The 144179-nt window shown below is 36.7% G+C and overlaps 1 protein-coding gene across 1 annotated transcript; it reads right to left on the reverse strand.

Moving 5' to 3' along the window:
• Positions 1 to 9237: 9237 nt before the first annotated feature.
• LOC121316433 (synaptotagmin-like protein 2) lies at positions 9238 to 87301 on the reverse strand. The gene is made up of 16 exons (XM_041251504.1): positions 86824 to 87301; positions 65337 to 65482; positions 64838 to 64946; positions 58706 to 58751; positions 58531 to 58576; positions 53926 to 54042; positions 46798 to 48474; positions 25193 to 25287; positions 24485 to 24598; positions 23602 to 23777; positions 16094 to 16196; positions 14958 to 15119; positions 12963 to 13041; positions 12315 to 12414; positions 11243 to 11448; positions 9238 to 9584 (listed from the first exon to the last, which is right to left on the reverse strand). The coding sequence occupies exons 1-16, from the start codon at positions 86949 to 86951 to the stop codon at positions 9445 to 9447; spliced, it is 3444 nt and encodes a 1147-aa protein (XP_041107438.1). The 5' UTR covers positions 86952 to 87301; the 3' UTR covers positions 9238 to 9444.
• Positions 87302 to 144179: the final 56878 nt, after the last annotated feature.

Genomic DNA, 144179 nt, shown 5'->3' on the forward strand with positions numbered 1-144179 from the left:
TTTTTTTATTAGTAAGCTTTTCCTTGAGACAGCAGTAGAACATAAATCTTAAATAGAAACATTTATTGTCTGGCGGTAGTCAAAAAACGTTCTCCTGTTCTTTTTCTCTCCCCGTAAACTTACAGTGAATCTGCTTGATAACAACAAGCTGTCATATTATCAGTCATGCTGTGTCACGTTCTCCGTGAAGAGACTGCTAAAACTAGGTGTCTGTGTCTGTTTTATTTACCTGTAGTACAGTAACAGGGAACACATTTAAATATGTACATACATTGAATAGACCGTTGTGTGTTTCCAAGACACTGGCAGATCTAATGAAGCATTGCTCAGGCGTCTGTGTCCAATGGATCACCTGTGGGCTTCAGTGCACAAAACAATGCTAGCATGCTTCCCCATCTCTCTCCCTGCAATCAGACTTGAGGAGACTTTCTCTTTCTGGAATACTTAAGAGTGTAGTAAATAATGATTAAAGTAGAAAGAACAATAAATAACACTATGTAACACAATTTTTGTTCCTGGGTAGTAAGTGTTATTTCCTAATTGCTTATGCCTCAAAAGTACAGAAAATGGCTATTATTCCCCACAAACTTTTCTTTTGTGACCAGGACAGTGATATTTCAAAATATCACTATTTCCAATGGGAAAACGGGCAAATGTGTGTCTTTTCGGTCACATAAAGTCAGAAAAAAACAACATATGAATCCAAATTAACATGTATTTATAATAAAGTAATACAAAAATGACTACAAAAGATTTAGAAGTGAGTAGTTTTTCGAGATTTACAATTATACTGTAAATACAGTATAATCGTAAATCTCGAAAAACTACTCACTTCTAAATCTTTTGTAGTCATTTTTTGAAGCAAAGTTTGTGGGGAATAATAGCCATTTTCTATACTTTTGAGGCATAAGCAATTAGGAAATAACACTTACTACCCAGGAACAAAAAAAATAAATAAATTGTTACACAGTATAATCATACAGAGCACACAAAATAGGTTAATAAAAAGTTAAGAAATTAAATTAGGAAAATGTAGATGGCATAATGTACATTTTAACTTGGCCTGCTCTAGTCTGTATTACTCTCTTAAAGCTATTACAAGCCTGTGGGTCATTTTTCATCAATAAGTATCACACATTGCACTGTATGTGAAATGTCCTGCAGAGGTTGATTAAGTAAGCCTGTGATATTTTTAATTGTGCTGCTTCTTGCAGACCAGGCTCCTGATTTGAAAAGTCACACCAATGCCAACTGTTCCTTGTTCCTGGCCATACAAGCACAAGTGGAAATGAAAAGTCAGGTAAATGATGAATTCTAACAGCAGGAGAGTCATGTTATCCTCACTGTTTTGCATTATTGTCACTGTTAGATCCACCTTCATGTAGAAATTGCAGTCTGGAATCCATCCAGTTTATTCCTGCCCTGCTTATTACATTGAGATGCTGCTGAAGACGGAAGACCCTCTTGTCTTTTCAGCATTCTGCATTTCAGGTTTCACCCCCTCACAAGTAATGGTAAGCTCACTTAAGCCTCTAATTATTAATGCCCTTCCATAATGCATTTAGCTGTCATCCACCTGTTGGATGACATTTATAAAGAGCGAGATGGTGTTATATGAAAATGGAAACTACACTAGTCAAGTGGTGGACCACCGATATTTTATTTGTATTTTTATAAATGTTATGGGACATCTAAATATTACTAGGCAAATAAGAGCAAGGTAAAATATTTAATTGCTATGATTTTTTCTCTTATTTGTGTGTGGTTTTCATTGTCTATACTCTACAGTTACTTCTGGAATACTACAAGACACTTTGGGGCATATGTAAGGATATGTGCAAAGTGATCTGCGGCTGCAAAACACCCATATATTGTGGCCAAAATTGACATTTTGCATGTGCAAACAGTCTTTTGTGGCCATAAAGTAAGACTTTAGCGGCCACTAAAAAAGTGGCAAATGTAAAGAATGATTTTCACCTGGTGTTCTGCACCCGCTGTCAAATTAGCACTTTGCCATCATTAATCCAGTTAAATGATATTGGAATGTATTCAAATGAAGTGCATGGAATTGGTTGGGATCTGGAATACTGAGCAGGCATAAACATTAGAATGAGATGTAAAGATTTTTCCTTGCACTTGCTGACCATCCAAGGACTTTGCACCTCCTCTTACAAGGTGCAAACCATTGTAGAAGCGAGTAATTAACAGCTGTATAAAACCATACACCTTGAGACCTGTCATTGGCCTCAGGGTCCAAGGTACACTTCCCGATGCGGCGACATTTGGCTCTTGTTGAGGACAGGCAGGAAAACCTTCGGAGGAGAAGGGCAAGATGGAGTAAACATTCAAACCCAGGGTCACTTTGTTTGGGATGCCTGAGGATGCGGTGGAAACACATTATCGTCTCACTGAGTAGGTCATCCTAGACCGAATAGCTGAATTTCACATACATTACTGACTTTCTCCAGTATAGAGGACCATATGGCTTATTTGGTATCATAACTGATGTTGGCTGAGGCTTTTTCAAATAACTCATTTTCATGCAGACATAAGGATTCTCAGCTCCTCCTCAGAAAGCTTTTCTTTTCCGTGTGCCAAGAAGACTTTGCTGCAATTTTTGCAAATATATATATTTTTTTTTTGTTTAATTTTCATGCTCCACAAATCTCATACAGCACCTATTGCTCTCTGTACTCTTAACTCACCTCACCTCTGGGCTCAAGTGCAGCCGCTAATTAGCCAGACGCACTGGCGGCTCTCATTGCAACCCTCATTATCATGATTGCCACTCATTATTTGTGCATGTTGAGTAATTTGTATTGCTCTTAAGCTTACATAGACCACAGTACAAAATAATTGCCTGTTTGCTGGGCAATTTGGATTTTGCAACCGCAATTGTTTGCACTATGCCTGTCCTTACATCAATGGTCAAGTAGTAGACATTGTGTATACACAATACAAGAAATCAAATATTGTTGGGTTACATGAAGGCACAATACAAATATCTGATCAAACATTTAAGTTTAAATTAGTGTATTTCAGATAGTGGCACAGTATTTATTTATATAAAGCAACACTGAAATATTGAAACATGAATACAGTTTAGCACTGCAAGATATACAAAGTACAGATTTAGACTGCCAGAGGGATGGAATATTGAAATACAAGTTTAAGTTAGCAGCTGCATGTACAGTACTTTCAGCAAATGTGTTGTATTAAATTCCTGCAGTTATTGTTTTGTTTTCCACGATCAAGCAACAATTATTCAGTGAGAGTGCCTATATAAAATTAGTGGTGCTTCACTGTCATTTATATATATACATACATACACATACCAGTATGTACAGTAGAGATAGTCATAGTTTAAGTTGGATGAAGTGGTAAGTCAGTAGTTGGAGGTTGATAGCCACCGCTTGTGATGGGGGGTAGGGCATGGGGTGATAGTATAGCCTAGAGGAGGCCTGACTTCTTGTAGTCTGTGTCTGCAAACTGGTTAGATCCACAGCTGAAACATGTTATTTCTGAATTGTACTTTAAAAAAATAAAAATAAAAATAATACATTTATAATTTATATATATATATATATATATATATAGAGAGAGAGAGAGAGAGAGAGAGAGAGAGAGAGAGAGAGAGAGAGAGAGAGAGAGAGAGAGAGAGAGAGAGAGTTTGCAGATTGCAATCATATCTTCTAAGGAGAAAATGTGAGAAAAAACAACTTAAGGTCACCTTTTTATCATGATAAAACCATATTATAATTGCTGTCCCGTGCATCATAGCAGTCAAACTAGGAAAATGTGGTTTACTAAGATTTGCTAAATTAAAATACACCAACCAGCAACACATTTCACGATATATTTTAATTTGTACACAGTGCTAAATTAGCTGTAAATAAAATGCATAACCCAGTCACTTATGGTGTCCCTCAAGGGTCTGTCTTTGGGTCTCTTCTCTTCAACATCTACAGTGCCTATAGAAAGTCTACACCCCCTTGATTTTTTTTCACATTTTGTTGTGTCAGTGCCCCAGAGTTTCATGCATTTTAATGAGAATTTTTTCCACTTATCTACACATCATACTCCACACTGTTAAGGGGTAAAAAGGTTTTATTGAGAAAAAAAGTATATATTAAATACAAAACTAAAATATCATAATTGGATAAGTCTCCAACCCCCTGAGTTAATACTTGGTGGAAACACCTTTGGCAGCAATTAAGTTCCTTGGGGAGCGTTGATGGACAGCAATCTTCAAGTCATGCCACAACTTTTCGATTGGATTTAGGTCAGGGTTCTGACTGGGCCACTCAAGGACATTTACCTTTTTGTTCCTTAGCCACTCCAATGTAGCTTTGGCTGTGTGTTTTGGGCCATTGTCCTGCTGAAAGGTGAACTACCGTCCCAGTTTCAGCTTTCTTGTAGAGGGCAGCAGGTTTTCCCTCAAGGATTTCTCTGTACTTTGCTCCATTCATTCTCCCTTCTATCCTGACAAGTGCCCCAGCCCATGCTGATGAGAAACATCCCCATAACATGATGCTGCTACCACCATGCTTCACAGTAGGGATGATGTTCTTTGGGTGATGCGCTGTGTTGGGTTTGCACCAAACACAACACTTAAGCCAAAAAATTCAATTTTAGTTTCATCAGTCAACAAAACAAAACAAGACATTTATCCAACCAAGCTATTTCAGTTCTTATTTTTAATTAAATTTCTATAATATTTTTTCACTTGGAAGCTGTGGGGTAGGAGATGTAGATAAATGAATATATATATATATATATATATATATATATATATATATATATATATATATATATATATATATATATATATATATATATATATATTTTACTGCATTTTAATTCCAGGCTTTGGCTTTGTGTCTGGGGGTCATTGTCCTGGTAAAAGTTCAATCTCCGTTCCAGTCTTAGGTCTCTTACAGACTGAAGCAGGTTTTCTAAATAGTTTAATTTTTGTTTCATTGGACCACAGAATGTTTTTGCCACATCTTATTTTTGCAAATTCCAAGAAGGATTTTTTCTGGGCTTTTTTCAAAATGGCTTCTTTCTTGTCACTCTTCCATACAGGCCAGATTTGTGGAGTACCTCAGCTATTGTTGACACATTGACAGTTTCTCCCATCTCAGCCATGGAACACTAAGTCTTTCAGAGTTGTCACTGGCCTCTTGGTGGTTTCTCTGACCAAGGTCCTTCTTACCCAGCTGATCAGTTTGGGAGGATGGCCTGCTCACATCTTAATGATCGACTTGACTGTGCTCCAAGAGATATTCAATGCCTTTGAAATCTTTTTATACCTCTCCCCTGATCTGTGCCTTTCCACAACTTTATCCCAGAGTTGTTTTGAAAGCTCCTTGGTCTTCATGGTAGTATATTTGCTTTGAATGCACTACCAAACTGTGGGACCTTACAGAGACAGGTGTATTTAATCTGAAATCATGTGAATCACTTTTATTGCACACAGATGGACTCCATTTAACTTATCGTGTGAATTCTGAAGGCAATTGGTTGCACCTGAGCTTATTTAGGAGTGTCATAGCAAAGGGGGTGAATACTTGTCTAATGAAGACACATCAGGTTTTTATTTTTGCATCAAGATTTCAGGTTGTAACACAACAAACTGTGAAAACATCCAAGGGGAGTGAATACTTCCTACAGACACTGTATGTATCTATCTGTACGTAGGTATGTATGTATATACACACACACATACATACACACGCGCACACACTACACCTTTATGAGCTCGGGCGGATGACATGTTTATAAATTGTCATTTCTACTTAAAATGCGGATTTTAAATCACAGGTACGAACCACAATCAAGCCATCTGAAGGCTAGTTCAACTCTGTTCATTGGTGAGGTGGGAGATTTCTGCTACCTATGGGATGCTGGAATTGGATCTAAAAAATTAAGTGGAAGACTTCATCTGCATCACTCATCTGCAACTTATTCAGACCTTGTAATGTAATAAGAGAAACTGATTACATGAAAGCTGCCATTCGGTGCGTTTATATGAACACATGAATTCTGATATTTTTCTGAATATATAGGTTTCAAAAATCATGTAAGCAGTTTTCCGAAAACATATCGGAAAATTCCTGAAGTAGGTTTTCGGAAAACACCACCTAGAATATTCAAACAGTACTCTGAAAACTAACAATTTAAGTCATGTAAACACACTTTTCAGAAAATGTATTCTGATCTTGACATCATTCCCACACACGTGATTATTAAAGCAACTATATCCACATTTCTAGCAGAAAAAACCAGCAGCTATAATGATTAAACTTTTTAGACACACAGACATGAGAAGTTGGGAGAATGCGTTTAATCACATTCCTATTTCAATATCCATACAGTAGTATTTTTTGTAAATATTGCAGCCCATCAACTAATTTTTTGATCGTAAAAAGATCAACAAAGCAAGATCAAGATGAGGAAAAAGGAATGTATGACAATTATTTATTGGTTTTGCTTAGCAAGTTATAAAATGGTGTCCTGTGTAAGGGTGGTAATAAAATGCAGGCTAGTGGCACATAATGGGAACCGCTTAATGATTTTGGATTATATAATAATATGTAGACCAATGGATACTTTTCTATTTTGTGTTGTATTTATTTGTCTGAAACAAAAAATAAATAAATAAAATCAATAAAATAATTATAAATAGATGTCAGATTTCAGTCACCGATCCATTTGTTTAGTTACTGATAAAGTTATATAATTAATTTAATGATCAAAAGAAAACTTCATTATGACAACTATAGTTGTTCACACAGAAATTGCCTATACTGTTGGCACAGCAATTTAAAGGGTGCATAAGGACCTTTTTTATTTTATGGTGTTACATTTTCCCATTTGTTGCTACAACAGTTTAAATAAGGTGTGTTAATTGTTTTATTTAATTTTTTTCATTTTGACCACTTTTTAAAACTTTGAAATTGCATTCCCATCATCCTCCTGCTTACTGGTAAATCCACCTCAGTTATGTGAGCAGGAGGATGATGGGAAATGTAGTTCTGAGATATCCATGCAGGTACATGGGAAGCCGTCTTGAGGCAGGGAATGCAATTTAAAAGTTAAAAAAATGGTCAAAATGTAAACCCCCCCCCTTAGGTAAAAAGTTTAGCAACAAATGGGGACATGTAACACAATAAAATAAAAAGGTCCTTATGTACCCTTTAATTCTAGTTAGGTAAAATGCATTTACAGTGCCGTATGTAAGGTACAATAGCTTATATGAAGAAACGGATGAGCTGTTGCAAGGAGTGGAAAGTCTACACACGCTAGAGAATTAAAACAAGCAATGTACACGATAATCTTTTGAATACAGCAAAGTAATTTTCAACTTATCTAAAAAAATACCTGATAATTCATGCCTCAGTCTTACTGCAGACCGAACCAAGCCCCGTCTGTTCCCATCCTAGTCGCTACTTCGAATGAGCAAATACTCCATGTTTTTCCAAAATAAAATCCATGTACACAGTTGATTTTAGTGGAACTGTAATTGGATTATCCATTCCAAGTCATGTAAACACAGAAAAGTGTAGTTTCCAGAAAACCAATTTTCAGTTTTCTGAATACATTAGTTCATACTGAATGGTTAAATTGGCACATTAAGCTCAAAACCAGATCAGCATTTTTTCTGTTGGTTTTATATGGTACGCGCAGAACCAATTTTTCTTTGTAGTGTTCAATTTAAAATGGTACATCATTTTTTTACCACTCTTTTTTTCTTATTTAACCAGGAAGAAGCAATCCATGGTTTCCGTGTGAGTAATAACATGGAGAGCCTGAAGAGAACAGAATTGTGCTGACAGATATGAGAAATAGAAAGCTGAAAATGACATAGGCTGAATGGACCATGTTCAAAACAGTATTTTAAAATGATAATGCTTGCTGCCCAAAACAAACAAACAAACAAACCAACCCACCCTTTTGGGTGACCCCTTTTGTTTGGCTTTTTATTTCTTGTTTGAAATTTTATTTTGTTGCATTTTGATATTTTAATCCTTATACTGATTTATATACATAGTGCAAAATAAGAACTTTTGTCATACTATTAGGTTCTATACCAGGACAAATGTTCTCCAGCGTATTCAATAAATCAATTAAAACCAACTCGGTCAATTAAAACCCCTAATAAATGTTACAGAACTATTGGTTAGAATATGGAAACTTTGGCAAATGTTAAGGAAGTAATTTTTCTCTATCAAAATGAGTAAATACTGATATAAATATTAATATAGAACTAATATATTTGTTTTTTTTCCACAAATGTTTACAATATGAAAATAACTAGAATGTGGTGGTTTTGTTTCTTTAAAAGATGAGTTCACCAGGGGCTTATCCAGCGCACGTACAGTATTCAGGTTGCTGGATAATAAACCAGTGATTATAAAATAAATCTTTTGTCTGATTGGCCATACGAACCTTGAGCATTGCTATAAAACTGTCTACTAGGTTTTTTGAAACTTCACGGGTTTGGCTTGATCATCAGGGCCTGGCTCATTTGGATTTTTTATTTTTTTTATTTATTTTTTTTTAGTCCTATGGAAACAAGACCTAAAGTTATTTCAATGAAAAAATACCCTACTTTTTTTCTTGGATTTTCTCGTTCAAAATGGAAATAGATTACCTTTATCTATCATACCAGTGACCTCCCATACTCCACTTGGAGGGTGGACTTTTAAATTATTGTGCCAGACATACATATACCCATACACACTATATCATATATATGTGTGTGTATATATATATATAATATATATATATATATATATATATATATATATATATATATTAAATTTAAATTTTATACTATATGAAATGCACTTTGTGTCCGTCAACACAACTATTTAACAATTGGTGTATGGAAGTTGTGATAAAGATAACGTGAGGAAAGTAATACATCTTTAACCTTGAACATCACAAAATTATATTTCTGGCATTTCATGAGAGATTCTGTGTATAATCTCCTCTTTTCCGCTATGTTGTGTAAGTGTTGGTAGTATTTGAAGTATTTCACAATGTCATCCTCACTGTACCATGGTTGGTCTCCATGTGGTTTGCATACAAACTCAGTAGGCTGTATGTACAATATATACTGTAGTACATGGTTACTTACAAAAAAACTTCCTTAGAAAGTACACTAATTGTGATGTACAAGACAATTAAAAATAAAAAGGATTAAAAACAGTTGCAATGTGGTATGCAAAACTTTATTACAGCATGTGCATTTACAAATTATAGGATTAGTTTAAAATATATATCATTATCAAGTATACATTTATAACAATTCAATTTTTAATTTAATACATTTCAATATGTAACTTACCCTCAACCCAGTCCCTGTGAACCAGATATTTCAAAATGTGGAAAGAACACAGAGCAAACAAATTTACGGTTATAATTCAGCAGCAAGTACTACTTTTTCTTGGCCATAGAGGGTCGCAGGGGCAGCACTGCTTCAACCCAGCCATTGGGTTTTGAAATCATGCTCCTCCAAACTTCAATTTCTTCATCTACAGAATCCATCCAGTCCATATTTCTCCCATAGCTCTTACCTGCAGAACAAAAGTAATTGGATTGCTTATTTTTACATACTGGATATTCCTGCCTTGGCGCCGGTTTGTTAAAGCAAGTCACTGACAGGCTGATTCAATCCACACACCCTCCTTGTGTTCCTCCTGGAAGGGAGGATTTGTTTATTTAGTTTTCATCCATGCTTCTGATTGCCTGTGCCTCGTGTGTTCGTTGAAATGACATCATAAAGCAAGTGCAGTTTATTTAAAATGTTTTATTTTTGTACGGTTTTTACATGTTCTCTTTAGTCTAGATACATGTATGTCACTCTTGTCTTATGTATCTGTACCTTTCAGTACAAAATGATTTAATTCATGCTGATATTATACCTGTAGTTTTCAGTTACGCCAAGAACTATTGTGTAAAATATTTGAATTTGAAATTATGAAGCAAACTGTGAATGTTAAATATGAACACACTTTGTGACCCATCACTGACAGGCACCAGTTTTCCTTTGCGTTTTTCCCAGATTTTGTTAATTATACAACCTAGCTCTTTCAGACTCCCTAGCCAAGTTGTCTAATTATCTAATCTGTTTTAAATACCAGTATACAATAGGCTTTAAAAGACAATGTGCTATCAAGGTAATTAGTGCACTGTACATTTTGATGAATTACAATGATCACAAACACTAATTTGGTGTGACAAGACAGGAAGCTACAGTATTGAAAATGTGCTTGCTATTCAAAATCTAATTTACCCCTCAATTATCGATGCTATGTCACATGTCACAGCTATATTATATAATATAATAATATATATATATATATATATATATATATATATATATATATATATATATATATATATATATATATATATATATATATAAAGTTATGAAGATGAATGTGCTCCTGGGATGATCTGTTTAAATGAGAAGATATAATATAATCAGATATTGCTTTTCTTCCTGGATTCAAAACTTCACATTTTTTTTTTTTTTTTTTTTTTTTTTTTTTTTTTTTTTAAGAACAGTTTTGGAATTAAATGATGTGTCAAAACCCTTTAGTGACACATTGGTTTGCAATGTGTTCAAAGGTAACACCACCAATTAGGTGTGTAAGACAAATAAGTGATTAGTTCACATTTAAAATAGCAGTCATGGCAAATACAGAAACAGGAGAAAGAACTCCATTAAAAAGGTGATGGTTAGAAATGTCACATTTGTAACTAATTAGTACTCATTTTCACTGAAGCTTTTTTCAACTTAAGATTCACTTTTATAGTACCGGCAATGTAATTCAGTCTTATAAATAATTAATATATTGTTCATTAAAACATTAGGGGCAATCTACCAAATCAATTATACAATAACAAAAAATGCTCATGGGAATACAGAAATTACTCAAAAAAATCTTCCACTACAAAAAGCTAAAAACATAAATTAACATCTCTTTTCTTTTGTTAAAATATCAGCTACCATTTTAAAAGGTTTTAAAATAAACCCTGTTCTCAGCTTTGGATAGTTATTTGATTTTCTTACATTTAAAAGTGAAGAACACTTGTTTTAACTTGCCACAGAGTATCTGTTGTACAGTACCGATGTTATGTATTCAAGCCTATTTTAAACAACAGGTAATCCAGAATGCTGCCCAGCGGAACAATACACTGGGGATACAGCTGGACAAAGTACACCTACCTGTCCCCAGGCTGAGCCGAACCCCTCCAAGGTATTGATTTGAAAAGGTGTCATGGTCCCAGATTGTCAGCTCACAACAGGCCTCTTTAATTTCCTCGTGCCTAAACCCATCATACACCATAGTGTGGTTGTAAATAGGGTTCAGGCTTTTCTTGACCACCCTGGTCTTCTGCCTGCCCTTCTTACTTGTGTCTGGTAAAATGTAACTGTAAACAAAAATGTTTATGGAAGAAGACAAATAAACACAGGGCAGTCAGTGTAACAGCCGCACATATTGGGGAGATCAAAGTAAATCACTGATACCAAGTCATTTCTGCTGAACACACAAACAAATGCTCCCCAGTTACAAATGCTGACCTTTTCATATGAATGAAATTCTGTAACAAGACACTCTACACAGCCAGACTGAACTGTAGACCTGCGTAATTGGGGCTTGTTCAGCAGTTACGGGAGGTTTATTACCATGTCCCAAGGCCCTCAGCTACTTAAAAACATTCTAATACATGTGCTTACATTTCTGGCATTGTCTCTTGTTTACTTACTGGTATTTTTAGTCAACAAACATTAAGTGACGTTATAAGACACCAGCCATTAACCCTAAATTATGTAATTCCAAAGAACAGTGGTGTATATAAAACAAAAAAAAAGCCATAAAATAAGTTGGACTAGTATTATTTAACTATGACACTATGACAATGTAAAACCTCTTAATCTGTCCAATCTTTTCATTTAACATGAATTTAGCACAAGTCCTTTCCCTTCCTCCTCATTAAAAAGTGTTGCTCACATCAGCAAAAACATAAATGCAACTGTACACGTTTGTTATCTACATCAAGCAGCACCACATGGGCATTATGCTGTGGGCAGCATTTCATAAAACACAGGAGTCAGTGCAGTATAACCCAAAAGAGACTGCTACTAAAAAGGTTAATTGACCTGCATATTGCCTTTGGAGTAAAGCAAGCAACTGGGTTCTTACACGCGCTCACAGTCCTTGAATAGAAGGCTGCAAGATCAATATTTTATTAATCGTACTCCAGCTTAAATCTGCACAGAAATGTCTTGTTCTTACCACTTTACAAATGAGTTAACACCACTGGGCCTTAGGCCTTTCAGGTTCCTTGCTTCTTTCAGCCAAACATGGAGTTCCCCAGTGGCTGGCTTGGCGCCATCTGCACAAATTCCATTTTATAAATTAAAACTTCAAAACACTTTGAACAGTTCTACAATCATCATTAAGTAACTCGAGAGCTCAAGCTTGTTTGTCAACCTAAAAACAAACTTAAGGTCATAGCAGCAATCCTGCTTAAAAATAAAGATTAAAATATGAGTACATCTTTAATAATAGTACTCATAATACTAATAAAAATAGTAGGTGACACAAGGGAAGTGTTTTGTAGCAAATAATCCACATGAAAAGTGCTTCTTAAACAATTACGATTCTGTAAAGCTTCTGGTGTCACAATCATGTTTATTTTTTTTTATTAAGTTACATTGCTTCTCCTATACCAAGAGTAAGATGTTATCCAAGACAGGCACAGCAGAATTTGTATTTTCTCTGGTGTACAACTAAGGAATAGAAATGCACCTCAAGCATAAACTCCTGTCTGACAGGAGTTTAGAAGAATCTGGATGTGTATATACTGTACCAGCCATGCATTCTAATTACATTAATGAGAAACACACCACAGTTCTTACACTATCAGCATCCAGCAATTACCTATTGATCCAGTTGGCACATACTTCAGTGCTACAGTTAATTGTCCTTTGTTGCTGGAGGTTTCTGGAGCATCAGGATTCTGAGACAATAAAACCTACGCATTAGTCAAACTAATTGCAGCACTCTTCAATAGCAATCACGTGAGCTGCTTATGGTACAGCAAAAATAATCTTAGTTGCTAACTGTACTTCATAAAATGTAAAATAATCACACCAGGGTGACAAATGTAACTGGTTGCCAACTTTGAACAACAACAACTACTGGAGGGCTGTCAAACGATTAAAATTAAAAAAAAAAAAAAAAAAAAAAAAAGTTAATCTTGGTTTTAAAATTGCATATTTCATTTATACAATTACAGCATCCATGACATATAAGTTTGTTTTATTACTGATGCTACTGTATGTTGGAATGTATTTTTCTATTGTTTTGGCCAGGTTACAGTATTTGCACTATTCAGATTATTGTTATTAAATGTTATTATTGTAGAATGAGTAAAGGAAAAACTATTTGTTGGAAGTCTGTTTTGTATTGCACAGCTAATGCTATTGTAGCATTAACTGGAAGACCTAACATACTCTGATGTGGCTGCTGAACTGTGGGGAGTTTGGCGGTGTCTTGGGACAAGGGGGAGAGAGCATTAATATGGGGTACTTTGAGCAAGTTTCATTGTGATCTGTATTCTAATGCTGTAACTAAAATCAACAAACCTGTGCCAATAAAATAAAGAATATTGAATGGAGAAATCTCGTTTGGACATTGTTTATACACTTCACAAACCCAGCCAGCTCCTCTGAAGAGAAAAAAAAAACTTTACCGACCCATTATCATCATCATCAGGCAAAAAACAACCAAGCATAAAAACCCCTGTTTTTCTATGTCTGGATTCCCGTTAGTGTTTCATATTTATTTACAATCCAGCATAGTTGTTAAATTGTTTGAACCAACTGCTAATTTTGAGAAGATAAAGCATGTTTAGCACACAGGTGATAGACTAGTAATCCTCTTTCTATCCAACGAACCGTCAAAGTTAAAAAATAAATAAACATTCCATTCACAAGTCCTTCAGTTTGAGTGGTTTGCTACATAATGTGGCTCCGTAACACTAAAATGGTGCCGCAGGAAATGAATTACGGTATGCTAAGAGGGACAAAACAGGAGTGCAGTTAAAGTGCTTTAACCTGTTAAACCCCCAGCCCCCAAATAGGCAATTTCCACCTGGGGAGCTGTGGCCTTAGATAAAATCATACTATCTTCCAAAGTATACACAGCACAGGCATGGCTCAGGGCTTGAATTCAAGGTAACCCCTTGGGCATCAGGACTAAAACCTCAGATTTGATAGAAGTCTTACTCAGTACCACACTGGAGGGAGATATTCAGAAAAATACATAAAAAAAACACTTTTTATTTGTTTATATTCTATAGCCATTTTTTTCAACTTGTAGCACATGAAAAGAGCCACACAAAAATTTGAAACTGATTGAACAAAGAGATCAAATTCTGCATGAGTTTTTACAAAGCCAGGCCCAAGGGTCCCCGAACCTCTCCAAAAATGAATATTCTGTAAATCTTTATGGCCAGTCTTACACCAGTTTCTTGAGCAAGTTCTAAAAGAGATGTTACCTTCTGGCACCTCACATGCTATACATTGTCAGATGAATTAGATTCTGTAATCCTTTTTTTTATTTTTTGTCCAATATTTCATTCAAAAGGTGGCCTTTTTGGAGAGCTTTGGGGTGCCCGAAAGGTATCCATGATGAGTATGCATGACAAATACTCTCAATTCATATGCCACAACTGGTATATGAGGTTAAAGAAATGTATTTCCCCAAAAATTAACGTGTTAAATTGCAGAAAATAACTGTGATTAATTGACAGCCCTAATCTGTATTAAACAGCACATCTCCTTTCCCTATATTTATTGTCTTAATTGTAACTATACAGAGACTGAGTGGTTTGAGCTGTAAAGCAGCAGTCTTTTTCTGTGTCAGGCTTACCTTGGGCTGCAAGTTGTACCAGCTTAGATCACTAAATCTCCAGTCCCAGGTCCGCAGGTCTATTTGAACTTCTCCAAGGAAGGCATTTCGACCCAGAGAGTCATTGTGCCACACCGAAAGATGCAGAGTCCTGGTCTGAAGTTCCACTTTTGTCATTTTGTACTGAAGCAGAATCAAGAATGACTTGGTGTTAATGTTTAGTATTCTGGATTTACTATAGCTGGAAGTCTTATTATAGTATTCTCTCCCTAAAGAGTTACTATTTTATCAATGTCACTGTCAAGAATTCACATAATTTGTCTAAATCTTCAAGTCCACACGAAGACCAAAAGGTGACCAATTCCAGGAGGAACATTACTCTGAAACCTGGAAGACGGTTAATCAGTTCAGTTGAACAATTTAGAATATGGTTGGAGCAGAGCTGGAAGTCTATTTTAATGATCTAAAAACAGTGACAGGAGCAGGATTAATTTTGATTCATAGGAAGGTCAGTACTTCTAGAACTACACCCGAGCCACCGGACTGAAAGGACCAACTTTGTCCATCCCTGTAGAGCAATAAATGTTTTGAAACAATGAACAAAAGTCCATCTTGGAAATGGATGTAAAAACACATTTGGTTAGGCACTGCCTTAATTTCCTTTAAAAACACTCACTTTCTCAAACTAAAAATATTGCTAAACAAAATACTTCAGTTGAACATTTTTTTTTATTATTATTATTTCCTGCAAACTGTAGATAAAACCAGAAGTTTATCTGTTTTGTAGTCTTTTTCCGATCTTTGTGATACCCCGCTTCGTGGACATGGTGTCTTTGTGGGTGTTCTAACTGTTTATTATTTACAAACTGTGTCTTATTATTTCGGGACTGCAAGCTGTTGTTTTTGAGCAGTGCAGTACACATTACTGTGCATGTCCTGGGATTATTCTTATTATAAAAATAAAACCCGTTTGGATCATGAACTTTGTTGTCTGTCTTCTGCTTCACAATCACATCATGTTCTTGAATAAATGAAGGTAGTTGATGTAATACAAATCATATTTTTTACTTCTCTTACTGTAATGCTAACTTTCTTCTTAGTATTACTTATATTATTAAAATCACACAGGTACCACAGTAAACATGGTGCTAGCATACCGTTAGCGGTTCCTTATAGACAGGGTTCACAGTGTTTTTCTTTACTGAAGTCTTCCGCTTGCTAAGACGGGATTTTTCAGGGTATAAATAGGTCTTCACATACCTGCATTGAAAAATAAATGAAAACAGTTATTTCCATGATATATAGATAGAATTCTGGCTGCACTGGTAGCCATATGCAGGCAGCTTTGGCTTTTCCAGGAATGTGTGCCTCATGGGGACAAAGCACCGCTGTTGTATGCCACGATCACTCCAGGGCATATGTTCCACTAAGGAACCGGTTCACCAAGCAACCACCTCCTGTATGTATACCAGCATTAAGCTGGCGCCCTAGGCCCCAGCAGCCTCAAAGGCCATGTCATGTGTGACCCTAAAACCTTTCTTCCCTTGTACAAGGTGCAAGCATCTTTTTGAGTGAAAGGTGTATGCGGCAGAGATGCAAGGTTCTTTGATAGGCCCAGCTTAATTTCTTTGAAGGTTCCCCACTAATGATGGGAATAATAATGTAAAGATGGGAGCCTGGCAAATAGGTTTAAGTTTTTTGCAGGTATCAGGCTTTTAAAGATTGTCACCCACACCTGTGATGTGCAGAAATAGATAAAGGATCCTGAATTGGCTTCGACAGACCCACTAAAGCAGAGCCTGACCCAAGCAGGCCGATCTTTGGGATGCAAATTGAACATTTGTGAAACTGCAACAATGTTAAAATGTTATAATATACTTTACTACAAAAAAGGGAGAACAGGCAATGACCTTATGTTAGAAAATAGCTTCTCTGTGTGCCTTTGCTTATTAGTTTTTGAAAACTGGACAGACTTGAGACTTGATCTTTCCTCATCTGAGAGCTGTCGGTGCCAAGGCCTGTAAGTGCAGAAACAACGACCTCATGTAATTAACTTGGAAATGTGTTTGCAGTTGAAATTCCATATCACAAAAACTTTAGTTGGAAAACATCTTTTTAAACTAAGCATAGTGCTTTTATAAGCATTCAGAATAAAATGTTTGGGTGAATTGAAATCAAATATTTGAACGAAAGCAAGTGTTTTACTTGTTTTAAGGTTTTGCTGTAATAGAGAACAGAAGTATTATAACAGGGAAACTGTTAAGTCTAAAAATGAGACAATTAAGTGCAAAATGTGACCTAATTAGAAACCATTGGTAAATGTGTAAAGGTACAAGCTCTTATCAGTAAACTTACTCAAAAAAGGCCCCTATGCTTTTACCTGCATGAGTGAGGCAGCATTAGACCTTCAGAGATAGGTAAAATGAATGTTGACATTCAAAGTGGGATTTAGCTGGTTAAACGCTGTCTTCTGTTCCAAGGTTTTTGCTTCATATAAACGTTTACATTTCACTAACGAGAAGTATTGCATAGTACAAGAAAACAAGAAGATTATATTACACTCATTACATCATTATGTTATCTATAAAATTAATAAGAGCTTACTGGCAGAATTAGGATGTAAGCTTTTTCTTATCAGTGGGCCTACCGATTTGGGCAGGTTTTTTTTTTTTTTTTTAAAGTCTGGCCAAGGCATGACTTCATGCAATGGATCTGGGAAAGTAATTACAGTCAAAGATTCTTATTATTTAAAAGTCACTCCGGTTAGAAAGTGGGCCTCTGAGTATCTATAAATTGTCCGAGGTCTGCTGAGGAAGGTATTTTTAGCTAGACAGAAGCCAAGTTTGTTAAACACACTTGTAAATTAAAGAAACCAGTTTATTAAAACATACTGAGATGTGGGCTTTTATTGTTAAGAAAATATATTTTAGACCAAGGCTGGAATAATTAAATAGAGCTGGTGTTATATATTAAAAACATCTCTCTGTATATATACACTTGTATTTTAATAAGTAATAAGAACCTTGTGGTACTGGAAAATATGTTATCAGTCTGAGGATTACCTCATATTTTAGAGATTAGAAAGGTAGAAAACATGAGATCATATCCAATTAATTTTAAGGGAATTACAGGGACTTTTTGAAATATATTATTCACTAAAAGATAAGAGCTGCCAAAACAGACCAAATATTTAGATTTAATTAAGTCTGACGCACAAAGCGGAGGAAAAGTTCTATAAAAAGTCGAGGCAAGACTGCAGTCAAGTATCATTCAGCTTGGTAACATAAGCCGTTTGGTCCAATCTCTGAAGATCTCTGAAAAAGTTGGTTGCTGTTTGATCATATTCATAAGCCTCTGCCTTCGAAGACAGCTCTTGTCTATACTTATATTCTATACAACACTTCCATATATTATACAAAATGCAGTGTCCTGCCTGGGTACAAGTGAGGTGTCTTTCAGATGAGGTGTCTGCCTCATGGGTTAGATCCCATGACTTGTTCCATAGCAGTAATACTGCAATTTTTGCAGGACCTATTTGACAAAGGGAAAGCCCCCTTTACATTAAAGGTCTATCTGGCAGCTATTTCAGCTTACCATGTTAATACTGACTCCAACTCCCTAGGAGCTAACTTCTTGGTAGGCTGCCTATGAAGGACATTCCTTGTTGGAGGCTAAACGTGGTGCTTAATGCACTCATGAAACTTCCATTTGAGCCCCTGCATTCAGCTGAAGAGAAATTTTTATAATTCAAAAGCAGCCTTCTTGCTTGCTATCACCTTTGCAAAGTGGACGAGTGATGCAGACACTCTATAGCGAAAGCCTAAATACGTTTTTTTTTTTTTTTTTTATTTATTTTTTTTACAGAGGCTGAGACAAAGGTCATGCCCCGTAGCAGCCCTGCCTTTTTTCTGATGACTATCTGGGCATTCCATGTCAACCGGTCTGTTGAATTGGAGGATTTCCATCCTCCTCCTTTCCAGTCTGACAGAGCAACAGCTCCATATGCACTGCCAAGTTCTGGCCCTAGCGCACTATGTTGACAGGATGAATAGTTGGAAACAATCCGCACAATTTTTTGAGTGCTATGGGACGAAGTCCCATGGTCAAGCCCTGTCTAAGCAGCGGTTGTCCAAGTGGACAGCAGACACAGTCAGGACTGCCTATGAACTGGCCAACTTGCCCCCTCCAGAAAAGCTGACTGCCCATTCCACCAGGGACATGAAAACTTTGTGGGCTTTATTCCAGGGTGCATCTGTCAAAGACATTTGCAATGCAATGGTATGAGCTACTCCCCTTACCTTCAGTAGGTTTTACAGTCAATGTCGTGGATCCTCAAAACCCTGGTTTTGGAACTAGAGTTAAGGGCGGCTTCCCAGGTCAACCCTTACAACACAGGCATAGAGGTGAAATGTTCCCTACATTTTTTTCACTCTAGCTACTTATAAAACTGGGGTTCCGAATGGTAACACAAAGGGCAGACTTTGGCTCAGCCTTGTAGCATTACAGCAGTCGGAAATCTTGTCCTTGCGACGGCTTTGGTACACTCACCCATTCAGTAATGGTTACATTTTGTACTTGAAAGGATATGTTAAGTTATTATCATAACCCTGGTTCCCTGAAATAGAAATACAACCATTAATCCTTTGAGTAGTGAGTTCTAAAATGCACCGCTGGTCCTACAGGAATTTTTTTTTTTTTTAATTTCTGTAAATAAAATCATTTTGACTGTAAATAAATACAACCAATAAATATATTTTTCTATTTAGTCATGAGGAAAAGTTCTGACTAAAAAAATAACATGCAGGCAATAAACAACGCAGTGGAACAACCACAACAACACGTCCTAACAAAAAAAGAAGGCTGAACTAGATAGCGAGAGACACGAATAAATCATATCCAGGAAACAGGTTGAAGAGGAGGAGGAGGGAGTGAGTCTAATTCTTCAGATTATTCTTGAAGCATGGAGCAACACATGGCGCCGCCTCTTTGCTGTCACTTGATGTTGAGAGTAAATATTCTTTGTTTATGTCTTCACTGAAACATTCGCTGACATCCGATTCAGTGGAAGAACTGTATGTATGTCAATTTAAATCGGAATCTGAATTCATTATTACTACTAATATTTATTTCTCAACGGTTTACAAACACTGTTAACATTTTTGTGACTGGGATAATTATAGGTAATTCACTCAATATCTGGCAGAGGGTGCAAGGGACCAATAAAATGTGTTAGAGACCTTGTGTTACAATATCATGTGATCAGGGGTTTTGTAGACTCAGTAATTCAAGTTTAAATTTGCAGAATGTACTGGTACATTCGTACTCCCTGGGGACCTGAGAGCAGCAAACGTACCGGTACATTTGTACTACACAAAGGGTTGACTTTCAAGGTCGCCGAGTCCATCGCTGTAGCAGGCTTGAAGGAAAAATGATGCTGAGATCTGTGAACGCAGCACTTTTCACGACTGTGTCACAGGCTTCAAGAGTACAATACAATATTTAGTAAATACTCATTCAGTAATGGTTTCTATTTTAGGGAGCCAGGGTTATAACGCTGTGTCTACTGATTTGAACCTAAAGTTCACCTTTCCACCTGACTAACTTTAATTTGAAACAGTCTAACTATTTTAATTAACCTGGATCCTAGAAAGATCAAACCTCGTCTCCTTTTAATCTATCCTGCTGGCATGATTGGCAGGAGAATTAACAGAGCAAATGAAGCCAAATTAAGTGTTGGTGGTGCAGTCTCATTAAGATTTGAAGAACTGCAGGATTCTTCGACATAAGGGAACTTAGAACGGCCACAATTTATATCTATATGTATATGAATAAATAGTAAATCTGTTCAATAAACACACACATTTAAAAATCTGATTAAAGGCTGCTGATAAAGAATGCATTGTCAAAAATGTACAAAAAAAGGTAGGCATTGAGATTATCCGGATCCTGAGTAGCATACAGAACCTCCCAACTAATAAAAACCGTACAGAATTTAGCTTATTGACAATAAGATAAAAAAGTCTCCCGATTTGATCATTAAAAATTCATTTAAAAAAAGTTTAGAATACTGACTAGTGACTGGTTTCTTAGAATTAGAATTTAGTGTTTGAAGATATGGACAAGTGTAATTTATGAACAGTTGGGAAATATTTCACATACATATAATACAACGTGTGATGTCTATGGCTTTCCAGTAATAAGGGAAAAAAAAAAAAGCTTCAGATGATAATATCTTAATAGATAACAGAAAAAATTCTCACTACACAAATTCTACATAAAGCAACTCAGAAGCATCCCTTTAGTTCAAATCAATTTGCTTATTTTGCATTACAGGAAACTAGATTAAAATACATGCATATGGTTTACTTGTTTCTGCAGTGCATGCATACAAAGTTTGGCTTTTTACAGAAAAGGGATGTTAGTAAAGAATATCATTGTCAAATCGTGGTTACTTTTAGCCTCCTAATTATCAAGGTACAATTAAGCGAAGTTAGTGCCCAGTTCTGTCCAATCTTTGACAACCTCAAAATACACTAGATTTGCATTAAAAACAACTAGTCCTCAATCCTGGATCTCAGCACTGAGCCTCAAACAAATGCTCTATCCGTGATGAACTTGAAGTGTTACTTTCAATAACAGCATAACAATTAAACCTACAGCATAAAACAGAACAGCTCTGCCAATGCCATTGGTGTTAGAAAAAGCAAACATCCAGACTTTTAAAAAACTGGTCTGCTGGTAAAAACATCAAATGACTTGTGTACACCAAAAACTACTAGAAGGAATCATTCCCAAAAGTATTCAAGAGCAAGAGTTACTGCATTAACTGCTAATACAGTCACCGTTACTTTTATGAAAGGTTTCCAGTGTCAAGATCACATTAAAAACACACACATACAACTACTTCTTTACAGATGGCCCTGTTTTAGTTTTTGCCAAGACTACTGTTCAAAAAGGTATTTTATATACAAAAAAAAACACAAAAATGATCCATTATGATGCCATTAAAGCAGCTATAAATTTCAAATGATATAAAACATGCCGTTATCTTATTTGTATTGTATATAGCTGCTCAGAGGCTCAGAGTTATTTTAGACTAGGAGCACTGTTAAATTAATTTAGCTATCATGAAACGCTTCAAGACAAGCTCGAGGGTGCTTGTATTAAAATTAATCACAGCTCCCTAGTATGGATTAAATGATTTATATCTCAAATTAAATGTTCTGCCATATGCAGTACTAGTAGTATAATCACTGCAGTTGGTTTTTGTAAGGTGTCTTCCTGGTGCTGATGGTTTAATTAAAGTCTGTATCATTTACATTTTATTTTAATTGCTTATGTTTTAGAAAGGATGTCATGTGGAGGGAAAGGCAAAAGATGTTAGGGAATTATTTAGGGTTATTGGAGCGGATAGAGAACCAGTAAATCCATCCAACATGAAAATATACAATTGGGGGTGGACAAAAACGAAGCATCCCAAAATGGGCTTAATCAAATGGAATATAATATCAGAGTGGTTTGTAAAAAGGAAGTTAAATAGCTATGTGAAAAGGGTCATTGCTACACCCAGAGGTTAAAAACAGTGTGGCAGTGAAACAGTTAATGTTCACTGGACACCACCTATAAAGGAACATTACAGAGAGAATCATAGAATACTCCTGTGTACCAACTAGAAAGACCTTATGTCAACGTGCATGCTCTGTATCCTTGATATAGCCAGTAGTTACAGTAAAACAAAGTTGCAGTGAAAGGGGGTTTTATGTTTTTTGTTTTAAACACAACAGTAATGTAACAATTAAGAAATAATATAGCTCAAAATTATACCATCTCCATAGAGCATAAACAGAAACATGCACATGACTTCAATATGGCAGCCATATTACGTCAGAGGGCAGTGTTCACTGTCACGCTGCAAACATGATGTCACTACCTCAGATGGTTTCTGAGATAAGGCAGTAGCATTAACGTTTGTTGTACTAAACACAATAATACACAATAAAGTCAGTGACAGACTAGCTGACTGGGGGCCCTAACTGCAATATTTCACCTCTCACTCGTTCAGGTTTCTGTGCACTGCCAGCTTAGCTTGGGAGAGCAGTACTTATCAATCAGTACAGGTATACCGGACTGAAGTGCCTTGCAGGTGCAATTTCTAAACATGCGTCTCATTCTGTTACCAAATAAAATGCAAAATCCCCCTGAAAATCGGGGGCCCCTTGAACTGCTTGGGGCCCTTTGCTTAGTCTGCTTATGCCTAGCGCCACCATTGTTACAAGTCATTAACTTTGATGGAATAAAAGCCTTATTAAATGTACAATTGTGGCTTCAGAGCTTGTGGTAGCGCATATCTTTAACAAAATAAAATGCAGCTGGGTTAATGATTCAGCTGGGTTCCTCCACTAATTCTCAAGAGGTTCAGATGATCCAAGTGCAAATTGCATAATACCTTGCTCAGTATCTGTTGTTTTCACTCTCAACAGACAAACTGAAGTAATAAGTATTCCTGAGTACATTACACTGGACAAAAACTAATTTGAATCTCAATAGATTTCACCTTTTGCCAAAACACTTCACAATGTGTTAATTCTGGGAGTTTTTGTTCACTAGATATTTACAGTATGATCCCACGTTTTAACAAAGCCTCATCCCGTTCCCATTTGCTCACGGGTCTGTTCGCTGTTTCTTCACATTAGCAATCGCCAGGTCCTGACACTGCTCCACAAGGATAACCAGTTCTCTCTTCACATCGCTGTACACCAGGCTGAACTCCACTGCTCCCTGGACACAGAGGTTGCCAAAATCCCCAGCATCACTGTACAGACTCATCCAACTACCACTAAGCTGAAACACAGAAACAGTTCTGAATATGCAACAGGTCTGGAACGCTTAATGAATTACTTGTGTATATCAAAGCTTAAAAACAGGCTTTATATAAAGTTGAATAGGACCAAATATTTAATATCCTCCATATAATTCAGGACACACAGTGCTGAGATAATAATTGCATAATTATTTCCACCTTATGATTCAGAAAGGAATATTTGGTGATGACTGACAAGTCATTTTTGTAATTTCCCTTTATAATTACCCAAATTATACAGTGCCTATAGAAAGTCTACACCCCCTTGATTTTTTTTCACATTTTGTTGTGTCAGTGCCTCAGAGTTTCATGCATTTAAATGAGGATTTTTGTTCCACTTATCTACACATCATACTCCACACTTAAGGAGGAAAAAAGTTTTTATTGAGATAAATATAATTGGATAAGTCTCCACCCCCCTGAGTTAATAATTGGAAGCACCTTTGGCAACAATTACAGCTGTGAGTCTGTTGGGATAAGTCTACCAACTTTGCACCTAAATTTGGCAAGATTTGACCATTGTTCTTTACAAAACTGTTCAAGCTATGTCAAGTTCTGTATATGGAATCTCATAAGAGTTGCAGATTTGGTTTTTGCTGTGTTTTTTTGCTGTGTTTTTGCTCAAAAATCTTAAATATTTCAACACTCACACAGAGACACATGCTTTCCATCGATTACTCAGCCTTACCCCAGACGCAGACAGCAAGTTTAAGGAGCGGCTTCGATTCCGAGCTGAAATATCAGAACCAAAGCTGGATACAGAACTAAGATCATCATCACCTTCCAGGTAATTATCCTGAAGATAAAAAGAATTGAGAAATAGTCAAAAACTCTAATTCCATCAAGTTTCTACACTAAACACTGCAGGGTTTATAGAACATTTGTTAAAAGTGAGTGATTACTGTACCTTTATTTGATGCTCTAGCCCGCCAAGCGTTGCACTGTAAGCAGGGTTTACCACAAGTTTTATTGCCGGTGTGTTTCCAAGTGCAATAAAAACCAGAATGCAGAATCTATTTCAATTACTGTACAATATTACCATCAGTCCAAAACGAAAATGACCAACAGTATGGAAGAGTCTTTCGATGTGCATTTATTAAACCCTTTGAATTTGGATACTCATGCTTGCATCAGGGTGTGCCAGTCACAAAGTACAGTTTCGCCATTCTTCTAAAATAGATCAGAATTCATTTAAATTTGTATGCAAGAAAGACCACATTGATCCACACTCATCATTTATGTATTATTGACAGGGTTTTCATTTTGGCAAAACATTCGACTGAAGGACTTCTGGTTTATATTGTTCAGCCTAGTACCATAGGTGTCTGACATTGTAGTACAACGAAATCAAGCAAAAAAAAAAAAAAAAAAAAAAAAAAAAAACACAACAACTTGCCTCCAGAATTGCTGGAATTGAAGCAGAGCATGGGATTTGTAAAGCAACACAACCTTCAGAGGAAACATCTATCACAGCAGGGTGGCTCTGAGATTCTAGAATATAAATAACATTAGAATGAAATATCGAACAAGCGCCCATAAAATGCAAGTTGTATGGCTTTTTTGTTGTTGCATATTGTACTTTTTGAAAAACGCTAATATACAATATGATGACAATCAAAACAGAGAGGATACTGTACTTGGCGTATAAAAGGACTTCGGGCCAGAGAAGTTAGTTAAGAAGACTACAGAACATCCACCACCCCTCAAGTCAAAGTATAAGCTGACAAATGTTAAGATAACCGTTTTTAAAAATGTGTATTGGCTTAAGTGGCTTACTAACATAGACAATGGAAATATAAAATGAAGGAAATGTGCTTATGACTGCTACAATTGCAATTCACAAAATACCCACTTCAAATGCATTAATTTTGTCAAGAGGTATTTAATTCACCTAGCAACCAGCAAGGCCAAACACTACACCAGGAATCATTTTTTTCCCTTCCTTTTTTCATTCATTTAATATTCTTGTCTTCAAGGCCTTTGAAAAATAACTTGCTTGCCATTGTTACAATGCCATTTGTCTTTTTCCAAAACACAAACCATTTTCATTTATTTGACCATTCAAAGGTTTTTAATTGTAAAAACTTACAAGTGCATTGTATGCATTTGTATTATTGGTGGGGGACTGGGGGAAGGATCATCTTACATTTTTTTTTTCTTTTTGTGCTGTATGTATGTATGTATGTATGTATGAACGAACCACCTGGAGCCCTTTTCTATTGAGCAAAATCCACAGTACCTCATGCACATTGATTTATTTAAGCAAGTCTTAACTGAACACTTAGAAAGCAACAGTGAATTAACACCAAAGTAAAACCGATTCTCTAAAAACAATGTTTAATTTATTCAGCTTAGTGGCAATTCAATCAAACCACGTTCCCTGCAAATTAGTACTGAAACTTCCCATCACTAACTTTCCCAAAGTTGATCAATGTTAGCAATACTGGGGAGATGCAGGAATTCAGCAGAGTTCTTGGTACCAAATATATAAATTAGGTGAGGTTTGGGAGTGGAAGAGAACAGCATATTTTTTCTCCAAACCATTTCCTCCATTTGAATGAACTGAGAGATCTTAGACACACAATTGCTTTATCAGGGAGCTGTTGAAATAGTGATGCTACAAACCCAATGACTTCCTACTCTAAAATGGGTGGTAGCAACCCAGTAAACCACCTTCTTGAGTCCCAGCCTCTACAGGACTGAACATACAGGCTAGTTGCAGCCTTTCATAAACCTGCATCTGAAGCCAAATTCAATAAATTAATTGGCCCACCAATCAAGGTCCACTGTTTCTTCATTCCACCCATATTCTCACATCGAATTTAAGCATTTTAAACAATGCTAAAAATTAACCCTTTCCTAGGTCCAGTTGCTATATATACACACATCTAACTGAACATACTATGAAACATTTAAATCATAATAAACAATACTGTTGTTGATGTAGCTGGTGGAATTATGCACACATACTGCCGAAAGAGTGAAGGAAAGCAAGTACCGGTACAGAATAGGGTAACAAAAAAAAAAAAATACTATTTACAAGTGAGGGGTTTTTCACTCCAACGGACTGTCTTGATGACAAAGCTTCGGATCCAATTATGTCAACAGAATGAAAAACTATGGTCAGATCAGTCACGCAAACAAAGCAGACACCAACAAAAAAAAAATGGATTTCTATGTACTTTAACATAAACCCACTTATCAACGTTTCCAAATGCATGTCAGTGTCTGTGAGACAGCAGGATTTATTTTACAAACAGAAACAAAATGGGCATTCAGGTCTCCTTAATCCTGCTAGCAGAAGGCTTCCAGAACAGTGTGAAACTGATCTTGAAAAAGATTCAGGTTAAGCAACCGTGGTGGGCTGAATTTTGATCTTAGCCTCGTCAGTCAGGATGAGATATGAGCCAGCTCTATTTGACCGAAGAGCTCCCCGTCAATCCTCTGTGTCAACTGGACTCAGCAGGAGATGGTCACTTTAATTCATGTGCTAGGTCTACTACAAAGCTGGAAACCCAAGAAATGTATGTATGTATGTATGTATGTATATATATATATATATATATATATATATATATATATATATATATATATATATATATATATATATATATATATATATATATATAGCCTGTGAGGGAATCCGTATACATTGAATAAACACGTGTGCAGATATAGTTTCTTACCAAAGAGATAAAATAAGCAGCCTTTAAGAAAAAAACATGTGCAAATAACTAAAATAAAAATAATAAAATAATGAGGAGCCTTTCAAAATGTTCACCTTTTATTGCCTTATACCCTGGAATTAAAAAGCATTAAAATATATATTTTTTCCATTTATCTACACATCCTACCCCACAACTTTCCATTGAAAAAAATATTCTAGAAATTTGTAGAAAATTAAAAAAAAAAAAAAAAAAAAAAAAAAAAAAAAACGAAATAGCTTGGTTGGTCCACCCCCCTTGTAATAGCAATCCTAAATTAGCTCAGGTGTAACCAATCGCCTTCAAAATCACACACCAAGTTAAGTGGCCTCCACCTGTGTTAAATTGTAGTGAGTCACATGATTTCAGGATAAATTCAACAGTTCCTGTAGGTTCCCTCTGCTGGGTAGTGTAGTTCAAAAGCAAAGACGCAACCATGAGCACCAAAGCATTTTCAAAAGAACTCTGGGACAAAGTTGTACGGTGTATGGCACCATCAAGACCCTGCCAAGATCAGGAGACTGATCAGAGAGGCTACCAAGAGGCCAATCGCAACTTTGCAAGAGCTACAGGTTTTTATGGCCAAGACTGGTCAAAGTGTGCATGCACACCCCAAGCACTCCACAAATCTGGCCTATATGGTAGGGTGGCAAGAAGGAAGCCATTTCTCAAGAAAGCCCATCTGTTTGAAGTATACAAAAAAAACTCAGGGGGTTCTATAGCCAAAACGTTGTGGTCTGACTAAAATAGATCTTTTTGGCCTAAATGCAAAGCGCTATGTTTGACGCAAACCCAACACAGCACATCACCCAAAGAACACCATCCCTACTGTGAAGCATGGTGGTGGCAGCATCATGTTATGGGGATGTTTCTTATCAACATGGGCTGGGGCACTTGTCAGGATAGAAGGGAAAATGAATGGAGCAAAGTACAGAGAAGTCCTTGAGGAAAACCTGCTGCCCTCTGTAAGAAAGCTGAAACTGGGACGGAAGTTCACCTTTCAACATAACAACAACCCAAAGCACACAGCCAAAGCTACACTGGAGTGGCTAAGGAATAAAAAGGTAAATGTCCTTGAGTGGCCCAGTCAGAGCTCTGACCTGAAGCCCATCGAAAATTTGTGGCATGACTTGAAGATTGCTGTCCATCAACACTCCCCAAGGAAATTGACAGAGCTTGAACAGTTCTGTAAAGAATGGCAGCAGCCAAATATTGCCAAATATAGGTGTGCAAAGTTGGTAGAGACCTATCCTAACAGACTCACAGCTGTAATTGCTGCCAAAGGTGTTTCCACCAAGTATTAACTTAGGTGGGTGCAGACTTATGCAATTATGATCTTTCAGATCACCTTTCACCTCTATGTAAATGGGTATCCTTTACTGTCTTTCAATACTGTTGGATAAGAGATAGTGCCATACTCAAAACATTATTTTACTTTTGTTTGGTGCAACACCCACCCCTCTTGCAAACTAGAACACATACGTTATTTTGTTTGCTGAAGTTCCATTCATTTCACAAAAAAGCTGCAGGAATTATTTAAATAGTCTGGTAATCAGAGAATTAGCGAAGCAACAAAACAGCAATAAGGAGAATGTGTTGCATAAATAATTTGATAACTGCGATAGCTGTTATTAAATTATGGGTCCTGAACACATTTCTGGCGGGCTGTAGCGTGAGAAAATAAATAAAGCTTTAAACAAGTTTTCCAGCAAAAGCGTCACAGCAGTCTATTGACAGTTCTGCTCGCTTATACTGTGCTTGTACGTACTCTGCAATATGATTAACCAATTGAATATCTGCATTGTCTCTGCAGTAGCCCAATCATAAGTTAGCTGGGTGGGACATAAACTGTCTGTTTCAATTATAGGTACCGACAGTAAGTTTAACCAATAGGAGAGTCAAATATCTGCCAAGTTTTATGCAGCTGTCCAATCATAAGCAAGCAGAAGCTGTTCACGGTATTCTGCATGAAAATTGAAGGCGAGTGAGTAGTCAATGGGAAAGTGAAAGATCCGACAGCTGTCCAATCATTCGTGAGTAGAGGCGGAGTGTTAATATGTTAGTAAGCACTGAATTTCACAGACTTAGAGAAAAATAATATATTTCAGGATTTAGAATTTAATTCTCTCTATATATTTTTTAATTTCACCAGACAAGGGAAACACGTAGTCAATTTAGTTACAAATCCACTATCTGCAGATGAGCAATCTTTAAAACAGTAGTGTTGACAAATTTGCCAAATTGAAACAAAGTGAGACGCTATCTATCCTTTTATCCTGATTTTTCACACATATACATGCACACAGAGATAGATTATATATATATATATATATATATAATATTACACACACACACACATACTGTATATGTCGCGGGAAGGCAGTGTTTAAGTCAGCGTGCCTGCAGACAAAGCAAGATCAATTTATGCCTGTGCCCAAATTACTTTGAGGATCACTGCTCTAGGTCTATGTGACATACTGTAATTGAGTGTGACTAGTTTTATTAATGTATACAGCCTGGGACTTTATTTAGTAAAGTACTTAACTCTCGATTCCTATGGCAATATATTCCTTCTCAGATTGGCTAGCATCTATATTACATATATGATATTGATATGTGTGGGTGTGCGTGCGTTTATGTGCCACCGTTCTAAGAGAGAAATACAATTAATATTACAAAATTGGCAGGAAACTTAGGATGCATGTACTGTACAAGTCCAAACATAAAAATGTGTCCTGCTGTAAAAAATGGGAATTAACTGAGACGCAGGAAAACTGCAATTATAACATTCATTACTGTTGTGCACATTTACAAAATCCACTATAAAACAATAACTAAGCATGAGACAAGTCTGTATCCCTTTATCCCAAATGTATTTTGTATTGCATTGCCACCTGGTATACAAGCACATATAAAAAAAAACGACAGAGTCCAGAATGCACCTGACCAGACAACTTCCTGCCAAATGAAAACAGCTCTATGTGGAACTGGAGATGGTACAGGAAAAATGTCGCTGATTTTCAATTAAGAGATGTTTCAAATGATGATAAATTACCAACTTCTGATACTAAAAGTCGCATACAAGATGCATGCATTGCCTATTACATGTTACCTCCTGTTCAATGTACAAATAAAATGTGAATTCTTTGAGAAATATTTTGGTTGCCGTTCGTTTCAGATTTAGGACTACACCACTGCCAGCAGACTACATATAATCTGCTTCAATATTTGACATAGTTGTTTCATTGCGTTAATTTATCTTTAGAAATACTGCCTTCAAATTACTTTGATACAATCCATTTACAATAATGACTTTTTTTTGTGCCGAACGTAATCTAGGTGAATTGTACAATCTAAAGAATTATATTTTGTGAGATTTATATAAATATTTTGAGAATTATTATGATTGACATGTTTCATTGTCTTTTGTGATATGTAGTGACTTTAGAGCTCTTTAAAACACATAAATGCTCAAACATACTTAAATATTTTATGTGTAGTGGACAAAAAGTTGTATTAAATTCAACTGATGATTACTGGGATAATCTTGCATCGATTTCAAAACATTTGTGGCAGTCCATTTCCAAGGAACTGGCTATAGCTGGAGTGCATGATTCATTTACCTTTACTGAAATAAGTATTCTGTAAAGCTATTATGTATTAAACCTATTTATTAGCTGTATAACAGGATTACCACATGTGTGTTTTTTTTCCCCAGCTGATGACACTATCAGGAGAGTCTACTATTACATCCCTCACACCTGTTGCCAATGGTGTGAAAGGTAGTGTCCCAAGTAATGTGTTTTGATGTAAACCCTAGACTAGAGCCTTTTCACTTATATTCTGTATAACATAAGCTTCTCAAACTAAGTGACAGAGACAATTAGGAAACATTTGATAAGCCGCATTATGTTTTCATAAGGACACTACTCTGTATGTAGCTCGTAAAAAACAAAGAAAAAAAATCTACTTGACATTACAAAATCATGTCATAAAAGGTTCCATAATCCCTGATGAAATTTCACTGCATAAAACAGACTATTAAAAACGGTTCCTGTGGGATTACTCTCATTGCTTGGGAAAATGTACAACCCACCTATGAGTGGAATATGGAAATCATATCATTCTCCAAAAATAACTCAGTTGCATGTTTTATTTGACGGTTTTAAAAGACAACCTCATACAGCAGTGTAAAAAGAATTTAGATTATATTTATGATCCCCAATGTATATTGGTCCAAGCACATTCCAAAAAAAAAAAAAAAAAAGATATGTTCACAGTTAAAGATTTTAGATACATAACAAACATTAATCTAAAAATAAATAATTATATTAAAAATACGTGGGAGAAAAAACCCCACAATGCTCACATTTGATGATTTTACATATTGGCATAATTATGGGAAAATGATGGGACCTGAACCATCTTCACAATAATATCATGTATCAATGCTATAACTAAACATAACCACCAAAATGCCAAATGTGGGTAGGTGTGTGTGTGTGTGTGTGTGTGTGTGTGTGTGTATACATTGTATATATAATGTATACACACTGAACAAAAATATGAACACAACTTTCAACGATTTCAAAGATTTTACTGAGGTACAGTTAATATAAGGAAATCAGTCAATTGAAATAAATTCATTAGGTCCTAATCAATGGATTTCACATGACTGGGAATACAGATATGCGCCTGTTGGTCACAGATACCTTAAAATAAAAAAAATAAAGGTAGGGGTGTGGATAAGAAAAAGTCAGTATCTGGTGTGATCACCATTTGCCTCATGCAGCGTGACATCTCCTTCGCATAGAGTTGATCAGGCTGTTGACTGTGGCTTATGAAATGTTGTCCCACTCCTCTTCAATGGCTGTGCAAAGTTGCTGGATATTGGCGGGAACTGGAACACGCTGTCGTACACGTCGATCCAGAGCATCCCGAACATGCTCAATGGGTGACATGTCTGGTGAGTATGCAGGCCATGGAAGAACTGGGACATTTTCAGCTTCCAGGAATTGTGTACAGATCCTTGCGACATGGGGCCGTGCATTATCATGCTGAAACATGAGGTGATGACGGCGGATGAATGGCACGACAATGGGCCTCAGGATCTCGTCACGGTATCTCTGTGCATTCAAATTGCCATCGATAAAATGCAATTGTGTTCGTTGTCCGTAGCTTATGCCTGCCCATACCATAACCCCACCGCCACCATGGGGCACTCTGTTCACAAAGTTGACATCAGCAAACCGCTCGCCCACATGACGCCAAACATGTTGTCTGCTATCTGCCCGGTTTCAACTGTACCGGGATTCATCCGTGAACAGCACATTTCTCCAGCGTGCCAGTGGCCATCGAATGTGAGCATTTGCCCACTGAAGTCGGTTACGACGCCGAACTGCAGTCAGGTCAAGACCCTGGTGAGGACAACGAGCACGCAGATGAGCTTCCCAGAGACAGTTTCTCACAGCTTGTGCAGAAATTCTTCGGTTGTGCAAACCCACAGTTTCATCAGCTGTCCAAGTAGTTGGTCTCTGACAATCTCGCAGGTGAAAACGCCGGATGTGAAGGTCCTGGGCTGGCGTAGTCTGTGGTTGCGAGGCCGGTTGGACGTTGACATTCAATTCTCTGGCAACAGCTCAAGGTGCACCTGTGTAACGATCATGCTGTTTAATCAGCTTCTTGATATGCCACACGTCAGGTGGATGGATTATCTTGACAAAGGAGAAATGCTCACTAACAGGGATGTAAACAAATTTGTGTATAAAATTTGAGAGAAATATGCTTTTTGTGTGTATGGAAAATTTCTGGGATCTTACTTCAGCTCATGAAAGTTCTCTCACCTGTGAGCAGCAGCCAAGTGGAAATAAAACATAATGGGAATATCTATTTTGTGTATGTGTAAACTTCATTTGTCATCCAGAATGTGCATTTATTTGGAACACTTCACATATGAAATGCTGATTTATGATTATCTGGTGTGTGGGTAAAAATTGGCCGGCACAAATTACTTGACTTTTTTTGGTTTGTTGTTGTTTTAAATTAAACCCCACTAGTCATTTATCCTCATTCAAGAGGATATTTTGCCAGATCTTATTATATGCAACTCTTTTAATGTGAATCTTGCAATCATTTTTTGGTTAAAAACATTTTTTTGGATGGGGCAGGGGGTAAGCTGTCTATATAGGCTTGTGTGACAGGGATGGCTTAGTGGTGACGTCAGGCCAAATGCAGGAACAAAACACAAAGGCAAGGTACTGCGGTGCAAAAAGTGCTGCAGCACCGTTTATTTTCAAACAAAAACAAAATAAAAAGGTTTGAACAAAAATAAAACAGACAGAGCAAAATAAATATTTCAAAATATTTATTTATATTTATTTATTTTTTTTTAAATCACTAAACAATATAGGTCAGGCTGGGTGATCGCCTTGACTTTTCCTAAGTTTAGCTGAGTCTCACCGCTCGCTCTTTCTCACTCCAAAACACTCCACCCGGGACAGGGAGAGCTGCAGGCTTTTATACTGTGGCCGAGGGGTTAAATAGCTATTAATGATCCTTTTACTCCTCGGCCACAATCTGCACGAGTTTACTAATTACGCATGACTGCCGGCTAATCTAACAATCACTAGCCGACATTCACACGTTCCCACAAGGTATTTACAAAGAACAAAACATAAAATACCAAACAATAACATATGGCTTCGCCATCATATTTATAAATACAATAAATCATAATGCTAAAACAAATACAAAATCATACAAGTGATTCACAGGGGCAGAGGGGATGCCCCGTTCTAAAATACACAACACAAAATAAAAACATCATTTAAATGGCAGGGCTTTGCCCTGCCCCCTTTTCATGTACAGGGCTCCTGGGCCTGTTACAGCTTGGTTGGATTTTATTTTCTGTTGACATCTAATTTTGTATGTATTTTAGACCATAAATAAATATGTTTGTTTGAAGTGCCATTTGTGTTTTGTAGTTGTTAGTTATTATACATGTATTCCATTTATATATTTATTAAGCTTTTTAACAAGGACATTGGAAATCCGCAATCACCTATAAGGAAACCATTGTAATTATGCCGTTTTCTAGGCCAAGATTTCATTATTTACTCTTAGATTTGTATCTGTACAATTCAAATGCAATCTACAGTAGAGGTCAGCTGTCATACAATGTATGTATTCAGAGTTCAGACAGAGCTACCGTTGCATTCTTCATTTCTTGATAGTAACATTACACTAGTTGCAAATGACGGTTTATCATTTTAGCAATGCAACAAATGTTCTGTAAAGTTACAAATGGTTAAAACAAGTAAATAAATCTAATTCATACACCACAAGTATAGAAAAGGCAAAAATATTTTCATAACTACAGATATTAAATTACCTAGTCTTTTTTAAATTACCGTTGTAAGCTTTACGTCACATATTAGGCCTACACGGCAATCTAGAAAGCGGGTTTGTCTGTATTACCAAAATTTAAATAAAAAAAATACCTGCCTGGCACTTCACATTTTTTTTTATGTATATTCAGATAAAGATGCACATGCACCCTTGGATGTTTGTTTTTCACAACATAATCAATATTCGGGTCCTTTTGTGTATCTAATGAGTGGAGCTATTAATATCAATTGAATAGGCCCTGCCACCGTTAAGATCAGTGGAATCGACCCCATTACTTTAAATGTGAAAAATGTATAGACAAGTCAGCATTTCCTTTTTCTTCCTGCTGGTTCCCATGTTCATATTTATGCATTTAAAAGGGTTGCTCTAATATGATAAATTTGAAAAGGTCTGCTGCACTCCTCGCTTTTTATACACTATGAAATTATTGTTTTCGGTTACTTTCAAAAATGCTTGTGCGGTATTTAATGTCACTATGTACAGTAACTTGCAAACTTAAGTTGTACCTTCTTCCCTTTGTTTTCCAGAACTAAATTCTTATGTTCACAGGCACATTCTTCCAGTGTTTTTGTGTGTGTAGCTTTTTTTTTTTTTTTTTTTTTTTTTTTTTTTTACATTTTGCCGTAATTTGCAATTTTGTTTCAAATCCTCCATATCAAACTGTAATATAGCTTTAAATCCGCAAACATGTCTCCATTCCTAATAATTGTAATTTGGTTTGAAACCTCGCAAGCAGAGTCTCCAATAGAAATGTAGGAATTTGCTGCCACCCAGTAGTTGGAGTGGGTTTAAAGTATTCAGATTGAATCAATGATAGATACAAGTCAGGAAAGAGGGATATTACTCAACTGCACTGGGAAAGCTGTTTTTTTTTTTTTTTTTTTTTTTTTTTTTTTTTTTTTTTTTTTTTTTTTTTAAATGGGAAAGGGGTGAAGTCATCATGAATACAGTAGCCATTTCCAGTGTTTACTGGCTATACACAGATTTAATTTTTTCTGTATTGAGTGTTAACGGTTTTTATCAGTTAAAACAGCAAATCAGAAGCCCTACTTATAATAAATGTATTAATGTTTCATAAAAGGACACGTCTTTGCAATGGGTGACCAGGAGCACAAACACTGAACAATCAAAGTTGTCCACTGATAGGCACAGCATGATAAACAGGATTTTGATAATTATGTTTCACATGTCTGGAATAACATTGTAAACTGTTCCCCAAATAAAAACCGTTAGAATTTCCAAGTAAAATAAAACAATGTTAAATTAATGTTTGATAGCAAAGCTTCATGACATTAGTCATTTAAGTCATTAGTTTGCTTATAAAGTCTGTTGCTTAGTTTTATCTTCTCACAAAACATACAGGACCGAGTGCTTTCGTAGTTCCATAGTATCAACTGGCTGGTTTTGAGGCAGAGCACTGACAATGATTCAGTGGACAGTAAAATAAATTTGGTCATTTGTATTTGCTGCCCAATAGATGTGAACTGAGCTTTCATTACAGCAAGTCTAAATGGAAACGCTGATACTTGTGCGGATTCATTTTAAATTCGATTCACAGCTGTGACTGTAGCAGCTGGCATCTACCATCTGATAGAAGCCTGCTCGAGCTGGAAGCCAATTGGCTGATGGTACTGAATCGTTTTCCAAAACAATTTCAAATTTAGCTTCTTATATAAAAAGTATCTCACTGGCGCAAGTTCACAAAATGTTAAATTGCCTTCACTTGAACCAGTAAGATTGGTGCTGCTGTCTTATTAAACTGCATCTAAATTTGTTTAATTTAATATGACAACAAAAGTGCAAACAAGCTGCACAAACATCCAAAGCAAGAATAGTGCAGGGAGCAAAACAATATTTTTGCCATCCCAAGACACACACCACATCTTAACTGAATAAATAAGACATCACTGTTTACTGCTGATGATGTCCACAATCCAGGACCTTGATCAATAAGGATAAAGTAGAACCAAACATTCAAGACTACCGGTAATCAAGTCAATGACTGCTTTGAACATCTTTTTCTTAGAGTCACTGGCCTTCTTGTGTAGTACAACCTTTTTCGGTGCATTTTGTAGCATCTTTACCCAACTTCAGAAAGAGCCTCAACATTCACATCTGCTGTTGGGACATTTTATTTAGATATAAATTAATTTTTAGTCTTAGAATACAACTCACAGAATGGGTTAAAAGATTAAGTCAGATTCAGGTTAAATTCCTACTTGGACAGTAATTTGATAAAGATCTTTCTGGTCACTTTGTCCTTACTAAGACAAGGGTGACCTCCAAGACATTTTTAAAAAGGTGTTGACCTCTCCTTTGATGTACAGTTCTAACATGAAAGGCATTTGCCATTTATGGTGGATCGTTATTTTTATGTTAAACATCTTTATAAACAAGAAGTTTTTTTTAGGAAATTACAGTTGATTTTATGAGGGTTTTACAAACTGGCTACTTCAAAGATAAACTGGATTGAATCAGATGCTTTGAAGCTAGGGTTAGGACAAATGGGCAATTAACCAAGTGAGAAGAGATTTGTGTCTTTCTGATTGGTTTAAGGAAAAATCATGATGTCACTGAGTTACTGCATTTAAAACTGAGAATACTGAAATGTTCTTTGTATTGCTCTGATCCATGCTCGGAAAGAGGATATCTGCAAATTGTTGTCCCCATGTAACCTTTAAGGTGTCTGGTTGTAACTTTAAAACTCAGAACTTTTATCTTCAATAAACTATACTTATCTGAAAGCCAAAAGAAGCAGCTCGCGACTTCTCTTTCCCTTTTTTCTGTATCTCTTTAAATTCAACATGTGCTAAAAGCTTTATATAAGCCACTGGCTATTATCAAAATATGGGAAAAAGATCTAACCTCAGAGGATGGGCCAATTGATACAATCTGGCATAACACATATAATGCATAAAAAATCCTAATCATTAGCTAATGCATTTCAAATTGTGCCACAGGACATCCTGGACGCCTCGTAAGAGATACCTTGTGGGAATCACCTCAGACCCACTTCCAACCTCTGTTCTCATAAAACACCTGGCACTTTAATGCACGTCCTTTGGGAATGTCCAGAGGTTAGTTCTTTTGGGGCCAAGTGACATTTATACTGTCCAACATAATTAAGGGAGACTTGCCATTAAATCCAGTTGTACTATTACTTAATGATGATTCAAGACTTAAAATGCTTGAGTGCCAGCAGAAAACCTGACTTGATCGTGACAAAAAAAAAAAAAAAACTGATATTACAGTTCTGGTTCCCTCCATATAGACTATCTTTGCAGCAGTGGTTGACATATTTCAATGACCTAGTGATGTTGGAGCTATCTACCGCCAGGATAAATATGGCAAAAACTGCTAAGTGGAGACTTAGAGGGGGGACATCGACTGAGATAACCAAGCTATTGACTAATGCTTAATTGTCACTGGGAGTGTAGGGAAACGTGGGGATTGTCGGGGTGCATTGTCTACCTGTTACCTAGTTGCTGTGTCAAATTACTCTCATGGGGTCCGGGGAGGGAAAATGTGTTCACAATTGTATGTAGAGGTGTTGTTTGATATGTATAAAAAAAAAAAAAAATAAACTACAAAAAATTTCTAGCCTACTGTTCAAGCAACAAGGATATCAACGTTGGCACATGTGATTGATTACAGTACCTATTAGCAATGATTTATTTTTTGATAATAATGTTAGGAGGAATGCAACAGTGTTTTGTGTTGTATATGGATTGTAAGATTAATGGTTCAGAAGTGTAGTAGATGCATTATTTTGGGGATATTTAATTGACCACATGAGACTTACTCACATACCATAAGTTGTGAAGGTTCTATAATAGATGCACACAAGCAATACATGCAAAGTAATTTTAAATGCAACACTGCATTCCATGCAATACCTTTCTGGTTTCTAGATTTCAATTAAACCTTCCATCATACAATAAATATCACCTCATAGCAAGCTTGTGTTCAACCTGGTTCATTCTTAACAGCAGCTGGCATTTTGAGTTTTTGAAATGACCTAGAAAAATACAATAAGTAATCAAGAGTCCCAGCTGAGACTTGTTTATGGTTTCGCTCTCCTCAAAAGCTGAAGCGGAAAAAAATAAATAAACTAAAACTAAATGATGAGAAGTCTGAAACGGACAACAGCATTTCTATCGAGTGCTACAGTAGATCCAAGTTCATTCCATACAAGGAAACTTCAAATTTCCTTGATAAGACATTTTCTTCACAACAGGATTAAATTATAAAACACAATTAGCGATACACAAATTAAAGTTTCCCACTGCTCTACAGAAGCTCACATTTTTCCATTATATTACAAAGGTTACCATCTGGACTGTGCTCCCGTTCAGTGTACGTTAATAAATAATTATCCAGTCTAACAATCAATTACATTTTCATTTAAGAAATGTCTTTAGAAATCATTTTGGCTTGAATGGACAAGTGTTGGACAAGACCCTCCAAATATTGCACCACACACAAGAGCAGATTCCCTTCATTTACTGGTGAAGGTGTTAAGAGTTGCCTGCAGTTACAGAACTGTCCTGTGACATGAAGCAACAGTTCAAAGCAGGATACAAAACACAAATAAATAAATAAATACTTTCACACAGGTGTATACATAATATATAATTACACCAGAAGAAATTTCAGAACCTATAATCTGATTACAAGCCGATTTATTTCATTTTATTTTTTTGGTTTTTGTTTCCTCTAATCTACATGCATTATGTATTGTATATTTAAAAAAAATACTTCAACCAACACATGCTATGACCGTCGGGGTTTGATCAAAGCTTCAGCCTTCAGTGACGACAGTGAAAGCAGAGGAGATAAACAAGAACATCAACATCTGCTGCCTAGAAAAGAAAAACCTCATAGTGCATTTCCTTTTGTTTAGTTTACTTTTTCTTCTTTGCATTCGTAAAGCTAAATTGGCTGTCAAGTGGTTCAAAATTTGATAAAATGTCTATCAAGCTGCTTTGCATCTACATGTGAAATTTTATTTTAGCTCCGCTTTAAAAAACATCCACTTAAAAAGACCAAAAGTTATTTTGGAATTGCAAATGGGGCACTGGAAGCAGCCACCTTCTTTCGGCTCACTGCAGTTACAGCTGAAGTACAGCCACCTTCAGGGGTTCAAACCAAGGTGGATTTGGCATTTTCCACTACTGTGGCAAGTCCATGTGACTACAATACCCAATTAAATAGGGTTATTGAGTTGTAGTGAATACAGGATGCAAATAAAACATTCCATAGCAGTTTGACGCAATCCTTGCTTTACTATGAGTTTAGTAAGACCCCACCCCCCCCCGAGCCTATCTATACACTGTGGCTAATCAAGTTCCTAATGAAACCTGGAATGGGTGAAATTTATTCATTTGTTGTGTTATTTCCATCTCTGGAATATACTCATGCAGTGTTTACTCAGAAACAGTGTATGCAGATATCAATGCTTACATCACTGCTCTCTTCCTTGTAGGTTATAGATAATGAACCCCCTGTAGAGATTATAGCATGTCACCTGCCAAGCACATTTTAAATCAGTATTTTACAAATCAGATTTTTTTTTATTAAAAAAAAAAAAAAAAAAAAAGGATAAAAAAAAGAGCCCATTTTCCAATACTGTACTTTTCCACATTAGTCAGTGTGGAGAAATCATTGTGCATGTCTCCAAATCAAAGCTCCATTCTACAATGCAGACGCCAATATCCATTCAATAAGAGCATCATGCATAGGCATCTGGTAGATAAAAAACTTTATACCATCCTAAACAACCTGGCGACAGACAGACAACTTCAGCAGCTTTCTAAAAGCTTTCACAACCCTGGAAAGGTTACACAAATCACAAGAGGAAATGCAGAAAAGGAATTCTGTTCAATCTGTTTTGAGGTTTTTCCTTGAAAAGAAGAACATTTAGGTTAAACCCATTTGCTACAAATGCCCTTTTTCTGGTATTTGAAGAGTTTTTTTTTTTTTTTTTTTTTTCAAAATAGAGATACCATGACCTTTGAATCAGTATCAGCTCTGAACAGATAACTGTTTTATCCCACCACTGAATCCTTCTCTCGTGGTGAAATCTGTGTCAATAATTTCCAACCTTTTCAGCAAGAAAAAAAAAGACAAAACAAAAACATATACCCTTGGAAGACTATTTCAGGACATGTCTTTTAAATCATTTAGTTCTGACAGTAAACAACCTATCACCAGAGGTTTGAATAAGACTGACCCTGAACCATTTGTAATCTGCTTCGAGATCACTGACAAAATGTAAAGTATGACACAAACAATTGACCTCCATTAGAAGCCTTTTAATAGCATGCATTGTTTTAATTGTTGTATGTAGCCAATAGTATTCTATAAAACACAGAGAACAATGCATATCCAAAACAGGAGCAACATAATACTACAATAGCAATAATAATGGCATTAATAGGAATGATAGCAATAGCAATGGCTAAACAAACAAAAAACAAATTACGTGTATCCAATTCATTAACGCACACAAGAAAAACAAAAAACAATCAAATCACGTTTCACTACTGTTAATGTGCTATCGAAACAAACATATTATTAAAGCAGGAGAGAGAAAGAACCAAAGCAAAAATAAGAGAGTCAATGCTGGGGCCCTACAACTACAATGGTTGCTGAACAAATTTAAAATATATATATATATATATATATATATATATATATATATATATATATATATATATATATATATATATATATATAATATATTTGTGTTTGTGTCAGGACTGAACTCCAAACGAAAAACATGACCGTAGTTCACCGAAAGCTGACAGTCATCCAAGAAAACAAAATCCAGAGAAACTCCTTTCAATTCATTCAATGAACAAAAAGCTTCCAGTCTAAATTAGGGATGCTTTTGTAATGTGTAAGTGTATGAGAGAGAGATATATATTAAAAAAAAAAAAAAAAAAAAAAAAAAACTCATACTGCTTTGTTACACAACAGTGGGATGTCATTTAAAAGAAAGAAATAAATAATAAAGCCAACAGAAATTAATTTTCCGTTGCTCTTCTGTCACCCCAAGTGCACATGGGCACTAACACAGCATGCTATTCACTGGGTCAGAAGTAGCAAATGTCACACCCTAGATATTCCATGACTACCCATATTTATCTACAGCGCCACCAATCACCAGCACATGACTATGGATTCTGTATACTAGAAAGTATACTCCGATATAGTTTGGGCGTCTAAATCCTCCTTTTGCAGTTTTCACACATCGTCAGTTAAAGGAAAGGGCTGAAAACAGGAATCACACACAGAACTACATGTTAAAGATCAAGCAGGAGCTCTTGATAAGGCATTTGGAACAAGATTTAAAATTTGCCCTTCCAATATTCTACATTAAAATGAAATTCTTGCAGTTGAATGGCCCGCCATATAAGGCGTGCATTCTGGTTTCAAGTGTTAAAAACCCACATCTAAAAGACAAATGATCTGTTATGACAGTAAAAACACGACCTTCAAGATGGTAAATCACCACATCCCCAGAGACCAAACAGCTACAACATTCCAGCTCTGAGTCTGAATAGTTTTTTTCTGATATAGTTAAAAGCTCAACTAGCATAGGCTAGAACTTCTTCAAAACCCTCAAGAGTGCGTTGCACTAAGACTGCTCCAAATCCATGTGTGCTGGCGTCTGTATAAACAGCAAAAGCTAAAGCTCATATTTGGATGCCCAAGTATGGGTGCCATTATTAAACGCAGTTTCAACTGATTAAATGCCTGTTGGCATTGTGGTGTCCAGTTCCATTTCACTCCCTTCTTCTTGAAGGCATTTAGTGGCTCAGCAACACAGGAAAAGTTTGGCACGTATCAATGATACCAACTAGCCATACCTATTAAGTGTTGCAACTCTTTCAGATTTAACGGTTCTGGATAAAGCTGGATATCAGCTGTTTTATCTGGATCTACTTCAATACGAGCATCAGAAACAATATGACCCAAGAAACTAATGTTAGAGCTTGCAAACTGACATTTCTTTAAATTCAAGGTAAGTCCTGCTTCCTTCAACTTCCCTAACACAGATTGAATATCATGAAGATGTTGTTGATGACTTTAAAAATAAATCATGATACAATCAAGATAAACAAAACAAAATGGACCCTCTCAAATTCCCCAAAGCTCTTTCCATAAGCCTTTTGAACATCGCAGGTGCATTTTTAAGTCCAAATTGCATCACTTTAAAATGATAAAGACCCTCTAAAGTGACAAAAGCAGTCTTTTCTTTGCTGTCCTTTTCCATTTCAACCTGTCAATATCCACTATTTAGACTGATTAGATTCGATTGCACCAGACAAGCATTCTAGAATATCAGCTATGGTTGGCAAAGGATAAGCATCAGTGGTGGAATGGAAATTAAGTCTGTGATAGTCTACACAAAATCTTTCTTTGCCATTCTTTTTTTGGACAAGCACTACCGGAGAAGCCCAGGGAGAATAGGAAGGTTCAATAATTCATTTTGACAACATTTCCTGTATCTGCTCTTTCACTATTTGCTGTTTGTAAGGAGATATTCAATGTCTTTGTTTGATAGGAACAACATCACCACAAGGAATGCTATGTCGAGGAACTGCAGTTCGACCAGTTACAGAAGTATACATACCTGAGAATGTTTCCATCAGTGTCTGCAAATTCCTTTTAAAATCATTATCAGATTCTGCCTGAGCAACAGCTTCTTTGATCAAAGTGCATCTTTCCTCCTCCATGAGTTTCAAGCAAGACTCAGGAGACAACTGGTTTAGGAGCTACAGTAATATACACATACATAGAGAGTTCATAAGCATCTGAAAACACAATACTGTAGAAAAACCAAGAGTCAACACTAACAAGTCCAGGCTAAAAAGGGTACTTGACATTATTAATAACGTAAGACTGGCCTTTCACATTTATCTGTATGCCAGATGTCAATAAAATTTAAATCCAAGACCAAAGCAAAAGCTACTTTATCTCGAGGAAGCACAGCAGTACGAAGAGCAAAATTTAAAACAGGCACTTGGTAATTCAGTATTATGACATCTAATAGATAAGTTTGCTCCCCATTAGCTAAATACAACACTTCATGTTTCCAAGGCTGCAAAACATCTTTCTAGGTTTTTATTTTATGCCAGAGCTGTTCTTGTATTAAAGTACAAGATGCACTAGTGTCTAACATTGCTTTTCCACTCCAACACCGCATTGTTACGGACACAACTTATTGTTGTAAGAAAGGCAGTTGCACAGCTGTTTGGACATGTTTTTTTTTTTTCTTTAAAAAGACCTTACTTCATCTGCACTAGACACAAGAGTCAAAGTTTTCTTACTAACAACTAATTTGCCAGAAGAGAAAGGGCACTGTGAAGAATTAAAGTAGACCGATTTAAAAGGACACACTTGGGGTGGATGATCTTGATGACACTTCCAACACACAGTAGCAGCTTTTCCAAGATTAGCAACACTAGTTTGTACAGTCAGGCTTTTGCCTGGTGCATTTTTACCAGAAACACTTTTATCCTTTACTCATTTCTTGAGCCTTCTTTTTTAATTCAAATTCTACAATTGAAACCTTGTCTTTCATACTGCCTTCCCATGCACTGTTTTAATTTTTCCCTGTAACTGAATTGCCACAGTAGGATTGATGTTTTTTCAGCATTAGCTTAAGTATGTCTATCAAAGCCGTTTTCCATCTTCGACACAAAGCACGAAAAAAATATGCAAGGTCTTGTATACTTTCATCATCAGCTTGAACTCTATGTCTTACTCTTTCAGCCATTTTGTTCTCAAATGAATCAGATAGAACAGCAGCAAGAAACTGGTTCTTAAATTCTTCCCATGTCCTTATTTGGTAACAAGCAATCTCCCACCAATCTCAACAATCCAACATCGGCCAAAGGGCAAGAAAATCTTCACATTTTTATTTAAACAAAGGATCAGATGCATCATTTAGCCTCCCAAAGAAAAGAACAATTTTATAGGCAACTAGTTTTTTGAATATGGGGTTTAACAGAACTATGTGATACAGGTGTCTCAGAAGAAACTGACAATTGTTGACCCTGACTGGCTTGGCTTTTTAATACTTTCATTCTACACTTTAAAATCTCATACTCTTTACTTCGAGCTTGTATTTCATTTTGGAAGTGAATATACTCATCACAAACCTCCCTTGCAGAATTCTGGAAAGCCTTACAAACTCAGTATCAAGCTGAACAATTTGTGGCTGTGTGGTAAATAGAGTTCTGAAATGACAACTGAAGATCAGTTTTTATATCCTGCACAGAACTCACAAAATTCTGGTTTGTACAAATAATTCTTTATTTTGTGTTTCAAGCAAGAATGCATTAGCATGCCTCTCCTACTGCAACGTCAACTCCCATTCTTCATCCTCAACTGTACAATGCTGTTGGGAGCCCTTGCTGATTCTGATCACTCTTTATTTGTGTATCTTTAATCTGATCCACCACAATCTGAACTGCTTTCACTGCATCAGTCAAATGCAACCACATCAACCAAATCAGGCAAAACCGGGTTTACCTTGGGCAATGGTATAAGGGGAGGTAAAACCCTGACTCGTCCATTATATCAATGAGACAGATTTTCAATTTATTTTACTTGTTCCACAACTTGGAACAATCACTCCCCAATCACTATATTCATCCAAAAACCCTGACCTACATTCGTTAAGGCCATTATCAGTATTAAAAAAAAAACACAATAATAATGTCAAGTGATATCAAAAGATTAGGGTAGCAGTCCCAACATACACCATACAATGTGTACATACAATAAACAATAATGGGACATAGTAAAACGGATGTCTGGTAAGTATTATCAACAGGATGCAGACTGGCAAAGGCTTTACACTGAGATAGGCTGCAATGGAGAGATTCCAGTGGTGTCTACAATTTTAATATAATAGAAAATATTTCAACATGTTGCCCCCAGAAGATTCTTGAATAATAAATGAAAGTTCAAAGCACTGTTGCTTTTTCAGAGCCTGGGGCGAAACCTTGTGACAAGAACTGCTTGTTTTGCAGATAGTATCGGAGAGAGGATATAGTATTATTTAAATGAAAACACAGGTAAAATGGGTTATACAATTACTGCAGGACATTTATATACAAATCCTTTAGTCCCTACATTAAAACTAGGAAGAGCTGCTAGACTAAACTGCCAGCACTGGCCACCTACTGGTTTTGTATTACACCACATTCAAAAGGTTTTCCACTATTCATTTAGTCCCCTTTTATTTATTTTGCATATTATGTTTGCATATATCATAAGTCTGTCAAAAAAAATTAGCCTGCTCTGAAATTATTATTATTATTATTATTATTATTAGCAGCAAGGGATTTTAAGTTGCAAGTTATTCCAATAGTAAGGCAAACCTGTGTAACCTTGACTGTTTGAACTCTAGGTATATTGTGGCAAACATCAGTGTAGTTATTTGAAGTCTCTTCAAAGTAACAGGACCAGTGTATTTTATGCATGGTCTTCCAATTTCAATTAAAAAAAAGCTGCATAGTGTAAAATGTCCAGCTACTTTCAATAATTCAGTAAATTACAAGTCAATCTCTAAAAATCTTTTACATAAACCTTGGTTTATACCTTTTTATAAAATCCAGCTGAAGGACAATCTCATTTCAGTGTTCGCCTCAAGTAAAACAACAATTTAGGGGCATCATTGGCTTTGCCATCTAGTAAGCATCCAATAAAACAACAATATAGAGATATCTGCACACATACTGTATACAGTGCTGGCATCTACTCATACAATTATGATATATCTCTAACTGTAATAGATAATGGAGAGTCAGATTTAGTGTAGGTTGTATTAGTTACACAAGCTAAAAAAAAAAAAAAAAGAGCATTCTCTTACCTTGAACTTCTGAAGGTTGTTCAGAAAGTGTTCTTTCCTCTACTTGCATGTCTGAATTTGGATAAAAACTATTCATGTCTTCCAACAAAATGTGGGATGAATCTTCAATATTTTTGCCATCAGATAGAGATGAATTCCCAGGTATGTGGGGCTCCAAGGTTTTACACTGAAGGTCAGGTGTAAGTAAACAGAATGTGTCGGCTTCTGCATCCTCATCAGCCAGCTCAGACGGAAGCTGGTCTAGTTTAGGGGAAACCAGTGAGGAAGAAATGGCTCCTTTTCTTGGAGACTGCTCAGTAATGCTGTTTAGTAGGTTGTCTTCACTCCGAGAACTGGGAGTATAATTTGACACATGTTCCTTTGTTGGCAGCAAATTCTCTTCCTCCTCCTCTAGCCTGTCACCTGCATCCACGTAACATTGCTCTTCTGTAGAGAATCCTAAAGATTCTGTAGCTAAGGCATCTCTCAATCCAGGAGCTTGCCTTGGGCTTTGATTGGTCTCAATACCATGTTGTTCCATGGACTTTTCAAAAGATGCTGGAGCCATGGTATCAAATGAAAACACCAGTGACTGCGCTGCTTTTCTTGGAGACCCCTCATTGAGACAGTTTAGTAGGCTAGAATTGGGACTGTAACCAAACAAATGTTCCTTTCTTAACAGCAACTCCTGCTCCTCCTTCACTAGGCATTTATGTCCATGAATGTTATAAGGGTCTTCTGTAGAGATTCCAAAATATTCTGTGGATAATGCATCTCCCAGGCTATGTTCTCTTGGGTTTAGTGTCGCTGAATCTTCCATCATCTCCAGGAATGGGAAAAGAGTTTCCCCTGGGGACCTGGATGAGGGTGTCTTTGTTTGCATATCTTGTTTTTGAAACCTGGGACTAAGAGACAAAAGTGGAAGGAATTGTTGTATGCGGTCAGAATCCTGTAAAAGCTCCCGTGCTTCTGCATGATCATCAGTCCCTCTTGATGGGAAAACATCTTCCTTCGCCATATCTATCCTGATTAAAGACTCTAAATCATTAGTCTCAGGAAGAGATGGTGACTGAGAGGATAGTGTCTTAGCATCATTTGATGACCTGGAAGAGGGACTCCTTGCTACAATTTCCTGTTTTGGAAAACTAGCACCTAGGGTCTTTTGGGTATTATCATAATCCTGTAAAATCTGAAGTGCTTCTGCCTGATCACTTGGCCCACTTGTAGGAAAAATGAAGTCTTGCTTTGCTCTGTCTAATGGGGTCTGGGTCTCTGAATCCATCGTCATTGGCATTGAGGGAGACAACGTATCAATATCTCTTGAGGAACTGAAACTCGTGGGTCTACTTGCTAGGATCTGTTCCTGCAATGCAGGGCTTAAAAACAACACCGTAGGAGGTTCTAGGGTGCTGTCCGAGTCACGTGAGATCTCCAGTGTTTCCGTCTCATCACTTGGTCCTAAAGTCTTGTTAGGCGCCATCTCGGTTACTAAAGGAGTGTCAACCTCATCTAAAACTGCACTTGGCCCCAGAGACTGGATGTTTTTATCCACTGGACTAAATCTATATACGGCAGCCTGTTTTCTTGGAGACACCAGGGGGAGTTGGTCTGAAGACTCACTGGTCATCCAGTCTCTATCAGATGTACATAGCAAATGGTAGTAAACAGATGCAGCATTTCCTTTTTCAGATAGGTCATCTGGGGGGGGGGGGGGGGGGGGGGGGGGGGGGAGAGAGAAAAAACAATAAATAATAAATTTAGGGGAGAAGACCACCTCATTGAGATTGCATCAAATGTAAATGGCCCTATATAAAAACAGAAGGTGTTGGTGGTGTCTTATCAGTAGCATTTCAAATGCTAGAAAAAGTTACGCCAATAATCTGCTGGGCCAAAAATGAAGGCCGTATTTTCTAAATTATTAATATTCTGTTTAGTGCTTTGCCTTCTTATGCCTCCTCTTGAGAACTTGATTTATATTAGATTCAATAATTTGAACACTTTTTAAAATCAACCAACATAACCATGCTTTTACCTACTCAAAAAAAATGTATTATGTTAGTTTCTAATATAAAACACTGTTCTCTGTTGGAATTATTACAATCATGTTTAGAGACAAAAATACCACAGTAAAATTCTAGTATTACAAAGTTATAAACAAAAATACAAAGAGTGACATTTTGTCCAGCCTGATAGCACCAATATTTCCTACATTGTCTTTACACATAAGAAAGGTTACAAAACAAGAGGCCATTTGGCCCATCTTGCTTGTTTGGTTGTTAGTAGCTTATTGATCCTAGAATCTCATCAAGCAGCTTCTTGAAGGATCCCAGGGTGTCAGCTTCAACAACAGTACTGAGGAGTTGGTTCCAGACTCCCACAGTTCTGTGTAAAAAAGTGCCTTCTATTTTCTGTTTGGAATGCCCCTTTATCTAGTCTCCTGGTGCTTGTTTCTTTTTTCAACTCGAAAAAGTCCCGTGTCGACATTGTGAATACCTTTTAGAATTTTGAACCCTTGAGTCAGATCGTAGAGTAGTCTTCTTTGTTCAAGTCTGAATAGATTCAATTATTTTAGCCTGTCTACATATGACATGCCTTTTAAACCAGGGATAATTCTGGTCACTTTTATTTGCACTCTTTCTAGAGCAGCAATATCCTTTTTGTAGCGAGGTGACCAGAACTAAACACAATATTCTTATTCTTCTCATTACTTCCCTTGATTTGAATTCAACACTTTTTACTATATATCCGAGCATTTTGTTGGTTTTTTATAGCTTCCCCACATTTGTCTAGATGAAGACATTCCTGAGTCAAACTCCTAGATCTTTTTCATAGATTCAATTTCTTCACATTTCAGTGTCTCCTATATGGTATTTATAATGGACATTTTTATTACCTGCATGCAGTACCTTACACTTTTCTCTATTGAATGTCATTTGCCATGTGTCTGCCCAGTTCTGAATGCTGACTAGATCATTTTGAACGACCTTTGTTGCTGCAACGGTGTTTGCCACTCCTCCTATTTTTGTGTCATCTGCAAAGTCATTAATGTACATTAGGAAGAGCAGAGGCCCTAATACTGATCCCTGTGGCACTCCACTGTTTACCTTGTTCCATTTTGAGGTGTCTCCTCTAATCAGTACTTTGTTTTCTACATGTTAACTACTCCCTAATCCATGTGCATGCATTTTCTTGAATCCTTACTGCATTCGGATTGTGAATTCATCATTTATGCGGGACTTTGTCAAAAGCTTTCTGGAAATCTAAATAAACCATGTCATATGCTTTGCAATTATCCACTATCGATGTTGCATCCTCAGGCACACGATAACCCAGGCAGTCCCGATTCCCACAGCTCCGCTGGATAACCTGAGGCACCACTTGCAGGCCACCGCGGCAGCAGGCAACCGGACTCTTCTGCAAGGAAAAAGGAATGCAGGGCATGGTGCACCCACGCAGAAACACTCCAGACGGCAGTTCCAGGGCTGTCGCCCTAGGCAGCCACTTCTGCGTGCTCCGCCCCAACCTCAGCAGGGGCCCTGAAGGCTTGCAGCCTCAGGTCCACCCGTTCACACAACATTAGCTGTGGTACTCCTGGGTACTCGCCACCTTACACACTGGCGTTACACGCAGGACCTCCTCCCTGTCGAGGAATCATGGTTACATCTGTGAACAACCCTCTCCAAGTTTTGGTCCTCAGGCAAGTGGTGGAGAAACTACATCTCAAACAAGCCATCCGTCTCGTAGAATGCACTTCAAGAGGAGGAGTTCTACTCAAGATACTTCCTGTTGCCAAAAAAGGAAGACGGCCTTCGCCCCATCCTAGACCTGAGAGACCTCAACGGGTTCTTAAGAAAGAGGACGTTTCAGATGGTCATGCATTGCCACATCCTCCAATCTGTCTGGCTGGGCAATTAGTTTACAACAGTGGACTTGAAGGTGAATTTTCATGTTCCTATCCGTCCAGCACACAGGAAATATCTCTGCTTCGCCTTTCAGAGGAGCATACTCGAGTTTTTCATGCTGCCATTCAGCCTCTCCTTAGCCCCCTGCACCTTTTCGAAGTGTGTTGATGCAATCCCAGTTCCCTTGGGCCTGCAAGGGATCGGGGTGCTGAACTACCTGGACGACTGGTTGATCCATTCCCAGTTGCAGGAAAGAGCAGTGGTCCACACGGCGACAGTGACAAACCATCTAGCAAGACTAGGTCTCACTCTCAACGATGCCAAGTGTCAATACCAGTGCAGAATATGGTCTTCTTGGATATCCAGCTGGATTCTCTCACCATGCGAGCCTACCTGTCAGACGGCAGAGTAGCAGTTATTAAAAACTGTCTGGCCCTGTTTCAACTGGGGTCCACAGTGAAACTGGTGTTGTGTTAAAAACTATTGGGTCTGAAGGCTGCAGCCTCATCAGCTATCCAACTGGAGATACTGCACATATGCCCAATTCAAGTGTGGCTCAATGCCTTTCAGTTACAACCCAAGTAATAAAGACACAGTCATCTGACTTTCGCTCATGCTGGGAAGCCTTACGCTGGTGGAAACAAACCTCCCACCTGCGTGAAGGTGTAGTGATGGGAGTGATACACTCCACCCTCAGTGCATTCTGGATTGTTTCGGGGAAGCCCAGGTCGATCTCTTTGCCTTGGCAGAGATGACTCATCTGTGGTTCTCCTTCCACCATTGCGGAGGTCCACTAGGCATTGACGCCAACGAATAGCCCAAAGCGCTTTTGTACACTTTCCCACTGATACCCCTGCTCCCTGCCTTCCTCGAGAAGGTCAGGAGAGAAAAAGCAACAGTTTTCCTTGTGGCCCCCAGATGGCCCAAGAGAATCTGATTTTTGAACCTTTGCCAGCTGCTGCAGAGCCAGCCCTGGGAGATCCTGTGCATGGATCTCCTCAATCAGGTGCAAGGCACCCTCTGGCATGAAGAATCGGGCAGACTCCAGCTCTGGGTCCGGCCCCTGAACAGGACCATCTGTCCACCTTGGGGCTCTCGGATGCGGTTGTTATACCGCAGAATGCTAGGGCTTCCTCTATAAGAGCACTATATGCTTACAAATGGAGGTATTTTCAGAAGTGGTGCATGGCGAGAGGTCATGACCCTATCTACTGCCCCATAGCAATTATTTTAAAGCTTCTGCAAGCTCTGCTAGGAGGTGGGCAGGTTCATGTGCCCTTCACAAAGACAAATCTGCCCGATTCCAGCCTTGCTGAAGCACCCCCAGATGAGTCCAATTTTCAGCTTTGCCCAACACCTGGTCATCTAATGGTCAGACGGAGACGTGGAGAGGCCTACAAGCCACAGTGTCTCGCACCCACTGTGAGCTGTGGTGGAGGATCAGTGATGATCTGGGGGTTCTTCAGCAAGGCTGGAATCGGGCAGCTTTGGCATGAATCAAGCCAAGTACAAGGTTGTCCTGGAAGAAAACTTGCTTCCTTCTGCTCTGACAATGTTCCCCAACTCTGAGGATTGGTTTTTCCAGCAGGACAATGCTCCATGCCATACAGCCAAATCAATCAAAGTGTGGATGGAGGACCACAAGATCAAGACCCTATCATGGCCAGCCCAATCTCCAGACATGAACCCCATTGAAAACCTCTGGAATGTGATCAAGAGGAAGATGGATGGTCACAAGCCATCACACAAAGCCGAGCTGCTTGAATTTTTGCGCCAGGAGTGGCATAAAGTCACCCAACATCAATGTGAAAGACTGGTGGAGAACATGCCAAGATGCATGAAAGCTGTGATTGAAAATCAGGGTTATTCCACCAAATATTGATTTCTGAACTCTTCCTAAGTTAAAACATTATTATTGTGTTTAAAAATGAATATGAACATATTTTCTTAGCATTATTCAAGGTTTGACAACACTGCATCTTTTTTGTTATTTTGACCAGTTGTCATTTTCTGCAAATAAATGCTCTAAATGACAATATTTTTATTTGGAATTTGGGAGAAATGTTGTCAGTAGTTTATAGAATAAAACAAAAATGTTCATTTTACCCAAACACATACCTATAAATAGTAAAACCAGAGAAACTGATAATTTTGCAGTGGTCTCAATTTTTTCCAGAGCTGTATGTATGTATGTATGTATGTATGTATGTATATGTATGTATATATATATATATATATATATTATATATATAGCGACTTTTATTCTAGCATTTTTCATAATGTGCTTTTGCACTGCCCACTGTTTAAACTCTTTAAAGTTGAATGCTGGTTTTGTGAAAATATTTGAAATGACAAAACAGTGGACATACTGCAGCAACGTTGAATTGTATTACACCCGTCAATAAATATGTTAACTGCACTTCTTGATTCTTTAGCGTGACTGTGTGCTGCGTTCTAGGTTTGAATTTTAAGCATGCCCAATTGTAAACTTAAATCTAACTAATGTTAATAATGGCTGGAATTTCACCCCTTCCTGAGTCAACGCCCCCCAACCCCACCTTATTCTGTAGATACAGTAGATATTTTCATTTAATTTATACAGATGGCTCCAATTCTGAATTTACAGCCATGACACTGGGTGCAAGTTACTGACATGCTTGTTTTTCTGCATTTTACTGTACTTAGTTATGTTATGAAGTGAATCAGTAAATTAGCCAGGATTAAATAATGTTAAAATAAAAAAAAAGTTAAATAATGGTGGTACGAAGATATGTAACTGTTTAAATCATAAAAGTAGATGCAAATTAAAGGCTACATAAAATGTATTATATAGCAAAAAAAAAAAGATTTTGTCTAGGAAAGCAAATAATTGTTTGTGAGCAATGGTTAGCTGCAAACTAATTGTTTTCTATTTTTAAGTTGTTTAAAAAAATAAATAAAACACAAAACCTATACAAGGGTGCATCTTACCTACTTGTGTTTACAGTATGTTAGTACAGCCAGATATAAAAAAGGTCCAGAACATGTCAACTAAATTGCTGAAAAACAGACTAGTGGTCAATTCAAGCAACTTGATAGACAACTTTTTTTTTTGGTCAACTCCAGTTGTCAATTACTCACACATACAGTTTTTATTCAGTTACAAAGAACAATCTGGCCTCAAAGTGCAGGGTAAGCTCAGGTAAAACCTTTACTGAATCACATTACACCAGTACTTTGCTGATTGAATATTTGTCGTCAGCTATACCTGGGGTCAGTTTAAGTGGAACAGAAGCACCATGGGGTGGGGTCAATGGGTCAGTTGGCAATTCTTCAGTATGGGACTGCTGGCTGCCTCTGGTGATGGATTTTTTGGCACTTTCAGCTAACAAGGGAAATAAATAAATAAATAAAAATAGTCAACCACTTCAGCAGCAAAACAGTTACTTTATCTGCTCCCAGTTTAGTAAGTATCACGAAAGACTGTGTTACAAGTATTAGTGTTACAGTGTCACTAAAATAAAATACATTGCAAATGAATTACTGTTTGTAAGCAAGTATTTTCTATATACATGGTATGGACAATTTATTTCCTCCCTAAACAAAGGTTAGCATTTTGTTGTTCTTCACTACTTTCATCCATCCATATAGCAAAAACTATATCAGACCAGTTTTATGGATGGAATCTTTTTCCTTGAAAATTCCAGTTTCATGAACTACCTTTTTTCCTTGAGGTAAAATCTCAAAAGTAGTTTAATGTGTGGTCTACATTGGTTTGATAAGCAGTGGTGAACAGTGTGCAGGTGAAGTTATCAACAGACAGGCGATTATAATCCAGGTGCAAAGTTGTTTAATGGGTTTGTATGTCCAGTGTCTGACAGCCAAACAACTGGTAAACAACAACGATGTGACGTGTATTACGAAATAGTCCCATTTACTGCACACCCACACGAAACATAAACAAGTCTGTTAGTGCGTGAGTTAGTGCTCATGGTGCAAATAGTTCTTTTTTATATAAGTGCGGTGCTGTTCTGGGTTTGTCCTGGTCTCTGGCGACAGCTCCAGAACGTGTTAATTGTCTAATAACAACAAGTAACAATTACACAAAACGGATACACAAAACACAGGTCCTTCCGGGTTCTTTTTTATTACTGATAACCAAAACGAAGGAACAGATTATGTTGTTTCATCCCCTACTTATACCGTCACTCATGACCCCTTGGTAAACTATTGCCGCCACTCTTCCAATCCGCGGCTGCCACATTTCCCTTCCAGGTCGAAGAGTCAATGTACCAAAGCTCAGTCCCTTTTCTAAATGACAGACTTCCTTTTAACCCTAGGAACGAAGTGTCAGGCCAAGCAGTCCAGGGTACTCTGTTCCTGTTACTTAACGCACTCACAGGTCGGGAGGGAGATTTACCACCAAGAATCACTATCTTTCTGTCACAGCATGTAAAAGATGCCTTGTTTCTAGATGTCAAGCCCATTTGATAAGCTAGATAGCAGATACATTTTAAATCAACTATCCTATAAAAAGACATTGAGGCTATTTTCTTTTTGAAGATAAACAGGTAAGCGAATGGAAGTGTACAACAGATAGACAATTGCAACATTGTGAAATAGGTGATTTTTAGTGAATTTAAGCAGAGACTATGCTCTGCTATCAACTAACTACAAATAGCTCATGCATTTATGCAACTCAAACCCTTGCTGTGGAGAACCGTTGATGTTGTTCCATTTCTCGCCGAGTTCTCTTCCAATTTCAAAGACCACTCAGAGGTTCATTGTCTGTCAAGTACTGGATGTAGTGTGGATTGTATTCTGTATATCTGTTGGATTATGTGTGAAGAGGCTTCCCTCTCTAGCTGCTGATATATTTGAATTTTGACAGTCATTTGTCCTGTGTTTTCTTCCACTCATCTTCTACAGACACTCTGTGAATTATGCACATTGATCCATAACAAACACTCAATCATATCTTAGAAGTTAAAACAGACAAACCTTCAAATTTGAAATAACTGTACTGACATGCCTTTATTGTTATAATTTGGTAAGTAAAGGCTTAATAGTGCATCTAGGTTTATTTTAGATGTAACATTTCCATGTTCAGAATGTTGAGTTTAATGCGACAGTACTTAAATTCTCATGCATGACACGAAACAGCCACAACAAGAGCTCTCCCACTCAGTAGCATGTGTGTGTGTAACTTATTGGCTGCAAACATGGTCTTGTTTGGTTTCCAAACCCATCCAGCGCTTTACTTTTCTGAGTGCGCCTGCCAACAAAGGTACTAAATTAGTGCCAACTACCACCTATTGAAGAGACAGCAGGACTTTGAAATTATTGAATTATTTTTTTATTTTCTAAATCTAGTTGCCAATTTAAAAACACCCAACCCTTAGAAGGGCATTATTTAAAAAAAATAAATAAATATTACATCCCTTCAAGCCAATACAGTGTTATTTTTCAATTTACATTTCTATATGCAAAATAGTATTAATGTCTCAATTTAAATGTGGAACATTGTAATCATTAAAATCAGTTACTTCTGGACAAGTAAGAGCTCATTACAAATGGATAAATCCAAAAAGATATTAAAACAGAACTGTAATCAATCATAGCGTGCCACCATATAACATAAATTAATTAAACTGAATCCCTGTAATTAAATAATCATTTGGACAACTGCCTTCAACGCTCAGGTGTTTATTTCCTCATTGTCTATACTCTGCCTCACAGGAGAATTTAAATGCAAATTTGGCGCTTTTGTGCCATGTAAATGCATTTCACATACAGTACATACATCAAAGTTGAAGTGTAAAGAAAAGAATGTCTGTCAAAACCTGAATCTAATGTTGTCAAGCAATTCTGTTGCTTGTTGAAGAAGAACAAACCTATAAATTGACAAACTTATAATTCTTGTACAGCCTGTTTTGCTCATTGAATCCAAACACATTTCTTCACTTATTATATTTTTCTACCACCACCAGACTTGATTCATGCTGAATAAACACTTTTTTCTTCAAAACTACATTACTGACAAAAGGTGGCAGCAGCCTAAATGGTTTGACATAAAAGGAAGATGCAGTGAATTTGGTGCAGGCTTATCAGTTGCAGGTCCCTTTTTACACTTGCCTGGGATCTAAACTGGCTTTATGTTGTAGGTTTACAAATGATTCAAATATTCCTTGTGCATTTCCTGCTAAGAAAGTTTGGTCTTTAAAAATGACTATTGAGTTTCTTCTGACTGGCTACAGTTCAATGGCGTACACATTAACTGTATAATACACTGTACATTGATGTAGGTTATAAAATGGGTCTTTTAAATACTCTGTCCTGATTTGTCAAAACAGGTCACTTTTTTTTTTTGGAGGGGGGGGGGGGGTGATATTACAGCACATTCCCATATCTTGAAACTTTCTTCAAAAAGGGGCAAATCACTTGTAGATATATTTCAATTTAAAAACACGACTAACCACATTCAATATATCATTTAAAAAAAAAACAACAAAAAAAACGGTAGCCATATTTAAATTTGCAGTAAAGATGACTGATAAAGCAAATACATTTAGATTTTTTGGGAAACCAATGTCGATCAGATTTCTCTGAGATTTTGGATGAGTCCAAATCAGACACCAACAATTTTCAAAATTCAAGTGGTGAAAAAAAAGTAATACTGCTAGGCATCAAACTCACTGAAGCACAGCTTCTGGACATAAAAGAGAAAAGGAAAAAAAAAAATGCAGAAGTCCACTGCCTGGGCATCGTGCTCCCCCACACCACACACAACCAGGAGGTGTCCTTTTTATGCCACTGTCTGGGTATTTCAAAATGCAAACATTTTTGTTGCCACTGGAAACAGTACCGCAAATCTGGCATGGATACCTCCTGTCACTACTCCCCGATAACATAGAATGATTAAAAATAAATAAATAAATAAAAAAATAATAATAAATAAATAATAATAACAATAATAATCTTCCAACACTGTCACCTGACACTGCTTGTGAGAAAGGTTTGTTTTGATGTGCAACTAAATATGGCCAGGACGTGGCAAAGAAGGTCTGCGTGATGTTGCTCGAAATTGTTTGCTGCAGCTCCACCTACTGTTCAGAATGAACATCTAAAAAAAGGGCCTGTAAATCTTCAAAGCTGCAATTTCAATGGCAGTGTTCACTTTAACATCTATAATCAGTGCTTCTTGTTTTTAATCAGTTCAATTTATAATATAATAATACTACATTTGTTTTATTTGTTTATTTTTTAAGTTTAAAAAGGGACTTTTTTTAGGACAGAGGCGGAAGGATATTTAATAATTATTTTGTTAATTAAAACATGTTTTTTACTTTTTTTTTTTTTTTTTTTTACCCATTTTATAAGCGCAATACGACACTTCAGGGTGTGGGATATAATCTAATATCCACACGACATGGGCAGTTAAAGACTTATAACGCACCCGGGGCGTGTGGATATTAGATTATATCCCACACCCTGTCGTGCCTTATTGCTTATGTGTTTCACCTTACTTACGATTCATTTGTGCTGTTGCCTCCAGTATTCTGCTGCATGTGTCTACTTGCTTGATCTTGTTTCAATTTTATATACCAGTATTATTCTATATAAAAAACACACTAAAAAGACAGGAGGCTGTTTTTCTCTAAGGTAAGACCTCAAAACAGTAACCATTCATTCTCTACATGTGTCCTGTACAAAAATTAAAACAAAGATCAACATGACAAAGCTACTGGAAGAAACCCACTATAGTCCAATGGGTCTAATTACAAGGCATCAAGAACAAACTGTCAGGAAACATCTCTGAACTCTGCATGGGACAGACTAGTCTTTCATCAGAGCCACTGGCAAAGTTTCTTACCATTAGCCAGATCCATAGCCAGCTCAAACACATTTTCATTCTTTGTCTGTAAATGATAAAGAATCAATGAAAACTTACATGTAAATTTAAAAACAAATATATAAAATACATCTGCGACCATTATTAAACTGTGAAAAGCAATGGGTTAACCTAGTATGAAGAAAAGATTAGCCACCTGTGTCAGCAGAGGTGAGGAATGTCTCTGGGCCACTGAAGAATAACTGGAACGAGAAAAGAGAAGGCATTACCAGTTTATCACAAAAGCTTTCAAAAGATGTGCAAATCACCTGTGGAACTGAACACACAAGGCCGACTGTGCAAATTACAAACCACATTCCAAAAGGAATTGTAGATTACAGGTGATAAATAGTTGCCAAAAAACCTATTTGATGGGCTCCCACAGCCATAAATCACTGTAGGTCACATTGCCTTCTTTAACAATTACTGACATAAGAAATTTTAAAGACTACAAATTCAGAGACTGTAATTTTCTGCCAATAGGTCCCTAAAAATAGAGGTAATTGATTCAGGAACTAAATAAAAACTGCATGAATATGTAGTTACATTGCCCTCTAACATAATGACTGTCATTATAAACTAAAAGTTTAGATAAAGAAAAATCAGAACCCATTTTGTGTATAAAATCGTATATATTACATGAGCTGTGATCACATTGTATAAAAAAAAAAAATGGTTGTAAATCATGTTCTTGTGTTGCAATAATGTTCATTTTCTACATAACACTTTGTGTAATGTGTGTGCAGTGTTGCATTATTACAATTATTAAAATTAGTAAAACCTCTCCTTTTAATAACCGGTTTGGGTGGGGTCTTGTGTGCTGAGATTGTATTTACAGTTGAGAGACGGGAATTAGCAGCTGCTGAGATAGAGGCTATAGAAACCAAAGTTAGAAATGACTGCATCGTTTTCTTACAGCCAACAAACACCAGGCTAGTTTGGATTTATCCAGACGTGGTAAATATTACTTTCGTTCTGTATTAAGTCATCAACTCAAACTAACATGTTTACATGTTGTTGCAATTAGATAGATATACAATTTAGGACTACGACACATTAATTGTTGGTAAAAACAAAAACATGAACCTTACACTGAGCGATGGTCTTTCTCGCTAGCCGCTTGCTCAGTGTATTTTAAATATAAAAATTATTGCATTGAACAGTCATGTGTTCTGGATAGTATACATTACAGGAGTCAAAAGAAGACTCTCATTGCATAGCAGTTTGATCCATATCTGGTTTTACTAGGAGTTCAACAAGACACACCTGAGGCTGTTACCTATACACTATGGGTAATGAAGCTCATAGTAAAACCTGGAATGGGTAAAACTGTTATGCAATAGGAGTCTTATTCCCATCCCTGCATTATGTAAAAATTAGGGCTGCTCCAATTAACAGATTAAAATCGGACCGATTAACAGTAGAACCACTGCAGTTATAACTAAAACTGCCGCCGACAGTCTCTACGACAGTTACATTTTATTGTTTAGTGTATTTTATGTACACAAAAACCAGTAAAAACCAAATTTAATTTAAAACAAAAAGTAACATGTTGTTTTCTCTTGCACGTGTCAGGCCCTGCAGTAGCCTGCTGCTTTGCAGTTTTCCGAAATATTTCTGCCGAAGCACTGTGGTTAGTTTCAAGCTGAAATCTCTCCTACTGATATTCTCCTTGGTGCATTCCTTGTACAAAAATGAGACTGATGGCTGCCAGGTCCAGTAGAGATAACAACAGCTTGTATATAATAGTAAAATAGAATATTGAAGGACTATATTCAATATTAAAAACATGTATTGTAAAAGGCAGTCAAAAGTGACTGCTCTAGCGGTTCTAGTAGAGGGGATTATAACTTTTTTTTTTTGCGATCCTGCCTTTCAAAACACCATCAGGGTATTTAATGCATGTATTTTTTGGAAAAGTCAAGAACGGACAACTCCGTATCTTTCACACATGCATGGTAATTTAAATTTTAAAAGTGAAAAGCATCAAAATGACTGCCACGGCGGTTCTAGTGTTAATCAACTAAAAAGAGTTGATTGCAGATAAAAAAAAATTTACAATTCAAAATCGTGCAGAATTGTATTTTTGAATATAAAATAAACCAACAGAAGATCTACACTTTCTCCATGGCGGTCCAATCATCAGTGCAGAGGCAAGAAACAGTTGTAGGTCTTTAGCAGGTTTAACCAATGGGAGGGTCAAAGATCTGCCCCTTGTTATGCAGGTGTCCAAACATGTGTGAGGAGAGGCGGGCCAAATATATGCTAGGGTAAGAGTGTAAGAATAGCCCAATTCTATGCAATACTGTTTATTATAGAGACCGTTATCAAGAATTATATTGAGAACTTCGAAGTAATATTTCAAATTGCTTTTTACAAATTAAAAAAATAAAAGTCATAAGACAGAGACATTGTATTCAATTTGGTTACAAATCAATTTTCAATAAGAACTTTCAGAAAAAAGGAGGTATAGATATAGCTCTGGAAAAAATTGAGAGACCACTGCAAAATGATCAGTTTCTCTGGTTTTACTATTTATAGGTATATGTTTGGGTAAAATGAACATTTTTGTTTTATTCTATAAACTACTGACAACATTTCTCCCAAATTCCAAATATAAATATTGTCATTTAGAGCATTTATTTGCAGAAAATGACAACTGGTCAAAATAATAAAAAAGATGCAGTGTTGTCAGACCTCGAATAATGCAAAGAAAATATGTTCATATTCATTTTTAAACACAATAATGTTTTAACTTAGGAAGAGTTCAGAAATCAATATTTGGTGGAATAACCCTGATTTTCAATCACAGCTTTCATGCATCTTGGCATGTTCTCCACCAGTCTTTCACATTGATGTTGGGTGACTTTATGCCACTCCTGGCGCAAAAATTCAAGCAGCTCGGCTTTGTGTGATGGCTTGTGACCATCCATCTTCCTCTTGATCACATTCCAGAGGTTTTCAATGGGGTTCAGGTCTGGAGATTGGGCTGGCCATGACAGGGTCTTGATCTTGTGGTCCTCCATCCACACCTTGATTGATCTGGCTGTATGGCATGGAGCATTGTCCTGCTGGAAAAACCAATCCTCAGAGTTGGGGAACATTGTCCGAGCAGAAGGAAGCAAGTTTTCTTCCAGGACAACCTTGTACTTGGCTTGATTCATGCCAAAGCTGCCCGATTCCAGCCTTGCTGAAGAACCCCCAGATCATCACTGATCCTCCACCACAGCTCACAGTGGGTGCGAGACACTGTGGCTTGTAGGCCTCTCCACGTCTCCGTCTAACCATTAGACGACCAGGTGTTGGGCAAAGCTGAAAACTGGACTCATCTGGGGGTGCTTCAGCAAGGCTGGAATCGGGCAGATTTGTTTTTGTGAAGGACGAATGAATCAAGACAAGCAGCCAAGCAAGGTTGTCCTGGAAGAAAACTTTAAATAGTAAAACCAGAGAAACTGATCATTTTGCAGTGGTCTCAATTTTTTCCAGAGCTGTATGTATGTGTGTGTGTGTGTGTGTGTGTGTGTGTGTGTGTGTGTGTGTGTGTGTGTGTGTATGTATATATATATATATATATATATATATATATATAATATATATATATATATATATATATATATATATATATACATATACATACACACACACACACACACACACACATATATATACACACACACACAGCGCCTTGCAAAAGTATTCAGACCCCTGACCAATTCTCTCATATTACTGAATTACAAATGGTACATGGAAATTTCGTTATGTTCAATATTTTAAACTCAAAATCAATTATTGTAAGGTGACATTGGTTTTATGTTGGGAAATATTTTTAAGAAAAATAAGTCACCAGATCTCAATCCAATTGAGCATCTATGGGATGAGATGGAACGAGCTATTCTGAGTAGAGATCCACTGCCAGCCAACTTGACAACTGTGGGAACATGGGCCAGCATCCCTGTGGAACGCTTTCGACACCTTGTAGAGTCCATGCCCCAACGAATTGAGGCTGTTCTGGGGGCAAAAGGGGGTGCAACTCAATATCAGGAAGGTGTTCCTAATGTTTTGTACACTAATATATATATAATATATATATATATATATATATATATATATATATATATATATATATATATATATATCAAATATTATTTAATTTAAAATAATTATTAATAATTATGACCAGTAATGTTAAACTATTTATTTATGTATGTGCTTTGCTTTTTTTCTTTTCCCCTCACAACTTACCTTAAGAACCTCTTTTTTTCTTTTTTTTTTTTTTTTTTTAATCTGATGATATCAAAAGCAGTAGGTCCAGTATAGTGTAAAGTTACATTGTCCAGAACTGACAGCGGATAGTCTTTAAAAATGAATGTAAAAACAATTAAAATTGCACTGACAGTTCTTAAATTGGTGACAAAATAAAAAAAAAAATTGTTTGTGTAATTCATAATTTTATTGGATGAAGAGCTTCAGAAAAAAAAAAAAGACAGTGGGGAGGGGGTGATATACTATACAGGGCATCGTGATGATTGAAGACAGGGAGAGGATGTGATATACTATACAGGGCATCGTGGTGATTGAAGACAGGGAGAGGATGTGATATACTATACAGGGCATCGTGGTGAATGAAGACAGGGAGAGGATGTGATATACTATACAGGGCATCGTGGTGATTGAAGTTCTGCGCTGGAGATAACCTCAAAAATCGAAAACAATTAAAATAAAATAAAAACATGCATGATAAAAAGAAATCAGAAAATAATCAAAAAGACAACTTTTACCTGCAGATGCTTTCAAAACAAGCCAAATTTGGCTGGAAAAGCACCAGCTATTCTGGCAGCAGTGCTCAAGGGGGAGTAGCCTAAAAGTCACATGCATTACCTATTAAATGTTACCTCAAGTCCAATGTACAAATAAAACATGAATTTGTATAATTTGTTTTAGAAAAATCTATATTTTAAATTGGTGTTCCTGTACTTTAAGCATATTTTACTTCAGCCTTGCATAAACATACTGCAATGTTTGATACTATACAGCCATCCTTTTTAGATGTTTTTATTAGGAATAGATTCCACACGTGACTTTGCTTTGTAGAATATAAGCAGCTCAAAATCTCAGTGTGCTTCTGCCATATTCTTTTGTCTTAGCAGTGCTTGCATTACAAGTTCTCGTTGGAAGTGATTAACTCACGAGATAATAGCCAGCACATTTCCAGTAGACGTTTCCCTAAATCAGTTCAACCAAAATACAGGTTACTGTATTGCCTGACGAGTATCGCAATATACTGGTATATCGGTATTATCGCACACCCCTAATATGTTTACTTATAATAATATATATATAATATAATAAAATATATATATATATATATATATATATATATATATATATATATATATATATATATATATATATATATAGATATATATATATATGTATATATATATATATATATATATATATATATATAAAAATATATATATATATATATATATATATATATATATATATATATATATATATATATATATATTATATATATATATATATATATATATATATATATATATATATATATATATATATATATATATATATGATGATTGATGCAAAACTTTTGGGCATAGCTGTACTACAGCACGAGCATCTGGAAAAAAAATTACACATTTCTCCTAGTATTATTATATAGTACAACTTTGAATTTTTAGTTATAAATGAAAAAAATAGATACTAAAATAAACTTGTCATTAATTAAAGTGTGAATATTTATAAAATTACGATGTATGCAATGTAAAATCAGAAAGCGCATTTAAAAATGGACAATACCTTCATGTGAAATGCAGAATTATTATGAACCTGGAAATGTCAAAGAGATTGTCAATGAGCTGCACAAAGTATGTTGTTCTACCACAAATGCAAAAAAAAACCTAACTACTCAATAAAAGACAAATTACTGGACATATTTTGAAAGGGAATAATATTGTGTTCTTGTGCATTGTTCAAAGTTGTTGCCACAAAACCATGCGCTGAGCTTCACAGTATTTTGGCCAAATTGCTCCTGTATGCACCTCAATAATTAAGCTCCAGGAGGCTAAAAACAAAAAGACACTTAATGCAGAAAATCAATATTTAAAAATGACAATACTTTAATCCTGCTTGCACAATAAAAGGGAATTTAATACCCTAACCTTGTTATTGCAACTTAATTTTCCAACCAAAGAGCGGCCCTTCTAAATGCTATCAGTTTCAGTATCCCATTTATCTGAAGCAGTGAAACCAGGAGATGCCTTACTTCTCAGGAAGTGGGTTTGTTGTCTGCAAAAGTGGGGTTCTTTCAGGCTCTCCAATAATCTGGACCCTCCTCCTCTCTTCAAGATTGGTGACAAAACTGCCTTGGGTGGCTTGGGAGAAAAGACAAGAAATCATATGTGAACTGAAGCCATATGAAAAGTTAATTTCTACTAGACACCACCTGTAATGGAAGTGTATTTGAGAACAGTCTATAAAGCTTTTTAAGAGACAGTATAATAATATGATCAGAGATTAAATTGAATAGTGATGTTGTGGATAGAATTGTATTTCAACTATAAAAGCATATGGTCTATTATTGATATGGCCAGAGGCTAAAGCAATATGGCAGTGAACAGGTACACTTTTACTGGACACCACTAGAACTAGAATTTAAGGTGTGATGCAGTTTAACATGGGATGGTCAGTTTAACCTTGTATCCTTCCCTGGGTCAAGGAAATTCCTCTCAAATATCAAAATGCAATTAGCATGAAACACATACCAGGATTTCTTTTAATCCTAAATGAAGATCTGACAACGTCAATCGCACTGTAGTTCTCGCCGTAGCGCCGACATTTCATCTCGTCAAACCATTCCCCAGTCATGATCTTCAGTTTTCCCGGATCAAAGTTCAACAGCTTCAACTGCCTGCCACACAAAAGGGAGAAATAATGAGTTTAAAAAGACAAAAAGAGCGAGATGCTGGCGGCACAGCAAGTTGATAGATATATCAGTTTGTGACCTTACTCAAGAGGTATTCACCTTTTTGTAGAAATTTAAAAACACGTCGGTATTTTGTACAATTGGAAACTGAACATGTATAGAAAACAAACAGGCCACCCATCTATCCTCACCCAAAATATAAAATTAGCAAACCAAATGATTTAAGGAAATCCATGTAGAGGCTTGGGAGGAACAGTTAGCACAAGTCTAAGCAATGCACTGGGCAGCAGCAGCAGACAAGGAAGCAGGAGCAATTCAAACAAATGCAATACAAGCAGCAATGTCAATCTGGGGTTCATGTGCACAAACAAACAAAAAGGGAAAAAAAAGCCTCTTTTGGAACACATGTATACAATAAACATCACATCAACTTGGACATATTAAATAGGGTGAACTGTACAGCAAAACCCTAGATTTTTTTTTGATTTTACAAACATGTTATTAGAACAGCTTCTGGGAACAGTTTGTATGTGTGCAATGTTCTCCTGTTATACAAAATGGCTAAACAACCCTCAATGTATTTAAAAGATTAATGCCTGCTTTCATAGACCCTGATTAAAACCCTAAAAACATTAGGTCGTCCCTTATTAGTACTAACCTAGCTCTGTGAAATCAGCCATAGGCTGGATAAATAGATTGAAGCCTCATCTTTCAAACAAGACTCGATCTATAGATCTTGCATGTTCCTACGATGAGCAATGGAACCAAAACAAGCTAGGCGCAACTGGGGCTTAACTTGTATGGGGCATGCTGTAAAGGGTTAAGGAGGTTTGCTGAATGGGAAAGCCAAAATTTGCAAACTTTTTTTTAATCAATGAAATGGGGAAAAAAAAAAACAAAAAAAAAAACACAGGTAAACAAAACAGACAAGTACAGATCAAGCTATCAACCAAGATGCGTATTCCTTCAATGCAGGTTTTTTATTACACAAAAAAAAAAAAAAAAAGAAAAACCAACCACACACACCAGATTTATTGCATTTGGGAGTACAACTGGGAGATAAAATCCCCTCCAGCAAAGATTTAAAAACAACTCAAGCCAGTAATTACAAAATGTAAGTAAGTCTTAATGTGTGCCCTTGGGAAGGGGACTTGCAACAGTACATGAACCATAACACTTGTCGATAATTTATAAATACAAATAATGGTATTACAAGAAACAAACCTAAAGTCATTTACTGCCTGATTGCGATTTTGGCTTGGAAATTGGTTTCAGGAGAGTAGGTTTCAGGCCACTGCATGGCATACCAGAGGAGACTTGGGGTTTGACACAGCAAAAGTATCTTCATGTTCCTTCAGCTTTACATTGAAGTGCGATTTATTTAGCAAAGCAGGACATATATTCAATGCAGTGGAAATGAATATAATACAGGACTGTAAATACATTTTTATCAAGCTTAGAAGACATTAAATGAGATTTATGCAGTGCTGATGTTACAGTATCTGGTACAGTATTTCCCTTAAGAGGTCAACATTCCAAGACAAATGGCAATTGTACGGTTTTACTGGCAGTTTTGTAAAATGTGCTTGAATTTTAAAAACTTATTTTCAAAATACTAATATTCTGAGTGAGGGCAGTTATGCACAATAATTATTTCGAATGGTAGGCCATAGGATAAAAATATATCCATTAACTGCTTAACAAAGAGTGGTAAAGTGTTGCATAACACAAAACATAACCCATTTAATAGGCTAAACATGTCAATTTAAAAACTAGATGTTATGAAGTTAAAATAAAATTAGGCCCCAAGATGCTGGCATGCAGCGAGAGCCGAGGGAAGTGCATTGAACACTGTCGTATCCAGAACGGGCATCATGAGTGTTACATGGTAGGATTCATCGGTTTGGGGAAAATATTAAACACGTACACACTTGTATATAATTAAAAAGAGGGATTTTTAGAGTAAAACAATAGGTTGGTAGCCATCATCACATGCCATGTCTTCTACAAAACACAGAGCTGGTCAATTTTTGTGTTTCATCATGTGCAATAAGATTTGTTTTAAAAAGTGTCTCGATACATATTCCTCAAGCTTATTTATTTATTTATTTATTTAAAGGGTTATAGATAAAAGCTCACGCACTCTCAAGGCAGTGGGCTTTCAAAGAGATTTAGACACATTCACTGAAACTCATTGGAAGTAATTTAGGAAATGCTTGCACTCCAGTTCAGTATTTATTTATGTTTTCTCTATTGCCCATTCTCCATTTTTTGGAATGTCCAATCCAAGTGTGTCCAATTACCCCCACTTCCCCCATAACATACCTTCAAACACTGAAGAAACAAGCATCTATAGGCAAATGTGTATTAAAATCAGCTCTTACTCTTTCATCATGTACAAATAAAATATCATACTACGGTAAGCTTACCAAATGGGTATGGAAATGCGACTGTTGCATTTTTTTTTTTTTTTTTAAAACAAGTGGGTATCTGCACTTGCACAGTTTGTCTTCAGAGGTTTCTAATCTCCTCTGAATGGCAGAGTGCACATGGCCAATCTCAAACCTCATTACAGACATACACTAAATCGGGTTCACACTACCTGACGTGCATGAATGAAAACTTATTAATTTTAGATTCATTGGAGGAGCACAATTCATATGCAATAAACTCAAATGTTCATTGGTTTGATGATGTACAGGCAGAAATAATTAGGAAGAAGCCTAATCTCTAAAACACTGCAGTCAAATAACACAATAGCTCACCAGAAGCTAGGACTTGACTTTCAAATTTAAAGTGCTGTAGGTTTGAATCCCAGGAAAAATGGACAATAGTCAATGTACACCCATCTGCCGTGTTCTAAATACAATTAAAATCTATAAAAGTTTGAGTCTTTAAAAGGTTTTAGGTGCTGTCCAGTAGAATTACTGAATTACTGCACGGTCTAGGCGAGTACTCTTACAAAACACATTTCAGTATTCTAGTATTTCTAGAATGTATTTATTTTAATAAGAACATAAGAAAGTTTACAAACGAGAGGAGGCCATTCGGCCCATCTTGCTCGTTTGGTTGTTAGTAGCTTATTGATCCCAAAATCTCATCAAGCAACTTCTTGAAGGATCCCAGGGTGTCAGCTTCAACAGCATTACTGGGGAGTTGATTCCAGACCCTCACAATTCTCTGTGTAAAAAAGTGCCTCCTATTTTCTGTTCTGAATGCCCCTTTTTCTAAACTCCATTTGTGACCCCTGGTCCTTGTTTCTTTTTTCAGGCTGAAAAAGTCCCTTGGGTCGACACTGTCAATACCTTTTAGAATTTTGAATGCTTGAATTAGGTCTCCACGTAGTCTTCTTTGTTCAAGACTGAACAGATTCAATTCTTTTAGCCTGTCTGCATATGACATGCCTTTTAAGCCCGGAATAATTCTGGTCGCTCTTCTTTGCACTCTTTCTAGAGCAGCAATATCTTTTTTATAGCGAGGTGACCAGAACTGAACACAATATTCAAGATGAGGTCTTACTAGTGCATTGTACAGTTTTAACATTACTTCCCTTGATTTAAATTCAACACTAATGTACTGTAGCAGAATTTTAAATCTGTATTATCAAGGCGCTAGATAAGGGGGAAATATTGTGTTATTGGTAGTTGATAAACACCTTTGGCAAGTTGCAGGATACAGCTTTGACTCCAGTGCTGCAAAGCACAGATACACAATCCTGATACCTGAGCTGTACACTAATTGTACTATGAACACGTAATCCTTTGTAAATCTGGCCCTAGATGCACTCCACCCTTCTAATATACCACTTTTTATAAATACATGTATCCTCTTTCTTCCTCGATTACGCAAAAGTGAGAAAAGTCAAGTCTTAGTAAGTGAACACTTCTCTAATCTACACTTGTCAATGTATTGCTGGCAATACTGCTTACAATTGTATAGCAATTCAGTTATTCAACTGAACAGAGAGATGAGGACTTTAAATAATGGCTACAGCATGTCCATAAGAAATACCAATGTTTAACTAAAGAAAATACTGTACAGATACCTAGACACATTCAATATAGTTCTATTGGGCATTTAAGTAATTAACTAAATACAGGGCGATTTGAAAGTAAGTTTGTGATATGTGATATGGTGCGTTGATGTGGTAAACTTAATTTCTAAATCACCCTGTACATCGTTTCATTTTACAACTAGTGAAGTTGCATTTCAAATTGATAATATAGGGAAAGTATATCATCTTTTGTAGCTCCCCAATCTCAGATAAAAATTGTATCCGTGTAGTGCACTGTGGTTTACAATATGCAGCAGGCTGTATAATTCAGCTCTATCTGCCCTAAATATGTTTTAATCTGTTTATAGTGACCAAACTATAAAAATAAGCAGTAGTATTGTAAATTCACTTAAATAATGCAGCAGCATTCTTTTTCCTTTCATTACTAGAGAATAGATTACCTCAAAACTGAAGTGTGCAGTTAGCAAAATAATTCATCACTTGACATGTAAAAGTATTATTTTTATTCTCCATGTAACATTTGCAGCATTACAATGTCGTTAATTAAAAAAAATAAACACAATAGCAAAACACGAGTACGAAAACGGTAACAACATTTTTGAACAAACCAAATAATGTCAACCACTATCTAATAAGACAGACAAATAGGTTGAAGAGTTGTGTTGAATTTTAAGGCAAGTTGACAGTGTGTGTGTGTGTGTGTGTGTGTGTGTGTATATATATATATATATATTAAATATCCTAAATGTTTGCAGCCCAGACAATCATTTACTTAAAATAAAATCAGTGACATCTCTTCTTTCACCCTCCACTTATCCTTGGGCACTGCCATGTTGGAAATAATTGCCAGCAACACTGCTCCCGAGTCGGAGTCTCTATGGCCCCTTTCACACTGGCATGCTCTACCCAGGTCAGGACCCGGTGTCATGTGGGTCGGCTATGTGATTTCACACTGCTTTTGATAAAGCAGGGTTGACCTGGGTGACAGATGCAAGTACAAATGTGCGTATCAATGCCCCGGAAGCAGCTTGTTACTGACGCTCCCATCCAAACTTCTCTGGATTGGATAGTCAGCTCAAATGCTGATTGGAGAACATGTTTCTTCATCCCTGATGCAATTTGGCTCAAAGTGCGTCTCAAATCAACAAAAATATGGCTAAACAGAATAAACCGAGATGTTCCTGGCGGAAGTGAAACCTTCACGCAGGTGTGGCTGTTTTATTTCGTCTGCTTACGAACATCCATCCTGCATTTTGCCTCGCTCAACCTGGGTCAAAGCGTGTCGACCCACACCCTGAGGTGGGTCACCGTGACCCAGGTACGTGGTTTCACATTATGCAGGATTGTGACCTGGGCAGGAGTGCCAGTGTGAAAGTAGGCTAACTGAATGCAGGCACTGCTTTGTAGTGCAGAAATCAATCACAAAGGTGAACACAGCTTTGGTCGAACTATGAGTTTTTATCTTGGGTCTAGTCCGGTATGAGGGACACAAAATAAATAACCCACAATAAAAAGGTCTTGCACAGAAGTAGTTTTCAAAAAAAACATTTCCAAAAAACTAAAAAGTCTCCAGCACAGCTCTGTCCTCCTCCCCCCGGTCACAATCCCCTGTGTAGCAAATGCTCAGCCTTTTTATGTGGCTGGGCTGAAAGAGATACTTGGCAATTGCATCGGCTACAGGTGCTGGCCAACTGAGACAATGACTAAATCACCTTAATTATAATCCTTAACTATCAGCACCTGTAGCATAGAGCCCAATTATCTCCTCCTGATCATGGCAGGCTGGTTCCAGAGCTGCCAGTGTCCCTCCTGTGCTGTTTGCTGGGTCCTGCCAGCCTTGCTCCAGACCACCGTGAGTGCCCCCTGTCAGTTGGCCTGTGAGCTGAAGCACCTGAAACATGAGCCTCGGCTAAAATTACCAATAAATTACAGTAATACATTATCCGCCCATCACATATCCGCCCTCACCATTCATCTGCCAAGATCAATCTCTTTAGCAACGTTAGTTTATTATTGAACAGAGAAGATTAGTTCAGAGATTGCAGACCCCACCAAAGTTTGCGTACACTGTTATATGGCAGTGTCATGTGAGTTGTTCAGTGTGTTTATTTAAATAAATTCTGTTTGCCTTCAGGGTGCATCAAGTTCAACCTCCGTCGCGATTTCATTCCTGCCTGTCACTCTGCTGTGAAGGCATGTACCTACATGGCAGACTGCTACCCTGTCACCCTGTATCTTTCTGAACAAGGGATTTAAGGGAACTCTCTAATAAAAGCTGAATCTCAAAACAATACACCTCTGTATAATGGCATTTAAAATTCGGATTCATTTATCTGACTTTTTACATATCCTTCCTTACTCTGTTTCCCACTGCAGGTCGGACACGCGACAGATTACTACCATTATTTTCAGGTTTGCTTCAGTTTGTTTCACACCAGATAAATTCAAGTGAACTGGGGTAATACATTTTCTTTATGCAGGCTTATGGTTTAAACAAATATTTCATTATATTCAAGGTAAATAATAAAGACTGTTAAGTTTGCATCTGTGTGACATGTTTATACTAAACCCCTTTTACTTGTGCATCATTAGAGTTAGAGTTTGCAAAGGCCTTATATTTTTTGAAGACTCCTGTATATTGTGATCCTGAAAAAACCCTTGATATACAGGTTTCTAAAAGTATTCGTTAAAAAAAAAAAAAAAAAAAAAAAAAAAAAAAAAGGGTTGGATATTCCCACCCAGTGAGGTGCCACCACTCTTAGCACAGTTCTCATGCCTTAATTTCTAAATGTCTTAGAAAAAAGATACGACAATAAACCCGTTCTCCTTTAAAATCTGCAGAGCAATTTAAGCCCGTTCAGTACTTAGTCTGAGAAAGCTTGAAAGAAGCTTTTTAGACCCTCATGCATTATTTAGCATCAGTAAAATGACTGTTTAAAAAGTATCCCATATATCAAAAGTTAGGTTACAGCTGAAATACATAGAGTATAGATAAAGAAAGAGCTTCTATTTTCCAACAAACTGTTAAACAGTATTGCTTCACATTCCAGACATTTCATCCAAACAACCATTAACTTTTGTGGATTAACCCGTCACAATAACTTGAATTACCACCCTGCAGTATGTTCAGTTGAAAACTGAATATGCCATCTACAGCAACTTTAACCAGAGCAAATGCTCAATTACTTACAGTAGGGCAGGTAAAAGCAACCAGAGTGATTTTCATGGCCACTGACACGTTTCCTTTTCAGCCTCAGCTTAAAGTGACAGGGGCAAAGACATTAATAGTTTTAGGTCAGCACATGAGAGATGCTGTGTAAAGGTTAAATAAATATATAAATAAAAATAGATCAAAGGTAATCTGAATAAAAAGGCACCCACCAATTGCAATCCCCCTACTGTATACATATACAAAATTCATAGCTGCGTGAAATTGGCCCCCCCCTACAAACAGCACCAATGTTGAATCATATAGCATTTGTTTGTGCTGGTTAGTGCCGTTCCAAACCAACGTTTGTGCTGCTATAGTTTGTTAGTATTAACGATTATTTTGTAGGGGAATGACGTCACTCCGCCCCATGAATTAATATTAATGCTGCTTTCCTTCACTATTTATTGACAATTCATTGATAACAATATGCCACTTGGTAAGAGGGTCTGCTTACACAAGTCAACACTAACAATATAAACATGAATAGCAATGGAAGAAAGTCCAGTCTTCCTTTCATCACTAAAAGCTTTATTTCCAGTAAGTAATGAAAAAAAGTGTGTCCTTTTATTCACTTACTGTTTCATAGTAAAATTCTATAAATCAGAGGTACAATGGGTGCACATACTTCCCGCTCTTGCCCCAGGGCCCAGTAACTCCAAACACTGGCACTGACAATTGGCACTGGCACTGACTCTCAACCTACTGTTGGCACGAGCTGTGTCACTTACAAAATATTGCAGATATTTTTTTCTGGAGAATGCAAAATCCATCAATGGCACTGTAATAGGGAGAGATCTGTGCTGACTCTGCTGGCGTGTTCACGGGCTGCAGGAAGAGGGCGGCAGTCACCCAACAACTGCCTGTGAGTCATGGCAGTGACACGGGGAGGTGGGAAAGTGGGTGTGTGGACTTTCCCCCTCTCTGAATGGCTGAGAGGTGGGTCTTGGGTGATTGTTGGTCCTATAAAATAACGCTCTGCTGTTTCCTCAGGGCTGCCCACTTAGACGTGCCAAGAGTGCGGAAGCTTTGACTCAGGACCGGGAATCAGCCGGGAGAAAAGAAAGATTCACAGCGAGACGGAGAGAGCGGGGAACCCTTGGGCAGACCCCGGCGTATTGTAAAAGAGCAGGCTAGATAGCCGACAGAATAGGACGGTGATCCGGGTCGTGCGGGTTAGCTGCCAAAAAAAGAACCAGCAGACTGAGGCAAATGTAACTTATAGAATTATTCAGACTACCAAAACCCTAAATTAGCATTGTGTGCTTTAAATTGTTACAGTTAAGCAAATTGAAACGGTCACCTTGTTCTTGATTTTTCTTCTATTTTGTCAGTAAGGGTTGGAGATTCTGTCTGTTATTGAGCAGCTAAGATGCTTAATGTGATAGAATAGATTACTAGCTATACGTCATCAGTAGGTACTTGTGTATGAAGTACTTACGTAAACTCTATTCTACACATTATTAAAAAGGTACAGTAATTGTTAACTGATCGATTATCCATACGAATTGGATTATGTTAACTAGTATTGGTCCCAATTAGTTTAGGTAATTGACTCTCTACTTCCTTATTGCTGTTTACACCCGCAACATGCACGGTCTTAAAAGGGATACTCTGGTAACACAGCACTAACCAGCTGAGCTAGCATTAACGAATGATAATATTTGTATTTTTTTTTTTTTTAAATTACAGTATATACAAAACAATAAAGCATCTTAACAATAGTAGTATTACAGTATATTCAAAAGGTCTAGGAATTTTACTATGTATGAGAGATATAAATATGAATCAGTGCTTGGAAATTCTGGCCTGTGATGAAATTGAAGAATCACATACAGGGACAAAAGCCTGATATACGCTCCTTGCAAAGGAGCCGGCTCTTATGTACAGTGGTATCGGCACTATGCTTTAGTACGAGAGGTCCCTGGTTAGCGGCCAACCTCCACCTGCGTGTGGATTGCCTCGTCCTGTGTGACGCGCCTGTATGCTTGAACCGAGATTGCAATATATATTGTGCAACACAGAAGGGAGGGAGTTAATATCCTCCCTGCATAAAACATGTGCATATGCATGTTTTGTTTAATTGTTTAGTTGTTAATTATCCCTTGCACCTGGAAGTAATTGTAAATTAGAACCAGGTGAGGGGTATTTAATAGGTGCAGTCAGCCAGCCGGCACAGAATAGCTGTTAGAAAGAAGCAGGAGGTGCACCCTGCTGCCGAGCTGTCATGGAAAAGTACTGTGTTTTTCCTTTTGTGTAAGTATAAAAGAAAACTGCTTTGTTTTCAGTCGGTAAACAGCTTAGCTGTCCGGCTTATTTAGTGTAGGTGTCTGCTAGTGTTTAATTAGTGCTCGTAAGAGCTAGGTGTTTGTTTTCATTTTATTTTTGTCATTAAAAAGTCAGCACTTTAAACCTTTTTTTAAATCTTGTGTCTGAGTCTGTATTTTAAAAGGGCTAAATGAACCCGAAACGCAAGGCTTGTTTACTGTGTGTGTGTGTGTGTGTGTGTGTGTGTGTGTATATATATATATATATATATATATATATATATATATATATATATATATATATATATATATATAATATATATATAATATATAATACACACACACACATATATACATACACACACTGTACAAAATAGTAGGCATATGAAAGTTTTTTTTTTTTTTTTTAAATGTACACAAAAAAGTTTTAAAAGAGAATATATTTTATTTTCAGGACATTTTGGGCAAAAGCCCTTCAGCTGTTTAAAAAGAAAAGGCAGTGCAGTAAACTTGTTGTTGTTCAAGAATTGTAATTATACAAAAATTCTGTGGATGGTGTCATGATTAGAATAGAATGTTCATTCCCAGAGGTTCCAAAGTTCCCAGTTTGAAGATAAACTCTCGTTCCTTTTGTTTCCGAGCAACATTTGTTCCACACCACCGATTGATCACACAGACTACAACAAGACCCATCTACAGCACCTATATTCAAGACTCCCCCTTTCATGTCTTATATAAAGAGAATATGTGCTGCACAGTGCGATTCATCCTTCTGGGGAACCTTTGAAAAGGTACATATCCATGTAATAGACCACCATGTAATACATTCTGAAACAGAGATTAGAGGCATTAAATCTTCATTCAGCATTTATGAGCATTTTACATGCACATCTAAAGGAATAGTCTACTGCATTATCTTAAAGAAATGCAACAAATTGTATATTGGGGAAACTTATAGGCATTCAGCAGACCGGTTTCTAGAACACTTAAGAAGCATTCACATTAACACCACTGCATTTCCAGTAGCCCATCACTTCAACAGTGACAATTCATCAGTGCTATGGAACAAATGTTGCTCGGAAACAAAAGGAACGAGAGTTTATCTTCAAACTGGGAACTTTGTAACCTCTGGGAATGAACATTCTATTCTAACAATCATGACACCGTCCGCGGAATTTTGAATAATTAAAAATCTTGAACAACAAGTTTACTGCACTGCGTTTACTTTTCTTTTTAAACAGCTGAAGGGCTTTTGCCCAAAATGTCCTGAAAATAAGATTTCTTTAATATTTTAAACTTTGTGTACATTTTTTAAAAACCTTTTGTTTCTCAAACACACACACACACATACACAAACAGTTTATAATTGTTTTTTACAAATCAGTTCAAGAAAAACTGTAGATATTAAATATTCTGAAGTTTTTCAGCACATCTTGATTTACATATTTTCAATGAGCAGATATATAGAGAAGGCAAACACAGGGGGGACGAACAGTAATAACTCCATTATTGTAGGGGGGCTGAGTGACATCACTCCCCTACAACATAACTGTTAATATCTTGAAAAGGACAGCAGCACAAACATTGGTTTCAACAGCACTAATGAAGGATACATATTTGGTTTAATTCCGTTATTGTAGTGGGGCTGCGTGAAGTTAGATCCCCCCCCTCCCCCCCAAACCCAAAACATTAAATAGTCAATATCTCAAACCATAGCAGCACAAACATTATGATAGGAGTCAGTGTTAGTGCATTGAGCGAACCAATTAAAAGTCCAGAGATGTATTGCATACAAATACACTGCATACAAAAGAGCTCCATAATTAGTGCCCATGCAAAAACACCCCTCGACATGCACGTCCATTAGTGAAAAAAAAACATTGTATGGTTGCGGTAATCTGGTTAGCCTTCATATATACTGTCCCCCATAATGAGTGGCATGGTTTAGATTAATGTGAGAGGCATTTCCACACTGTCTGTCCCCCATAAATCAGGATAACTAATGATGCAATCAATGCATCACCATTAAAACAATGGCATGTACTTATTATGAACCATATGAATCCCGAAGTCTGAAACTTGACTGTTTCAATACATCTTGAATTGATGATCCATCTCATAATGTTATTTCCAAAGTTTGTGTGCGCAAGCTAATTTAAAGCATGAAAAAAAGGGCTATTTTGCTTTCAAATACAGGTTAAATAAATACAAAAGGTTAGCTCACCAAATCAGTCTCCAAGAATAATTTCTTCTAGTTAAAACTGACATTTTAAAAAGGATTGAGGCTTGTGGAATAACTGAATCGTTAATAAAAATCCAACCAAAGCTTTATGAAATACAAGTGAGCGGATACATTTCTTCATAAGCTAAAATTAAGAAAGTGCTTGTGCTCAAGGCCAGAACAAGTATTATCAAAATATAGTACAGCTAAAAAATTTTACATGTATGTTTTTATTAATTGAAATATTCTACTGACCTGTAATGAATATAATCATGGCTGCTAGTATTTAGTGAACCATTATACACTTATCGCAGAAAGCCACTGGTTTAATGTTCTGTAAAGTGAAAATTTAAAAGATGGTTTGATGATTCTTAAAAGATGAATTACTTTGGTTTTAAAATGTATTTTCATAAGAACCATGCTTTTCTTCTGTTCGAGATCTTTTGTTTTTTTTTCTAACATGTACTTTCTGTGGTGTACCTGAGTTTCCCTCGTCGTGTCGCAATCAGGAGGTTATTAGATACCAGGAAAAATAAATAAATACATAAATTAAAAATCGCAGAGCGCTAATCTTGGGAGTACCTATTGTTCTCTTAAGATGTGGTAGTCAAGATGGTGCTAATCAGTGAAACCAGTTGGTACTGTAGATCCACATCTTCTAGTGTTTCATATAAAATGAAGTATTTAAAAAATGCAAAGAACCTTAAGATCTTCAACATAAAAAAGGAGGAAACAGTGTTAATTCCAGTGACATTAACAGGTGATCAGAAAGATATATAGCTAGATAGATAGATCGATAGATAGATTTATTTAGTGCTAACCCACTTTTTTCTCCCCAATTTGGAATGTCCAGTAATTTTTTCTCCTCACCGCAGTAATTCCCCGCACAGCTCAGGAGATCCGAAGGTTCAGTGCGTGTGCTCCGATCCCTCAACCAAGCCAACTTATTTTATGTTTATTTCTTTATTTTTTTTGTTACACCTAGAAACTTGAGAGCAGATGTCAGCGAGCTACCAGCCTCTGGAGGACAAAAACGTGCTGGTGGCCATTCTGAGCTCACTGGGCACCTGTCCCCGACTGTTTTGCCTCTCTAAACTAGTCTGACGTTCCCGTCGGAATCCCCAGAGAAGATTGACGACTCCACACAGCCAGGACACAAACCTCTGCTGAATACTTTGCGGTTTAACAAAGCTTATTCTGCACAGCATTTCATTATTGTTCCCCTACACTTAGACTGAAGCTAAAAAGTTATGGTTTATTAATGTTTAAAACAAATACATCTCTACCACATATTGACCCCGCCTTGTGCAGTCTCAAAATTTCTGTTCCCAGTTGAGGTTTTAGGGGGCCTAAGTGCGTTCATATATGCGGCGAAGTGCTTGTCAGGAATGTAAACAGTGACGTAAACACTGCATTACAGGAAGTTAACATAAGAGACTGAGCTGGGAAATTAACAAACGTAAATATGGCAATCTGATTTTTTGCAGCACTGTTGGTACTGTACTTATTGCATAAGATACAATAAAGGCATGTGCTGAGAGTGCAGCCGGTTACTGTGGAAAGAAGCGATCGTGTTGGATCATGTAAATGCAACAAACAAGGATGTATTAATCACAATACTGATTATTATATTAATGGTGACTGAATATGCAATGTCGATAGCATTATTTGTGTGTGTATAATTATATTATATATATATATATATATATATATATATATATATATATATATATATATATATATATACACACACACACACACACAACACACACACACACACACACACACACATACATACATACATATACACATAAGTTATCGTTTTAATGAAAGCTGTACAATGAAGAAATACTTATCATTCATGACTGACCCAGCATCATCATAGTCAAAAGTGTCAGTGTATTCAGTGCATTCCCCATTGTTATTTTCCGGGCCATAGGTCCCATAAAGTCCAAGATCCATGGTGTGTTTATCTGGTCTGCTTCTCAGTATTTCCGAGAGTTTCCACTCAAAAAGGTCTATCTGATAGCCTCTTGCACCACAGAGAACACATACATAAAAGAGATAGCTGCTTCTGCATCCAGTACTCAGAATATCAAACATTTGCAGAGCTTTTTGAGATGTTATGTTAATAAAATAATGACTTGAGGAGTTTGGTGATAAAACGAGTGATTGGGAGAGGATTTATTAGTATGTCTATAAAGAGGTATGTGAAAATTACAGCGAACAAGAACACGCAGATTCTTTGATAAACATGACAGTTTGTCCTGGGGGAGGGGGGGTAAAAAGCATTTCCAGCTAGCCAACATTTGCAGTGGTTAAAAGCATTTGTTCTTGTTTAATATTTGTTCTTTTTTGTATTATTATAACATTATTAATTAAAATGAACTAGAGCCCCCCACTCCTACCGTGTTGCATGCTGTAACTCAAATTAAAATTCTCCAAGTGCACAGCTTGTGAAGCAGAGTTTAATATTACATACTACTGAGCCCCACAGCGTGGCAATGCTTTTGAAATTGTTGTTTTACAATTAAAAAATCACAGCATTACAATATAGATTCCCAGAATGTGATCAGCACATTGCACTGGGGTGCCACTTCCACAGATAAATGTTATTAAATCTAGCATAAACAATAAAGCTTTTTATATTAAAAAAAAAAAAAAAAAACCCAACCACACACCTCGGCAGAAGAAAAAAGCCCCAAATTACATCAGTATTAGCAGCTCAGACAAATATCAATCCCAGTTTGTTTACACCTAAACGGAAACCAAAAAGCCAGCTGTGAAGAATAGTTTACGCTGGGGTGCTCGAACTTGACATGCAACCTTCTACAGTATAAAGACACTGATCTGCAGTAGTCTTACTCAGGACAGGAGCACCTTCAAACAAAACATCAAAAGTGAAGACATTTGAAACTCCAGTCACACACCTGCAGATGTGTGCAAATTACTGTGACAAGTAACTGACATGCTGCAGTGGCTCAAAATCCAGAAGCTTTCAACACTGGACAAAACCCGTCCATTTCCACTCAAACAATGCACCAGAAACAAGCTTCAGAAATAAGTCACTAATGTGTTATGCATCATTAATTAAAGTATCTGCGTTTTAGCACCATTTGTTGCTGGTTGTCACAGGAATGTTAATTAGGGCTGTTTTTCAATTATTGAATTTAGTTTTTCAGTGTCTATTTTTAGCTATTTGAGTTATGTAAATCTTTTTTTTCCCCCCGCTTTTTATATACCATATGTAATTATTGTTTTTTCTGTTACTTTCCAAAATGCTTGGCTGTTTTTTTGTGTCACATGTATAGTAACTCAACAGTACTTGCACATGTAAATTGTATCTTCTTTCCTTTGCGGTCTTCCACAAAGAAATCCTTATGGTCACAGGAGCATTCTTCAAGGTTTTTTGTGTGTCTAGGCATTTCTTTACATTTTGCCACAATTTGGAAATCCTGCTTTAGATTCAATAACTGTTGCACATCTTTAAATCCTGCGAACAAGCCTAATTGCAATCTCTTTTTAAATCTTGCAAGTGGAGTCTCCAATACAAATTTGCTGCCACTCAGTTGCGGTCAAATTTTCAGAAATTTGACCAAACGTCTCTGCCAGACTTATTGTCCAAACATTTGTCTAATTTTATAGCTACTGTAAGTAATCGCTGTACTAACGGAATACCATGATTTACAATACTCTAGGGGGCAGATAGAGACAACTGATACATTGTGTTTGCTGAGAACATCTGAAAACTACCTGCAGTCTGTCTGGAGGGGATTGATTCATTGAAATTGAAACTATCCTGCAGACTGTCATTAAAACTGTCCTCCATACAATTCAGTTAGTAATGTAGTTTGTTGCAATTTGACTAGTAAGTTCTGAAACCCATGACAGGGTGCAGGACTAGTGGGAGTTTGTAAAGCCGGTAAACACATGATAAAAAACAAAAAGGGACGCTGCATGGAAATAAAAGTTGCGATTTAAAATCGCCACTATTCATGTGCACCTGTTACATTGACATCACAGACCGTGCATTTGGTATTGACTGCAATGTTCAAGTCATTTGTTTGAATGGTTTTCAATTAGTACATGTAGGAATAACTGTTACATAGTTCAAATGATCACATCTGCTCAATCTTTATGGCATCTTCCTACTTAAAAAGTTTCAAATACGGAAATATTTAATCAATGATCAGAATACAATTAAATCCATCTGCATTTTCACGTTAATAGAGAAGTAACACTTTCTCCCACTCAAGCACTTGTTCATCTGCATTTATTTGGCTTTACTTTGAGTTATGTTACGCTGGAATTGTCATTTACTTATTTAACTTCAGAATTAAATGTATTTTTATGTGTGCCTTAAAAGCCTACAACTTCAAATACATTTTAATTAAGGTTTTAAAGTAAGCTTCCTCGAAACAACCCTGTAAAACCTTAGGATTGACCCCTTAACCCCAAACCAATTATATTTCTGATCCAAACCTAGTCATATTGAATAAATACATTTGTTTAACCTAACGTTAACTTGGGAGAATTTTACATTCTAGCCTAGTAGACACTTAGTAGACACAAAAACAGATTACACAATTTCAATACAAAGTGCATTTTCAAGTGTTGGGTAAAGTACCAGCTCCCACAGGATCTGCAAGTCTTCACTGAATAGTGAAGTGCCAGATAAACCTGTAGTAAGATTGACAAGATTAAATAGTGTGCCCCTCCCAACTCCCATGAAAGTAGTACAGACTTGATCTTTTTGCATAAATGCCAAAACTATTCTAGATAAAAAAAAATCCCTCACTGTAAAAAAAAAAAAAATCTGTAATTTTACAAGAGAAAATACTGTATTTGTTTGCAGAAAAAGAAAATATTTAACAGATATCCCAAATTGACTTCCTGTGAAAATGCTCTATGTTTTGAATGGGCTTCCGGCCCATTTCAATATATCTCAAACTAGACAAGTCGTCAATCTGAGAGATCTCAGAACAGGACAGGAAGTCATTCTGAGATCTCAAAATGCATTTGAGATATCTAATTTAAAGCGTTAAAGCATTTAAATTGAGCTTTAAATGAGATCTCAAATTAATTTTAAGATCTCAAAATGACTTCCTGTCCAGTTTGAGATCTCAAATTGAATTCGAGATATCTCGAATTGACTTCCTGTCTAGTTTGAGATATCTTTAAATGGGACGGCAGTCCATTCAAAACAGAGCGTTTTCACAGGAAGTCAATTTGAGACATCAAAATGAGTTTGAGATATCTTGAAATCGAGTTAGTTTGAGATAGCTGCAATTCAATTTAAGATATGTTGAAATGCATTTCGAGGTATCTTTAAATGATAATTTGGCTTACCATAGTATTACATAAACAGCCATCAGAAACTAATAAACTTAACTGAGGTGGGAGAGGAAGAAAATGACAATGGCGATTTATATACTGAACACCTAACCCTGTTTTATTTGAGTTTACAGACAAAGCATATTGTGCCAACTTCAGCCATTACAAACATGGTCAGTGAAATGAGAAATCTTCATGAGAGCATGACGAAAGTCTTGAAAGAAAGTCTTTGTGATGTACATGTCACGGACCAAATTTTAGAAAATATATGAAAAACCATATCGGAGCAAAGTCCAGTTCAAGCCCGATCATGGTGTTCTTAAGACTCACCATAAAAGAGTTAAGTTTTATAAGACCAAACTCAGTTCTGTGGAGTCCCAACAGATTTCTTTAAGAAGGAATGTCAAAGGTCAGCAAAGGAACTTTCATGATTTCTTTCAAAGAAATATAATGAAAGTGCTTCTCTAAGAAACTGACAGCATGAATCAGATTTTAAATCCATTGCCTTCCAAGCCAGGTATCTTGGAAGATGTAAGTGATGGACATGCTGTTCAGGCCAATGCATTGTTTGCATCTGATCCTCATGCACTGAAAATAATGCTGTTTCAGGATGCATTTGAAAGGGCTAATCCACTGGGATCAGCAAAACAAAAACACAAAGTCCTTGCAGTCTATTACACCCTGGGAAATTTTTATCCACAGCACCGCTCAACAGTAAAATCAAATTCAACTTGCCCTGTTTTGTTTGGAAAAGAACTGTAAATATTTTGGTACTGAAGGTTTTAAATTGCATGGTTGATGACTTGCATGACATGGAGTTGAATGGCATTTCTGGACATGAAAATTTTAAAAGGACTTTAGCTTGGATTTTTGGGGATAATCTTGGCTTACATTACACTGTAGGATTTACTGAAAATTTCAGTTGTTCAACAAACTTCTGTAGATATTGCCTCATTGCCAGGCCTGACTTTGTTGCAAACCCTCTTGCTTCTGCAACTGAGAGGGTACCCGAAAGTTATAAGGAGCCTGTTCAGCATTTAAAAAACCACCCAGAGGAAACTGTCAACCTGGGGATAAAAGCTGACAGGATATTCAACAGGTGGTTGTATACATGTTTGTCAGGCAGGGCTGCCTCCATGTTTTGCATAGTATGGTCGACTACGACTTGTCACTATACTTATATTTTTTTTAGTGACTACCAGAAAGTGGTTCTCGTATACACTGAACAGCAGGATCAAGCCTTTCCCAGGGGAGAGTACCAGTAAACCGAATGCAGTACAGAGTAAAGGAGATAAGCTTGGGGGTCAGGTGACTCAAAACTGGTGGCTTCTCAGGTAATTGCCAATTTTGCTTTATGACAAAATTGCTGTTGCAAAAGATGAGGTGTGGCAATTGTTACTGTTCCTCAGAGAATCTGTTTGTGCTCCAAAAATAGCAGAATCACAAGTTGCTTACATGAAAGTAATCAGAGGAATATCTAGAACAAAAATTTGCACTGTTCAAACAAAAAGCTCAGACCAAAACATTACTATCGCCTGCATTATGCAGACCTGACATTAAAACACGGTCCACTAATACAAAACCTGGACAAAGAGCTTTGAAAGTAAGGTCCAAGGCCGAAAGCTACTTCAGAATAAGAACAACCGCCTGTGCTCTGGACAGAGATGAAATTCCATGGCACATAATGCCACCTGCGTTGATCCAGGTTATAACTGATCAAAAAAGGCCAACTCCAATGCTTAGGAAAGAAATGGTGCGTATAGTAATCAATTAAATCCTTGCCATACAAAGAAGACCTGGCAGAAAATATCCGAGGGAAGTGGTTAAGGAAATGTATTTAGGTATTCGGCTTCATTTCACGACATGAGTGCAGACAATATTGTTGGCTCTGGCCAGGATTCTTTAACGTTGCAGCTGGAAAACAAAATTGCAAAAGGCAGGTCACAGGAAAAATAAAACTCAAAAAAGAAGGAGGCAGTGAGAAAAAAATAAGTGACAGTTACGGCTGTGCCCAGTGGCAGCCTGGAGAAACAAATAGAGTCGCAGACTGCATTTCGTGAAAAGCATCTCTCCAACACTAGCAGATAATGTGTGACACTTACACTTAGTACAGTCAGAGTTTCTCAATCAATACAGAGAAAAAATGTGTTTTCACTTTAAAATAAACATGGCCTTATTTATTTGAAGCATTACACTTCCTGGATCATTTTGAAACCCTAGTTGGCATCCCGGTCCAAATGAAAATGGCTGAGGAACTTTACAAAAAAGAAACAAGGATCTCAAAATTCAGCAGCTTCACTTCTAGAATGTCTGAGCAACCTTAACTTTGGTAACTATGACAACAGTAATCACTGGGCTTGCTGCTTCTTTTGGCTACCTACTTGGAAGACAACCCTGCTGAGCTGGTCATCTTCAAAAGATGTTAATTTTATTAAGTGATTGAATAGTATGTGAAATTATAAGATACAATTGCTTAATAGAAATTGTAGAAGTTATTTTCATTTTGTGAATTTAGTGCTGCCTGCAGTCAAGCTTAGTGCCCCAACATTCAGTCTTTTGAAAACAGCCAATTGTGACACATTGTAAATTTATGATACCGGTATTGACTTACAGCTAGAGGAAAAATACAATTGATCTAATTTTGCTTTATGACCTGATTAGCCAGAATAGAAGCCAAGGCCTCTAAAATAAAAGCCACCGTAGGCTTGTGAATCAACTACAATACTTTAATATTGTACTATTATTTTTTCATTCCATAAAAGGAAACCAAAATAGCCAGTTCCACAGTGGAGGCAGACCTTCCAATCACCCCATGCATTGTTGTCTTTGGTAAGTTAATTAACAGGAAAGCTTTTAGTGTTTTGTTGCAGTGCAAAATGTATTCAGCTATTTCCAAATAGTTATTAAAGATGTTGCAGAGACTATAAATATATATTCTATAATAAATATAGATTCTATAATCTTTGGGGTGAGACGTTGTCGTAAGTGACTGCAGCCCATGCATAGTTCACACACCCTAGTCTCGTATCTTGTATAGCGCTTTGTGATGGTGGTCCGCTATGAAAGGCGCTATATAAAAATAAAGATTATTATTACTCACCAGAGATGCAGCAGGTTCAAAAATCTTTCACTGGTTCTTAGTTTCTTTGGTTCAATTTGATCAGAAAATGTTTACAACCAGTTTCCATTTTCCCTTTTTTTTTCCACCCTTCCTAACATGTATCCTTTTTTAAATCCTAGAAGACTTCTTGGCATAAATCCATACCGAGGATCAAAAACAGCCCCCAAACAGGGAAAGAAAAAACACACTCAACCCGGAATCCTGAGGCTTCTTTCAGTTGCTCTATACAGAGAGCGATACAGCTTTCTATTTCTCTGTTCCGTTCTTTGCTCTGTCATTTTCAAAATCACAAAGACCGATGCAGATGTTTTTTTTTTTTTTTTTTTTGCTTTTGCTTTGTTTTTGTCTGTGTTGGTATTTTACATTTCAGTTTCACTGAAATAATTTACTCAACTGAAAAACCATTTCATTTTGATCTTTTAAAATTGTTCAAATCGTCACATGGTTATTTTTTTCAGTCAATGTTAAACATAGATTGACTGCAAGTCACATGTTTATAATCTTAAAAATGAACGACTACTTTTATGGACAAAGTACAAAAGTATACCGTAATGTGCTACAAGTTTACATAATATTTCTGTACATAACAGGATTGTATCTTCTGTCAATCAAAAAAGTTACTGGCAACTAAAACCACACAGTAAGAAAACGCAGTAGAGACATTCCAACTTTGTTGCGAGTTCTGACACACAAGCTCCTTATCCACTGGGGCAATCACACTTGCAATAAAACCTGGAATTGGGCTATACAGTGTCTAATGTTGTTTTTATCCTCTACATCATTAAGGTTTTAAGACAAGACCAAAACCCATTTAAATATACATTCAAATTGCATTGAAATTAATCTACTGTTCCATCCATAGTGTATTAAAGTATATTCACTCTGTTGTAGTTAGCTGGTGACCACTGTCCAATTCTGAAAGCAAATTGCACAGAGAGAGAACCAGCTGAACAATGGGTTCCACAACGGACTGGAGCCAATTTCTAATTTCTAATTTCCAATGAGGTACAGTAATGCATTTAAAGCAACGCCAAACCAACCTCACCACAAGAATAATAAATACATATTAATAAATAAAACATTAGACATACTCCTTTGGAAGTAGGCCACTCTAACAACAACGAAACACTATGCATTTGATACAAATAAGCTATTCTTACCTTATGCGCCCGTTTTCCAGGTTTCTGAGTCGTGCATCTCTGTTTAAAACTTCCAAGACAGAATTTTCCTCTTCCACCGACAGGAAGCTTAGGTCCAAGTTTTTTATTGTATCAGCTTCTGATTTCATTGTGTAAGCCTTTTAGAGAGATCCAAACGAAAAACCAAGTTCTGCAATTTACCAAATTACATCAGCCGAAGACAAGTACGTGGTTTCCTGAACAAATAATAAAAACGACTTTATTGCGTCTATTAATACCTGATGTTTTGCATACTTTTGTTATGCTAAACTGTCAGTTTAAGAAACGAAAGCTCAATCTGATACCAAAGCCTTCCGTAGAAGTTTTAAAAGTGTTACAGGTTAATCTAGTTTCCAGGAATGACGGGAATGGTTTGTGTGTTTGTGTGTTTAGCGTTAATGTTACACCACAGGAGTTACACACAGGCGGAGTTTATGAAATTGCTTGTATTAGAATTGGGTGCCCTTCTTACATTTCAAATAGGTGCTAACCTGACTCCGTTTGTTTTAAACGTAAATCAAGTGGCATTATTGTCTAATTTCCTTAATTATATCCCAGGAACAATCATTAAAGTTGGGTAACCTGCTCCAACGAAGTGTATTTAATCTGCATTTAATATTTTTGTTTTGCTGATGTTTCATTTCTTCTTACTGACAGTGCCAAGTTCAGTCCTGCTGTCGCCTGAAAGTTTGATGTTAATTGTTTTGACTCACAATTCTGGGGCTTGTCTGTAAAGCCGTCCAGTTTGCCAAATAACTAATGATTAATTTGTAATCGAGGTCAGTCTCCGCTGGCAAAAAATAAATAAACTCCGGAGAAGCTTCTTGTGTTCCAACATAACACATTATTGCGCTAATGAGACTGGTGTGCTGTGGTAACTCTAATTGTCAGCATCTGCAAGCTACATTTATTATGGTAATGATCTGCTCATACTCCCGAAAGACCACAGTAAAGACAATATTATTTCTTGTCATTCCCACAACTTCCCTGTTTTGGAATTTTTATTTTTATTTATTTATTTATTTATTTTTACATATTTGGCCTAGTGTAATTGAGTACCAACATTTGTATTAGTTTTGTTATTACTGATTTATGTATTACTGATACCTGCCAAACTCAATAAAATCCAAAATCAATGCGCTACACAGATACAACTCAATAGACACTAGATTAGGAGCATGTTGTGTAGCTTATTTATTTATTATTATTATTATTATTATTATTATTATTATTATTATTATTATTATTATTAGTAATAGTATTATTATTATTATTATTATTATTATTATTATTATTATTAGTATTATTATTATTATTATTAATTGTTCCTGTATCCAATTTATATTGACTTAAGGTTCACCAACCAAAATACCATAGCGTGGCTAGTAAGGGTTAATGTAAACTAAAGGTTTAAAAAGGAAACAAATTCACTAAAGTAATAATAAACACGGCTAAGAGCCTGCCAGGTATTTTAGAAATTTTATAAATAGCTATCCTAAAGGTAGACATAGAGAATAAAGTAATATTATGTTCTCCCTACTCAGTCAGTCAAAGTTTGCATACTGTGACTTGCAGAAAAGGAGCTAGTAAGGATACTTGCAGCGCTATATTGATCGAAGACAGGTTTTTCAAGGAAGTACAAAAGCAGTCATGTACTGCATCAGTATAGTGATTGTAGAGTGTAGATTTTTAGGGATCTCCCTGTGACTTTACAACATTATCACCACAATCTGTGCTAGGGCCAAATCCTACATTTTTTTGGCAAGAATAAAATAAATTGTAAAATAACATTTAACACATAAAACATTTGTCTGTCTTCATAAATATCCAGGTTTCACCATCTGTCTGTTTAGTACCTTATCTCCTATGACGAAGTGAAGAAACCAGACTGTTTCTCAATCCGTCCTAGCATTATATACAATAACATAAAACCTTAAATGATGACATTATGAAAAATCTAATTTGTAATTAAATCCCTGATCTGTAGTCTGAAATATAGAAATAGCACCATGCTGTTGAAACTCACAGCAGGTACACAGCAGATTTGAAAGTCTTGGATAACAGGCTGGTTGTGGGTGCTTAGTTGACAGGCGCTTTCATATATAAGACTGTAAAAATGAATTATGTTTCATGAGGAACAGTCTCCGTTGGAAACTAAAGTAAGCAATTACAGTATATAGAGCACAGGGCATTTCCTGGGAATTAATGCCAGGCATGAGGGTAATAGCAACTTGCCCAGCCAGTCAATAATCTCTAGGAAATAGACTGTGTCTCAATTGCTATTGCTTAAATATTATCAGCATAAAACATTGTAGGCATCTTCATCTGCTGTTAACATGCATAGAGAAAAATCATTTAAGAGAAATAAGCCCAGGGGGATTCCTTTATATTACAGCCATATCTGATTTTGCTTTTTCAATTATCACCTTCTGTTGTCAGTCTTGAAAGTAATTTGTCAACCAATTTATAACAAGATGGGGGCAACATTCTGTAACTCTGTTATTACAATGACATGATCTACAGAGTCATATAGCTTGAGGTGAGCTGCACTGATAAACCCTTCTACTGTAATATGTATAGTAGGACATATCACTTAAGTTAAGACATTAGTAATCAATATGTTAGGGTCATTCCATGACAAATCACTATAAAAAAAGTTGGATTTTAAACTACCATCTCCAATTTACACCAAACCTGGTTTGTAGGGTTGTTCCAGGCAACCAAGCTCAAATTTACATATTTAAACTGATCAGGTCAAGGGGTCAAAGGTTATAGAGAGGTCAAAATGTGGTTGATGGGTACCCCCATGTCATTTTACTGGAAATCGCATGGCAAAAATGCATCTGTAAGAAAACAAAAGGAACTTACACCTTAACAAAGTTTTTGACCTTTGACCTTGAGGCGAAACCCCAAAACTAAAAATCTCATAAAATGACCAAGAAAATGACAAGGTCTCCGCTTCGTCTATGCAAAATTTCAGGAAGGTAATATTTTTGGTTTGCTTTGAAAAAATCAAAACCTTACCTCTCAGGAAACAAACATTTAATGTGAATCAGATGACATGAGTAAATGAATAACACATCAGTGGGAAAAAAGTCTGCACCTTTTATTGCAGGTCAGCAACTACTTTGATGTGACATGGTGATGTTACTAGCACTGCTGTCATAGTAATGATGTAAAGTATGTAAATGTTCATCAGGTTTTGCACTCAATTCAGAATTCGAGAACTTCCCATTGATGTAGAGTATAATAGGTGCCAGGAACCCCTGAAACTCTAGTTAAATAAATTGTCCCTCAACAAGTATAGCTTGTTAGAACTTCCAGGTGATAACTAATTGATGGCCTACAAACTCTAGTGAGACTTATTAATGTTTTGCCACTCCTATGACAAGTGTAAATTTAGAGCCTGGGATGACTCTGATTAATCCACAGCTCAGGAAGCAAATGCAGTTTTATATCAGAGAGGATGTACTGTCATCTATGCAGATACATATTGGATGGGTACGATTGAGAATGTCTCTGAGGAATCTGATGACTTTACAGCTGGCCAGAGAAGGATGGCAAATTCTGGGTACCCAATGACAACATTCTTTGCAGTGTTTTATGCCCTAGTCTTCCTCAAAAGACCTCAAGTTTCAGAATCAAAATCTCATTGGGGGTTTTTTCTAGTTCTCGGTGGTCTTCTTAAACTATGTTGTATTACTGAATGTCTGTTTTCAGGTGAAGCAGTGTGCACTGAAGGCTGCACTATGGAAGAATTTACTGTAGTAAACCCTCACCCAAGAATCATATTTTAGTGTGAAATTGAGCAGCATGGTGATGGTGGTACACTGCATCTTTAAATCATGTCTTAGCATTGGGCTGTTTCTGTCTGTCGGGAATTTGATCATTAAAAAGTCATTAAAAATGGTTATTAAAAAAAAAGGACACAATTCTATAACATAACAAGAGAACACTCAAACCAGCCTAGCTTTGGGATGCATCTTGACATTAACAGCTTTTGAAAATCTTACAGCGCGTGTAGCTGGAGGCAGAACCTTGAATTGCATATTGCAGGTCATTACTCATCATCATAGATGGCAGTGATAGTATCAGGGAGCATTGCTGAGGTGAGGAAAAAAGCGATTGGGCATTCCAAACTGGGGGAAAAATTATAAAATGGGACACACTAAATAAAAAAAAAATTAAAAATGTATACATATCGGTACACAATACATTTCTTAACACAAAATAAGCCTGATAAAATATAACCAATTCATCATAAACAAAGAATCTGAAAATACTGAAAGCGTTGTACCCTCTACATGTATCACACAGTCATGTACTGCAATATAAAACTTGTAGTAACTGCTGTGGAGAGGGAGTTTTGTTTCAAGATCCTAAAAATTTGATGATGATCTAAAAAAACAACTATGCTATGAAAAAATTATGCAAAAAGGTCCAAGTCAAACAATGCACAATAAGGGCTGAAATACCCCACTCATTTTTAATGTAACATTCATTAAAAATGATATACTTGACTTGGCCATTTTCATCTCCATAGTATTCTCTGAAATCATACTTTCCACATCCTGGGTATTCACCTACAACAGGACCTGGCCAAGCCACACTGATAGCCTTGGATTAGAACATATATCCCTGTTATTTTATTTATTTTTACTTATTACTTATTACAATAAACTGGGGACAAAAAATCATGTGTTTTGCTAGATTTTATTTTGTATTATTGCTCTGACAACAGGTCAAACTTAATAGATTAATCAACCATATAAATAGATATACATTAATACAATACCTAAGCTAAAGTACATTACTAACGCATTTAAGTTAAATAAAAAAATTGAAAAAAATACTTTCACTTTCCTGTTCCAATCACTTGCTGCCCAGTTCCTACTAAATCTAATAAAAGTATAATGATTTACAATGCTGTTATACCATAAAATGATATGCAAAACTCTAATATCCAGGAATAATAGGCTGTTAAGGCTTTACTTGGACTCATTGAATTAACTATAATTAACTATAATTAATAATTGAAGTTCTACATTTTTTCTTGTGGATTTCAGGCAGAAACAATATAAAAGTAGACATCAGGTTTTTTTTTTTTTTTTTTTTCTTAAATCCCTCCCTTTGTAATTTCTGCACAATAAATGAAGTGGCAAAAAATATATTTTCATAAAGTAATAGCATTACGGTGGTTTACTTATGCCTTTCAGATGTACGCACACGTGAAGACTTATTAAATGTAGAAAATGGGGCATTGTACAAAGAAAATGATCACAATGAAAGCTCAGCCAATCAACATGCAGTTATTATACTGGCAGTAATGCTGTCCAATAGCAGCTAACGGAAACAGAAGCAGTAAGAATATGAATGCATGCAGCACGGACTGTGTGAAATTAAATCCAGATAACGGGCGGCGGGCATTAAGATAAAGATTGAAGAGAGGCTTTGACAGGGGGCCACTGGGGGCTGCATTGGCCACACAAAGTCCAGCTGATGGCCGCATTTGAGAAACGTGGCTGGAATGCATGCACATTGGATGAAAAGCAGTAAAATAAGTCCCTGTACACAGTACCGGCAATAAAATATGTCCCGGTATTGAGTACCAGTGAGTACCGGTAGAATTTAACCCCTACCATTGATAGTACCCTGGTGGTGGCTACTTGCAAAGGCACCTGCAAAATAATGTAATAAAACCTGGATGCCTGTGTAGCATTTCAGCACCAACCCCTCTGTCTCTCCATCTCTCACAGCAAATCCCCACACCCCTATAGCATACACATTTAGAAGTTGCTCCAGCCTTAAAACGCATGTTCAAGTTTCAAATTCTTCTACAAAATGAGATGTCTGTCAGGGAAAAAAAAAACACACACACATACAAAAGGGTAATTTTCCTGTAAATAAAACAAAAAAGACCTGCAGCACAATATGCCAAAGTCATATCTGTGTATTCATAAAGGAATTGGCACACAAAGTGGATTTAACTTTAAAGACTCAAAACGTAAATACATTTAAAACATAGCAAAATTTCTTTTGAGAATAAGGTTCATACGTTTAGGAATACAAAAAAGCCTTTGAAAAATGACTGATCAATTGTAACAAAGTCACCATAAACAAGAAAGCTGACAATACTGAAAGTGTTGTATCCTCTCTGCACGTATCACTCTACTGTAATAGAACACTTAAGTTAAACCTTAAATTTTAGGTTGTAGTTGTTAGCTATATTATTCATGTATACCATGTATTTAACTCTTCATTATATATTTATTAAGCTTTTAAAATTACGATAGAACTCCCACCCAATACATAATTTGTTTATAATTAATTGTTCGATGAATTCCTCTAATCTTTGCTCACCTCCACAATAAATAAATTCAACATGATTGGAAGTAGCCACCGAACAGCTGCTGTATTATAAGAACATCTTATATGCATACAAATACAACAAACATTATGTAATGTTAAACATGGTGAAAACAACTGAATCAATCTCCTTCACAAGTATAGAAAAGCCTAAAATATTTTCATAACTACAAATATTGAATTATCTAGGTTGCCTGTAAGAAATTAAGTCTGTCTCTCTCTGTATTCTCAGCAGCGGTCTGTTAAATTTCTGTTTCAAGGTAAGTTATATCCTGTTTCGTTAATTAAAACCCTCCGTTTCCAAGTGCAAATTAACTCCTGTTAAATTATGACAATTAACACAGATTTGTTTTTAAATTCCCACTTCTCTGGTGGTCTAATTCTCACAGCGGTTCCCCCCTTACACAGTGAAAAATTCTCTGTTAGGACAAAGTAAGTTATATCCACTTTTTCGTTTAATTAGGTTCCCGTTTTTAAAGCAAATTTCCTGTTAAAAATTTAACACAGATTTGTTTTTTTAAATTAAGTCGCACTACAAAAAGCCCTGCTTTGTTAAGATAATAATAGTAAATCCCAAATATAAACTCACATACGGGTTTACTTCCGTTAATGACTAAATGAACCAATTTCGACTCAATAGTGGTTAAATGTTGGATACAACCTATTGAAAATCCTGCCCATTGGCTCTTAAGGTAAAAGTTAATCCTGTCTAATTTTTAATATTAAGGACAGATTCGACGATTAAATTATTTATTATTAAGTTAAACTGTGTTGTTTCTTTCTGTGGCTAATAATTAGCTTTATATATGAATCCTAAGCAAAATTACACAACATCCTACACTTTGGTCTTGGCTGAAGTTCAGTGTCCCTGGTGCCTTCTACACATATATTGAACTAAAGGCCATTTTGGCCTTGCCCTTTTTGTTGCCAATTTAGAGCCCTGCTAAGGAGAGCTTGAATTATACAGTACAACTTGATTGTTAAGTGATATTTCTGTAGAATTAGCAGGTGTTTATATGGTTTGAGGGGGTGCCAGACATAAAGAAATGTTTTTTTTCCCCAAACAATCCTGCTACCTAATAAAGCAATCTGCCTAAGGCTGGGGGGGGCGGGGTCGATTCATTTACATGGATGTTACTGTTTGGGGATGCTGTATTGTGGATTTATAATCTTCATTTTTCCTTGCCAGGGCTAACAGCATATGCCATTTTGTATTACAAATGGGGAGATGCGGGGACAACATTTCACGTTTCTATCAATTCATTTGGAGCTTGTACAGGCATGAGAGCAGTGCCTTTAAATGCAATGCAAGCAAGTCTGACAATTCATACATGGAAATGTTGCAGAACAGGTTCAAGTGCAGGGCCAGATGAATGCATAGGCAAACTAGGCACCTGCCTAGGGCCCAAAGTAATTTTTTAAATGAACAGATACGGAATTGCGTGCAAACTAAAATTAGTATGCATTATTCAGCCAAGTAAGTAGCCAAAGCACATCGAGTTTGGAATTATTTGTTGTTATTAGAAATATGCTGGATAGCCTTGAAGGGATTTACGCAATAACAAATGACTGACTTGATGGATCTTAGACAGATCTGGCAGCTGATGAAAACTGGCATAAAATTGTGCTCTTGTCTACACCTAGCAGAGAGACACGTTTTCCTCCTCTTACCAAGTTTGCCATTAATAGGTTGTAAATGTGTACATGTATCCATAAGAAGTAAATAATACCTAAAGAAATGTAAGTACACAAAACTAGCCTATTTTACAATGTAATTTATTGTTTCTATTTTTTTTTTTTAATTATGTCTGAATTTTTTTGTTTGTCAGGTATATCAAACTGTGTAGGGTGCATAACTTGACATAACAATTTGACCTTTAAAAACAGTATAGATGTATTAAAAAAAAAAAAATCGCAAAATTTATTAAAAATGTAAAAACATGAGACTATTCACAAAGCTTTAACTCATGAGTTATTGAGAGATGTTACTCTGATGTGTTAGGTAATTGAATTAGCAAGTTTAAAAAAAATTAATATATTTTAAATATATGTTCAAGTTATGAAATACCATAAACATGTGTCATCATGAAGCCATACAATTAAAATGTATGTGGCAGGATGGTGTGCTGACGTCTAGTCTAACAAAAATAAAAAGACAAAAACACTGCTCACAGAGAGAAATAAACAGGGTAAACAAAACAAATCACGAACGCCAAAACAAAACAATACCTATAATCTTGTTTTCTTTTTACTTTTGTTTTAACTGGCTCTCTCTTACTCTCATTCCTCCTCGCAAACACTCACCCTGAGCAGCCAAAGCGGTGGTTTTTTATACATGTGACCATCTCCGGATTAGCAATAAATGAATCAGTCCGGAGATGGTCACATTCAGAAACGTGTTTAGAGGGATGGATCTTTAACCCCGTCCACGCTGCCAAACAACAACAAACATTTAGCTGTGTTGGCCTATGCATGTGCAGCTTCACGTCATGGGGTTGTGGCTTGACAGGCGTGACATTTGACACGGAAATAAAATCAATAGCTGCAACCGATGTTGTTCAAACCAACTTGAGAAGAGAAGGGTGATGAATGTGATAAATTTTAATTCATCCCATTTGTTGATATATATATATATATATATATATATATATATATATATATATATATATATATATATATATATATATATATATATATATATATATATATATATATATATATATATATATATATATATATATATATATATATATATTTATATACACAGACACAGATGAATTTAATGTCTGTGTCTAAAAATTGATGTTAAACGATTTACTTAACTCACTTAAATTAATTCACCAGATTTTTAACATACCATTTGCTAAATTAATGAGTGTTCATTACCCTTACAAGAGGTATAATTGATATATATATATATATATATATATATATATATATATATATATATATATATATATATATATATACACACACATTTCCATACATTGCGGTGTGTAAACTTTTGATGACAACTATATCTCTCAGGTATGATTAATTTACTCCACATATGTAGTATACTTTTTTCTAGTTATCTGTAGTAATTATCCTTCAATGTGCAATATTCCATTTAATTTATTTTTATTTATCAGCCATGAATGTGCAGGCATTGTATTGAACTGTGATAAGATCAGTGAGCCCAGTGAATGTAATAAGCAGTTTATTGTAACTGTATCAGCCTCTTGTAACTTTGGGTCTTACTGTCTCTCCGTTTTGATCAGCAGGTATCTGCTGTGATTTACTTTTAGATTCTATCAAGTTGCAAGGGGAGAGGTTTCGGGAGGGGGGTGGGTATTGAAAGCTAAAGCTAATATGCTTAAGATGAGTGATGGGGGATGGTAGAAAATCAACAATTAAAAAATAAGTGAAACATCTACTTTAAAAGACCCTACTTCAATTGTAAATGACTTTTTTTGTTGTTTTGGGTTTTTTTTTTTTTTTTTTAATAAAAGTAATATCAACCTTATATTTGTAGCACTGCAGATTACTGAAAAGATAAGCTGGCCATGAAGCCTTATTTTGATGTGATAGTAAATATTTCTCACAGGCGTGATCAATATTTAACAGGGTTTGATCATTACTCAGCTAGGCTACTTGTGACAAAGAAGGGTTGTGACAACTGACATGACTGTTTTGTGTAATATTGTTTAATACTGTGTACACCATGGAACTACATTACATATCTCATTGTATATATTTTTCCATTCTGAACAGCCGTCAGACGATGTTTTTAGTACAAGGCAGAATATTGTAGTGTTCAGAATTTCAGCGCGTGGACACTGTGGGTACCGCTACAAGGATTTTGCTTCCGAATATGTGAGTAAAAACGGGAAATGTGGCATTTTGCAGGTGTTCTACAATGATGTAGAATGCAGTGGCTTCTGCTCTATGAAATGTGAAATCCTGGTCCTAGAGGGCCATAGTCCAGCAGTTTCCTGTCTCCCAAAATGACCAACTCTTTCAAAACTGCACTCTATAAGGACTTGGATGAGACATTTTTGTATTTGGTCTTTACCTGTATTTGACCTTTAGCTGAGGCCAGAGATCACAGGCAAGGACAGTTTTTGATAGAGCATATATGGCTTCCTATATGTGATCCACAGTAACCCTGACCTTATTAGCACCCTGAAAGGAGTGTGTCTGGGAATCGTTTTTTTAAAAAGCTACCATAGTTTAAAGCTGGTATTGTTTTTTTTTGTTTGTTTTGCTGCACTTTGTGCTTAAGCATTACATAATTGAGAAATTGATCATTTAGAACAATAATTGCTGTGAAATCCATTTGGTGCAGGAGATTATGCGACTAAAGAAGAAATCATAAGAAACTGCCCACCGAAACTGAAGTTAGAGAGCATGTACAAAAGCGCAGGTATAGTAAAGAATTGAACCAGTGTTTCAGTGAAGCGGTGTACAAGTGTGAGTGGTCTGGGGAGACAAAGAAGCAATTCTGCTGGCAGTGTCTACTTTTCGTTAACAAAAAGAGTGTGTGGAATAAAGCTGGTTACCATGACTTAAACAATTTACACAATGCCTGCAAACGTCAAGAAACTAGCCAGCAATACCCAACAGCATGTATACAGTTACGAACACTTAGACAAGCTCGCAGTGTTCTGCAGTTCAACTAACAACAGAGACTTGCTGTCAGACAACACAATGAAAAAGGCTATCAGAATCATGACCGGATTTATACAGTTCAGTCACTAAGGGGTTTCTGAAAAAAGACAGACAAATGGAATTTCGATTTCAGTAGAAAATGATGGTAAGCAGATATATTCACAGTGCATATTAGAAAATGTCTTTATGCCATGTTAAAAGTTGTTGCATAAAGTCACGGCACGCCACTGCATTCATCCCAAACCCAGAGCTGCCTTTAAAGATTATTTTTAAAACACAGGAAAGATAGAGAATGCTAAAATTAAGTTATCTACGATTTTCCAAGATAGTGAAGCACTACATGAAAATGTAATGTATTATTAAATATCACAATTGAATGTGTTTGTATTGTAGAGGTGATTGCATATAATAGTGAAAGACTGGATACCTGTTCTCAATTAGCATAATTACCAATTATACATTTTCTTAGGTGAACACATGTGGTCAATCAATTTACAAGATACAGTAGAACCTCATTTATCCATGGCTCCCTGACGGGTTTTATCTCTGAAATACAGTATATTGTTGCCTATGTAGATTTGCCGCCCGTGCTTCACAGATACACAACAATGCATGCGTCAGTCTAAAACCTGTGGAATATACACAAAGACAGCAGTATTACAGGTGGGAGGATTCATTTACATAAGAAGAACACAAGAAAGTTTACAAATGAGAGGAGGCCATTCGGCCCATCTTGCTTGTTTGATTGTTAGTAGCTTATTGATCCAGAATCTCATTAAGCAGCTTCTTGAAGGATCCCAGGGAGTCAGCTTCAACAACATTACTGGGGAATTGATTCCAGACCCTCACGATTCTCTGTGTAAAAAAGTGCCTCCTATTTTCTGTTCTGAATGCCCCTTTGTCTAATCTCCATTCGTGACCCCTGGTCCTTGTTTCTTTTTTCAAGTCCAAAAAGTCCCTTGGACATTATCAATACCTTTTAGAATTTTGAATGCTTGAATTAGGTCACGTGTAGTCTTCTTTGTTCAAGACTGAATAGATTCAATTATTTTAGCCTGTCTGCTTATGACATGCCTTTTAAACCTGGAATAATTCTGGTCGCGCTTCTTTGCACTCTTTCTAGAGCAGTAATATCCTTTTTGTAGCGAGGTGACCAGAACTGAACACAATTTTCAAGATGAGGTCTTACTAATGCATTGTACAGTTTTAACATTACTTCCCTTGATTTAAATTCAACACTTTTCACAATGTATCCGAGCATCTTGTTGGCCTTTTTTATAGCTCCCCCACATTGTCTAGATGAAGACATTTCTGAGTCAACAAAAACTCCTAGGTCTTTTTCATAAATTCCTTCTCCAATTTTAGTATCTCCTATATGATATTTATAATGCACATTTTTATTTCCTGCATGCAGTACCTTACACTTTTCTCTATTAAATGTCATTTGTCATGTGTCTGCCCAGTTCCGAATCTTGTCTAGATCATTTTGAATGACCTTTGCTGCTGCAACAGTGTTTACCACTCCTCCTATTTTTGTGTCATCTGCGAATTTAACAAATTTGCTTACTATACCCGAATCTAACTCATTAATGTAGATTAGGAATAGCAGAGGTGATTCCTGTGGTACTCCACTGGACCATACTCTATTCTGAGGTTTCTCCTCTAATCAGTACTTTCTGTTTTCTACATGTTAACCACTCCCTAATCCATGTTCATGTGTTTCCTTGAATCCCTACTGCGTTCAGTTTGAGAATTAAACTTTTACGCGAAACTTTGTCAAAAGCTTTCTGGAAATCTAAATAAACCATATCATATGCTTTGCAATTATCCATTATGTTGTATCCTCAAAAAAATCAAGCAGGTTAGTTAGACATGATCTCCCTTTCCTAAAACCATGTTGACTGTGTCCCAGGATACTTTTACCATATAAGTAATTTTCCATTTTGGATCTTAGTATAGTTTCCATAAATTTGCATGTAATAGAAGTCAGGCTTATTGGTCTGTAGTTACCTGGTTCAGTTTTGTTTCCCTTTTTGTGGATCAGTATTGTTTGCAATTTTCGAGTCTGTCGGCACAACCCCTGTGTCAAGAGACTGTTGCATGATCTTGGTTAGTGGTTTGTAAATAACTTCTTTCATTTCTTTGAGTACTATTGGGAGGATCTCATCCGGCCCAGGCAATTTGTTTATTTTAAGAGCTCCTAGTCCCTTTAACACTTGTGCCTCGGTTATACTAAAGTTATTTAAAACTGGATAGGAACAGGTCAACATGTGGGGTATGTTGTCCGTATCCTCCTTTGTAAAAACTTGTGAAAAGTAATCATTTAATATATTTACTTTTTTTTTTTCTTCATCTATGATTTTGCCATTTGTATCTCTTAAACATTTAACCTCCTCTTTGAATGTTCTCTTGCTGCTGTAATATTTGAAAAACATTTTGGAATTGGTTTTAGCCCCCTTAGCAATGTTCATTTCTACTTCTCTCTTGACCTTTCTAACTTCCTTTTTGATTTGTGTTTGCAGTTCTGTGTACTCTTTCTGTGTACTTTGTTTTTGGTCCCTTTTTAATGCGCTATAAAGTGCCTTTTTTTGCTGATTTTTTTTTTTTTAATTGATCTATTAAACCATTTTGGCAATTTAATTTTACATTTAGATTTGTCTACTTTAGGGATGTAATTGTTTTGCGCCTCTAATACTACATTTTTGAAGAACAGCCATCCTTTTTCTGTGGATGTTTTCTCTATTTTACTCCAATCTACTTGTGTCAGTCTCTGTTTCATAACTTCATAGTTTGCTTTTCCAAAATTGTAAACCTTAGCTTTAGTCTTTACTTTTGGGGTTTTAAAAAACACTTCAAATGAGAACATGTTGTGGTCTGAGTTTGCCAGTGGTTCTCTGACCTCTGTTTTAGTTATTCTGTCTTCGTTGTTTGAAAAGACTAAATCAAGGCACGCCTCCCCTCTAGTCGGTGCCTTGACAAATTATGTTAGGAAGCAGTCATTTGTCATTTCCACCATTTCAATTTCATCCGTCGTGCTACCCACCGGGTTTACCCATTTTATATGGGGGAAGTTGAAATCCCCCATTAGTATGGCTTCTCCTTTGCTACACGCATTTCTAATGTCATTGTATAACAGATTATTTTGCTCACTGTCTGAATCTGGTGGTCTATAGCATGGACAGATGAACAGCAGAAGGATGACTATTCTGTAAAATTAGTTCTCCTGAGGCTGTTAATTAGTGAATCCCAGCAAACATATTTTGCCTCACTGAAACAAAAGACTATGATGGACTTTGTCAAGGTTCAAATGAACGACTTGCAACAGTGAATTGTTTAAAAAAGCTGTTACAAAACAAAAAAAAAAAACACTTCTGTTGATACATATTTTGTTGAAATGCAAGAAAAGTTAACATTACACAGCAGGCTTGTTTATTTAGTTTTAAAGTCAAAAACTAAAATAATAAAATTGTATTTTTTGTTTGAAATCCCAGAAAACTGGTAACACTTAGCTACCATTATTTAATATGAAGGCGTGGTTGTGGCAAAGTGTTCACCCCTGTGTGTATTTTGTGTTATCTGTTGTGTGTTAATGTTGGTGTATAGTCATTGGTACACGGGATATAAACGGGTCTGTGTAACACGAGTGTTTAAAATGTATATGTGTATTTAGGCACGAGGATTGCACAGCACTTCACGTGCAAGTAAAATGTAATAATATGTGAGCACCGGGAATTGCACTTTATTAATTCACGTGCAGTTGTACCGTGACTCCAGCTGAATGATTGATTAGCAATTGAGCCTCGGTACAGCTGCATAAATGCAACATGTTTTCACCCACTCGTGGTTGTGTGTTTGGTGAGTGGAGAATGGAATAGAAGACAGAGGTAATAATTGTGATAATAATAATAGTAGTTATATCTGCTCACTGTGTTTGTCTGTGTAGTCTGTTTTGTTTGTCTTTTTGTTTTGGCGACGAGTGCCGTGTCCTGTGTTTTTGTTTGTTACAACCTTTTTATTTACTGTTCTGTTCACTCATTAAACGCTGAGCGAAACCATTCGCTCAGCTCCACCAAACTCCACCTCTATCGTCGTTTATTTCCTGGTATCTGTTTCTGGTCTGCCCCCCCCCCCCCCCCCCCCCCCCCCCCACTCCGGCCATCTTTGTGATAGTGGTATAAAAGTTTATAGGGAAATTGTGAGCTCTGATGAGCTGAATAGCTTGTTCCCTTCATGAAATATCTTATGGTCTTATAGCTTTTGTAGTATTTTTTATTTTTATTTAATGTGTATTCTTCTTCTTCTTCTTCTTCTTCTTCTTCTTCTTCTTCTTCTTCTTCTTCTTCTTCTTCTTATTATTATTTATTATTATTAGTAGTATTTATTATTATTATTATTATTATTATTATTATTATTATTATTATTATTATTATTATTAATTGTCCCTGTATCCAATTTATATTGACTTAAGGTTCACCAACCATAGTGTGGCTAGTAAGGGTTAATGTAAACTAAAGGTTTAAAAAGGAAACAAACTAGTTTCTGTATTTTATTCATGTATTTTAGTTACATGCAATGACACCTCATTTATCTGCGGATTTCACACATCCATTTTCCTATGTCAAGTGGCTTAGGAAGGAAATGGCCAAAAACGTTACACGCTGAACAAAAGCACCAATTTTTGGAGGCTGTCATATCTATTTGGATTACAAAAATTATAAACTCCAAAAAAATCATGACACTTGAAGGGCTGTGATGTCAGTATGATATCCTTGTATGAACACTGCTACAAAATATCCCAATAAGCCACAATTCTGGTTGTACAATATACCTTATGTAATGCTTCCAATATATTTGTATTGATTGGAAATCCAATAGCATCATTAGTTTTGTACTCAAGACATGGGTGTATTCTTGGCTGACAAGAATGCAGCAATTTTATTTTATAAATACAACTGTCAAGTCATAAAAAAATACTTCTGCATAAACTTTCAGTGCTTGTGTCCAGTGTATCACGATAGCTATCATTTTAATAATATTAAACATATGCTTTATGTTTTCCTTTGTATAATTTCTAGATAGTGTAGGTGTTTGTAGCTGCCAAGATTCAGATGATTAGTATGGACTGGACAGCCTGTATTATTTGTGAGAAAACTACTCCAGAGCTCCAGAGAGTTTGTGTTGTCCACGAAATCGGTGAGGTCATGACGCTCTCACAGTCTACAAGGACTTCCTCGAGAATGTTGAAGAATTCAAAAAGCTGGTTGTGTTGCCAGTGGATGTGGACTTTGGGTCAGAAGGAACTGCTGAAAACTTTCTGGGTAAATTAGCAGAAGTTCAATAAGTCGAACGGGAAAACATGACGAAGGGCCAGATGTATCAGATGTCCGTCATTCTAAGAAAAAAATCAACAATAAGTGGTAAAGATGGCTGTCTCTTCTGCGAAAGAACCACTGCTGGTAAGCTTCATGAATTTTCAACATTCCGTAGTGATTAATCCCTTAGCCAGATGGCTATGGACATGCAGGATGAAAACCTCCTAAAATAGCAGGTGGGGATTTGATTGCTTTACAAGGAAAGTACCATCTTGCTTGTCTGACACAGTACATAAATCATTGTCATGCCCATTTATGACAAAGCGATACCCCTACAAATACAAAAGGAGAGTGAGCTAAAACTAGAGCTTTCATGGATTTCGTGTCTCATGTTGAGTATTCGGTAGAAGAGTGAACCTACATCTTTAAGCTATTGGATCTCCATCAGTTGTATCAAAGTCAATTGAAAGGGCTAGTTGTTCAACTAGTGTTTTGCTTCTGGTTATGTCAAAAAGTGTTTGAGAAGTTTTGTTTTGAAGCGGGTTTTACTGACAGAAAGGTCTTGCCCAAGCAAGACATTTCTGTCAATAAAACCTGCTTCAAACAAAACTTCTCAAACACTTTTTTGACATGGATTTGGAGGAGCGGTCAGATGGGAATAATACCATTCTTGTCTTTCCAGATGGCATGAAGCAGATGATTCAAGATGCCTTCCTTGTACATAACTAGGAATTGGAAGCTCTCTTGTTCGCAAAAGTTGCAAAGATTGCAGAAAAGAGATGTTCCGAGACATAAACATCACATTTTCTGGAAGCTTCCCCCTAACTGTCAGCAAAACATGTTAGCCAGTACCAAACTACAAACAACAATGATTCTCTGTGGGTCAACCTTGGAAAGAGATGTGGAAGATTCTCAAGCTTGTCTCAGCATCTCACAAATGTTGCTCCACAACTCTAAGAAGAGGTCCAAAGCAGAGGCTACTCACAGTTGACACTCTGTGGAGAGAGAGCCCCCTCTTCCCCTCTATGTTGGTATGCCAGAAGCAAAACACTAGTTGAACAGCTAGCCAGTCTAGGTTCGAGCATCACATACTGTTGTGTTCTCCAGCTAGAAAACCAGCTGGCCCTCTCCAAGTATGAACAATTCAAGACTGATGGCATGGTATGTCCCTCTAATCTGCTGAAGGGACTCCTCAAAGTTGGTGCCCTAGGTAATATTGACCACAACCCCTCTTCCACCACAGCAAAGGGACAATTTTTTGGGAGTGGTATCAGTATAATCAAGTTCCCTACTCCGAGAACCCTGGCATTTGCAGAGAGGCCTCAGTCCTACCATCTAACAGTGAAGCAAGAAGCAAGCCATACCTTTCGGATTCTTTCAGCATAGTCTCAGAAGTACATCTACGCGCATTGACAGCACAGGTTGCTAAAGCCATGACAACACATTTTGAGGGGAAACCAGATGCAGCAAAAGCCAAGAAAGAGACGTCTTGGGCTGCCTACCATGCTTCCTTCCACTCTCTTCTCATTAACCCTTCCTCTTTTTTTCTGAGAAGGTCAACTCCTCAGCAATGATTAAACATGAGATGGCTATCTGGAAATCCATGACTGAGTTCCTCAATCCTGGTCAAGTTCCTGCTCTAACGTGTGATTGCCCGATATTTGCCAACTCAAAGTACATCCAGTAGACCTGGTCTGCAAATTATGGAGAGGAAAGCTCTATGGGATGCTCTCGGGGATGGATTACAGTAGTCATGTATGATAAAACAAGCAACTTGGCCACAGTCAATGGGGCAGGGAACTGTTCTGCAAGAAGAGCAAGAGTCTGGAAAACATTCCTCCTACACAGGTAAATATTTGAAATTATTTTGACAAGCATAATCTCATTATTTTGTTTCTGTTTATAAAAATTACACATCTTTGTCTCTTTAGGATGCCCTGCTATAACATATTAAGAGAGTGCAACCGTTTCTCCTCCAATCTGCGGCTGCGACATCGCTTCCCTTCTGGAGCGATGACTTGGTGTACCGTAGCTCTGCCTCCTTTCTAGATGGCCGACTTCCACCTTTCCCTGGAATGAATTGTCACACCATCCAGTCCGATGCACTCTGTTCCCTTTACACAGCATCCTCGCAGGTCGGGAGGGAGATTTATAACCAAGATTCATTCTTTCTCTGTCACACCCTGCCTTATCAATTTTTTCCAAAATGTGTTCACAGACCAACTATTATAATACTGATAATTCAATTCTAACCCCTAAAGATCAGTATGGCATTTTAAATAAAATGTATCTGTGTTTTGAGGTATTTTTGAAGCATTGGCATCACAATGATGTCATGATAGCCCCTTGCTCATCAGATTTTTTGGAGCTTATAATTTTATGAATATTGGACTCCATGCGATGCTTGTGTGAAAAAATTGTGCTTTTGTCCAGTGAGTAGCGGTCATTGTACTAAATCACCACACTATATGTCCCCCCCAAGCACATGGATAAACAGATTTCCACTGTATACACTGTAATAATCACTTGGACATTGGTTCAAAGCTCTTGTAACTCTCATTAATGTATCTCCAAAATGAGTTAATTGGACAAACTGCTAGTATTCACAATTACAATTCCCATGTTCCTGTATTTAACAATAACAAGAGCTTCTTTTTTTTTCACTCATATGCATCATTTGATTTTATTTCCAGTTATGATGTGATTCATTTGGGCTAACGGGTGTGAACACTTAACGCTTCAGATATTCAGCTCAAGCAAACTTATAGTTAATAGAGATATAACTCTGAATAACATTTACAGATGACACTGTAAAATAAGTACCTGTTTATGGTGTTAATAGATGATAAAGGGTTTAATATTATGAGTGGAATGTTGACAGTACTGTACTAAGAATGTCACATTCCAATTCACAGTAGAAAACAAAGGCAGAAAATAAATTCATGTGCATCAAGTAAGGTGAATGCCTCAAGCCTGTACTTTGCTCAACAGCTAAGACCTGTCTGGTAACCCCAGCACAGTAAACATACATCTGCTCACACACCACTGTTTTGTTCAGACTCAGTGTAACTGTTGTACTGTAGTTTGAAGCTGATCAACTCAGATGGCCAGTCTTGAGGACAGATTGCTTTGATAAAATAAAACAGAATAAAACAGAATAAATATTCAGACAGTCAACCAAATCTGAGCTAAACATGAAGCAGCAAATTGCAATGTGTCAGTCATATGCCATATAAGTCTTAATTATATATTACAGACAGAAAGAAAATCCTCTTTATATTATAATATTTCCCTGAATTATGATTATTAGCATTATTATCAGCTTTGTAAGTACTGGTGTCTGACTAATAATAGAGAAACAGATGTAGGAAATCAAATTTAGACAACTAGCAGCCAAAACCAAATGCTGGGGCCAAGAAAGTTATAAATTGAAAGAGACATGCCTTGTGGGTGATGATAATTGTGGCTACCATATTCAGTGAAGCAGGAGCTGTGAACGTATGCTCTGTGTAATCTTTCAAATCATAACAGAACAGAGTTTCTAAGAGCAAGAGGATACGGGGTCAACACAGAGCCTGTTAGATTTGCTACACCAGGGCTCGGCCCAGATTCTTACCTCAAGCAAGTTTAAAACATGTTTTAAAAATGAGTCAAACTAGCTTTATCTTTATCATTGTGATCCTACTGTGGAGGTGGATTTCACTTTTAAATAATCATATAATGTAGATACATTGATTGTAATACATGTTTCACATATTTATTTAAGTTTTGTAAATTAACAACGTGTATCTGATTAAGGAAAAAAATGCATTTAGTGGTAAATCAAGAAAAACAGCTTTGTTTTCCATTTATTTACATGATGTTCAACACGTGTTGTTTTTTTAAACATACGTGTGTGTGTGTGTGTGTGTGTGTGTGTGTGTGTGTGCTGTGTAGAAATAAAGATATGGGCAAAATGACATATCTTTAATTTGAAACATCAATGGAGGATCCTTCTGGGAGTAATTTTTTACAATGGCATCCCTCACTGCCCATCCAGCAAGTCGATCCTGTTGTGGTTCTGCTAAAGGGGCATCATGGTGTCCTGCCTGAGGCTCCGGCAGGGCGGCGCTCAAATCCTCACCTTCAATGGCTGGTACAATGCAACTGATAATAATAATAATAATAATAACAACATTATAAATGCTGTTCGTGCTGTAAACTCCAGTATGACACTTCAGCTGAGTGTTCATTTTGTTTTGTTTGTTCTGTGTTTGTCTGTTTGTTTTGTTAAAACCTTTTATTTTGGAATAAACCGGTGCACCAGCACATTCCATTAATTTCACTCGCAATGCTGTGTGTGTTTCTTCCGGGTCGGATGTCACAGCTCAGGCCAGCTTGCCACACCTGCGCATAAGCATTCAACACAATTCTATTATTATTATTATTATTATTATTATTATTATTATTATTATTATTATTTTGTTCTCTTTCTCTCTCCCATACATCCTCGCTGTACACCCAACCCCATGTGCATGAAACATTATTTTTAAGGTACGCTATATCATAAATAAAGGCCGATTTGAAAAAAATAAATGGCTAAACTCTATTACTTCGTAGTCGTGATTATATGTAATCTGGATAAATGTAATCCAGCGGTGACATTTTCTGAAAAAACGGATCAAAACGATCACAAAATATAGGATTACAGAGTCTGGGTCCCTGTTATCCCGATTAAACCCTATAATCACTTCAAACAAAACTCAATACTATTAAGAGCAGCAAGATCTCAATTTTACTTACAGTATGAACAAAATTAAAAGATGTGCTAACGCTTATATGTGATGGCATAGAGATGAAACTCAAAGATTGTGGACCTATGGACAACTAAGCACACATCTCAGTATCATGAGCTCACATTCACATACCTGACAAGTCTCCCGATTTTGTTGGGAGACTCGAGATTTAGAGCATGATTCTCTCCTCTCCCTATGAGCTTCAAGAAACTCACGATATTGTAGATTGACAATTGATATGTATTGTTACCATAAATAAATGTTCTCTAACAAGCGCCGCACCCCCCCGCTCGCTCGCTGTCTCACTCGACAGGGGAAACAGTAAAAAAAGGTATGTATATATCTTAATTGAGCACGACCCTGCCTTTTCAAGGTGCATCATGCATCAGAGATTTGTCTGTCTTCAGAATGTTCAGCTCTTCAACATACTCATCATAAGCTTGATGTTGCAGGATGTACAGGGAGGCTTCCAACCAGGTTCCTGCTGCTTTACATGCTGCCATTTCACTGTGCAAACCACCAAACATAAGGAGGCTGTGTGGTCCGGTGGCTAAAGATAGCGGCTTATAACCAGGTGGTCCCTGGTTCAAATCCAGGCTCAATCATTGACTAACTGTGTGACCTTGAGCAAGTCACTTAACCTCCTGGAGCTCTGTCTTTCAGGAGAGACGTTGTTGTAAGTGACTCTGCAGCTGATATGTGGTTCACACACTGTAGTCTCTGTAAGTCACCTTGGATAAAGGTGTCTGCTAAATAAACAAATAGTAGTAATAATAAGCACAAATGTATACTCACCAAACATAGTTGGCCATGTCCATTAAATGTTCTTGGCTATTGCATAGAGTGGCTGGTCACAAGAAAGGGGGTCTGACCTGGGTTCACATGCTGTCTTCCATTCCATACAATTGTCATTGAATTTTGCATCATGTCAACTGAGTCTTCAAATAGTGGCAATAATGTACTGGAGCTTTTTGGTAGAATATTAGGGGACTGGTTATTTGCATGGTATGCAGACCATGAGGTGTGTTGCCCCTCATCTTTATCAGGTGAACATGTATATGAAGTTTTGACTTTCTCTAGCCATGCATATCCTCCTTGGATGTACGTCTCTGCCCTGTGGCCATCAACTGAAAGAGCAACAGCTGCAGCTGACAATGGTGGATATTGTGCTCGTGTTGAAATTGGGTGGGGGCATTCGTGTAAAAGTGTGGCAGAGGATTCACATGCTTTGAAGATCCAGACCTGATAGTGATGTTGTTCGCACCCATCCTCTGTCTATCAAAGTCAGGATGCCGAAACAGTGAAATTCCAGGGCCATGAAATTAAACTGTAGCTCTACTTGATGACCGGTTGTGGTCTATATTGTCCACAGCGCCTGTAGTGAAAAGTCCAGTTCACAACTGTTTGGAACAACATCTTGGGTTTCAGTGTATCTTCTGCATACAATATTGGCAAAATATGTGGACAACTGCAGTATTCTGTCATATGAGCTGCAAATTCCAAGTTAAAAAAAGCTGTCAATCTGTCCACGTATTCTGGTATTATCATTCCAAGGTAGAGTGGGAGTGGGGTGTCCTGACTTTGGTCATGATGCATAGTGGTAGATGATGATTTTTGGCATTGCTGCTTGATGCTGTTATACCTAATGAGTATTTATACTAACGAAAACGTATTATTATTAAAATATTCTTAACAACATAAAACTGTAGCGTATTGAATTGACTTTATCCATAATATGTTAATGCATAACTACTATAACTCTGTGCATATTATGTAAATAATTTCCTATTTCGTTAATACATAAACAAGTAGTATATCAAGTAGGTAAAATGCAACATTAATAATACAGTCCTACCTGAAACAACAACGGTTTGAGGGGAATCAGTTTATTTCCCACATATACAATGTGGAGCTGTGTGTACCAGCTGTCAATCTGTCTGTCTGTCTGTCTGTCTGTCTGTCTGTCTGTCTGTCTGTCTGTCTGTCTGTCTGTCTGTCTGTCTAGCAAACACACAGACACTCCAGCTCCCTCCCCATCCCTGTCTGGGGTGTACCCCATGAAAATGGGTCCCCTGAAATAGGGGAGACAGTAATGGGTTCCTAACCCCTCACTATGAGTGTATAGATGGTGCTGCCATTTATCTTACTAGTGCAAGTATATAGATGGCACAGCTGAAGCTTGGGAATATGAATGTTGGAGTATACCTATTCATATTATTCGTCAAATAAACCAAAGCAAATCTATCAATTTGACTTTAAAAAATACAAATAGTAGAATAGCATTTTTCTTAACATTTTGAGACTCGTTTGCTCAGTAATCGTTCAGTAATGAGGTGCAAACAGCGGATTGATCGATTTGTCAGGCTTTTACTAAAGTAAAAGTGCTGCCTTTTTCTTATTGAAATCTACGTGAATGGAGGCAAGGTAACAAGGTGAAAACAGCTGATTGGTGGATTAGTAAGAACGATTACTACAGTATGAGTAGTGTGTTTATTAATTAAATCTATGTGAATGGCACATAACGAGATCCAAACAGCTGAGTTTGCCTGAAATATACGCTGTGCTTAACACGGTATAAACAATGCCTTTATTACTGAAATCAATGGGCATGGCAAATGCTATTTGTCCGATATAAACTGCTGCCCAAAATCACCCTGGAGGGTGTAAGTAGTGGATACTGTATATCAGAAAATGTTCAGCATCAGAAGCATGCAAAGTTTCACATTTGGTTGAAAAAGTGTACAATCTTGCCTATTTTAACTAAACAGAACAGACACCAAAGAATACTAAAAGTTTAAAAATGTAACTGTATAGCATGCATCAGGTTATTAATAATGGATATGATCACATACTGAATTTTAAGTTTCTGTAATTTTGGTGAAGGCCACAGGCCAGCATGGAAATCTGTCTCAAGACATAAAGCCAATACGTTTCAGGGGTCCTGGGGTGATCATCTTCCAGTGTTTTATTGCATTCCCAGCATGAAACCAGATATGGTGCCCTATTCATGAAACATGGAGTGCTGCTGTATTCTTCTATTTTAAAACACTTACCTTCTAAAATTTACAAAACCTCTTAGATGAAAGGTGGTTAAGTTAATTACCTCTGTGATCGGTATATAAAAGTTTTAACAATATGGTCCATAACTCCTAACTTAAAAGGTGCATCATGTCTGGAGACTGATCCTATTGAACCGTAGGCCATGTTTCCATTTTTACATTGAAACCAGGCTACAAATCTCAATCTCATCTCTTACCGGTATCAGACTGGGGGTGCAGTTAAAACCCGCCTCTAGTGTCTTACGCATTGAATGCTTATTATGTAGCTTCCTCCATTAGAGCCGAAGTAAATTCTGTCAGTGTATACAGTATTCTAAACTTGTACTGTCAAAGTCCCAGTTCAAATTGCGTTGATATAGCTCTGCTCTGAAAGGAAACTAACTGTATGAATTAATTATTTTCAACTCAATCCCAGTGGCAGCTGGAAACAAATCTTAGATCCTATTTGTCCCTGTGGTTAAAAGGAGATGGCCGCACAAATGTAGTAACTCCTTCAAATGCCCCAGTACAAATTGACACAGACATGGGGAAATAAATATGATCAGTAGATGGGACCAAATTATTATGCTTAAAAAATACAAAATGAGTCTCATGTTAAATTGTGAACAAGCTGTGCTATTGTGAATCTTTCCCCTGCCTGAGACCCACAACAATACTTGTTTTAACCAAATAGCTTTAATCATATGTTTTCTCAAACGGCAATATGTTCTCAGCTATACACAGTAGGTCAAACACACATTGTTCACCAGATCTGAATTAAGACAAAGCAAATCACACAGTAAGGATATCAACACATAATGATAGGTGCAAGATGATGTGCTGATAACAAGCTGTTTAAGGACCCAGAAAAGGTTTTTAGTCCTAACCATGCTGATTTTAGACTAGACTAGACAGCAGATGATCTTCAGGGGCTACAGAGGAGGACAACAATCAAAATAAAATGGTTGTGTACCAGAGAGCAATGGCAGCACAAAGGAGGGAACAGAATGGTACAACAGGAGTAACATTTTCATTCCAGCTGTGTGTGTTACTCTACAGCTGCCACTGTGGTCAGATCTTGTAGTGGAACCTCCAAACGGATAACCAACAGTTTGTTTCTTATTTACAAAACAGTAAGAAATTTTCACAAATCTCCATTTAAAAAAGGTTTGATTATAAAACTCTAAATTTGCCTGAATTATTAACAGACAGAGGCCTTCCCCAGGGTCAGGACTGGTCAGGACAGCAGGTTGCCTGTTTGAAACATACAAGGTTTAAAATAAAGCAAAAAAAAAAAAAAAAAAAGATAAATTACTGTCAAAACTGCTGTAGACATGCTAAAGGTGTTGGAGGGAGCAAAAGAGAAGACTGTGATAGAATGGATTTGATAGATACTGCAAGACTGGGTGATTGGTTTTAGTCTAATCCAATGTGGTGTTCATGTTCAGAACTAGACACAAATGATCATCTTCTAAAAGCTTTATCAGATGTGTTTTTTTCTTGCTCTGCGTGTGTGCACATTCTACATTGGCAATAATGTACTGTATTTCTGAGATAAAACTTGTCATGTTGAATGGGGTGCGGATAAATGAGGATCACTGTATATAAAGGATACTGAATGATCGTGAATGGTATGCGGTTCTTAGTGGCCGCAGGAGGATGTCCCAGTAAATCACATTTTTTATATAAAATCAATTAATTCAGGGATTATTGTACCTGGCGGATCTTTACTTTCATTGTCAATAGACTGTCCTTTGACGCAAATTCATTTCAAACCCTGTTTATGGCCTTTTCACAACCTTCTTTTTAGATAGATTGAAAGAGAGGAACATACTTTTTTGTTTTGTTTTCACTGTATTTAAGGACATTTTTAATTTTCAGCAATATTTACTGATTTTAATTGCTCATTAGGCCAGTCTCTGGTGTTAATGAAGGGACAACAGGCTGTTTGGATAAGTCAGGCACAGGCAGATCGGTAACTGGCATTTATTGACTAAACTTGTTCTCAAGGAAATTGGGGTCCAAATCAAAACAACTGAGGGTGTATTGTTTTGACTAGTGCAGCTCTATCCTGAATTTCAGCAGTACACCACTAGATTCAGGGTTGACAGATTTCTACACTGTTTACAGCCCAAAGTTACCTCAAAACTAGCCCTTTTTTTGTTTTGTTTTGTTTGTTTTGTTTTATGAAACCAAGTTTGTAATTAACTGTGACAGAAGTACAATGAATTTTGGTCATTCTTGGTCACGTGTGAAAGCATATAAGGGGGACAAAGAATCATTATCTGTTCCTTCGCATTGGTTTGTAGTGAGTAAGAACCAAAGGGACAGTGAAAGTATATTGCTACTTAAAATTGTGAGAGCTGTGTTTTTGTTTGTTTGTAATTGTCTCTGTCTAAACTTGTACGTTACCAGACAGTTAATACAGTTCCGGAGCTGTCGCCAGGGGTCAACACAAAACCGGACAACACTGCACCTTTGTCACAAATATAAAACGTATCACCCACCACGAGCACTAGTGCACGCACCCAGGACTGGTGACCTTGTTTGTATTATTGTGTGACGGATATTTATTTATTGTTTGGGACTGTCTGATTATATACCCTGTGCTGTACACATTGGTACTTGGTACTATTGTTTGGTCGCCAGAACTGTAAATAAAATAAAAACATTTCTAAAAATGGATTACAATTATCTCTGTCTGCTTCTTTCACACATTGCATTGCCCCTGCACCTGTCTACAATAAACCACTTTGCCACATTTACAAATATAAAAAAAAACAATCAAAATGTTTCGCAAGAAACGACACCCAGTGTTGACTCGATAAAAACTCCAAGAAGCCTCAACAGCAGCACCAGTTCATTAACAACAATCAATCCTTACGGAAGCTCTGAAGACACAATCAACTTTCATAATCCTTTCATAAAAGCAACCGAATTACAGCGTGATTCCTTTACTAAAACACTAGTGCTGGTATATCCTAGACCTAAACAATAATTCAAACATATTTGTTATTACAGTTCAATCTCTCACAATACCAATCTAGTTAGACATTGTCAAAATTGGAAACTACGTGTGCTCACCCCTTAGAACACCATAGTGATCATTTTTACAGTGGTCTCATTACAGAATTTCGGCTTGCTAAGACTACCCCAATGTAACATTTGCTGGAGGGAGACACCAGTAAACAAGGGCTGAAAGAGTAATAAATGATAATTAAGAACATATCATGGAATAATCTACAGGTAATTTAATAATGCAAACATTCAGAGGGTATTCCTTAAGACATAGCTGCATTACTTGTATGATTAATAAGCTAGCCTTTAACTATATACACTGAGTGTACAAAACATTAGGAACACTTTCCTAATATTGAGTTGCTCTACAAGGTGTTGAAAGCGTTCCACAAGGATGCTGGCCCATGTCGACTCCAATGCTTCCCACAGTTGTGTCAAGTTGGCTGGTAGTGGATCTCTACTTCAAATAGTTCGTTCCTTCTCATCCCATAGATGCTCAATTGGCTTGAGATCTGATGACTGGGCAGGCCACTGCAGTAAGCTAAATTCACTGTCATGTTCGTGGAACCATTCCTGGACAATCCTAGCCTTGTGGCATGGGGCATTATCCTGCTGGAAAAATCCATTAGCACATGGATGCACTGCTGCCATGAAGGGATGCACCTGATTGGCAATGACGTTCAGATATCCTGTGGCATTCAAACGTCACTCCACTTTTATCAAGGAGCCCAATGTGTGCCATGAAAACACACCCCTCACCATCACACCACCACCACCAGCTTGCAATGTTGACACGCGGTATGATGGATGCATGTATTCATGTGGTTTTCTCCATACCCTAGTCCTCCCATCAGCATGAAACAGCAGGAACCGGGATTCATCAGACCAGGCAATGTTTTTGTTTTCAGTTGACTAACTGTACCCCTTCTGTTACTCTGCACAATTCGTGTCAGCCTCCTTTGGCCTCTTTCATCAGTGAGCCATTTTCGACCGCTGGCCTGCCGTTGGCTGGATGTCCTTTGGGTGGTGGACCATCCTTGATACACACAGGAAACTGTTGAGCGTGAAAAACCCTGCGCCATTGCAGTTCTTGACACACTCAAACCGGCGCGCCTGGCACCTACTAGCATACCCTGTTCAAAGGCACTTAAATCTTTTGTCTTGTCCACTTACCCTCTGAATGGCAAACATACACAATCAATGTATCAATTGTGTCAAGGGATAAAACTCCTTCTTTAACCTGTCTCCCCTTCATCTACACTGATTGAAGTGGATTTGGCAGGTTACATCAATAAGGGATCATAGCTTTCACCTGGATTCACCTTGTCAGTCTATTTCATGGAAAGAGCAGGTGTTCCTAATGTTTACACTCAGTGTATTTATTTTTCATCTGCTTTAAATCATTAAAACATTTTGATGAGAATATAGTACAATGCCTGACACATTTAAATTATCTCAAGTTATCAGGGAATAATATAAAGGAAACACATAAGAAGAGAAAAAAATCTGAATCCTACATTTATATTAAATAATAAATGGCACAGTACCAGATTATCAGTAAACATGCAGTTACACCATCCAGCACAAGCATTGTTTTTTAATTCCTGTATACTGTATTGAATATTAAATGCATCACTTTATTTTTGTATTAATTTGTAGTCAAAATCTAAATAAGCATTGTTCTCATTGGGCATCAATTGTTTCAATCATGACAACACAATTTTCCCTCTAAATGACATTGTTTGTCACATAGTTGTGATTTGCAGAGAGGGCATGCAGTAAAATCCTTTATCAAACAAAACACACAAATCCTAGAGAACAATGTTGCACAAAACACATTCAAATCAAATTCTAATTGGCAAAGTGCTGGTCCATTGCTGAGGGGAAAGAAAGGGGTTTCTGCTGAAGAATTTATTCACCACATGTAAAAAGAATATAAGTTAATACTGCCTTCAAATACTGCAATTAGTGCTTGATTTTTCTCTCCAAGTATTCAATGTGGCAACTATTGTTGACGGTCTTTCATTTGGTGGATTTACGTGTGGTAGAAAGCAGCCAATCAGAAATCTGCAAAATGTACATATTGTTGTAAGAACAGTTTTTCACTATTAAACCCAAATGGAAAGCAATGGGACAAATGCTTTATTTGTTGTGTTTCTGCTCCTTCCATTCTGAATAACTGAAAATGATGTAAATAAACAAGATGCTTGTGTCACTGATTTACTACAAAAAAAAAAGGTGTATAAGTCACACCCCCCCCCCCCCCCCCCCCGCCTTTTTGAGACAACAATTTCCGGAAAAAGCCTATAGGTCACTGGTGTATAAGTCGCTCCCCCCTTTTCAGAACCTCCTAAAAATACCTAGAAAATAGACTTATACAAATGTTTTTACAGTAAGTATAGTGATAAGCAGCTGACTTAAGTTGAGTATGCCCTGTAACTAGAGCCCAGCTCTTTTGGCTTGGTCGTGTTCATACTGAACACATGGAACATGTCTAAGTAAAAATTACACTTTTAGTTAATCTACAGCATGATACAGTATGTAAGCTTCACGTTTTAAATGGGGGAGGTTTTGTATTTTTTTTTCATAAATACAGAGTGTATGACTATATGTGTTTTTGCCAATTTTTTTTTTTTTTATTACATTTTCCAGTGATGCTCATTGTAGTAATTAGAATTCTAAGAATTATAATAACAACTATGATTGATTTTGACTTAATATAGTGAAACTAGCAGAGCACTTTTTTTTTTTCTGCAGCTCTTAGTCCAGTTATAAAACTGATGATACCACTTAATTACTTTATAATGTGACTGTTTGAAATCAAGTCATTTGCAAAATACTTTTTATGTAAACACGTGGGAAGGCGACACAAAAGCTTATACTAAATAAACAAACCTTGTTTTTCACAGCATGAAATAAATGTGATGTGATGCAATGGGGGATGTTCATTGGAGTTTGGTGGATTATACATTTTTGATGCCCACACTAAGGATGAGCTCAGGAGCACCTAGTTATCACCTGAAATATGAATTCAATTTTTGCATTAATAATGCATTATTGTTTGCACATTGTCAAACTTGCCTGTGCTGTATATATTTCCATGTGTTGTTGAAAAATGTTTGGCGTACCCCACTTTAGTACAGTAATGACTCTGAGAGCACTGTTAGTTGAGCAGCACACAGTAACAGTAGCCTGCTTTCATCTAAAAAGGGTATTGAGTGCTTATGTATAAATATAAACTATTAACCCCATCTGAAAACAGGTAATGCTTTGAGTAACTGAAGCCAGGAAAAACAGTGTCTTCAGTTCACTAGCATTGTGGAAAATAAATGCAGTTTACATTCCACAGTGGATGTATCTTTATTGAATGGGAACTGGAATTAAAACTGACAATATCCTGACACTAGCGATAATTAGAAAACAAAATATTCTGTCAATGTCTTCTGTGTTTTCCTGGATTGCCTCTGGAACAACTTCTTCCCATTATTTCCAATGAAGTGTGACAGTATTAGGGTTAAATAGTCACGTTTGAGCCAATGAGAGATAATTGATTTAGTTAGGCTGTATTAAACATTAATAACCTGATAATATATTTCATTATATATGCAGATGCTTCAATTTATAGCTTATAAATATAAACATATCATTTTATTTGCACGTTTCATTTTTAAACTTTTATTTTGTGTACAGTAGGTACATATTTTAGACCTAATATAACCACAGTTCATTCTTAAAGGATGCAGTAAAGTACTGTATTGCTTTGAATTAACGCCACAGAGTTTATTTTAAATTGCTAAAATTAGCTGTGGTGGTAATTAGAAGTACTGTGCAGTGTTGTCAGTTCTGCAGTTTTCCAATAGAACTGGGCTACTTGGAAAAGATTGCTGCAGGTAGCTACTTTATTTGTGTTATTTAAGGTGAAATTAATTGATTTACAATGTCTAACTAGATTGATATTGTGAGAGATTGAACTGTAAGAAGTCCTGCTGAAGATTTTGCAGCTTTCTGACAGATATATATATATATATATATATATATATATATATATATATATATATATATATATATATATATACAGTACCAGTCCAAAGTTTGAGTACACCAGCTTGAAACCAGATTTTTCATGATTATCTATGCATTTAAGTGTATAAACTTGTCTATAAGCACTTAATATTTCATTATATGATCCGTGCACTTATATAAGCTGATAATCATAAGCGAATTGCATTCAAAAATTAAATTTTTAAATGAAAATGTAAATCTTGTCAATTTCAATGACATGGTCTACTAAAGCAAGGGGATTTCAGTCTGAAGCCCAAGTCAGTTAAAATTCTGAAATGTGTATAACTCGGTGTTAGAACACTGGCTTAAGTATAAAAGTGTCTTTGTTAGATGTTCTCTGAGTTAACTAGCATGTTACCTGATTAATCTTTTGTCACCAATTATTGTTAACAGGTTACTATAAATATAGGTAGCATAGGCACAAGTTTGTCATTCCTGAATGTAGGGGAGCAGAAAATGACAAAATACACTCAGTTAAGCAAAGAAAAAATTACTTTAAGAAATTACTTTATTAATTACTTTAAGAAATGAAAGTCAATCTTTAAGACAAATCGCAAGAACTTTGCAAGTGTCTGTAACTGCTGTGGCATAGAACATCAAACGATTTGAAGAAACTGGCACTCATGAGGACCGAACAAGGTCAGGCAGGCCAAGGGTGACCTCAGAATCAGAGAACAAGTTTGTTTGAGTCACAAGTCTGCAAAACCAGCAATTAACTGCCCCTGAAATACAAGCTCAGCTAAATGCTACTAGAAGTACAGATGTTTCAGCATCAACTGTTCAGAGGAGATTGCATGAAGCTGGCTTAACTGGAAGAATTGCTGCAAAGAAACCATTGTTAACAGTGCAGAATAAGAGGAAGAGACTTGCCTGGGCCAAAAAACACAGAAACTGGACGTTTGAGGAGTGGAAGTCGGTCTTATGGACCGATGAGTCAAAATTTGAAATATTAGAGTCCAACCGCCAAGTATTTGTTAAACGCAGAGAGAGTGAGAGCATTAGTTCTGCATGTATGGTTCCCACTGTCAAGCATGAAGGAGGCAGTGTCATGGTCTGGGGTTGCTTTGCTGGTGACAGAGTTGGTGATCTTTACCAAGTCCATGGCAAGCTCAACCAGAATGGCTATCATAACATACTTCAGAGGCATGCCACTCCATCAGGATTATGGCTATTTGGGCAGTCCTTCTTTCTTCAGCAAGATAATGACCTGAAACACACCTCAAAGTTGTGCAAGAACTATCTGGCGAAGAAGGAAAGTGAATGACAACTCAATCTAATGATCTGGCCTGCTCAGTCTCCAGTCCACAATCCCATATAACTTGTAAGGGACAAACTGGACAGAAAAGTCAAAGCAAAGCTATCCACAAGGGCCCTACGTCATTGGGAATTGCTGCAGAAGAGCTGGGAAGACATGTCGGGTGATTTCCTGCTGAAACTTGTTAACTGAATGCCTCGTGATTGTGAGGCTGTTATTAAGGCAAAGGGTGGCTATTTTGAGGAATCCAAGATTTAGAGACAATTTTCAACTTTCTTGAACATTGCTTTGATGCTCCTTATGTTTTGTTTTGTATATTGTAACATGTGTTTTCATTTTCAAGTATTTATAGAAACGTATACGACGTAAAACATTGTTTATTATGAAAAAAATCTAGTTTCCAGCAAGTGTACTTTATTTCATGACTAATCAGAGACAGTCATTAGAAAGAGCAGTAATTTGAGAACACATTTCAATGCAAACTTAAACATGGGATCAATGTGGTCACAATTTCAGGCTGATTTGGAGGCATGGTGTTTTGATGATTTTAAGTTTGATTAAAAACTGTGTAATTACATAGTAACTACTAAATAAATACAGTTTTAATTTGTATGAAGTAAAAAAGAAATAATGGTACATTAATTCCTATTAAACGCCACCATGAACTCATCAAAAACAGAATTCAGGAAAAAACATTTTTTAAATTGTATTTTTTAAATCAATTTATTGTATATCATAATATATATGGTGTTTTCTGTTTTTGTAGATGCAGTAATTAAATAAATTAATACAACCAAGATTGTCTTTGAAACTGAAGAGCTGCTTCGTTATTTGATTTCCTGGATAAATACAAAATTAATGCATTTAAAAAAAAAAGTTGCCTTCAGAATAACCAGTTCTTTGACTTCCTCCTTTCTGCAGTTAAAAAGCTGAGGCATAGTTCTGCATAGGATGAGAGTCAAATATTTTTTAAAGTTCCATTTGAAATGTAATGTCATGAAACTCATTTGCTTCAATAATAGCTTTACCTGTTAGATGGTAAACTCATTCTGAAAGGGGCAGACCCCTTGCAAATGATTCAGAGCTAATGTTCATGCCTTCTGAAATTTAATTTCAGTCTTGATGTAACGTTGTGGGTGTTTCAACATTTTAACACTAGAAAACCCGGACATACTGTATACATAGAAGCCCCGCAGCATTCTTTCTGACTGCTGTATCCAAAACACTGTAAATAGTGTGTGTGTGTGTGTGTGTGTGTGTGTGTGTCTATATATATATATATATATATATATATATATATATATATATTATGAACATTTATTTTACAAATCAAAACAAGAAAATAAATAAATAAACATCTGACCAGACAGTTTACAACATACATATGTATAAAACTGAAACGATAACAATACATTTTTTACTTTTCAACAGAAATCGGTTTATTATCAGATGCGCAAAACCACAATGTAGAGAAATAAACTTTTTACAGATAAGAAAACTTTTTACAGAAGCGCAGCAGTACAACAAGTTATAAAAAAGGTTAATTAGTTATTTATTTCGACAAAAGGCATTCCTTTACCTTGAGTTAAGGCTGTTCACAATCAACACAGATAATGTGCTTCTCCACACGTGCAGTCCGAAGTTTCATTTTTGTTGTACGTGCCATGACATTGGCCTTGCTTGCGGCTCTCAGCAGGGTTGCCAGCTTCAGCTGTGGGGACATATCTCCTTTATTTCTATAAGAATAGTTAAAGTATCAACTCACCATGTTTGTCTGTATAGTACATTTTGTTTGTTTTTTTGTTTTGGCGAATGTGCCGTGTCCTGTGTTTTGTTTGTTGCAACCTTTTTATTTACTGTTCTGTCAATTCATTAAATGCTGAGCAAAACCATTCGCTCAGCTCCACCAAACTCCACCTCTCTCTGTGGTTTATTTCCTGGTTCCTGTTTCTGGTCTGATGTCCCCCACTCCGGCCGTCTTTGTGACACAGCTCTATTGAGATTCTTAAGTTGAGTTTTAGATCCTACTAGAAGGAGTTCAGATTTGTTAGTGTTCAGTTGAAGAAAATTGGCAGACATCCAGGCCTCAATGTCATGAATGCAGGCAGAGAGCCGGACCATGGCAGATCATGGTCGAGTTTTAAGTAGAGCTGGGTGTCGTCAGCATAGGAGTGAAACATGAGGTTGTGTTGGTGGATGAGGTGGCCCAAGGGAAGCACGTAGATATCGAAGAGAAGGGTCCAAGAACAGATCCTCGGGGGACACTACAAGTGACTGGGTTTGCAACACCACTGCGTCCAGCATAAAAAAAACAGACTGCATGCGTCCAGATAGGTAAGAGGACATCCAAGAGAGAAAGGTTCCAGAGATTCTAGCATACTTCTGAAGGCAGTCAAGAAGAATGCTCTGATCTAAGGTGTCAAAAGTTAGGTCAAGAAGGACAAGCACAGAGGGAGCACCAGCATCAGCATTGAGCAGGAGATCGTTCATAATCCGGAGCACAGCAGTTTCAGTACTGTGATACGGCTGGAAACCAGACTGTAGAGATTCAAGCAGATTGTTGTCCGTGAGATGTTTCATCAGCTGACTGAGTTTTTGACAGAAAAGGGAGATTGGAGATGAGACGGAAATTATATAAATCAGCAGGGTCAAAGCAGGGTTTTTTGATTAACGGACTCTGGCAAGCTTGAGGGCAGCAGGAGCCGAGCCAGAGTCCAGGAACAGGTTGAGAGCGTTCATAATGGAGGGAGCAAGATCAGAAGCACAGAGAAGGACAAGGTTAGTCGACCAGGGGTCCAGGGGGCACGTGGCAGTAGTTGAGTGTAAAAAGTCATTAACTTCAATCTACAGCTTTGTAGATGAGATGAACATAACTTACTTGTATAGATAATCCTCTTTTCTACTTCATATAAATATTATAAATGTCATATAATAGATTTTTTGTATATCAGTTTTTGTTTATGAGAAGAAAACAGACATGTTAGCTGTTACTCTAACCATATATATTTCCTCATTAAGTTGTATTAACCTGTTTACCAAATTCTAATTTCCTTATTTTGTTTTTGCTAGTTATACAAATAAACATTTTTCAGAGAGAGAGAGAGTTATTGCAATTTAAATGGCTTCATACATCAAGAAACAGGGGCATTAATGAAAATTCACAGTCTGGAAATAATTTATTGTACTGTCTGAGAAATGCTTAATTCAAGCTGTCCAATGCTTTTCTCCTATACCTGTTATATAGTTATTTATACCCATCTCCTTTATTATTGTAATTGAGGTAAAAAATGGAAGAGTCTTCTGAAGTTAAATTACAGCTGGAATTCGTAACTCTAACACGAGTATTTAACCTGTGCCATTTTATTTTTAGACATTTAATTGGAAAAAAAATGACAAAACATATTACTTCAAATTAAATCTTTATAACAGCAAGTTAGAGATGACTTAACTGGGAAGAACGTCTGCATTGACAGAGCAGATCCTCAAACCACTGCAATCCAATACTGTGAAATATTGAGTCCTTTGCCATGCTGGTTTGAACAAGAAAAAAAAAGAATTACAATGGGAGGCAATGATGATATCTGTGAATTGAATATATCTGACCTAGGGCATAGTTTCACAGGTGCAAATAATGCATTTATAATACAAAGAAATATCCTAAAAAGAATATATCATTTGCTGAAAAAAGGTAAATAAAGCAGAATTGACAAAAAACTAAAAAGTACAAAAATAATGCGTCCTGAATTCAATAGTAGCTTTTTGTAGGCATGGCCAGATGAAAAGGAAACGTTTTTTGTTCTGCAGAGAAAATCATGTAAAAACAGGACTTTCCCATCTGGCCATACAGTCTGAGCACTGTACAACAAAAAAAAAAAAAAAAAAAAACTTTACCTCAATAAATATATCATATGATCAATCAAAGCACTTAAGCATTTTTGGTCAAATTGTAATAGACAATATTCTTAATGACGACAGGAGGTTTACATTTTGTTTTATATTAATTAGGCCAAGCATTTCATACAAACCGATAATGAATAGAGATGATGGATTGACTTTTGCCAGATGAAACAAAACAAACAAAAAATAAATAAATAGATAGTAAAATGCACAAGGAGAGGTGAAAAATCATTTTTTGGTAATGCAGTTTTATTCAAACAGTAGCACAAAAAAGTACTGTACATAAAATGTGACTTAATTGTGTTGAAGGATTTCTTGTTTCAAAATCTGAGGAGCAGTTTATCAATTGGTCTTCAATCGGTCAGCTATCACTAATAAAAAAGACTGTCCTAATAACCATAGTATAGGTACAGTATTACAGTATGTTGTTTTATTTTATTTTTTATTTTTTTTTAATATAACCTTTAATGAGGGGTTTAACTAGCTTGTAATTATTCTATTACCCCTCGGCCACAATCTGCACAAGTTTTTAAATTACTCCTGGCAGAGGATGAGTTATTACCTTTCCTCTGCCAGAACTCGTCTAAAATAAAAATAAAACAATAACAACCCAAAGTGTATTTCATATTTACACACAAATAAATCACAATACAAACAAATACAAAACAATAAATTGCACAGGGGCAAAGGGGGCGACCATGCTTTAAAAATAAACAAACAATACGTTTAAAAATGTGGGCTTTCCTACTGCCCGGCTACAGACTGTCATTAAGTCATTATAACATTGCTGTACCTTCCCTTTTGTTTTACATATCTGCACAAATATAAATATCCAAACTTTCTCTATTACATGTTTGTTTTTCATAATCTTCGAACACAAAGGCCTTATTTTAATAGATACAACACTGTCAATTGAATGCCCCCTGTGAGCCATTTATTTATTAAATCAAAAGGTTAAAACAAAACAAAACACTTTGTAAAGAAAATGGCACAATGGCCAAAACAAACAGACAAATGTTCTAAGCAGACCCTTCACTGCATAGTGCTATAAAACATGTGTTGTAAACTAACTAATATTAAATGATGTGTAAATTAATTCTAAACACTGACAACAACAGTCCATTAAATATAAAGTCAGATTATATGAGCAGTTTTATGAGTGCTGTGCTGCCTCATGCTGTAGATAAAAATGTCAGCTCTTACAAACATTAGGGAGTTTGAACATGATATATCTGCTGTGAGAATGTAGACGTTTTCATTTCAGAAGTATCTGAATCTGAGAGCAACAGGTCCAAGTTTATATTTAATTAGATTGTCCATAACACAAATTTACACTTATATTTACAGATTTGCATATTATACCAATCTTCTCCTCCTTGACCTTCTGCTTAAATTGAATGCATTGTTATGTACTGGTACTGCTCTGTGCTATAGACTACAAAGATTATGCATTTTAATACTTATTTAATTTGAAATGTATGAAAATCAATCACATTTACATACCTTCATTTGCTAGCTATAAATATGCACAGGCTACGGTCAGGGTTCTTATTAATATGTTTTAATTAAACTAATATTCTCCTGTATTTTAGCATAGCATGTACTGATTTCCTGAAAATTAAATATTGCTATGCATTGCTCTTAAGCCACTGTAATAAAAATAACAATTCTGATTTGATTCTGACTTTTTTTTGAGGATATCTGGGGATATAAGGTGATGCCTTTCTGCCTGTCTTTATCTATTCAAATAATTACCCCTCAATTAAATAGAGGTCAATCAAATTGCTGTGATTTTAGTCAATAGATCATCTGCTATGTGTTTTATGGCTTTAAAAACTGGGAAAGTCTGTCCAACAAAATATGAACAAATAGGGACCAAGTAAATCCCTTAATCTAGTGTCACTCATCTGATCGAAATGTACAGTACTGTAACTAACCAAGCTTTTATCTCCTAAAAGCCTTAGCGCTGGTGATAAGGCATTACATGTGCAAACCCTTAAAGGAGTAGTAAATTTTTTTTTTACTGAATAGCCAATTCATGGCTTAAATGCTATTTGCTGTGAAAGAAGGATTTCCTTGGGATTTTGTTTTAAAAGGATGATTAACTGTATTTGGCTGACCAATGTCAACCTACGTTGTGGATTCTTTGCTGATAGACTGAATCACTGCTGCACAGTTTGGTCAGGCTGCAGCTTGAAATATTCATGGAGATCCAGCTATCAAACACACTCATTCCCTCTGTGCCATTTTCTAGCAAGATGCTATAAGAAGCACATTCACGTGACAGTTAAGATTTGCCTTGCAATGTTGAAGCTCGTTCTTATTTCCATGGTATGCATTAGCCATAGTCCTTTCTCATGTAACTAAAATGAACTACGTACCACATTTAATTACCTGTCTGAAAAAGAAACCATCACAGTTACAAGTTATTCAAAAATGTAATTAGATTATATTAATCCGGTACATGTAATGTGTTACTCCCCAACACTGGCTGTAAACAAGGGCATCACCACCACCACCACCCCCCCCCCCCCCCCCCCGCAGACAGTGGTAGACTGTTGATGAATGAACAAGTTTGACCAACAGGTGTAGTAAATAAATGTCAACCAGTTCAGCACTAAATATTGACATTGCTAGCTTGCTATTGGTATATACTTTAAACGCACAAACATCACTATGGTATATTGCTGCTGCTGCTGCTGCTGCTGCTGCTTTGAAATTGAAGTCAACTGCCAGTTTCTGAGGTCGACCGCCATTTTGAGGAAGAGTTTGTAAAATATTTTAAACAGCCTCTGGGGCAGTTGTCTGTTATTTAAAGTATAAAAAATGGTTTATTCGGTTAACAGTACAGTACAACATACCTTGATGATGATACATTTGGCTGGTTATGTTTCAGAGCTGTGGTTGATGGAATGTATTTGTGTATTTTCTGTCCTAAATGTGTTAGATCAATCAAAACTGGAGGGTCTATATCTATCTATCTATCTAGGAGGAGCCGCCGTTCTCAGAGCCAGAAGGGGGGGAGTTTGGCCGATTGAGGCCTCCATACTTTGTACGTGGGGGGAGATGTGTGGCAGAGCAGGGCTCTGTCCTTAGAAATACTGGCAGGGATGGAGTTAAATTCTCCTCCCTGCCCAGGTTGATTGCCCCAGGTGGGAGCAATCAACTAATGTAATTATTCAATTATCATTTAACCACCTGGCATAAAAGGAGGCCTCAGCCTCCCAGTAAGGAGGAGGGAGTTGAGGAAGCAGGTTGGTGTTTTGTTTGTATTTTTGAAAGTTTGATTCCAGTGAAGACATTGCCCAGCCTGGAAACCTTATTTTTTTTTTTTTTGTAAGTTTTGTTGTCTTTCTATTTGTGTTTGAAGATTTATTTTGCCCTTGTGCACTTTCATTTTTGTGTTTATTTATAATAAAATAGTTATTTTTTTGAACTTCAGACTGTCTCTGGGCCTCTAACCACTCGCCAGCCTGCCACACAGTTCTTTTTTTTTTTTTTTCCTTGTACGGATGTGTGAACAACTTGTTGGATTTATTTTTAATGCTGTATACAATACTGTACCTCTACAGGTTAATGAACATACACAATTGCAGACTTTCATAACAAAGCATTCCCCCAAAACACTGAAACTGCCTATTAACAGATCTATGAGAGAGTGTACGTCGGATTTGTCATGTCCAGCATAGGTCTGTGTTCCAACCACGTTCTTAATTATTAGATTAGGCTAATAAGCCCCCTGACTAGGTCCTGAAACTCCTAATAATATAATTATATCCATTAAACCTGTGATAGAACAACAGTAATACCGTTGTTGGCTTATCCCTGCCCTATGGTATGGGATATGCATTGTTACAACACACCCCAGTTCAAACAGCCATCTTAAATAAAAGTCAGCTCTGAGAAAAAAGATCACACACGTTTAAGGTTACTGTAAATCACAATGGCTCCTGTTGCATTATGTATTAATTACAGAACTCAAATTTTAAAAAGTGTCTTATATCAATTTTTGCAAGAAACCAGCAACTACAAAATATCCTGATAGCTTAGAAAACAATGGGTCAAACTTGGATTCAGAAACTATGGTTTCTCTTTTAGTATTTCTAAGTAAGATTTTGCATCTCCACTAGTTAGTACTGCGGTAGTACCGGTCTCCACTAGCTGATACGATTTCACTTCTACTCCACTTGCCAATTAACCCCTAGATGCGTTTTCTAGGTCTCCCCTACTATATGCTGTATAGATGAGTGTACATTATTATGAGTAATAGTAGTTATAGCAGCAGTACTATTAATGTACTTTGTGCTAATCAAATTCACAGAATACAGAACATCATTTACATTAAATAATGTGTGATAGAGTTAAAGAATGCAGTACAAACAAGCAGTGAAATAGCATTGGTACTGCTTGAACTTCAATAAAATGTGGGTTTACTGAGATGAGGCTGGCTTACTGCTACTGCAAGCCAGAGTTTGTTTTGTCCAATCTCATAGAAATAAATATGTCTTTACAGGCTCCTCATAAATGCTATCCCACAATACATTGTGTCTGCAAGGAAAGCCTGAACACTATACCACTGTGAAAATGTCAATCTCTGTTTTTCAGCTGGCATATCATATAATGGATGCAGCCTTATTTTTGGATGACCTATGACTGAAACCAACTGGGAATCCTGCTGTTCCACTCGTAATGGATTTGTCATTTCAGGACACCCCTACCCCCCCCTCCCAAAATGTAAAATACATGTAGTAAAATAAGTTTATTTTAATGTTTTGCATTTCTTTCAGTATGAAACTGATGTGTATGTTTGTATTAAAAATGAATTATTGTAAGATGAATTTAATTAGCATATAACAGTATATGTAAAAAGAAAAATTGCATGTGAATTGTCAATTAAAAAGAGCTTAGACACAGTTCTTATACCCAGAATATGTAAAAGGGAAGAGGTTTTCAGTCATGGGAGAATAAACACAGTGTACAGAAAAAACAACTTAATTGCAGGAAGGAACAGTTCATTTATTTTTCTGATTAATCTTATCACATGCAAAAGTTATTTTCCTCTCGTGACAATTTGTTTATTTATTTTCAAAAGTTGCAATATAAATGCCACAGATATCAAAGATTTGAATTTGAATGTTTATTACTGATATAAAACCAAATAAAAATATATTGTAAATGATGTAATTGAGACTGATTCCTAATCAACCTACAGTAAAATTTTTCTTTGTCTTAAGGTTAAATGACACTGGTTGGCAGTACAGTAACTGGCCTCTTTATCAAACCATACTAATACTAGACCTAGATGAAAAGAGAATATATATTAATGAACAATTCAAAATTAATTAGTAATGGAGACAGGACTATTGGGGCTCTAAACTCCATTCATAATTTAGGTTCTGTTAGTTTATAATCAAAGTAAACCATGTGATATGTATTATACCCCACAGACTTCTCATGAGCTCCATATTCTGTTTAACATTCAGAGGAGAGCTCTTCACGTAATTAGAGGGGACAGGGCAAAGCCCTGCTGTGTAAATGTATTTCTTAAGTACAGGTGATTGTTATTATAAGATTTAAAATGTATTAGTGTAATATTATTTAAAAGATTGTTTTGTTTGGGAACAGGGGTTTTTGTATTTTGTTTATTTAAAATACGATGTGTTCGTTTATTGTTTGACAGTTTGGATAGGGAAGCCCCATCCCACAACCCCCTGTGCAGAAGGTGACCATCTCCTGAGTTCTTTCATTGATTAGTTTGTTGCTAATCAGGAGATGGTCAATAGTATAAAAGCCTGCAGCTCTCCCTGTTGGTGGTGGGTGTTTAAGAGGAGAGAACGAGAGCAAGAGCAAGAGAAAGAGGAGAACAAAACAAAACGTAACTGAAAGTAAGAACGTAAGAACAAAGTGAGAGGATCAGTGAAGGCGGCTGCCCAGCCTGACCTGAGTTTTGTTGTGTTTTTGTGTTTGTGATTTGTTTTGTTTATCTGTTTTATTTTTGCTCTGTGAGCAGTGCTTTTTTGTTTAAATATTAGTTTTTTTTTTTTTTTTTTAAATAAAAACAGTGCCACAGTGCGCTTTGCATCCGAGTATCTTTGTGTGGTGTAGTGTCTGTCTCTGGCCTGACGTCACCACCCTCAGCCACCCTGTCACATGCAGGCATTGCCATTTAAAAGGAACATACTCTAACACGTGGTTTCAGAAGTTGCTGCGATCCGTATATACATTGTACACAGCATTATTTTTACACTCATTTCACATTATTAGAAGTTTATGCCTTTATTTTATTTTTTAATGTCATGTCTCTCATTTCTGGACCAAGAAGTGGAGGCTCTAGAAATGGACCAAACTAGCTGTTTGAATTGTATATATGAAAATGTATTAAAATAAGATGAAATAGTTAAAATACTAAACTAAGAATAGCTATTCATATTCACTGGCATTAATAGTGTGGAGTACGTGTTGTGTAGAGCAGGGGAAGTGGTGTTAGAGATATATTTTTCATAATAGGTTTGTCTTCAGTGTTTCACACATTTATTCCAAACTCTACCATGACTTGGAACGAAGTATGTTGCAATCTTGAACTGCTTAAAAAAAAAAAAAAAAAAACATGTTGTTTAATATGGCTTGTATGATTAAAATGAACTGTTGAAAATAGTTTATGTAATCTCTGTATTCCTAATATTAAAAGTCGTTCTGGACTTTTAAACACCTCTGTATTCAGTGTAATATTTAGACATTTACATTCTAGCTTCTCATAATGATTATCACTATCAGTGATCAGGAACCATTGATTAGCTAATCAGGTAGCAAATTATGAAGACAGACTTCTTAATCAGGATTGCAATAAATAAGATGCATTACATTTGCTATGCCACGACGATTGAGAGAGAATTGCGAGTTTCTAAACTGCATATAAAATAAGCCATTGTTTGTTTTTTTGTCATCACAGACCTCCTGCATATTCTGGAGATACGAACATTTCTTATTTCTGAAAATGTATTTTCTTGTCAGCAGGAATTCACCCAACCTGCAACCCAGAAGGAATAAATAGGAAATTAACTTGATGTTTGCTGAAAACAGGCTCCATCTCTTGCTGTCAATAAGACTGAACAAAGCAGAAAGTAACTGAATAAAGGCATAACCAGTATGAAATGCATTTCTAACAATGTAACGTTCTCCATGAAATCAGGAAGAGTGATGCCCTACTGACCAAGGAACAATGAATCTCCAGTGCTGTCAGTTCACATCACCACCATCAGCAGCAGAGTGTCACCTATGGGCCCCTTCCTTTGAATGACAGCCTTTCCAACGGCTTGCTAGTCACCCTATGAACCCACAGTAAAGTCCACTGACTTTGTGCAAATTTCTACATTTCAATTCTGTACTATCTCAATTGCCTCCCCTGGTTGCAGAGCTATTATGATGGATCGTTGTAGTGCCATATTTAGCAACAACATTCAGTTTGCCCCCATTTTTCTGAAGGGCATGAAATAGTTTTGAATAATAAAACTAGCAATACAAAGAAAATGTGAAGGGCTGGTTAAACTTGCTGCTTTGAGTATTCTTTTTGCTAGTTTCGTATTTTAAATTGTTTTATTCCTTGCTAGCTGTAGAGTGATTTACTCTTTTTTATTCCATATTTTCATTTATTTAGATTCCATTGCCAGATTGATCTCTACTTTTCTTATTATACCCACCAGCACACACTCATATAAGCTATTTACAACCTGCTCTATCTTTTTGGTGGCATGGCTCCTTGTTAGTAAGCTTTTCAAATGCTTCCTTAACTCCCTTTGTTCTTCTAACATTTCTCTGTAGTGGTCATTCAGTTTTGATCAATTGACACCAAGTGCAGAGTGTCTCCCGTTAATCACAATCTTCCATTATGAAGAAACTGTCTTCACTAAATCCAAATTGATTTGTGTCATCATTGATGATTAATCCTCATTAATGACATTAAGAACTCCACAGACTTTGAACAGCTACTGTTAGATGGGGTCTCATTGGACCACCCCTCCTATTTTGCTTTCCCACGTAACATTATTAAACATTTAAGTATTATATATTGAACGTAGTTAGCTGTGCAAATCATATTTTTCTCCCTCATCAGTGGATGCCAGCCTTTTGGTTTGCAACTGACTGGTACATCACTGAAAGGCTTGCTTTTAACAGTGCAAAGTATTGAAGCATCCTTGTTTTTGTTTTTTTTGTTTGTTTTTTTTTAGTAACTGATGTCAATTTTAAGGCAAAACACACCACAGTAAAATACATGTCTGCTATTAAAAAAATCAAGATGTAACTTAGAATAAAACAGGCCTTCTCTGGGTAGCACAAAAATGTCAGTACTATTTTCTCCAATATTGTTTTTTTCATACTGGAAAGCCAGGTGTACAGTATGTGAGACACAAAATCCCATAATGGGCTAGGGAGTAGATTATATGAAAAATACACGGGTTAAATATTGACTGTAACCTGAAGCTCTAAACAGAAGCCAATGTAACTCAACCTATAGTAAAGAGTTTTAACAAAAGACATTACTGGCGAAAAATACAAAGTAATAATAAGCCTGTCCAAGGATCCCTCTCCCTAACAATTGTGTGCTTGAAGCGGCAAACTGAGAAGAACCAGCACGACGGAAGTGTGTATTTATCCAGACTGCATGTTTCTGTCCTACACAACCGGTCTTTGGTGCTCCTTCAGATTCCCAAAGCATTTTACAAATATGGTGCGGTCATTTAAAAAAAAAGCTGCATAAGTGTAAGTAGATTATTTTGTGGCAAATTGTTATTTTGTTGCTGTTTTGATCCTTATATTCAAATGCCCCAAAACTAACCTAAGTAGAGTTTTTTTTTTTTTTTTCTGTGTCATCAATGCACGCATGGACTACACAACCGATCAATTTTCAAAGGGATTTCTACAACAAAGAAAGAAGTTGTTTATTTGTCAAAAACTTTTTTTTTTTTTTTACAGAGGTGCTGTTTCCGTTGGGATGAAGGGGCTGTTTCTAGTAGAATTTCAGACACAGACTCTCACTCACTGTCATTTTCAGTGAATGACATATATATTCACCTTTATTACATGAACCTTACTATAAAGCACCATAGTTTTCAATTACAATGTATTTCAACTGAATATTCTGTATGAGCCATGTTTTGGAAATACTTTTACCTATGGTTGCCCTGAGATAAATTATATAACGAAAACTAATTCTTAATTGTATCCTTTTTTCTTTTTTTAAAAATGTAGTCTGCAATTATTTTCTCCCAATTTAGAATATCCAATTATTTTTAGGCTCAGCTCACTGCTACCACTCCTACTCGTGAGGGGTGAAGATGAACACATGCTGTTCTCTGAAGTGTGTGCTGTTAGCTGCCCTCTTCTTTACACACTGCAGGCTCACCATGCAGCCACCTCAGAGCTACAATGTCAGAGGATAACGCAGCCCTGGGCAGCTTACAGGCAAGCCTGCAGGCACCTGGCCAGACCACAGGGGTTGCTGGTGTGCAGTGAGCTGAGTGGACCTGAGCCCCCCAGGGGGCACTCACCCAATTGTGCACTGCACCCTGGGAGCACCTGTCCATGGTCAGCAATGGAATAGCCTGGACTTGAACCTGTGACATCCAGGGTATAGGGCACATCCTGCACTCCATGTGGGGCGTCTTTACAGGATGTGCCACTCGGGAGCCTGTAATTGACTTTCTATAAACCCCAAATCCAGTCACTTCATGCAGCAGCAGGTGGTTATAAATGCCATATTCAAGCTCTCTTGTAGAGTAGGGGGGAAAGGGGGAAAGCTTTTTTATTAAAATGATCTTACTGTAAACATTTTACAGGCAACAATCAATCAATCAATCTTTATTTTATACAACGCCTTTCATAGTGGACCACCATCACAAAGTCCTTTCAAAGATGCAGTAAATACATAATACTTCAAATACAGAGAAATGCATAATACAAGATATAAAGTAAAAAACACTGCATAATGCATTAAATACAGTGGAAAGTACATAATATATGACAGTGCGTTAATACATGAAATGGTACATTAAATACAGTAGAAAGTGCATAATACATGATAGTAACAAAATAGGTGAAATAGTAGCAGCAACTAATAGCAGATAACAGGCTTAAAGAGCATGGAAAGCAGATGGGCCTTGAGAGTTGATTTAAAGCGAATGACGGTGGGAGCATCATGCACCTAAGCTGGAAGAGAGTTCCAAAGAGTTTGAGCCATGAAGCTAAATGAACGTTGTCCAAGTGTGGTGCACTTTTGCTTGAGGATAACAAGCCTGTGTGATGAAGGACATTGTAGGTGAGCAGGAGAGTTTTGAACATAATCCTGAACTACACAGGTAGCCAGTGCAGTGTGATCACGTTTTTTACACCTGGTAAGTATTCTAGCAGAGGCATTCTGAACCAGCTTCAGTCTGTTTATGGTGCATGCCGGGAGACTACCATATAGAGAGTTGCAGTAGCTGAGTCGAGAGGAGACGAATGTATGACAAAGTATCTCTGCATCTGGGAGGGAAAGGTAGGGACGGACTTTGGAGATGTTGCGAAGATGGTAGAAGGAAGATTTGACCACGGAGGAGATATGGGCATCAAAGGAGAGGTTGCTGTCAAGAAGTACATCAAGGCTTCGTACTGTGGTGGAAGGCAGCAGCAGACAGTTTCCGAGGTTCATAATGTAGTTGTTTTCAACATGGGATTATAAGGTAACAGCCTTTTTAAACATGTAAGACAAAACCCCTATATCTATTACATCTTTAAAACCCTGTGATGAGGAGATATGGGATCTATAGTATGTTTAATAGATATAGTATGTATGATCTATATTATTATTATTATTATTATTATTATTATTATTATTATTATTATTATTATTAACTGCATTTATATAGAGCTTTTTATACAAAAGTATCGCAAAGCACTGTACAGTGCATAGCATGAAAAAAACAAACCACAATATATCAAACATACAACTGCCACAACCAGACCATTTAAATAACAGTATACACATAATAATACAAAATCAGCAATTTTAAAGTCACATTAAAACCCACGAAAAAGCCATTTTATAAAAATGCATTCTTAGTCTTGACTTGAAAACTGTAAAGGTCCCAGCTTATGTTATGTAAATACTAAAAAGTGAAGATCTGCTCTAACTTGGGCCACTGTGATGTTTGTTTAAGGACTTCAATGTTTATAATTCAAGGATGTCAGTTCAGGTAATTAAATAGACCCCATGTATGTGTGCTGTTTGGAATGGGTTACAGGTGACAATGAGTAGCTCTGGGAAAGAGTTTAACTTGATAAGTAATACCGAAAGCTCTGGAAACCTACATCCTCTATTGAAACAACTTGTCATTCAGGGATTGTGTGTCTTGCAAGCAGAGAGTTTGAAATCAGAATGTTAAATATCTCGCCTCAAAGACATTGTGTCTATGCTTCATGGCAAATTCAGTAATGGTAGCGTATACACCCTCGCTTTAGGGTTAGGTTTGCTGCACCTGCATTGTAGTTGTCGAGATAATATCAAATGAATGTGCACAAACCTGCACGTTGCGTGACTAATTTCAGCATGTCCAAATCATTTTGTAAAACTTTAAGGTAAGGAAAAAAAAAAATGAAGGAAAAACAGAGCAGCATGACATGGCAAAGGTTTTATCAGTATGCTTATTTTGCACAAGAGTTGCTTAACAAAAAAATGACTCGATGCAACAAGACCACTATGTTTTCTAATATAAAAGTAGCTGTTTCCACAGGTATTACTAAAAAAAATAGAGGTAGCCATCAGCTTTATGTAAATTGAAACCAAACACCCAAACATAGCACAGCCAATGGAAATACAGTTTTCATGATTGCTCTTAGCATAGCCATCAGTGATTCTATTTACCAAATTTAACCCATTATTATGCTCAGAGGCATTTTTAAAAATGCTTTAAATATTGTGTGGCAGAAAAGCTTGGTGGTGATGTCCTCAAACCAGGAAGCTGATCAAGTACTGCAGGTTGATACGCTGGTGCACGTATTTATTCAGTTAAAAAACAAACCAAAAGGATATACAAAGACAACTCTCAAAGAGCAAAATAAAAGTTTACACAAAAACAAATCTTGTAACACAAAAATAATACCTCTACCAAAAACAAGTACCGTGCTCATCTTTCCAGCACGTGTAGCAATTGTTTACTTTCTTTGATCTCTCTCTCTATCTCTCTCTCTTTGAGGTTTGTGGGATTGTAGAAGGAGACTGTTGTGAGGAGTTTGTGGAAGCTGGAGAAACGTAAGGAAAAAGTTTTTCTGAGTATTTTTGAAGAAATTATTTTGGTGTGGGAGGACTCACTTAGCCCCGGTAATGAGGTCCCAGTCAGGGGGAGGAGCTGTCGATGTAATCCTGATAGTACCGTGTCGATAGAGGATTGCCTGTTTGCAGGAGCGCGGTGGTTAGCGAAAATAAGATCATGTAATGTTACCAAAGCAGAGTAGGCTAAGGTATATCTGTCCAATAACACACTGCAGGGCTTAAGTATCCCTTTAATGGGTTTTATATCTTGGCCTCTTTCTGGCTCTTTTAAATAGTTCAACTCAAACAGTTCAGACTCACCAGCAGTTACAGTGCACTGGGACTGAGGCTGGGGTTCTGTAGCAGCGCAGGCGCCTTTGCGTAGAAGATGATCCGAGTGTCCAAACCGGAGGTCAATATTTTATATTATTCTTGAGCCTTAATGTAGTTTAGCTAGCTGCCTGCATCGATATGGTGTCTAGTGAAGTACACATTTGATTCTCTGGACTGACTCCTTCACGCCAGCACATCCAGTATATATAACCTTAGTGCTATGCTACGGAAGCCCTTTGTCACTGTAACTCTGAATCAGCTAGGCTGGTCTGTAAAACATTTAATCCCTTTGCATGGAGAATCTCAGTAGCTAAGGCTCATGGTTCATCAACTGATTCAGATTCAGTTGTATTGTGTCTGCCAACTGATGATGTGAGGCAGAACAGTAATTGGATACCAGAAAATATGAATACAGTGAGTTTTGGCCTTCTTCATTATTCTGGATGGAAGGCATACCTCGCAAAGTGACCTTGTGTGAGCAGAAAGAAATGTATGGTAACAATGTGTACAGATCCATAACTTTTGTACATGGTGCAGAAGTAACCCTGACAGATAAATTGAAACATAATCCTCTTGTTAATTGTGCATGTAATATGTGCCAAAGCAAGTCATCAGTGACTGGGCCCAGATTTTGTCCGGCCTGCAGTCATTTAGCTAAACACTGTATAATCTTGTTTAATTGCAATGATTCTACAGGAGTTTCTTTCTCTCATTTAAATGTAAACCCAAAAGATATTAAGAGGATTGAATGCATGAGTTGTGAAGGAGGTCACTTAGTGAAATGGGCACATCTAGGTAAATTGGAATGTGTAGAAGGTGTCCCAGCTAAACTTGTCCAAGTATCTTGTAGGTACGAGGTGAGGAAGATGGCGTCTCACACCTGTGACGCTAAACTTTGGATAAAGAGACCTGTGATGGTATTTTCGGAACCAACCAGAGCTGAACCCGACACAGAAGTTGAATCTTGCTTGGAACGTGGGGATATGCTGGACATGGACTAGGCAATTTAAAATGTGGAATGAACTTTGATATAAAAATGAAGTGTTAGAGGCTTTTTAGAAGGAGGGATAAAGAGGGAGTATCCTTGTACCACTAGTAGCTGGCTCTCTTGTTCCATGAAATAGGTCAGTCTACACATGTTTTTAATTAAGTGCTTAGTAAAATGGGAATTTCTAAGAGAATATATAATGAATGATTTACCACTTGTATATCTTATCTTTAAAAAGCATGACGCTTGATAAAAAGCATCATTTCGGCTAAAAAGTGAACGTTAATCTACACATTTATGTTTCAACAAAATAAGACAATAAAGGGATTCTTTACCACAATAAATTAACATTAATCCTTGAACAACCAAAGTCTTAAGAAAAAACCTGTCTTGGCTAGATTTTGTATGAACAAAGAACAGGGTCAAGCCTAGTTCAGTCATTATAAAAATATAAGAGTCGAATGCAGTTATACAGGTTGGTGTTTGGGTTTAAATCTTAGAGGGAATCACCAAAGAAATAAAGTGATATTATAAATTCTAGGAGCAACTGTTAAACTGAAGTAAATTAATTGAAATATTATCTTATAATGAAACAGGTTCAGTGCTAATTGATACTGTTTATAGTTCATAATAGTTAAAGAATAGTAATTAGACACAATGGTATTATGAATTCATATAATAAATGATTAACCCTTTTTAGACAGCATGATATTTGAAACTAAAAATAATTATTTGATTTCATAAGATTAATAATATGTTTTAAGTATTTGCTATAATAAAAAACATATTATTTAAAACTGACAAGTATTATTGCTTGTTCATGACTTTAGTGATAAGAAGATTAAAAGCTGGAGCAGTATTCGATTTAATTAAATGGGAAAGTGGTACAGGTTCTTTCTCCTTCTATTGAACAACAAGACCTCTAGACATTATGATATCCATTGAATTATAGAATATAAAAGGCATTGTGTTATGTTTTTGTGTTAAGTTTGTAATGATATACTATAATGTACTTTGTTGTTAATCCATGATACTATTGTCTAATGATGGTAGATGGAGTCCTTATAATGTGGTTCTTTGAAACTGTTGCATTGAAAAAGGGGGTGTTGTGTGAAATTTAATTACTTTAAATTTAAAAGGAAGTTGATGTGGAAGTAAATAAGGCAATTACTTCACAGAGTAATTTTAAAAGGTCTTTTATTATTTCACACACACACACACACACACACACGCAGTTACATACACAGATGCTATACTGCGAATAACGATATCCCTAACGGGACACAACCCAACAAGGTTACATACAAAGATTATATTAATCACAGATCAATACAATCCATGAGACGCAACTGAACTAATTCTTACCCTTCCAAGCGGATCGGGAGAGCCCTTCGACCCTGGTAAGAGAAAGCAGCTGTCTCCAAGAAATTACCGAGCAGGACTGCGCGCTAATCTTCACGGCTGACTCTCATCAGAGCAGAGGAGAACCCCGTCCTTTATAACTTACCAAGTTAGGCTTTTGCATGCGAGAGAGTAATTGGCCAGATCACTCCCTCGAGGCTCGGCCCTCTGAATAAACTATTCCTTTCCCTAGAACATTCTAACCAAAACAAGTTATATAAACGTGACAAAAACAAGTAATATAAGATATGGGGTTATTATAGGGCAAGGGCAAAGATGAACTCGAACGCATTTCTAGAACTTTCTAAAACACACTTTTTTTTATTACAGGGGGCCTCTCTCCTTATCCAAAAAGGAGGAATGTCCTTAGGTTCCTGTCATAAAGACGGTCGGAGTGGGTGACGACAGACCAGAAACAGGAACTGACTCTGAACACAGGCTTTGAAATGGTGAAGGCGCTGATGCGCAGTTTAATAATGCACAGGCAGAAAATAAAAGGCTTGTAACAATACAAAAACAGGACACAACACATGAGGCCAAAATAAACAGACAAACAAAATGAATACACTGACAAAACACAAAGTGGACGAACACTACACAAAACAATGGAGACCTATATTTACGCTTTATCTCTCGCTCTCTTTCTCTCTCTCTCTCCCCCATTCTCCACTCCCGAACACACAACCCAGCGTATGTGACAACATGCTCCTTTTATGCAGATGTACCGAGTCTCGACTGGTAATCAATCATTCAATTGGAGTCTCGGTACAACTGCACATGAATTAATAAAGTGCAATTCCCCGTGCTCACATATTATTACATTTTACTTGCATGTGAAGTGCTGTGCAATCCTCGTGCCTAAATACACATATACATTTTAAACACTCGTGTTACACAGACCCGTTTATATCCCGTGTACCAATGTCTATACACCAACATTTAAACACACAACATATAACAGATAATATACACAGTGGCGGGCACTTTGTCACAGTTCCACTTCAGCAAAGCTGTAAGTCTTATAGATTTGGAATTTAGTGGTTTTGGAGGATTTGGAGTTAGTGGTTTAGGACAGATAAGAATATATCTAGAAATAATATGCAAAAATTATGGCTTAACAGACATTCATAGGTCATAAATCTAAAAAGTGTTTGCACAGACTCTGGCTTTGTAAAAAGCAAGAAACTGTGGAAAACTGCTTAGAATAGCAAATTCAAAAGTCAGGTACAGGTCAGAGCCTGGTTTGTACAATTATTAAGTGATACATAATTCTAATGAAAACTATTACCACTTAAACTTAGTGAAGCTAATTGACTTAAATACTGCATTAAACAATCTTTTGTCAAATACTCTGTTAGACATTGGTATATGGAATTAAAACTGACTCATTAATAAAATGATGAAACAATATGAGGTTAAAAGAAACACATACCTTTAATTTAGCAAAATATAATCAATTAGAAGATGATGTCACATATTAAGAACATCTCTCATATATAACACATATAAAAATAGTGTTTTGCATGCACATATAACAGTAGTGTTTTTATATTATATTATAAACCAAGATCCTGGGAACATTGGTTCACTTAACTTTTCAGATAAAGGAGGGGCTCGGAGGAAAACAAGGAATGAGATCATAAGAGTTGAAACAAATGTGAAGTTTTGAATTTATTTGAGTACATGACACCTATTAATTCTGAAAAGTTAGTCCGGATCTTTTGAAAAACTATTATTTGTAAAATGGATAAGTACTGTCTCACTGATTAATGATTGGATTTAATTGAGGCGTCCCATGTATTCCAATGGGACGAAAAACCTATATAACTCCTAGGTAAATTACAATAGACCACCACACTTATCACAGACAGGGTAAGGTGGTCCATCTTCTGCAAACCAAAACACAATTGAGCTGAATGAACTCAGTTTAATTTGCCTGGTGAAGACAGTCCTATCCTTTTACGATCTATATTCAAGGGTAAGCATTAATCAATTATTATTTAATCTCACATGTATTGCATGTATTGCTATAAGGGACTCAAGCTATGTTTTAGAAATTAGAGAGTGATTTGTTGAATGTGCTGAAATAGACCATTGGATACTTTAAGTGACATGTTCTTGGCCTGCTTGTCAGCCTTGAATACATACATATATACAAGTATTAAAGTGTTAATGTTGATATCTGTTAAGACTCTGGACTGCCCAGTGTGTCTGTCAGCTGGGGATACGAAGTAGCCTGTAACTACTCTATCCAATATTTAACCGTTAATAAACCGAAGGAGTACTGATCATACTCCGATTCGTAAAAAACTTTAAATACATGAGTCTGTCAATTTCTTGGGTGCTATATTAGTCATCTGGATATATTGCGGGTCCAGTGCGGAACAATACCCCACTAGGAGTAATATCATCTCTATCCTCATAACGTCTCCTCTGAGATAAGAGTATATGCTGAGCTATATGGAAAGAGTACGTAAAGAAATCTGATCCCACGGATTTCGTGACATTTTACACGCCACAAAGTACGACAAGAAGCCTTAAGGGCTGGAGGAGAAAGTGTGGAGGGGTGCAAGTTAGATCTTGGTTTATTGAGTTAAGAGATATCGATGCCCCTACTAGTTTCTTTTTTGGATTGGAGAAAAACAGAGCCAACAGTAAGTGGCTGCATTGTGTCCGGCTGCCGTGTGGAAAGGAGTTGACTGGCCAGGAGGAGATCAGGGAGGCAGCAGTGCATTTTTATGAGGAACTGTTTTCCAATGAAGCACGTGAGACAGGAAGAGCAGCAGAGTTTGAATATAAAACTGTGCTTCCAGGAGTTAAATGATGCAGTTAAGAAGCTGGCAAAATGAAAAGCACCTGGGATAGGTGATAGGGATGGTTTGGTGGCAGACTTCTGCCAACACTTTTGGAAAGATCTGGGGTGTGACCTGTTTTTCTGGCGTAACAAGAAAGCCTGCAGGACGGGGTGTTATCGCTCAGCAGTTGGAGGGCTGTAATTTGTTTGTTGTCAAAGAAAGGGGCTTTGTGTTTAATCAAAAATTGAAGACCAACGTTTGTGCTCTGACCTAAAAATATTTTCAAAGTGTTTGGCAATGAGATTGAAGAGCTGCATGGACAAGATTGTATTATTGTATACCCTGGAGGGTTATCTTTGATAATATTTTTTTAATTAGATATTTTTTGTCATGTGCAAAAACAGGAGATTTTAATGTGGGTTTGGTTTCCTTATATCAGCAAAAAACCTTTCATCGCATTGACCATCGCTGCATTTTTAAAAGTCTGGAAGCCTTTGGGTTTGGCCCTTGGTTTATTAATTGCATAAAACTTTTATATAGTAATGTTGTTAGTGTTTTAAAAATAAACGGTGGGGTAAGCAGACCTTTCCTAGTATGCAGAGGGATCAGGCAGGGCTGCTCCCTGTCTGGAATGTTGTATTCCATCTCTATTGAGCTCCTGCTAGCTCGGCTGAGGAGCAGGCTGGGGGGCTGGTTAGTGCTTGATTCATCATTGAACTCACATTGTCGGCCTATGCTGATGTTACTGTGTTTATTAGTAATGACAGAGACATTCAAGAACTGCAGCAGGGTTTGAACACATTTCAGAGAGCATCATCAGAAAGCGACACTTTTTTTATCAGGGAGTTGGCAGGAGGGTGGCCCTCCTGTGTTGCCCCAGGTACTGAAATGGAGTAAGGCAGGGATGAAGGTGCTGGGAGTGTACCTTGGCACAGATAACTATACTGAGCAGAATTGGGAGGGCCTGGTAGAAAAGGTGAAGGGTCAACTTGATCAGTGGCGAGGGCTGCTAGCTCAGCTGTCCTATAGAGGGAGGGTCCTGGTCATAAATAACCTAGCTGCATCAATGCTGTGGCACAGATTAGTGTGTCTGGACCCCCTAAGAAACTTAAAACAGAATGCCCATAAATTAACTGATCTAAATTTTTAATTGAATGACAGCCATAATTTCATATATATATATATATATATCTCAATCTATGCATACATGTTAAATGTCAAAGCCTTGTGTTTATATTCTCTATTTTGTAATCTGTCATAAATTAAGTAATTATGGTCCCTGGTTGTCACTGTAGTTTGTTTACACAGGTATGGCACCAACCACTGTAGCCCAAGCTTTTCAACTCCCATTGGGAGTTGAGAATGTCCATGGCATAATGATCTAGGAAATGACTATCAGTTCAGCTAAACAGGAAGAGCTGTTGTACAATTCCAGCAAATCTTTATGTAATAGTGTGACAGGGTACACCCTGCCCCTGTTTCATTACTCCAGCGCTGTTGTCTGTGTCCACAGTCTTCCAGGTTTGACGTTATCACCAGCCATCCTGGTCACAAATAGTCACATTTTGTTGGATACTTCTCTTCTGTAGGCCTAACAGATAATCACGGTTTGAAGCTGACGGCAGTCCTTCTCAATTGTCGCAATGCCCATGAAAATGTGTGTCTATTCACAGCAATTATGTCCACAGTGCACTTTCCTACAGCAACTAGTAGAGACGCCTGTACATACCAAATAAGAAAGTGTTTGGATCCAGACAATAACATGATTACATTAGTTGCATGGTTAAGTCACATCAGCAGGGAACCAACAAACAAACAAAACAAGACAACCCATTCAAGCACATGGATTTCTACCATGCGTAATAATGACATCTTAGAAAAAGAGTCCTGAAATATTTTTTTACCTAAAAGTTTTGCAAAAAACAGTTTAAGGTAACCACTTGTAAGTAAGTTTCTTTCAGGTTTAAAAAAACAATTTAGTGTTTTTAACACAATGAAACCAGGACGGTAGTAAATACTTTTCTTCATTGTACGGCTGTGTTTATTATCATTATTTGTGCATCTTGTGTTAAAAATAAGTTTATTTTTTCAGTTCATCCATAAATGCAACACAGTGCCTCTGTATTTTGTATGTTACACGTGAGAACGATATTTCAGAGTTTAGCTTTTGTTAAACTGTGTGGAATATAGACTATTAGATTTGAACAAAATTGCCCCATAGTGTAGCAGTAAAAACCAATGCCTTCAGTGTAGGGAGCTACGTCCTTGCAAGCTCAAATCGGATCTAGGCTGTTGGTTGCCAGGCTGGCAGGCTGGACTGCCTGTTGGAAGGGGGGGTGGGGGGAATTGGATCTTGCCACCTCTCGGTGCAGAGGTGTTCTTCTGAACAGTAAAGCTGTTTGCGAAAAACATATTTTCTGACCCTGTGGGCACAAAAGTCACCCACATGCCAGTAACCACACAGTTCATACAATTGAAAATATACAGAAAACTGCATTTTCTGAACAAATAACAAAAGTTGTTATGTTAAACTATTGTTTCTTTCTGTGGCTAATATTTAGCTTTATATATGAATCGTGAGCAAAATTACACAACATCCTACACTTTGGTCTTGACTGAAGTTGAGTGTCCTTGGTGCCCTCTGCACATGTATTGAACTGAAGGCCATTTTGGCTTTGCCCTTTCTTTTGCCTATTTAGAGCCCTGGATAATGCTGACCCCTCCCCGTGAGAGAAAGTGAAGGAAGAACTTCCCATGTGGGTGAGTTTTTACTCTTTTGCACAATGGTTAAGTCATTTTCCTGGGGACTGAAGAGTCATTCCAGGTTCTGATTTTGAAAGCATGGTAATTATGTTGAGCATCTCTTAGGATAAAGCTCTGGAACTAAAAAATGCTAATTACATTTTTGCATATTTACATAAACAACAATTGCACTGAGCAAAACAGAACATAAAATGTAACGTGAAATTCTAAATTAACTCAGATTTAAACATCAATCCATCCATTCCATTTCAGTTCTGAAATCATACCTATAGCCTTTGGCACCTACTGTGGGACTATGACTAAAATGCTATTGGTAGAACACTAGAGGTCAAGATCTCAAGAAATGCCTTGGGAATGAGATAAGATGCAAACAGACCTATACCAGATATTTACATTGGCTAC

This window comes from Polyodon spathula, chromosome 5 (assembly GCF_017654505.1).
Source record: "Polyodon spathula isolate WHYD16114869_AA chromosome 5, ASM1765450v1, whole genome shotgun sequence".
Taxonomy (NCBI): domain Eukaryota; kingdom Metazoa; phylum Chordata; class Actinopteri; order Acipenseriformes; family Polyodontidae; genus Polyodon; species Polyodon spathula.

Excerpts from the sequence above, each read along its gene's own strand:
- LOC121316433 (XM_041251504.1), bottom strand. The coding sequence starts at position 86,951 with ATGAAATCAGAAGCTGATACAATAAAAAACTTGGACCTAAGCTTCCTG. Across the intron at positions 65,483-86,823 it reads CTGGAAAACGGGCGCATAAG|GCAGTTGAAGCTGTTGAACT; the intron begins GTAAGAATAGCT and ends TTTGTGTGGCAG. Across the intron at positions 48,475-53,925 it reads TCCACTTAAACTGACCCCAG|ATGACCTATCTGAAAAAGGA; the intron begins GTATAGCTGACG and ends CCCCCCCCCCAG.